Here is a 144,179-nt window from a genome sequence, read left to right as displayed (position 1 = left end):
GAACTTATTGGATGAATTTGGGGCAACTCACATAATAGAAAGGAGGGCCATATACTGAGGCTCATAAGATGCGCAGGAATCAAGGGAGGCCTGGGAGCAAGAAAGGTCACGCAAGGTTGAAGCCTCAGGATGGGTTTGGTTGGGAGACTGGTATTGACATCACGTCCACTGGACACTGGGTATTGTTACCAGAGCTGAATTCTCAGCACCGCGCTGTCGCTCTGAGTAACTCTCAACTGCTTCTGTGCCCTGAAAGTTCCACAGCACAGGGACCTCCTGTCCCCTCTGCTTCCAAGAATTCAACAAATGTCCACTACAAAGACCAGCCTCCTGGGACTCTCATTAAACAAGAGTATAAGTCTTTGGAAAACTGAGAGTGATCAGTATTGTTGGTTGTTTAACTGAGGGAGGAAAGGAGGCACTTTGGGACAGCACAGAGTGGGTTTAGAGATCTCAAGTTGAAAGTGATCTCACTTAGACCCTGAAGCATCCTCATAACACTTCCAGACACACTGATCATTTCCAGTGACACACTCATCCCAACCCTGCTCTTAAATGCATATACACATTTTAGGGAATTCCCGGGCGGCCCAGTGGTTAAGACTCCATGCTTCCACGGCAGGGCGTGAGGGTTCCATCCTTGATCGGGGAACTAGGATCCCACATGCAGCGTGGTGTGGCCAAAAAAAAAATTTTTTTTTTAAGTTGCTGAGCTTTATGTAAATCCTGTCTCCACTCTGATCTGGTTGCAATCAGAGTTGGAGGTAAGAGAGTAATCTGTAACCAAAGAAAAGTAGAGTGAACGGGGGAGGGATAAACTGGGAGATTGGGACTGACATATACACACTACTGTATATAAAACAGATAACTAATAAGAACCTACTGTATAGCACAGGGAACTCTATTCAATGCTCTGTAATGACCTATATGGGAAAAGAATCTAAAAAAGAAAAAAAGAGTGGAGATATATATGTATAACTGAATCACTTTGCTGTACACCTGAAACTAACCCAACATTGTAAATCAACTATACTCCAATAAAAATTTAAGAAAAAAGAAAAGTGAAGGTTTCCTGTCAAAATTGCAACCGTGAAAAAAAAAATTGCAATCGTGGCCCCTTTGTACCCTGACATGAGCCACGATTAACGTTGCTGTCAAATGGTGGTGCTTCTTTGTGTCATTACCTTTACTTCTATATCAGTTTGAGTTGTCAGGGCACGGCAGGACACCTCTTCCCAGAGAGCCTGTGATTTGTTAGCTGTTGGCATGGGTCTTACCGTTCAGACGCAATTGTTTTGTTCAAAGTGTTTCCTGCCTTGGGTTTGAACTCACTGAAGGTAACATATTTAACTTGTCAGTGACTCTCAGACTTCAGTGTACCTGAGAATCACCAAGATGGCTTGCTAAAACACAGATTGCTGGACTCCACCCCCAGAGTCTCAGATTCAGCAGATCTGGGGTGGGGCCTGAGAATGTGAATTTCTTTCTTTTCTTTCTTTTTAAAAAAATTTATTTATTTATTTATTTGGCTGCACTGGGTCTTAGTTGCAGCAGGCGGGATCTTCATTGCCGCGTGCGGGATATTTAGCTGAGACTTGTGGGCTCTAGTTGCAGTACGTGGGATCTAGTTCCCTGACCAGGGATTGAACCCGAGCCCCCTGCATTGGGAGCGTGGAGTCCTAACCACTGGACCACCAGGGAAGTCCCAAGAATATGCATTTCTAGGAAGATGCCAAGTTGGGCTGATGCTGCTAGTCTGGGGCCAAACTTAGAGAACCACTGACTTGGGTGACTTGACGCTGGTGCTGGACTGCTCTGCAAACGTCTTATACTCTCCCCAGTAATTGCCTTTCATAAAGAAAGCCAAGACTATATTCATAGAGCAAAATTCTATGAGACTCAGAAGTAAATATTGAACCACGATTCAGTTAGAAGGATATTCGATGGCACGGAACAGAAACTTGACCACAGAAGCTTAACCCGATAGCAGTTTATTATTTTCATACATTCTCCAGTAGACCAGAAGCTGCCCAAAGCTGGTGAGATGATTCCACACGACCAGGGGCTCAGGCTCTTGCTAGCTTTCTTCTCTGCCACCCTACGTAAATGGCTATTGACCTCACAGTCACAAGATTGTTGCTGCACCTCCAGGTATTGCCTCTGTACTCTAGGCAGGAAGAAGATGAAAGATGAAGAAGATATGCATGTGGGAGCTTTTCTGGCAGTTCCTCTATAGACTTCTGTTCCCATCTCATTGGCCAGAACTATGTCTATGGCCACACTTAACTTCAAAGGAGTCTGAGAGAAATCATAGTTTTAGCTCAACACTTGTTGACCCAAATAAAATGGGGTTCAGTTAATAAGGAAAATGGAAGAATGGGTGGTAACCAGCAGTCTGTCTCAGCATTCACCTGCTCAACTCCCAAAGATCCCACACTGTGTACTCAGGTCAAGTCCACATCCTGAACTAAACCAACTACACAATAGCTGAAGGGCCAAAGGAAGCACATGGAGAGACTTTCCACACCAGCGTTTCTTGTTGCAGGCAAATGGGTATGATATGAAAAGGGTAAACTCTGGGTTAGAACTTGTTTCTTTCTTTTTTTTTTTTTGCAGTACGCGGGCCTCACACTGTTGTGGCCTCTCCCTGTTGTGGCCTCTCCCGTTGCAGAGCACAGGCTCCAGACGTGCAGGCTCAGCGGCCATGGCTCACGGGCCCAGCCGCTCCGTGGCATGTGGGATCTTCCTGGACCTGGGCATGAACCTGTGTCCCCTGCATCGGCAGAAGGACTCTCAACCACTGCGCCACCAGGGAAGCCCCAGAACTTGTTTCTTTTTATGGGACTTCTGTGAAGTTCTATTATGCTTATGTATATAATGACTTTCCAAGACAAGTTTAAACATGCTGTGTTTCCCAAGTTATTTGACAGAAGAAACTTTAAAATAATTTTCTTGGAGTATCTCCCTGAACTAATTTCCATGGGACTTTTGCCAGGAAACCCTGATCCATACAGTATCAATTAGGAGTATATTTTCAGAGCCCCCAGAGTCAGAAAAAGTAAGTATGCTCTTCTCGAATCAATGAGATAGTCCATTTTTTTCTATGGGGAAGGAAATGAAAAGAGGAGCAGTTGGTGAGTCAGGACATGGGGTGTGGTTCTGATCTGCTGTCTGATAACAGAGTGAACTTGACAAGGGCTTGCCCTCTCTGAAGTTCCTGCTCTTATTTGCAAAATGAGATCTGTAGGCTCTCACCAGGCTGCATCCCAGCAAACTAAAAATCTGCAACTTCACAGCTCTTAGAAACATCAGGAAGGAATGTCTGGATAACTCTTTGCTAATGGGAGACAAGAAATAAAAAAAGCTTAAGATAGAAAAGTCTTTTAGAAGTCAAGAATAGTTTTAAGAGGAAAGGAATACCTTAATGAATATGAAGGATGGAAAATGTGGGATTGCCTTAGTTTCCTATGGCTGCCTAACAATTGCCACAAACTTGGTGGCTTAAAACAACAACAGATTGAGTCCTGGAGATCAGAGCTCCGACTTGGGTCTTACTGGGCTCAACCAAGGTGTTAGCAAGGCTGTATCCCTTTCTGGAGGCCCTGGGAGAGAGTCCACTTCCGTGCATCTTCCAGTTTCTAAAGGGCTGCCCACATTCCTTGGCTCGTGGCTCCCCCCACCCTCCACTGGCCCATCTTCAAAACCAGCAACACTGCATCTCAGTGACCACCCTCCCCTGTCACATCTGCCTCTCTGATCACAGCTGGGAGAAGGTCTCCCTGTTTAAGGAACCATGTGATTGGGTTGGGCCCACCCAGATAATCCAGGATTAGCCCCCCTCAAGGTCCCTAACTTAACCACATCTGCTGCTTTGCCATGTAAGGTAACACATCACAAGTTCTGGGGATTAGGGTGTGGACATCTTTGGGAGTCGGGGTGGGCAGTATTCTGCCTACCATATGGATGAAATCTATTGTTTAAAGTAGTGCAGGGGTTGAGAAACTAAAGGATGTTACGAAAAATTGAAATTAGGCTTAATAATTTGCGGGGTACAAAGAGGTAGGGAGAGTTGATATGAAAAAAAATCCAAGAAAGGAGATAAGTGACAACATGAACAAAAATAGGACAACACTAGTTAACCGTGTTAGAAGCACTGAGCAGAATGGAGGCTCAGTGTGGGATTGCTTTTTTCTGTTAAGTATCATCCCTTCACAAAACAGAACTAAACATCTAAAACTCACATCATTTAAAAAGCAAGACTTGGGCTTCCCTGGTGGCGCAGTGGTAGAGAGTCCGCCTGCCGATGCAGGGGACACGGGTTCGTTCCCCAGTTCGGGAAGATCCCACATGCTGCAGAGCGGCTGGGCCCATGAGCCATGGCCGCTGAGCCTGCGCGTCTGGAGCCTGTGCTCTGCAACGGGAGAGGCCACAACAGTGAGAGGCCCGTGTGCCACCGAAAAAAAAAAAAGCAAGACTTTATTAGCATGAACTAAGTCAGTGCTGTAGGGCCTTGCTTGGCTTTCAGGGGTGGAAGGCTGTAGCGGGAGCCCCAAGCATGGTCTGAAATCATCACAGAGCCCCAGACAGCGTTTGGAAGAATTTACAGGAACCTGGTGAGGTGAGGGCAGCCTTGCCTTTGTTTAGTGGTTTCGGGCTGTGGAATGGAAAGGTACTTGGTATTTACATCCAAGGTGAGAGTGGGCTTGGGACCAAGGGTGGCCGAAGCATCAGTCCAAGGGTCAGTAATGATGCCGAAAACTCGACCTCTGTGCGCCAGTGCCGAATGGAATCTCAGAGACAGAGTTTTGGGTGAAGTAGAAAAGAATAGCTTTACTGCTTTTCCAGGCAAAGGGTGCCATAGCGGGCTCCTGTGGGAAGATTTGATGAGTTTTATAGCAATAGTTCAAGGGTGGGATTGCTGACAAGATTAGGGTGTGTGCAGGGCCTGCACTCCTCTAATCTGGTCACAGGTAATCTTCTTGATGAGCTTCTCTGGTTCCTGGCCTCAGGTGGTTTCTTGGCTGCTCCCCCCACTTGATAAGCAACTGTTCGAATCTGCCCTTTGGAAGTCAGGGAAGGTCGTGGAGGCTGGATTCTGTTCCGTACAAACAAGAAAATGGAGAACAGAAAGGCCCAGGAGCCCCACAGGGTCCTGCTCGGTTTCAATAAGACGGGAAGAACCAAATTCCAGTAAATAGATCCAAGTGCAGGTATACACGGAGTCTCTCTCAGCCTCAGCACTGTTGGTGTTTGTGACCAGATAACTCTTTGTTATGCTGCGGCTGTCCTGTGTGTTGTAGGAAGATTAGCTGCATCCCTGCATTCTACCCATCTGATGCTAGGAGCACCCTTCCTCAGGTTGTCACAACCAAAAATGTCCCCAGGCATTGCCAAATGTCCCTTGAGGGGCAACATCCCTAGTTGAGAACCACTGGTGTAGACTGGAAACCAGCGAGGAGAAGCGGTAAGCCAGTAGGTGAAGTCCAAGAACCTGCAGAGTTTCTCAGCCTGCCAGGACCCTCAGTGAGGGAGCCTTTGCCAGGTCCTTTGGCTGGAGCTTTCGGGCTATCAAGGAGCCACCAGGAGAGTCCAGCTGGTTTGCATGTTGGTCTCTAACTTGGCCTCCAGGTCAGGAGAGCTCAGGATCATTTGTTCAGGGGTTGCACTCTGGCTATTGTCCATTTGTTCAGGGGTTGCAAGCACAGGCTTCAAAAGGCAATTCACCTGGGCAGGTGACAGGTTTGTTTGCAGTATAAACAGCTTAGGATCTATTATCTTATTTCACTTCATCTAAGTTAACTGCCAGCTCTTCTGACCCCTGGTTTGTAAAGGAGGGAGAAAAGGAGGACGGTGGAGATTCTGGGACCCAAGCAGGGCCACGTCAAGCCAACACAGATTAGTTTGTTTAGATCGGAAAGAGTGCATCTTTGGTGGGTGAATTAGAATAGCGAGTCCCTCTGGGCGGGGCAGGGGCAGGGCTGGGAGAGCAGATGGCATGTGATCTGCAGCCCTGGGCCCACTCAGTAGGGAGCCCAGCAAGCAGCTGCCCAGCCCAGGGAGGCCAATCTCCACCTCCCACTCTGCATCCCACGTATTCCAGGAGACAGACGTTCACATGTGAAAACCTTGGGACTCAGATGAGGCACTGGGGAGTCCCTAACTATGAGAGATCCTAAACTTTCTTATTTTTTAAAAAATATTTATTTATTTATTTGACTGCACCAGGTTTTAGTTGAGGCACGCGGGATCTTCGGTGCTGTGTGCAGGATCTTCATTGTGGTATGTGGGATCTAGTTCCCTGACCAGGGATCAAACCTGGGCCCCCTGCATTGGAAGCGTGGAGTCTTAGCCACTGGACCACCAGGGGAGTCCCAAGAGATCCTAAACTTTATACCAGCAGAATCAGAATTTCATACAACACATGGTCGAAAACAAAGGCAATGATTCTGTAGGAATGAGTGAAAGGTAGTTTAGAAATATTCTAAGTGAGGAAAGGAAAGAGTAAAACGGGCAGTTAGAAGAGGCTGTACCAGCTGCCTCTGTGCATCTTGCTGGACGAGCCTGTTCATTTATAACTTTAGGACCTAGATGATGAGGGGGCCGCAGAGGTGAACAAAAGCTGTGCGCTTTTACGAGTGAGGGCAGACCTCTGAGGGCTCTCCCGAGTTTCAAGCACCCATGGCCCAAGGCCGCTAGTTTAGGAGATGCCGTTCCCCAAAGCTACCCATGGTCTGCTGCGTGCATTTCTGTGAACTTCCTTCGATGACCCTGGAAGACCAACCATGCTAATCCTCTTCCTGGATGGGCAAGGTGTCATCCTGCCAAAGGGACAGAGAAAGACATTCTATAAACTTAAAAAAAATTTTTTTTTGATTTATTTATTTGGTTGCGCTGGGTCTTAGCTGCGGCAGGCGGGCTCCTTAGTTGTGGCATGCGAACTCTTAGTTGTGGCATGCACGTGGGACCTAGTTCCCTGACGAGGGATTGAACCCAGGCTCCCTCCATTGTGAGCTCAGAGTCTTAACACCTGCACCACCAGGGAGGTCCCAAGAAAGACATTCTAAATCAAGAAAACTCTCATTAAGCGCAGAGGTTTCCCTGTGTTATAGATGGAGACCCAGAAGCACAGTCAGGCAAGCTGCCGACACTTGCAGGGCCTGGGGTGAGAGAGGATAAGTGTCCTTATAAGACAAACAGAGGAGAGACAGAAGGAGGAGAGGGAGAGGCCATGTGACCAGGCGGCAGAGGTTGGAGTGATGCAGCCCCAAGCCAAGGAATGCTGGCAGCCATCCGGAGCTGGAGGAGAAAGAAAGGAGTCTCCCCTGGAGCCTTCGGAGGCGGCACTGCCCTGCCAACATCTGATTTCAGACTTCTGGCCCCCAGAACTGTGAGAGAATAATTTCCATTGTCTTTAGTCACCACATTTGTGGTAATTGGTTATGGCAGCCCTAGGAAATTAGGGCTCATTACAATGATTACTAATATGTTGAGCATTTATTAGGCCTGATTATGTGCCAGGCATTCTGCTAAGCCCCCCACTTTTTTTTCCAGCATTATCTCATTTAAGCCTCACAACAGCCTCATAAGATATGTGCTTTTATTATCCCCATATTACAGATGAGCAAAGTGAGGTTAAAACAGGCAAAGTAGCTTGCATGTCCTGTAAGCTGGGGTTGGACCCAGGTCTTTCTGACTACAAAGACCTCCTTTAAGCACTCATGGAAGCCTCCCTGCCTGATTCATCCAGCTGGGTGGCTTCTGGCTGAGGGTCACGTGCTCTTTGCCCTCATACTTAAAAAGAGGTCTTTCAGCGCCCTCTCCCCCAGCCCTCCTCATCACCACCTCAGAAGTGAGGTGTAAATTACAACTGCCTATTCTTCTAACTCAGTGGATCATGGGAACACCCTTTCCTGTTTAAAGAAACATTTTAGGCACACACAATCACACATAGTTCTTTGTACCTCTTTAGCCTCTAGGTCGTTGGGGTTTATTTGCAGATGTTGCCAAGATGAATCAGAGATCTGGGGAAACTATATGTCCTTGGAGAAAGAGAGCCGTCAGGATGTTTTTTTGTTAGTTTCTTTTTGCTGATTTTGAATTTGTGTGAAGACTATCTCTGTGTCCCGGGATAAATAGTTAGAAAAGTTTATTTTCTTAGGACTTAAACTATATTCTCCAAGCTCACTAAACTATCAGAACATCATCACTGGACTCTGCTGATGGCATGATCTAGGAAGTAAGCATTTCTTTCCTGCTCTGCTTTTGTCCTATCTTTTGGGGACTAGATGGGATGTTTTTCTCTAACTGCTGATGACCCTAATAACCATGTGTGTATATGTGTATGTGTGTGTGAGTGTATATGTGAGTGTGAGTTTGTGTGTGTGTATATGTGTGAGTTTGTGTGAGTGTATATGTGTGTGTGAGCGTATATGTGTGAGTTTGTGTGTGTGTGTGTATGTGTGAGTGTATATGTGAGTTTGTGTGTGAGTATGTGTATATGTGTATGTGTGTGTAAGTGTATGTGTGAGTGTGAATGTGTGTGTGTATGTGTGAATTTGTGTGTGTGAGTTTGTGTGTGTGTATATGTGTATATGTGAGTTTGTGTGTGAGGGTATGTGTGTGTATGTGAGTGTGAGTTTGTGTGTGAGTGTGTGTATGTGTATGTGTGTGAGTTTGTGTGTGAGTGTGTATGTGTGTGTGAGTTTGTGTGTGAGTGTGTGTATATATATGTGTGTGTGTGTATGTGGTGGTGGTGGTTGGGGGAAGGGGGTCTGGATGAAGTGGTTACTCTTGTTGCCCTTTCTTTTCTTTCACACAAAGCTACCCCATTTTGCAGGTGGAAACGTTGAGTCCTGGTACACTGAAAGAGTTTTCTCCGAGATAACTCCTCCAGACAGACTTAATTACAAATGCTGGCTTATCCTCCCAGGAAGCCTTCCATTTAGTGACAACGGGAGCTGTTATACAATGAGTTTTGAGGCTAATTTTATTTTATTTTATTTTATTTTATTTTATATATATTTTTTCTTTTTGCGGTATGCGGGCCTCTCACTGTTGTGGCCTCTCCCGTTGCGGAGCACAGGCTCCGGATGCGCAGGCCCAGCGGCCATGGCTCACGGGCCCAGCCGCTCCGCGGCATATGGGATCCTCCCAGACCGGGGCACGAACCCGTATCCCCTGCATCGGCAGGCGGACTCTCAACCACTGCGCCACCAGGGAGGCCCTGAGGCTAATTTTAAAGCAAGTCATGTGCCCCTCCCGTTGCTCTGACCCAAATATGAAGCACGGATTCTAAGTTGCACACAAAGGAAACTACAATCAGTCTGGAGGCCCCACAGGAGCAGTTTGGTTGATTACAGGAATGCGAGCCTTGTGTCTCAGCCTCTGCAAGGCTCCATCCCTTGGGATTCACGTGGCGTCCAGTTAGGGTCCTGCCTGGGGGACAGGGCAGAGGAGACCCCAGTCCAGTGCCAGGCCCCGGGACTGACCCTGGGTCATTATCTCTGCCAGATACCCAGAGCCATAAAGAGATGCTCCTCTAACCTCTCCTCTGTCTACCAACAGCAGCTGATAGAGGTTTGAAACCAGTACCAAAATGTCCTCTTGACCCCTTCGGGGGGCTGATAGGGAAAGGGAAGGACAGAGCTGGGACTGACCACAATCCTTAAGGCAGCCGGGAGCTGAGAAGCGTTAGTGCAGACAGAGGGCTCTGGTTTAATAAAATGAAAACTTACCCCTGATCTCACCTTTCTGAACCACTTTTTTCTGTTCGAGCCTCCTGTACACAATCACCGGCTCCGGGAGCTTCCCTCCTCTTTCATTTCTCTAAACCAAAACCTGCTTCCAGGAAAACAACTTGATAAATTCATTTGCATCAAGAAGAATGGACAAATGTTATCTTCTGGGGTGCATTTGCATTGTGAAGACTTAAAGCAAAAGTGATGGGTCTCTGTGCAATGTCAGAGTCAAAGAAATTAGGTAAGAGGGGAGGGACCTGCTTAGGGGCAGGCAGTGCAGCAGGGGAAGGTGGGCAGGAAAATGAGTGGGAAAGCAGGACATCATTTTCAGAAAGGAAGGTTAAGTCAGGAGAAGGGGTCTAGCAGCAGATAAAAGAGGTGATGGGAGCTGAGATGTGAGCCTCAAACACCTTGAACTGAAAACTCATGTTGGAAGTTATCTGCTTTTCCCTTCAAATAAAACATTCAAGAAAAGCAAGTGTGTATGTAAAACTCAGATCATTTACTCTTTCATCCATTCACTCATCCAAATGCAATTGTATTTACTATGTTCCATGTATCAGAGGCAGCCAGAAACAAGATACTTGAGGTCTCTCTACACATGGAACCAAGGAACATTCTCTCTGACTAGTGGGTGAGGTTAACAATAAACATAATTTCATGTGGTTGTAAGTGCTTTGAACAAAATAAAACAGGTAACGAGATGCAAGGGTGTTGGAGCTGAAGGGTAGTTCCCCGGGGGAGGGGTATCTAGATGAGGGGTAAGGAGAGACTTCTATTTAGGGTGGCCGGATTTAGCGAATAAAAATACAAGACAGACAGCTAAGTCTGAGTTTCAGATAGATGATGAAAACTTTTCCAGTATAAGTATGTCCCATGCAATATTTGGGGGCATACATGTACTACAAAAGTATTTGTCATTATTCTGAAATTCAGTTGTAACTGAGCATCCTGCATTTTATCCTGTAATACCTCTCCCCTTCTGGGACCCCCATGGAGGAGTGTTCCAGGTTAGAAAACAAGGAGTGCAAAGATTCCCAGGCAGGAATGAGCTTGGCTTGCTCAGGAAGCCCTCCGTGGTCAGATTCGAGGGAGCAGGGAGGACAGTGGTAGAGATGACCTCACGCAGGGGAGCAGGGGCCAGATCACGTGGGCCCCAGGCCAGTGTGAAAAGTTTGCATTTTATTCTGATCTGTGGAAGTTTGAGGAGAGCTCTCAGCACTGCAATTATGCATTTTCATGAATACTCCAATTTAGTATTGTGTTTTCCAAAACAGGTGCCACTCACATCGCTCTAAGACCAGATTTTAGGACTGGAGAGTAGTTGAAACTGAGCAGGATTCTGCAGGGCCTTCTTGGGGACAGACCCCTGCCATGTCCCCTGCCTCTTGTTTGTAGAAAAGCTTTAGCCTCCTTGTCCTTCCCTGAGTTCCAAAGAGCAAATTTAATCAGAGAAATGAGAAAACACAGAAACAAAAGAAAACGATGAAGCAAGACAAAAAAAAAAATAGTTGAGTCATAAAACAAAGTCAAGGACATTTAGTTCTTCCTCAAGGGTTATAGATAATATCTTGAGCCATATCCTTGAGTTGTTTTACAGATACTAAAACCCTCACCAGATGGAAGAAATCAATTGCTGACCACCAGCATGTAGATCCCAGACCAGTTGGAACCAGAAGGTTGATAATGTTAACTCCTGAAATACCACTGTTACCTGACCACCAACCAGTCAGAAGGATGCCCACGAGCTGATAGGGATCCGGCAACCTTTACCCCTAATGTTACCTTTAAAAACTCTTCCCCAGGGAATTCCCTGGCAGTCCAGTGGTTAGGACTCCACTCTTCTTCTGCAGGGGGCATGGGTTCGATCCCTGCTCAGAGAACTAAGATCCCACATGCCATGTGGTGTGGCCAAAAATAAAATAATTAAAAAAACAACAACCAAAAAAACCCCTTCTCCAAAAGCCATGTGGGTGTTCAGGTCTTTCTAGCATGAGTTGCCAGTCCTCCAAAAGCCACGTGGGTGTTCAGGTCTTTTTAGCATGAGCTGCCAGTCCTCCAAAAGCCACGTGGGTGTTCAGGTCTTTTTAGCATGAGCTGCCAGTCCTCCAAAAGCCATGTGGGTGTTCAGGTCTTTTTAGCATGAGCTGCCAGTCCTCCTTTCTTGGTCCCACATTGGGTGCCTTGCAATAAACGCGGTACTTTCCTTCATCACAACCCGGTGTCAGTAGATTGGCTTTACTGCACATCAGGCAAGAGGACTTAAGTTGGGTTCAGTAATGTAGGTGACCCTGGCCTGAGGGAAAGTGAGCAATATCTCCCCTAAATTCACTTGACCTCCCCCATCTCCTTCCATCCATTCACTACTGTCTTCAGTTTTCCTAGCACTGGATAGTCTTTTATTATACCATAAGAAATGAGCTTAAAATGCTATTGGGAGAAGAGATTTGGGGATTCAAATTCTTACTAGTGTGTAAATGACTACTAGAAAGTGTTTTGAAAGTGTGGACGGAGAGAGCATGTAGGTCAAGGGAAGATGGGGAAAGAATAAAGAAGGGAAATTTGAGGGTGCTGATGTCAAGCGCCGGAGGCTTGACAAGTTCGCCTAGCTGTGACCCTGAAGCTGAGTGTTGGCTGAGTAGAACTACAAAGCAATTTGCCCCCCCATCTCTGTTAAGGTGCCCAAGAATCTCTTGGAAGAACGAGGCTGGCTATGAACTGATACTGCCAGATGGCAGAGCAGTCAAAATATTTACTGTGAAGCCCACACTATTTGGGAAAAGGCTGAACTTGCATTCCTGCCACAGACCTTGGTGGTCTCCTGCCTCCTCTGCCATTGGCTTCCGTGACTCACCGAGTGAATCATGGCTCATCTCCGCAGGGATTTATCAATCTGAACCAGTCTCCCCTCTGGCCTTCCAGTAAAAGATGCCCTGTGTTGAAAGGAGTCCTGACAGCATTTCTGTGAGAATGGCTCTGCCTTACTTTCCATGTAATGTAGGGGTTTAGGACTCAAAAATAATCTTGTGAGGTGAACAGAAAAGCAAGCATTCTCTCCATTTATACATGGGGAAATTGACTACAAACGGACAGTCTTGCCCCAGGTTTCAAGGGGACGAGCAGGAACTTGGACCTTGGACTTGGGTCTTTTCTAACACAGTAGGGGCTGTCAATTCACCTGGAAATTATCTAAAGACTCATGCAAGATCGCATAGCTTCGGGCTTCCCTGGTGGTGCAGTGGTTGAGAGTCCACCTGCCGATGCAGGGGACACGGGTTCGTGTCCCGGTCTGGGAGGATCCCACGTGCCGTGGAGCAGCTGGGCCCGTGAGCCGTGGCCGCTGAGCCTGCACATCCGGAGCGGGAGAGGCCACAACAGTGAGAGGCCCGTGTACTGCAAAAAAAAAAAAAAAAAAAAAAAAAAAAAAGATCACATAGCTTCTTGCTGCCTCTAAAACAAAATGTTATTTTTCTATTAAACGACGATTTAGACATCAAGAGCAGTATCCTCAAGGGGAAAGAGGGTGTCTTCAATTTTTTGCAAAGCACTCATTTCAGATAGGTTGAATCTCTGGGTGATGGACTGACTGATTCTCTCAAAAAAAATTTAATGACTCTCCCATTATACAAATAATAAGTATTTATTGCAGAAACTTTGGAAATTTTAGAAAAACACAAAGGAGAAAATAAAAATCACCTGTAATCTTCCCACTCAAATACAATCACTGTTGACATTTTGATATGTATCCTTCCTGTCTTTTTACATACACATAGAACCATATTTTAACAAATTGGAAAAAATGTGGTATAAACTGATTAATAACTCACTTTTTCATTTAATATTTCCATGACCATTTTTCTCACATGATTCAAGTTTTTTCAAAGCATGTTTTTTTAAAATATAAATTTATTTATTTATTCATTTATTTAATTTTTGGCTGCTTTGGGTCTTCGCTGCTGCACACAGGTTTTCTCTAGCTGCTGAGAGCGGGGCTACTCTTTGTTGTGGTGTGCGGGCTTCTCATTGCAGTGGCTTCTCTTGTTGCGGAGCACGGGCTCTAGGCACGCGGGCTTCAGTAGTGTGGCACGTGGGCTCAAGAGCGCAGGCTCAGTAGTTGTGGCGCACGGGCTTAGTTGCTGCGCGGCATGTGGGATTTTCCCAGACCAGGGCTCGAACCCGTGTCCCCTGAATTAACAGGTGGATTCTTAACCACTGTGCCACCAGGGATGCCCTTCAAAGCATGTTTGATCCATTGCATACTATCCTATGAATGATGTACCTAATTTACTTAACCCATGCGGACTTTTAGGTTGTTACCTTTTTTTTTTTGGCCTCACTGCAAGGCATGTGGGATCTTAGTTCCCCAACCAAGGATTGAACCCTTGCCCCCTGCATTGGAAACATGGAGTCTTAACCACTGGACTGCCAGGGAAGCCCCACAAACTTTTTTTTTTTTTTTTTTAATTATAAACACCACCACAATGGGCATCCTTGGTCTTTTAAAAATTTACTGATATAAAGTCACCCAGTGATCTTGTCTGGGCGTTGGCTTGCAAAAAATTTAAAATGAGGGCAGACATAGAGACAGTTAATAGGCTATGATTTTTGTCAGTTGGAGAAGGGAGAGAAGTGAGGCCACCGGTTCTCCTCTATAAAGGTGTCTCCTCTATAAAGGTCCCCTCCTTCCCCTGTGCTCTCAATTCTGCTCCTCTAACGTGGCTTTCACACTATGTATCATCTCGGCCTCCGCTGCAGCTGCCACTGCTTTCAGCTGTCACCCTCTGCTCCCCTCCTGTCCCCGCCTTGTGGGTGTGCTCTCATCACAGCCCCTCTGGTCTCCCTGGCTGTTGATGAATGTTTTCTATGTCTCGACTCAGTGCCCAAAAAGTTATTTCTAAGGGCAGCACGTCCTTGAGGGATCCTTGTCACAAGTCATGCCCACAAAGCTCTTTGGCAAATCACTGAACGGTTCTCCTGTGGTTGCAGCCCACGGCCAGCTAGAGCTGCCCCGGCAAGTGGCGGGAAGCTCAGGAGTAATTAACAACGGGGTCACCTCTGGGTTTCTCTCCTTCCCTCACTGGACCCGGCTAACATCCTTCCATTCTCTTCTCATCAGGCACCATGAGTTTGTTAGTTCTAATAACAAGTAGAACAATTGGGATGATCATTATTTCCAAGCTGTAATTCAAGAAAACAGAGGAAGAGAGGTCGTAAAATCAAATAAGGCCCAACTGAGGCGCCTTTAAATAAAATCTAGTTGGTTGCAGGCTTCTAAAAATAGTTCCCAGCCCCATCCCTCACCTTCACAATTATTTTCGTCTTCATTTCTAAATCTGAAGGGCACAGAGCAGCAGAATTTATACATTAAGTTCATAAGAGAATAGACAGCTCGTTAATTCTTAACATTGGTGGGATATGACTCTTCACCATCATATGCTCGATTCCGAAATATATCTGGGCCCGCTTTGCTGACATGACTAAGATATCTTATTGATAACCATGGTGCCCTCCTTTTTTAAAAAAAATTTTATTGAAATATAGTTGATTTAAAATGTTGTGTTACTTTCAGGTATACAGTAAAGTGATTCAGTTATACATATACATATCAATATAAATATACACATTCTTTTTTTACATTCTCTTCTACCAGGGTGCCCTTCTTATGAGAGACAAGGTCACAGCTCTCCTCCCCCCCACCCCCCCCCACCAGAGGGTGTGAGCGACCTCCACGATAATCATCTCCTGTCCATTCATTCACAAATTCATTTTTTCAAACATTTGAGGGCTTCCCTGGTGGCGCAGTGGTTGAGAGTCCGCCTGCCGATGCAGGGGACATGGGTTCGTGCCCCGGTCCGGGAAGATCCCACATGCCGTGGAGCGGCTGGGCCCGTGAGCCATGGCCACTGAGCCTGCGCGTCCGGAGCCTGTGCTCCGCAACGGGAGAGGCCACAACAGTGAGAGGCCCGCGTACCGCAAAAAAAAAACAAAAACAAAAAAAACATTTGAGACTCTCCTATGTGCCAGGCAAGAGAAAAGGCTCTTGTCTTCTAGGCGGGAGACAAACAAATAAATACATAAGAGAATGAAACTCTTACACAGGAAAATAAAGCCAAGTAAGAGAAAGGAGTGTGTGAGGAGGGTGTAGGGAGGTATTTTAGACCTGCTACTTAGGGAGGCCTCTAAATTTAGGGAGGTGGCATTTAAGTGCAGAACAAGTCACGGAAATAACTTATCTGGGGAGGAGCCGCACGGATGAGGCCTCAAGATGGGCAGGACTCGGCTACAGGGAACCAGTGAAGAGGATTGTGGCTGAAGCCATGAGCCGGGGGGTGGGCGGGGAGGTCTGAGGGGGCTGGGACAGCTCCAGAAGAGCCTGCAGGCCATGGACAGATCTAGGATTTTATTTGCTGCTGAGCAATTGTCTGGAGGTGGCCCTGAGGTGGGGGAAGCTGGTGACCCCGAGGGGACCTTGGGTCAGCTCTACCATGTGCTATTCTAAATGCCAATTCACAGCTGAGTCTCGAGTCCCTGAACACAGGGGTTCCCACCTTAGGGGGTCCCAACAAGCTGGGAACATTTAGGGATTTTTTTTTTTTCAATTGAGGTATAGTTGATTTACAATGTTGTGTTGGTTTCTGGTGTACAGCAAAGTGATCCAGTTATACATGTATATATCTATTCTTTTTCAGATTCTTTTCCATTATAGGTTATTACAAGGTATTGAATGTAGTTCCCTGGGCTATACAGTAGGTCCTTGTGGGTGTTCTCCTTTATAATATAGTAGTGTGTATCTGCTAATCCCAAACTCTTAATTTATCTTTCCCCTACCCGCTTTCCCCCTGGTAACCATAAGTTTGTTTTCTAGGTCTATGAGTCTGTTTCTGTTTTGTAAAGAAGTGCATTTGTATCAGAGCCCCCCTGCAGACCCTGTGATCTATGTGTGTCTTCTCCAATCCTGGACAGCCACACTGAGTTATAGGAAGTTGGGAAATTTGACAAGGTCACATTGTGTCTTAGTTCAGGCTGCTATAACAGCACCATAGACTAGGTGGCTTATAAACAAATGTATTTCTCACAGTTCTGGAAGCTGGAAGTCTGAGATTAGATGCCAGCATGGTCAGGTTCTGGTGAGACCCTCCTTCGGGCTGCAGACTGCCGACTTCTTGCATCCTCATATGATGGAGAGAGAGAAGCAAGCTCTCCTGCCACTCTTAGAAGGGCGTTAATCCCATTCACGAGGACTCCACCCTCATGACCTCATCTAATCCTAATCACCTCCCAAAGCTCATCTCCTAACACCATGACACTGAGGGGTAGGGTTTCAGTATATGAATTTTGCGGGTGCACAAACATTCAGTCCATGACACATGGTGAGATTTAAACTTGGTTCTGATTGGCTGGAAAGCCTGTTTTTCTTACTGTACATCGTGTTGTCCAGCCCTTCCTGATCACTCCATTCATTCATCAAAACATTTACTGAACATCTGCTGTGTCAGGTTCTGTGCTGGGCACACACTAGGGATTAGACACAAATAAGTGACAGTTCCTGCCCTCAAGTGTCTTAGGATCGAATGGGCTGTTTATAATCCATACTGGCATCTTCCAGAATGGAGTGACATTATAACACACAGCCTCCACCACCCACCCACCCACACAGTTTTAGTCTTTCTGAAATGGAGATCTGTCTTATTCTTCTCATTAAAGGACCTTGGCAACTGCCAGGCAGGATGAGCCACGGCCAGGCATGAAAAGCAGTGGTTGACCCATTGTGTCCTTGGATGACATTGGTACTACCGTTCACAGTTGGATTTTGCTTATATTTGAATCCTTAATTGTTGCTTAAAAAAATCTTCAAAGAGATCACCCTATGGTGCAGGGCTGAAATGACAAGATATCAGTGTACAAGCCTGCCCATCACGTGGAGAGCAGCAGGAATCCCAGATACTCACAGAACTGTCAGAGCCCAGCATGGGGCTCACTCATGCTTGGTGAAGGGCGACCATTCAGGTGGAGAACAGACAACTCTATCAAGACCTTCCTGACGGCTTCCTAGAGAAGGTGGGAAACTTCCAGTGATATCTTATTCGGCTCAAGAAAATAAGTACCGATTTAAACACATACACAGACACTCCAATATCCTTCCATATGCCTCAAAACCATCTCAAGTATAACAGTGCCTGAGATTATTCTCAATGTCAGTATCCTGCTTATGTCCTTCAGAACAGTTATCATAATTTGTAATTATTTGGTTTGCTTGTTTTTGTCTTTCTTCCAGAATGAGGTTATCTTTTCATTGCTGTTTCCCCAGCAACTGGCAAAATGCCCAGAGCAGAGCAGGAGCATCAGCAGGAGTTGGGGAAACAGCACGTTTCTGAGACGCCGTATACTTACCAGTGACCAAAGCAATTTGGAACTGTCTTCAGTGTCTGAGAGAAACTGACTCAAAAGTTTTATTGTAATGCAGATGCAATAAGTGCTATATTGATATCTAAGTAAATATATGCTATTGTCAGTTCCTTAAAAACAGAATAATGAATGCAAAATGTGATTATTTTTCTGACCAATTTTTTTTTTTTTTTTTGGCTGCATCGCATGGCATGTGGGAACTTAGTTCCCTGACCAGGGATCATACCTGCACCTCCTGCATTGGAAGGGAGGAGTCTTAACCACTGGACCACCAGGGAAGTCCCCTGACAAAAATTTTTATTAAATTTACAGATATGATTTGGCGTTACCTTGTATGACTTGGCAGTTCTTTTACTCAGTGGCATCACAGAAGGAAGAGATAGTACATAAGTGTGAAAGTCCTTTAAATATGACAAAGCGTTAAATCAGATAATTTAATATTTGGGGATCTCTGTACAATTCTCCCAGCATCTCTAATCCATGAACTGAAACCCCTCATTAGATAATGTGTACTTTCCAAATAATTTAAAATCACACTGATGTAAGCGTGGAGGTAAATTATCACCCTGGTTGGAAGGGAAGCAGCCAGCATGGGAATAATGGAGCTGTAATCCTGTGCTTTAGGAGCTGGTCTGAGGGACCGCCTTCTGGGCAGCTCCCTGCAGGGTGAGCTCATCAGATTGGAACAGGTGGGCCCATTTGAACTGTGGTGTCACACTCACCTGGGCAGGTCTCGGATGCTCTCTGGGTCTCAGCTTCCTCATCTGTAACGTGGAGATGACAGACGCTAACACCTGACACGGGGAGGAAAGCACCTGTGTCTTGTGCTCAGTGGGCGCTTGGTACAAGGCACACGTCTCAGTCAGTTGGGGCTACTGTGATAGAACACCACAGACCAGGAGGCTTATAAACAACAAACATTTATTGCTCACAGTTCTGGAAGCTGGCAGGTCCAAAATCAAGGTGCAGATTCGGTGACTGGTGAGTCCTGGCTTCCTCACAGACGGTCATCTTCGCCCTATAACCTAACCTGGCAGAAGGGATGGGCTAGCTCTCTGGGGCCTCTTTCCTTTATTAAAGGCGCTAATCTCAATCACAAGGGCTCCACCCTCATGATCTCATCACCTCCCAAAGGCCCCACCTCCAAATCCCATCGCCTTGGGCATTACGTATCAACAGATGAACTTAACAGGGACACAAACATGCAGACCACGGCAGCGCTCCACACCTGACTCCCTTCTGGAACACCTGAACCAAGCTGAGTCCTTTTAGCGATTTGTAAGGCTGGTGAGGGCACCGCAGCTGTTCAGCTCAGATCATAAGAGAAGCTGCTGCCAGATGTAAGCTATTATATATAGAAAGGATAAACAACATCCTGCTGTATAGCACAGAGAACTATATTCAATAGCCTATTCTAAACCATAACGGAAAAGAATACTTTAAAAATGTATGTAATTGTATAACTGAGTCACTTTGCTGTACAGCAGAAACGAACACAACACTGTAGATCAACTAGACTCCAGTAAAATAGAAAGGAAAAGAGAAGCCTCTAGAACAGTGCTCCTTCTCTGGTGCTTTTATTCCATCAGTGTTCCTGTCTTCTTCCTTTTATCTGGACATGGTACTTCCCTCTTTTCCTGCCCCTGCTTCTTCAGAAACTTCATCACAAATCCCACCACAGGTCCTGGGACACAGGCCGTGTGCGCTTGGATCTTGGTCCAGTGTGGACACTTGAGAGGTTCTTGAATCCCTTGACCTCCTTTCATAAAGGGCCTTATTTCAATCACCTCCCACCCATGCTTTTCTGTATTGAGATACATTTAAAACATACTGTAAAAAACATAAAGTTCTTTCTCAAATATATTCCCCAAACATTAGGGATGAATCTAAAACAGGCCAAATAAAATTATGCTACATTAAATCCAGACAAGAAGGTCTCAATTTCACACTGACTATTCCTCTTCAGGGCTGTATTTTCCAAGCAGCCCAGGGTCCCACAGAGCCAGAGCAGTTGACTGTGTGCAAGAGTCTCTGCATTGTACACTGTGTTCAAAGTCTCGCCTTAGAGATGCATAGGAAGCATGTCAATGTCCTGCAGAGGCAAGGGGCTCTGTCTGAGTTCTGTTTTGGAATCACAGAATGTTCCATGGAAGGGCCTAGAACACTCCTACAACCCTCTCATTTATAGATGAGACCCAGAGACTTATGTGTCCTACCAGAATTACATGCAGTTAGTGCTATAAAGGATAATTTTTGTTTTTGAGTGACCACTTATGATTAGACAAATTCTCCTACTTAAAATCATTTGGTGAGACAACTAAATTTAAGACATCCAATTTACTTCTTTTGAAATCTGATTAAAAAATACAGTAAATCAACTATACTTTGATTTAAAAAGTGGGAAAAAAAGTGGAAAAAATACAACAAACTAGTGAATATAATGAAAAAAAGCAGATTCACAGATACAGAGAACTAGTTGTTCTCAGTGTGGGGGGGGCAATATAGGAGTAGGGGGACTAAGAGGCACAAACTATTAGGTATAAAATAAGCTACAACATGGGGAATATAGCCAGTATTCTGTAAAAACTGTAAATGGAAATTTACCTTTAAAAATTGTATAAAAAATCAAAAAAAGAAATTTGAGTTCCCTTACCAAAAGCTAGTATTAACTGAGCTTCAACCAAGGATAACCTAGTGGAAATAATTTGTGTTGAGCAACAGCATTTAAAATCTGATGAAAAATTGATGAATGTGCAACATTTCCTTACCTATTTGGTCTTTCATCCTTGATAATAAATAGGTGGCTGTTACTGTAAAGCCCTGTGCCAAACACTCCGAATCACATCTCTGCCTTTAACCTCAGCCATCTGTCACACACCCACAGCGCTCTTCACAGTTGAGGAAACTGAGGTTCCGGAAAGTGAGGTGACCTGTTTGCGGTCCCACAGTCAACAGCAAAGCCTGTATTCTAACATGTACTCGGTGCCGGACCACTTCCAGCAGACAGGGGCACTGCTTGTGGCCTAAGACACTGTGCCCGTATCCCATCACACCCAGTTCTAAAATAAGGATGGGGTTCAGGACCTAGCTTGGGGCCGTCACTTTCCTCTTCTGGAGTCCTGAGGAAAGCTAGACTTGGATCCTCTCTGCTCCCTTGTGTGGGCATGGCCCGACTTTGGGCCTTGGTCTTAAAATATATTTTACCAGGGGGGCTGGCTCTGCGTGAGCGGCACTGCAGGGTGAGCAGGCAGGCGGGGTTTGGTCACCCCAAGTCACGTGGCCTTACAAAGGACGGACCACCTCGGCACTTCACGAGGGGCACAGGAGACACGAGGTTGCTGGAGCCTGGTGTTGATGGTTTGCTACAAATAGATAGCTGTTTCATCGGGAAGATGGTCAAGGGGAAGGCACACAATTTGCTAAAAAGTGCTAGCTTGGTTGAAACATTGTGAAACTCAACCATCAAGGGAAATCCACATCTACACCCATTATTTGAATAAAGAATGCCAGTAGTAATAGGTATCGATATAATCACTTAAGAATTTTTTGTTTACACGCCAACATGGACTCCTACCCCCGATCCATACCCTTGGGTGCCCCAAGTTGGGTTCGGAGGAATTTTCAGAAGGGCTGAGGCCCCTTTGAGTCTGCCCCATCTGATAAATGCCTCCCACCAGTTTATAACTAAGACACGAGTGCCAATTCTTGCTGCAGTCACCCTTGGAGAAGCGGAGGAGGTCATCTGGGCAGGAGGCATAGCTACAGATGATTCTTTCAAGGCTAATTACTAGGAAGCAAGGAAGGAAGGCAGGCGTAATTCCAGAGAAAGAGCCCTGGGAACTCGGAGCAACATTCTACACACTTGATCAATAGGAACACCCAAATTACATCCTCTTTCCACTTTACCTCTTATTTTAAAAATAAGCAGTTTCTCCCACACATCCAATAGTTCCGTGAAATGTGTTGTGTCTCACTGTCCCAGCCTTCTACTCGTTTGCTGTATTTGTTTTCTGAACTTGGAATGCTGTCTCCCCGGCAACCTTCAGCCACCACCTATAGAAATCCAAGTCATCTTTGAAGGCTCAGATTGCAGGAGCTCTCCTTAATCACCTTGCTAGAAGAATTCTCTCTCCCTGGCCTCTTTATGATTTGTGTCAATCTCATGCTCTCACCACAAACCACCCTGTGTGGGAGTCATCTGTGTGTATGTTTTTTTTTTTTTGCGGTACGCGGGCCTCTCACTGTTGTGGCCTTTCCCGTTGCGGAGTACAGGCTCCGGACGCGCAGGCTCAGCGGCCATGGCTCACGGGCCCAGCCGCTCCATGGCATGTGGGATCTTCCTGGACCGGGGCATGAACCCGTGTCCCCTGCATTGGCAGGCGGACTCTCAACCACTGCGCCACCAGGGAAGCCCCTGTGTGTATGTTTGATCCCAGTCTAACAATGGCTCCTTTGGGGACTGAAGTCTTTTCTCATGGATCCCTGTCTGCCCAATACACCTCACTCAGTCCTCTGCACCAGGCGCTCTCCCAGTGAACCAGACGGTCAACACAAAAAACATACACGGGCAACAGATGGGATGGTGAGCACCCTTCAGGAGAGTCTGAATGATCTGAGAAAGGGGACAGCCACTGACCACCATGATTGGCTGGCTCTCTGCCACCACTACATCACCAGTTACTGGGTCCTACTCTGCCTGTTCCTACAACTTCTGCCCCGGAGCCCAAGCTGTCTTCCACAAGCTGGGTGCAAACTATAGCAAACGTCAGCCTGGGAACTTTCTCGCTTTGGGTGAGTGCCATAAATATGTTGGAAAGGAGAGAAAATGAAGCTTACAAAAATGTCAAGGACGACAAAGATGAGTTTTAAATCTATGTCTGGAATGAGATGTAGAGGCTGGTGATGCAATGCTATGAAAGCAAAAAGCAAACTAAGGCAACCACTCTTTTGCTGCCATCTTCCTTCTCCATAGAAGACAAGATTCTCCAAATTAATATTGAAGAGGAGAAGCTGCTTAGTATTGAAATCTCCGACTGACATGGGGATAGTGGGAGACACCTGTTTAAAATCAGTTCACATGAAATACACTGTGTCTGCGGATGGAATCGCAGAACTGCTGTCAGGGATCTGGAGGAATAATGCACCAGACCAGAGACTGATGAACCTGTCCTGTTTTCCCAAGAGGAAATAAAGCAGATTCCAGAAATTCTGACAAAATCTGGAATAACGTAGCTATACACGTTTTGACTCCCAACAATTGCTGGTTTCTTTTCAACTTATGCATTCATTTATTTAGTATGCGTTGGGTCTTCGTTGCTGCGTGCGGGCTTTCTCTGGTTGCGGCGAGCGGGGGCTTCTCATTGCGGTGGCTTCTCTTGTTGCGGAGCACGGGCTCTAGGCGCATGGGCTTCAGTAGTTGTGGCACGTGGGCTCAGTAGTTGTGGCGCACGGGGTTAGTTGCTCCGCAGCATGTGGGATCTTCCCAGACCGGGGCTCGAACCTGTGTCCCCTGCATTGGCAGGCGGATTCCTAACCACTGCACCACCAGGGAAGCCCCTTCTTTTCAACTCTTGATTTAACCCAAGTAACTTCCTCTCCTTTTTTTTTTTTTTTTTTTTCGGTACGCGGGCCTCTCACTGTTGTGGCCTCTCCCGTTGCGGAGCACAGGCTCCAGACGCGCAGGCTCAGCACCCATGGCTCACGGGCCCAGCCGCTCCGTGGCATGTGGGATCCTCCCAGACCAGGGCACGAACCCGTGTCTCCTGCATCTGCAGGAGAAGCCCCTCCTCTCCTTTTTGATAGGATTGTTAGAGCAACTAATCAAGGAAGTAACAGTAAAACAACAGCTGCTCCTTTAAAGAGACCAGCTAGGCGGACTGAGGTAGCAGCTAACACCCGAGTTCACTCTGTGCTGGATGTGGTTCCAAGAGCTTTGTATACATTAATCTATTTAATCCTCATAATGACCCTGTAATGTAGGTACTAACATTATTGCAAGTTGACAGATGGGAACACTGAGGCGAAGTTAAAGCAATTTGCCTAAAGATCATACAGATAGGATTCTAACCAGGTAGTGTGGCCCCCAAGCTGCACTTCCCACATTAGGCTACACTGCCTTTCCTATAAATGGCAAGGCTGCTCAAGAGGGGAAGTGGGAATCCTCCCTTTTCCATACGGGTGTGTGAACTTGCCCTTCCACTTCCGTACAGGAGAGAGCAAAGGGTGGGAACACGTCGGGCCTTGCTCAGCCCTCTTACCCACTCACTTCTCTGAGGGGAGGAGGGTGTCTTTTTGGTTGCCAGGATTGGGAGATACTGCTGAGCAGGTAAGGTCATCACGGCAGAACCTGACACTGCAAGGGAGCTTGTAGTTGAAGGTGGGTAAATTCCAGGACTGATATTCAAAATATTTTAATAATCAGTTCATCACCAGACCAACAGACCGGGGGCAGCCACAAACCACTGGTGTGCCAGTGCCGACCGTGGTACGTCAACAGGGTCAGCAACCAGGGTATTCACAGAGCCCTACTGTGGTCTTCGTATCACCAACCAGTCTTCTCAGTGACAGATGAGCTATTCTGATTTCCACCAGTCTGGTTTTTTTGACGTCTTTTCAATTCGTTCTGGACCCAGAGGGGAAGGACAAGGATATAAGTAATCATCACCATCAAACCCCAAAGTCCTCTGCATGTTTCAGATGATATCCCTAATACTAAATTCAGTTTCTGATGATATTTTTAAGGTGATATTGACAAACCAGAACACACTAGAAGCCAGGGTCATGCCTGCACTGGGGACTCTGTGGTATGAAGTGGAGGGAAAGGAAGAGGGGCTGTCCGTGTCCTCATTTCCATCGTGGATGTGGACTGACCTGGTAAGTCAGAATGGGGGAGGCTTGGGGGCCAGGGCCTGGGACGTGAAATGGTCTTTGGCAAAGAATGTGACACAGGTGGGCCCTCATTACTCTACAGTAGGGGTCAGGGAACTATGGCCACAGGCCTTCAGTTTTGCAAATAAAGTTCTACTGGAACACAGCCACGCCCACCCACTTAACATATTACCTGTGACTGCTTTGAAGCTCTATACGAAAGGCAGCTGAACAGTGTAGACAGAGACAGTGTGGACTGCAAAGCCTAAAACATGTACTATCTGGCTCTTTACAGAAAGAATGTGCAGACCTCTGGTCTAGATCTAGGAAAGTAACTCTAATAGCCTGGGGCAGGGAGGGAGGAAGGAAAAAGGAGGGGACTTCCAGCTGGGGCCTTTACTGGGGAAACTGGGAAAGGCTTAGAGAAAGGAATTGGGGTTCAGCCACCACCATGTCTTACGATGTGGGGATCCCTCCTCCTGTGAGCTGAGCCACAATATAACCTTCCAAACTGAATTAGTTACATCTATTTGGGTGAGTTCCTAGATGGTGAAGAAAGCGGATTTTTCTCCAGTCATTCAGAATTAGCAGCATATAAACAATGTAAAACTAAGCACAGGTAATCAAAAACATTTTAATGATTAATGTTGAGACATTATTTAACATTGTGGGTATATCCAGATGAGCTAAAGCACACTTTGACAGCACACTATTGAATGTTATACTTTCTGTATTGAAATATGTAAAGACATTTGCAAACTAGTACCTAGGAAGACATACATTTACAAATACACACATTCTAGATTTGATAAGGTAAATGTAAACAGATGCTGTGACTCCTTCCAAACAGAAATCCCACAAGACTAATTAAGAGAACCAACTGGCTCCCTATAATATGAATGTGCAAAATTAAAGCATGATAAACTGATATTTACATAAATATCAAACCAACAATTCGTTCATACATTATCAGTGACCTTCTCAGATGTGTCACGAGTGGTTCAGTGAATGTTTTTTTCCTCCAACGGAGAAGGTATTCAGAGGCTAAATTCCAACACTTTAAAATGACACACACAACAGTCCTTATCTGTTTGACCACTGCCTCTAGGGTATGAGACGTGATTTTATGATAAGCAGTCTTATTTTTAAACACGTATTTCTAAACAAATCTTTAGATTTGAAGCAGGATAAAAAAAGTACAGGTGCTATTAGATTTACATTAAACAAACCATCTCTATCGAGTCCCCCAGTTCTCTCACGCTGCAGCTATCTGTTTAATTTTACCTTACATTTTTCTAAGGTCCTTTCCCCACCTTTAATTCATTTTGGTAAGCTAGGCACATTTTCAAAGGAAGTTTGTGTCAAAACAAATAGTACAGAAATCAACCCAAATTTGGACCCTGGCAACCAGTTCCCCACTGCTCATCTATGGGACTCTGTCAAATGGTAAACATTTAATCATCTCTCTTGAAAAGTATAAATCTTCTCTCACAACTGGAAAGCAAAATGGGCTTTGTTTCCTGTATAAAAACACTTAGCAATTCTGAAATTTAAAACGGCCTGCTCATCCTACACACGTCCTAAAATCCTGAAGACAAAGAATATATATTTTAAGTTTCATCAAGACTGCTTTAGAACCCCCCCTCCCTTTTTACATTATTAATAGTGGCACTCAAAATAAAAAAATAAGATCTGTTAAAAAGTTAAACTGACTGTTCCACTAAATTTGAACCTGCCTGATTTAAAGCCAATATTACAAAACTGAAGGTGCCGATTTCACATGTACAAGTCACTTGAAACTATGTGTCACACGATAGTTTCATAAATCATGGTCTTTGATTTTTCTGAACAGAGCTATTAGAAATGAATAAAAACTTGAAACATACCCTAATTTAAACTAATAACGCTTTGGGCCCTGTTTTTTAACTTTTAAGGCATGTGTGTTTCTCTACTGTAACACCATTATACAAATTTACAATCACATGCATGATCTACAGTTAAAAAAAAAGTGTGGATTACAGTGTTATTAAATTGTGAATCACAATTCAGCACCTATCATGTTATAACTAATAAGGCAACAGCAGTGTCGTGTACTACAACAACACGCCCTCCACAGTCTAGCGCAGGGGTCGGTGAGAGCCCAGAAATGTTAAAAATCTTATGCCTACTTGGGTAATCTGTCTACATTTTCTAGGGGTTTGGAACTGATGGAAGAGGTCCTACGTGAGTCACACTATTGTAGGCCGACTAGTTACAGCAGCTGTTAACGAGCATTGGGCACAATTCATTTGTGCTTACAATCAGACGACGTGGTTCAGAGGCTGTCAACCCTCGGGCCTCAGTCCTTATGCTGCTTCCTCGGCTTCACATTGTTTTCCAGAGAAGAAAAGCTGCTGGTGTGGCCGTTCACGGCTGTCACGGAGCCGTTCTGGTGGTCCTTCTGGTGTTCTCTCCTCCGGGAGGCCCCCTTCTTGTTGTAGGTCTGCAAGGCATAAGGGCAGATGGGAACCACGGTGGGGGCCCAGCTGCATCCCTAACGTTAGAGCCTTTGGGGACCCGTGCTATCATATCAAGAAGCAACGTCTGTTGTGGTCAAGCGACCAGGAAAATGTTTTTTTGCCACTGGTTTCAATCACTCTTCCATTTTTTGAGGCTCAGCCTGGGTAAGTTCAGTGAGTCACAGGCTCACTGTATCAATGTTATTTGAGAGTTAGACAGAACACACAATTTACACTTCACTCAGCTCTGCCCTTCCACGCTCCCACTGCGGTACCTTCTGTCACGCACATCCTCTGCCTTCAAAACTGCCTCATGACTTCAGCAACTATTTCGTCCCTTTATGTACAAAGCACTCTGCCACGAGGGCAGTCAAAACAGGTGTGGCTTCAGCTTCGTCGGGCCCTATCCTTTTTTTTTTTTTTTTTTTGCGGTACGTGGACCTCTCACTGTCGTGGCCTCTCCCATTGCAGAGCACAGGCTCTGGACGCGCAGGCTCAGCGGCCATGGCTCATGGGCCCAGCCGCTCCGCGGCATGTGGCACGGGGCACGAACCCGTGTCCCCTGCATCGGCAGGCGGACTCTCAACCACTGCGCCACCAGGGAAGCCTGGGCCCTATCTTTTAACCTCCCTCATACCTGGTGACTGCCCCAAAGTGTAGCATGAACCACCAGCCCAGCAAGATGTGAATGCAACTCAAAGCCGCCACCCCAGGTGTGTCTGGGGACAGGTGTCTGTCTGCGTGGGGCGCAGGGAGGGCAAACATGCTGCTCTGCCCCCTCCCCACCCCCGGGTGGGGAGGGATGCTCAGTGTGACCCGGCTTTACTCCCTCTGTCCTTGCTCCTGACCACCCCCTATATGCCTGCCCAGAACCAGGCCCTGCCCATGGAGCACGAACACACGAGCCCCAGGGGTGACGGGACACGGGAGTCAACAGTGGCCACAAAAGGTCAGGCTCCCCTGTAGGTAATCTGCCCTAAACAGACCCTTCCACGAGCAAAAACCTACATCACATCATGCACTTGGGAATGACCCGCACCCCCAAACCTGAGCAGCGGGGAGAGAAAGTGTAAGAAAACCAGGACGAAAGGCTGATTTCTGTCTATAGCTGGGGTCTGTGATGGAAATTTCTTCAGACATTTAATGAAGCCCCAAAGTTTAGGGCAGTGGGGCTGAGGGACATGGGGTTGAGACTCACCTATGGCGGGTCTGCAGTGGCCACGAGGGAAGCAGTACGGGGCCTGCTGGACAGCTCTGCTTTCCCACAGAGACCCCGAGCCTCCCTCATCGAAGACCTGGAACTCCAGAAGCCTGGACAGACTTCAGTACCTCCTCCTGCATTGGCAGTGACCCCCACCCCAGCCCCACCAAGGCAGGGGCTCCCCATTAAAGGAACGAATGAGGGCCTTGGCTGCAAGGACCCCAAATCTCAACCGCCACAGAAGAGTGAGATTTACCTGAATATAGAAGTTTGTGAAGAGGGTAATCAGAGAAATCATGTATCCAATCTGGAAATACAACCAACCAAGAGGGAAGGCGCACGGCCAGATGACCCCGCAGCTGGTCTGGATGATGGTCAGCACAAACTGTAGCTGGTGGGGGAGGAGACACAGCTGAGCACGTGGCCACGGCCCAGGGTCAAGGCATCCGCCAGATGGGCGCTCTACCCCGCACCCCCAAGTTTGGGAAGGAACACTTATTAACTTTTCTGTAGGTGCAGAGGTCATTTCAAAAACACGGTGCATAAGCTAAACGTACCCGAACTCGTTATACATCTGAATGGGTCCTATGTATACACTCCTTCCCTTCCAACTACTGAAACCATCTTCTCTAAAGCTTGGGGAATAGCCAGCAACACTGCGTTGTATATGTGGAAGTTGCTGAGGGTAGATTTCACAACAGATACATATATCAAATCATTACGTTGTACACCTTAAACTTACACAATACTACATGTGAATTATATCTCAATGAAGCTGGAGGGAAAAATGGAAAACGTGTTTAAAAAACCTAATACACACACACACACACACACTTCAGGAATACAGTATAGGAGATGCAAGAGTTTTGTTTTTTATTTTCTTTGTAGAGGAAGGATGGGTGTGGGGTGTATGTTTAGAGGGACCAGGGACCTCACCGCAGGATGTGCAATCCCACGGGACACTTTCCCCATCCTTATCCGTGGACCTTCTGGTTTGGTGAAGGCTGAGGCTGGCAGACAGACTTATACTCTGATTGGCATATAATGTTAATTCCCTAGATTATTTCTGACAAGTCAATCTTGAGAAGCAGGGGAAGGGCCTGGGGAAATGGGGAGAAGGGGCTAAGATAAGGCGTGGCTGCTGCTTCCTTTAAGGAGTAACAGTGGAGGGCAGGGCTCTGCCCACTGGATTTCGGGCCCACCTTTCAGTCCCTCCATGTAGGGAACTGTTTTTTGGTTTTGTTTGTTTCCTTTTTTAAGGTTAAGTATTCTAGACTGAGAAGAAACTGTAAGTGGTGTGTAGAATAAATCTAGGCGAACTGGGTGCGATCTTCTACCTCAAAGGGCAGAGCCTAATGGGAGACCTACTCTCCAGACGGCTCTAAATTCTGCTTCTGCAGAGCCACGCTGCGTGGAGCACATCGATCTCTGCGTCACTTCTCAAGTGTAACAAGGAGGCTGAAGAACAATTATCCTTCCTCACAGGTGGGTAAGGAGAAAATTAACAAGGACTGTCCAGCCGCTGGCAAAGAGATGATAATGAAATGCCAAACACATAAGCAGCTCAGGAGGTCTCCTCAGATTTTTTTTCCCCCAGGTTATCTTTCAATATTGAAAAATCGCAATTGGCTTGGAGGGATATGAATCAGCTTGGTTTCCGTAGAAAAAAATGTACCAATAAGGCAAGGCCAGGGCCAAGAGTTTAATATCTAATATCGACAGGTTAGCTAGCTCTGGCCTATTGCCCCCATGTCCTCATCTATAAAAAAATAGGGGTAACAACACGAAATCAGGCTACTGGGACAATCCATGTAAAACTGCTTACTTGACATGAGAGCCTGGCACGTCAGGATTTTACTGTGAGTAGTAATAGTGTTAATAATTAGTTTACGAAAGAAATCAGGAAGGGAGAGAAATAGGGTGTATAATATACTGACAGCTGAGGAAAGCTTCAAGAAGGACAGTGGGAAATAACCACCAAGTGCAAACAGCTGCTGGCTGGCCCTGGCACGTGGGCCCAGGAAGGGGGCCGTCACCTGAGGCACAGCAGTGCCATCCTCACCACCACACAGGCTGAGGGGTCGCCCGGCACCTGCACCCTTGCTGCCTAATAAGCTAGCACCCCGGGCTCACGATCCTCCCAGCAAATCCTGGAAACACAGATACACAGATTTCACCTTGGATTTGGGTTCTAATTAGAAGACATGTGCACACACATAGGCTCTGTGCACAAACTCAGAACAAATGGCTGAACCTGAAGTCAGAGAGTTAGATTTAATCCTTGTTCCACAATCCAACTAGCTGCACGCTCAGAGGCACGGTCTCTCCATCGACTGAAATGAACACGATTCCCTGCTCTGCCCACTTCAAGGAGTTTAACTGGACCGAGAGAGAGAGGATGGGAAAGCCACATCTTAGGTACTAGTAAACAACAATGAAGCCAGGAGGGCAGCAAGAGCACCCCAGGAAGAGCTTGGCGTTCCCCAGGTGGCAAGTCGTGGGGGAAAGAGGCCACGTCACTCACCAGCTGCCCCTGTGTGATGTACTTCTTCCACCAGAGGTACGGCCTCATGGAAGGGACGGACGACAGACCGTAGTACGAGTACATGAGGACGTGGATGAAGCTGTTAAGTGTGGCACCAAAATAAGCTGCAGGAACAGAGGGAATTGGGGAGGAGGATGCCTCAATGTTTCATATGTAATAGGTCACAAATAAAATCCAAGATTCCTTTTAAATAAAAAAAAAAAAGTGTTTTTGAACAGGGGCTAGCAGACACCACGGCAGCAATCTGGCACTGCACGGGCATGCAATCAGAATTCAATTTCCACCCAGGGAAGGCAGTCGTCATGATGCTTTAAGCCCAGGGTCTGTTGCAGCTACCAGGTGGGCATCCAGCACAGGAGTCAGGAGACCACCTGCCGCACTCTGGCACCTAAAGGTTTTGCTGCCAGGCCCCCAGTGACTCCCAGAGGCAGCTGCCCAAGTGCCTCTGATTGCTACGTTGAAGACGTGGGGAAGACAGCCGACGGGCGGTACGTTCAAAGCTGGCCGTCTCTACACATTTGCTGAGGTCTGGAGAGGTCTTTGAAACCACCTCCTAATTATTCCCCAGGACTGCAGTGCGGAGGCCATATATTCTTATCAATAATAGAGTCCAGAGCCTCGTTCCTTAGCAATGAGAGACCCATTATTTATGTCTTAATTTATAATTTCCAGTAGGACCAGCAGGTCTTTTTTCAGACTCTCCGCCCTCTGCCCCCACAGTAAGCAATCAAGCAAAGCTACCAGCTTTCCCCCTTGTGCGGTCAGACACACCAGGCTGGGCTATGACAGTAACTGGCCACGTGACCTTGGACAAGTCACGTCCATTCTCTGGCTGTTTCTCATGGGCCAGGTGGGGCTGGTGATGATCTGTCATCCTGTGGGATCTTTAACATTTAAAGTCCTCTTCTAATGTGGGGAGGTGCCGCTTCTATTAGAAAGTTAAGTCAGGTAACCCACGGCCATGAGGTGTGAGCTCTACCAACCCTTCTTTTGTCTCAGGGTTCTCCCAAACTGGAAGGAGCTGTACTTGGAAAGTCCTTTCTGGTTCTAAAATCCTCTATGTGAATCCTGGTGGGCCAAGTTAATCAAGGGTGGTGCTATCCTGGGGAAAAACATATGTGAGTTGACTAAAGGGGTCCCGGTCAAAATCTGTTGGTGATGGATGACAGGAATTTTGACTGGGACATGTTAGAACTCCTGGGCTGAAACTGACAGGGACAACTTAAATCTCTGGAAATTATAGGACACTTCAGACTACAAGCGGTCCACATCCTTCTTAGAGAATTTACTTCAAATGTTGGTGCTTGTCACAGAAGCTGCTCAGCTAAACATGCTTCAGGAAGGCGAGGGTCACTATATCAGAGTATGTGCAGACTCCCTGAGGTACTACAGCTAAAGCTTGTCCTCCGGTGCCCACTCCATGGTGTGATTCCATCTTCCTGGTCTGTCCCTGTCAGTCAAACATCTTCCAAATTATAGGGGAACAAGGATCAGGAACAATCTGGAATAGAGAACTCTGTCCTGATTTCTTCATGTGCCCCAGGCTGGGAATCTGGTCTTTCCCTCATCTTGCCAAGTCAGCACAGGATGTGCACCAAACTAGAAAAAGGTTCTGTCAGCTTGCTGAGAGCACAGGCCACGCAGACTATCGTTAAAGGCAACCTGGACACCACGTTCAACGGCTTGACCTAGATATCTACAGAAACAACACCTTTTCTCAAAGCCTTAGTTTCAACTCAGCCTTTCCGCTCACACCTGTCCCCAGAGATGCCAGACTCACAGTGGCCACAGGGGACCCAGTTCATCACGAACCACCAGATGTTGAGCATGGAGGCGTGGTGGTACACATGCAGGACTGTGACCTGGTGGTTGTTCTTGCGCAGGATGAAGAAGAAGGTGTCCATGAACTCAATGAGCTTGGAGAAGTAGTACCACCAGAGCACGCGGATGATCTAGGAGGAAGAGGCCGTCAGCGTCTTCCGGGTTCTGCGCTCAACCCCAGGATCCCACCGCCCCCCACCGCCCCCCGCCGACTGGCCCCGCCAAAGCCAGTCTCTCTGCAGTGCCTTCAACCAGAACACCGGGGGCTGGGTGGGGGGCTGGGTGGAGTGAAGGCAGGGAAAGCTCTCAAAAGTCCACCAACCCCTTTCAAGACTCTAACAGATCCCTGCTGGCCTCCTGTTCCCTCTGGAAGGAGCCTACAGAGCCATCGCAGGAAGAAAACCACATGAAAGGAACTTCTGCTTTCAGGGGCTGCCGTGGGGCAGGTGACAGACACGAGGCAGAGGAAGAAAGGAATCAGGGTATCCAGTGCCAGGTTCTGCCCAATTAAGCGTGCCACACGGGGTCTCTAAGGAAATGACTGCCACGCTGAGGGTAGACTGCAGCGTTTTGTTAAAAACAAAACCCAAAAAACTCGCCAGAGTGGAAGCTGGAATCGGCAGACCACACCCAGAGGCCACTTAGAGGAATGATTAGAACACTTAAGACATCCTTCCGATCCTGTTTATATAAATAGAGCACAAATACTGATAAATGCATGCACATTTTTTTCTCTGGAAGCTGTTAACAGGACTTACTTTTTGCAGAGAGGGAGATTTTCGTTTCCAATCTATACTTTTCATGCTGCTTAAGTACTCATACCATGTGCACATAATGATTTTAAAGTTCTTTAAAAAGTGTCCACAGGGATTAGCTGGACAGTCATCTTGTCTTTTGAACAATTTAGTTATTAAAAAAAAAAAAAAAAGACAATACCTTCATGTCTGCTTCTCCTCCACTGCGTGTGCCCTGACAGAAGAAGTTGTACTGGCCTTCCCATACTCCCGTCACTAACTGGAAAAAAAAGAAAAAGGGAAAAAGCAAATCACCAACAAAATAAGAACCAGGAGAAGCCCTATTCAATTAAAGTTCATTAATTTGGGAATCTGTGCAGACTGACCTTGGGCTGTGCTGAGGCAAGTTTGCTCCAGGCAAAAAACCATAATGACAAGGGAGTGCGAACCAAGGGGGCTTTAAATGACTAGGGACTCAATGTCACAAGGGGCAGGCCCTGCTTTGCCAGGCTGCCTCTCTCCAGAGCCCTCAGTTCCCTTGGGCCCGTCACAGGCACCTCGCCAATTCCGAGGCCCAAGTTTTCCAATCATGGGCTTGGGTCCTGCCCTGCCACGGCCTCAGGGGAAACCACAGGCTTTTCTCAAACCTGACTGTGTAGGACCAGAATCACCTCAAGGACACAGTGAAAGGCAGATTGCTGGGGAGTGTTTCTGGTCTGGCAGGTCTGGGGTGGGGCCCAAGAATTCCTACTTCTAGCAGGTTCCCAGGTGATCCTGATGCGCAAGCCTGGGGCAACCGAGTCCAGCCTGAGCCTCTTCACTGTTTTCCGCTGCTGTGTCATCTCCGGATCCATGAGTGAGACCTCTGCGAGCTGAGGAACTGTGCCCATGCCTCAGAACTCACCTGCAGCAGAGGAGGCACTGTGGTGGCACAGCAAGGACCCTGGACTTGGGGTGCAGAGCTGCAGGGTTGCCAGTTCTCCATGAGGGCCTCAGCTGCCACACCCACACGTGAGGATGACGCCCGGCTACGGGGAGACCTAAGGACCTGCTCCAACGGTCCAGAGGGAAGGTGTGATTTGACCACCCTGTGCGTGTCCACTATGTTCCAGCCAGCCAGACACCCACGAGATGCGCCTTTCTCCATGGAGACCGCAGCTCACCACCTCCTCCTGAAGCCTCGGCATCCTCAACTGTTCCTGGTGGCTCTCCCTCTGGTAGTCAAGTGGGGCCATGGGAGGAGAAACGTCAGGTGGTCTGTCTTGTCGTGCTTGAGCTCATCTGGGGAGCCAACACAAGGAGCCGGCCACTGGGCCCCAAGTGTGGTTCTCAACGTGTTCCCCAGTCCAGCTGCGCCAGCATCACGTGGGAACTCAAAAGACATGCAAATACCTGAGCCCTGCCTGGAGCTTCAGAGCCAAAACCCTAGAGAATCCAATCCTGTGGTCCCGGTGCAGCAGCACCACCACCCAGGAGTTAGCTAGAAATATAAAATCTCAGGCCCAACCCCAGACCCACGGAATCAGAAATTTCTGGGTGTGAAGCTCCGCGGTGTGAAAACAGGTTGTTTCACAGGTGATTTTTTATGCCGCTGATGTTTGAGAACTGTTAAGCTGTGGTTCCCATTCCAGCTGTAGGACAGACTCACCGGGGGAACTTTTAAAAATTGCTAATGCCTGGTGTCCCCCAGACCATTAAACCAGAAGCTTGCAAGGCAATTCCAGTGTGAAACTAGGAGTGGGGACCACTGGTTTCATGCTACCTGATTCACGTAAGAAACGGTTCACCTACCAGCGCTGCACGAAAGATGTAACCGAGACACAGGACTTTAGAACCTCGCACTGACCACCTTCCCCTACACTGTCCTCCAACAGAGTTTGGCTGGGGGGAGGGTGGCGGCACACAGATGCCCTCAGGGAACATCAACTGATCGCAAGGGTCTGAAGACAAAGAAAGTTCCACCCTCAGAGACAAAAGTCAGCACACTCAACACCCTGCTTCAATCTGGTTTTCCTTCTACTAACTTCTTTAAGAGCTAACATGGTTTTTGCGGCCAAAGACCAGCCCATCGTTTTATGATGAAAAGAACCCAGGATTAGGGAGCAGAAGTACCAGGGCTAGTTAGCAACCTGGGACATGCCAGCTAATTCCCTTAGGCCTTGGTCATTCTTTACTGTAAGCAGAAGAGGCTGGATTAAATTATTTCCAAAGGTTCTGTTTTAATTTTCTACAGTTACTAAGTTAAGATTTTTTTGAAAACAGACCACACATAAACGACACTATACTATCTTTGAAAAACCAGACCCATAGGTAATTTATTGGAAGGTGTATTATCTTTCTGGTCGTCCCCTTTCTCAAGTCATGCCAGTTAAGCACACCGCATGCAGACCTATCAGAAGTCCCAACAATCAAGATACAAAGTCTGAGTCTAAAGTGGACCGCGTGTGTGTGCGTGTGTGCCTGTGCTGGGGTGGAAACCTGAGGGAAGAGAGGTGTCATCTTGGCACAATGTTCTTTGCTACCCTTCCTTCTACGCCATGAGGGTGCTGATAAATTTTCTTCTGTGGCTGGAGGGTACAGGGAAAGAACTTTCTGGAACTCCACTGGGTTAAAGGATGGAGATAAAGAAGCCTAGATCACAGGTGTGAGCCTTTCCCAGGTGACATACATGCTCCAAGTGCAAAATCTGTTTCCCTTGTAGAAAGTCCCACCCCTTGAGCCCAGCTGGCTGTTTCATGATTCCGTGTTTCTGGTCACAGAAGCAACTAGGAGAGACAGTGTGAAGACTTCAAAGCAAACTCGTCACCACTTCTGGGCATCCCCCCTAAGCACATCTGCTTTTGCCCCTTGGCAGTAAAAAAAGGGGAAACAACTTTCAAAAACGCCAGAAGAGAATGTAAAATCTTTGTTCACAGAAGCCTTTCCTTAAAAACAGAAACTTGTAGTTCTTTTACATCACCAATGGGAGGGAGGGAGCACAAAAAATACTATGAAACAGCAAACCATGCCTGTTCCTTTATTTATAAAAACAGATGGCAGCTCTTTAGGCCTCATTTTCCTCACTCTTCAAACAGGATAAAAATAATACTCTGGCCTGTTCAGGCTGCCGTGAGACGTTAACAAGATGCGTGTAATGCTTACCTCACCCAACCTGGTATAGAGGATAAGCACAGCAACTGTTAGAAATGACCATTACTTTATACTTTTCAACTGCAATGCTCTCTGCACCCATGGACCCCCATCTCCAGCTCTCAAAATCTTATTCATCCTTCAAAGGTCAGCTAAAATTTTATTGTTTTTCATGATTGACCCCTTGAACACTCCAGCTGAAGCCAGTCTCCTGCCTCTGACCCTAGGTGCCGTGACTCACACCTATTTGCTCACATAGGTGTAAGACCCATCACCGGCTCTGTCTGAAGCTCCTCTGTAAGCTCTCAGAGGTTGTGGCTGCATATCTGCAACCACAGAATCCATCACGGGGGTCGGGGGAGATGGAACGGGGACTCGTACATAAGAGATGCTGAACAAATATTTGCTCAATAACAACAAACGAAGTGTTCAAGGTGCTGCTTCTTGCCCCTTAAATCTAGGCCCAATGTTTTATTTGCAGGGGAAAAAAAACGTTTCTGTTCACAAGATGAAAACCAGTCCTCCTCAAATGTCATACTGGTGACATGGAGTTTAATTCTTAAATATCCTTGGCTTCAAAGGCATAGGATATGTAACACATGAGGATCAAGCACCCGAGTTCAAGTTTATTCACCTAAGCTTCTCAGCCACCCTCCGTACAAGTGGCCAGTATCAGGGTCCTGCTCTCTCCATTCCCATCAGAAAAAAAACAGCATGTCTGAGTAACAGACCCCGGAGGCTCTCAGCCAAGGCCTGGCCTTCCCTCCAGCCTGAGAGGAGCGCCTCAGAGGAGACAGTGCTCTCGCCAGGCCTGGCTTCCCTCCAAGAGCTGCTCTGGGCAGCTCACCACTGCAGCCCCAGGGAGGGCCCAGGAGGTGGGACCAAAGGGGAGGCACTGGAAGTGAGGGCAGGGCTCTACCTTGACTTCTGCAGGTCACCCCGAGAGGGCAGGTCCGTGCTCCAGCGGAAAAGCAGGCCAGAGCGAGCAGCTGGCCACCACCTCCCCAGCTCCGGATCCCACCGGCCACTCCAAGAGCAACCGAGGGAGCACTAAGTACCCTACACCTGGCTTTTCCCCAGTAACCAAGACACACACAGCACCGCTGTGAACCACCACTCCTTCTCTGGAGTGAAGCAAACTTCAATTAGGCCATGGGCGTGTGCAGAGCTATAATTAAAGCCTCGCTAGAAGCTTTCTTCTCTCCTTATGAGACAAATTCAATAACAAAAGTGGTTTCATGCATCTTTTCACTTAAAGAAGAAAACTGAGGTGAATATCACAGCTGGGTCTGGACGATGCAGTTCACGGAGTGATTCATCTCTAGTTGATTGTCTAGGTGAGAGTTGACTTTTCTCATCTAACACCACAATTTAACCACAAATGTATACCCTACAGCATGATAACCACTTCCACGGCACTTTCTGTAATGCCACCAAAGCATCTCAAGAAACAAGATCATTTGAAACACTTTAAGCAGAAAAATGTCAACCTGTGTGGCCCTTATCAGTCACTCACCCCCAAAACCCAAGATGTCAGAGCAGTAAGGTGACCGCTTTCCAAAAGGGGCTAATGGATTTAGTGATGAGGGTTTGATGAGCTGTGTGGTTATTTCCCCCTAAGCAGAAATGGAATGAGAGTTAACGGGAACAGGCACTATCCATGGTGAAATTCAACCATCCCAGGACCCGAGGGACTTTGCTAAAATAAGCAACACCACCAAAAGTGTGTGAGGCTGACATCTTCCCAGATTTGACTGGTCCTGTGGGCATCTACAAGTGTGTATTTTTTAGAACCGGTACAAGTTCATGTTTTTATTAAGGAAACAGAGACGAGTAGTGATATGGCTGGTCCAAAGTCACACAGCTTCTCGGTGGCACTGCTGGGACCAGTCCCTAGGAATCCTGACTCTTGGTCCAAATGCAATGTCTCTAACAGCACTTCCAAGCTCCTCTGACCTTCTTGGTCTGTTTTTGTGTCTTTGGTAAGAACACAATGGAGATACTCTATTCATGAAGAATTCTATGGAAAAGCAGACCTTTCACTGCATCTTTATCTTCAGCAGATGTTTGGTTTCAAATGAACCATCAGCTACTCCCAAATTAAAAGTACCTCTTTCTCCAAGGTTTAGCTGGCCAATATTGGCAGTGCCATTATGGAACAGGGTTAAGTCAAAGCATGTGGTTTTGAATTTCAAATCTTTCCTGTCCAGAGCAGAAGGATGCCCATTAAGATAATTTCATACCCGTGACCTCCCAAAGTGTTTTTTTCCACTGAGGCCCAGGAACCCCTTGGGTTACAGCTGACTGCAATACTCTTGGTTACGTCATAAGGACAGGCTCTGTACACTAGAGAAGGCTTCAGAACAAAGCACAAAGAAACAGCTTGTCCTCAGCCCAGCCTGACACAGGTATGTCTGGCATTCTTCCCTCAACCCTGGGCCCTGTCCACTTACGCTGGCAGTCCTTTTCTCTCACTATTCAGCCTCCTGAGAGGTGGTTTCTGGTAAGTTGCTTCCACATACCCCACAAGAAACACTCATTTTATATTTTATGGGACCGGCTGGGAGAGAAAACCCAACCTGAGGCTCAGTGTTCTGAGGCAGTGACGCACAATGGCCTGAAGCACAGACTCGAATCCCAGGTCCACCCCGGGCTTTGCCTCTGCAGAAAGGGGACAGTGATGAACAGTGAGTGAACCCAGTACGTGGCATAAGGCAGGCACTATATATGTAAGTCTTTGCTATGACTCTACACAAATGTCTGCTCTTTCTGCCCCAGTGCTTGAAGGCTCGTGACTAGGTCTGCACTGCGGCTGCTCCTACTGTATACAGAAGCCCCACCAGAGCATCCTCTGCAGAATTTAAAGAGAGACCTCCAGCTCACCTACTGACTCCTGCTTTACAAACTGAGTCTGCTTTAGTTGAGGATTTGTAGACTGGTTCCTTGTTACACCAGCTGTAAGGCTCAGTTACCAATGTCTGTAGGGTCAGTTTAGAGGAGTCGGGCTTGGCTCTGGACCAAAGCCAAAGCTTCCTCTCTACTGGAAGGCATCCCTTCCCTGTCCCCTGGGAGTGTGGCTGAGGGGAAGGCTGTCTGTCAGAAGGCTGAATCCTTCTCTCCATCTTCCCACTGCAGGCATTCCCTCAGGGCAGTGCCAGGTAAATGGACAGGCAGGTAACTGAGGCGCTGCTTCTCCCTGAGAGAAGCTTCTTTCTGAGCAAGGAGTTTCAGTGGTAAGGGAACTGTGAGTGAGAAGTGTTTTAGGCAATAGTTGGGCCTTTCCTATAAGTATTAATCTCACCAGAGTTTCAACCTCTGTTCAATGGGGAAAGGCAGAATAGTACTAAATGTCTTTTTCAAAGTATTTTGGGAAACAAAATCATTTCTAAATAAAATTCAGTAATTACTTGCCAGGTCTCTTAAGTGTTTTTCCAAATCCTATTTTTTTCCACAATAACATATCTATTTTAAGAAAGCCTGAAGGGAAAGAAAAACAAGACTGTTTAGAATATAATGTCTCCAGAGCAACGGCTCTGCAGCTCTATCGAGGACCTTCAAAGCCAGAGCCGGGGAGGCAGTGCTGTCGGGGGCCTGGGGAGACGTGCTGACAGCACCAACGCCACAATTACAGAGGGAGCGGAAAGCACCAGCAAAACACCCTCCCCGTCAAATGCTCAACTTCTCTTATCCTCTGCATAAAGCAGCATCGGAAATCTTCAAGAGAAGATTCAAAGAAAAAAACCACTGACGTCTGGTCCTGGCAAGGCAACAAGCCGCGCGAAAGCTGCACCACCTCCCCACCGTTAACACAGGCAGAAATGCTACATGAAACACCAAAAAAACTCCAACACCACTGATGCCTAACTGTCAGGTGAGGCTTCCCTTAAAAAAATAAGTCAGAAAAGAGGAAGTGAGCTTACATTCAAGTTCTTTTAAAAATCTCTTTTATTTGGGGCAGACACATTTACCTGAGATGACCCCAGCAATACTAGCTTGGGATGCTTACATGGGATACCTAACAAACTGTCCTGTTTTTGTTTTTAAAAAAGGTAAAGAGGGGCTTCCCTGGTGGTGCAGTGGTTGAGAGTCCGTCTGCCAATGCAGGGGACACAGGTTCATGCCCCGGTCCAGGAAGATCCCACGTGCCACGGGGCGGCTGCGCCCGTGAGCCATGGCCGCTGAGCCTGCATGTCCGGAGCCTGCGCTCCGCAACGGGAGAGGCCACAACAGTGAGAGGCCCGCGTAGCATTAAAAAAAAAAAAAAAAAAAAGGTAAAGAAATTTAACATAGGGTCTTCCCTGGCAGTCCAGTGGTTAAGACTCTGTGCTTCCAATGCAGGGGACGTGGGTTCGATCCCTGGTCGGGAAACTAAGATCCCACATGCTGTGCAGTGTGGCCAAAAGAAACAAAAAAAATTAACGTTGATATAACAATTATTCCCAGAGGCATGACCTCACAGATATAGTTGGAAGAAAATTTTTTAAAGGATATTTTCAAATAGCGATACAGCAAATGGTTAAGTTTGAGATCATAGTTGTATCTAACTAGGAAAAAAACCAACATTTCCATGTTATGAAGTGAAAAAAAGAACAAGCAGTGAATTTTTAGAAATAAAAAATGTATAGTAACTGAAACTAAAAATGGCTGAAAGAGCAAATTAGACACCACTGAAAATACGAGTGAATTAGAGGAATGCAGGAGAGACATAAAGATGCAAAAAACACGAGAGAGAATACGTAGGGGTGAGAATGTCCAACACATGTCTAATAGGAGCTCCAGCCAGAGCTGGTGAAGGAGGAGGAAGCATCGAGGATATGATGCCTGATGACTTTCCCAAATTCAGAAACACAGAAATTCTCAGCTTGGATGCACACAATCCTGAGTGAGATAAATAAAAGTGGATTACTATGTAGGCACACTCTGTTTCATTCTTAAACAATTTTAGAAATATCTGGAAAGAAAAAGACTACCTACAAAATGAACAAAAATGGGAGTGCGGCAGACTTCTCTGAAATAAATCTGCAAAGTGCTGGGGGAAAATAACTGCTAATTTAGAATTCTGCGCCCTGCTAAAATACTATTCAAGCATAAAGTCACATAAATGATGCTCAAACAGAGACTGAGTTTACCCTTCCCAGAAAAGGAACTACTTCAGAAGAAAACTGAACCTCAAAGGAAAGAATGGATTTCACAAATGAACAGTGTGCAAAGAAAATCAGTAAGCACAGACTGTAATGATGACTGTTTAGGACCTCAGAAAGAGGTGGAATGAAACACCTGCCAACAATAACATGGAAGATGGGGGAATCAGAGCCCAAATCTTCTACGGTCCTTGTATTGTTCAGGAGTAGAAACAGTAATTCACTTTAGACTTCATTAAGTCAAGGGTGCATGTTAAAAACTTATAGGTAATTACTAAATAATAGAATAACTTTTAAATCAGTAAAATGAAAAAAAAAAGCAACAGAAAGCAGGAAAGGAATAAAAAAAGAGCAAAGAAAACATACAAACACACAAACACACACACACAAAGGTGATAGAAATTATTCCAATATAACGATTATACTAAATGAAAATGGATTAAAATTTCCCCACTAAAAGACAAGAGAGTGTCAAGATTCAGTCATTAACTCCTAAGTGTATACCTGGCCTAAATAAATAAATAAATAAAATTTGCACGCAGGGGCATGTCCAATAACATTCAATGCAACATTGTTTCTGTTTGTTTGGGGAGGAAGGTTTCTGATCAAGAAAAAAACATACTTTTAAATTCCTTCTTAACTGCAAAAGCCTTTTACCTCAAATGCCAGCATATACATTTATTTCTAGCTAGTAAGGCACATGAGAATTGCTGCTTTGGAGAATAATTATGAAAATAATACAATTTTGTTTCTGTAATACATTAAAAAATGCAAAACGAGTGAAGTTTCTGCAAAGGAGAAAGATAGTGTTGGGAGAGAATTCTCCAAGGATCTCAACGCAAAATTGTTACATTGGAAATAACGTACATGTCCATCCAAAGAAAAATGGCATAATAAACTCTTAACACTGAAATAATACAGAGAAGTTAAAACTAATGAAATGAAATCCATAAGATTCAACATATATTCTCAAAATACAATGCTGACTGAAAAAGCTATTTGATAAAGAGTATAAACTGTATACCATTTATGTAAGTTAAAAAATTGTCTCAGAATATTCTGTAAGTTGTCACATATACATACATGTCTAGTAAAAGTATAAAAGCATATCCAGAAAAGAAACGAACTTCAGAAGAAAGTTAAATCTGTGAAGGGGCTGTGCTTTAGATGCATTTTTGTCATGTTTTCCTTTTTAAACAAAAAATTCAAACCAGTAATGTCAATACTTGTTAGGTACATAGATAAATATATTTCTATGATTTTATTTTCCATATTCTGAAGTAGTTTTAGACTTACAATTTTTTTTTTTTTTTTTTTTCTTTTTGCGGTATGCGGGCCTCTCACTGTTGTGGCCACTCCCGTTGCGGAGCACAGGCTCCGGATGCGCAGGCCCAGCGGCCATGGCTCACGGGCCCAGCCGCTCCGCAGCATGTGGGATCCTCCCAGACCGGGGCACGAACCCGTATCCCCTGCATCGGCAGGCGGACTCTTAACCACTGCGCCACCAGGGAGGCCCTAGACTTACAATTTTAAGTAAAAATTGCAAAGGTAAAGAAAAAATAAGTTTTGAATCTATGCCAATTCAGATCACCTATCGAGTTAGCTATCAATCATTCTCTAAAATTACATTTTAAATGTTCTGAATGTTTGATTCATTTCACTGAATTTTCTCACACTACTTCACAACACACAGTTCTAACTGCAAGGGAATAAACAATCAAAATAATCTTGTTTGTAATCTGTGATTTATCTTTGTTAAATAAAATAAAGTAAAACGTCGTTCTGGCATTTGCTTTTTTATGTCTTAACGGTGAAGCCATGCTAACAAGGGGACGGAAAAGATGTGGAAGGAACATTGTAACTACAGCCAGTGAGGTGCGTGTGAGAGACGCAAGGCTGGAGGCACCGTGGGCACCCCCGGGGGCACCGTGATGGGAGAGAAGGCGTCAGGCTCCTCGGGACCACGGGGAGGCAGGAGAGGCTGGGATCACTGCTCTAAAGCCAAGCCCTCTCAAGATGTCACAGAGGAACTGACCTTGAGAAGGGTCCTCAGAAACGAGATGGGGACTGTCGAACCGAGGCAGGCTTAGGTCTGAAGGAAGTGGAGTTTCTAGGTGGGCAGAGACCCAAAGGAAGGAAGAAACTGGTCTTGGGGGGTTGAGTGGATGGGGCACTGGGGCAGGCTGCTAAGGAGGGCAGCCAGCAGTTCTCTCCATTCAAGTTCAAGGTTGACGTGCTGTGCGTGCTGACTCTGCTTCCTGCTGCTACTGCTGAGCCCCGCAATCCCTGCACGGGGATGCTCCCCTCCGCACCGTGACAAACCAAGCAATTGGATCCTCCCTGCTTTGCTGACGAGAGGCCAGAGGCCAGGAGCAGGGCGGATATACCAAAAAAAAAGTTCCAGGTCAGGACAGAGCAGCCCCCTGAGTGTCTGACATGTTAACTAAGGAGTTATACTACTGGGTGAGCCAGGGGAAACCTGAGTCCAGCCCAGGTACACCCTGCACAATGAGGGAAAAGTCACAATCTGGCAGCTGGTGGGTGGGGATTCTCAATCTTGGGGACAAAGGGAAAGATGTGTGGATACACTGTCTGAAAACACAGTGGGGCTTCCATTCAGATGAAACATGCCCTGGAGCTGGGAGGTGGGGGGGAGGGGGGCTGGAGGAGTAGGGGTGTGGGTAGCAGGGCACACAAGATTTTTATGTTTGCTATGAGGACACCGTTTTACAAAGCTGAGTGAGTAATGCAAACTTCTCTTCTATAACTTGACAATTTATTTTCGAGGCTTTACCACTGACGGTTATCTTAGACAACACCTAATTTAATAACTGAGAAAATGCTTGCCGTGAAGTCCTTTACTCCTAATCTAAAACATAACCACTTTCAAACATACTTCTATTCAGGGATTATGACCTCTTTCCCAGAAATAAACACCAAGTTCATGAGGCAATTAGAAGTAAAACCACGTCTCTCTTTTTAATTTTCTTTCTACCAAATGCAGAAGCTATGACCAAGCTCTTTCTATACCTTAAACTCAGTTTCACAGTTATAAGACAGTCATTTGGTTACTTTTCTTCTTCTAGTCATTTTAAAACTTCGTGACTCCTCTCTCATTTCCTTTTTATCTCCCTCTTTCAAAATTTCTCTTCTCTCCTTGCAACAGTTAATTTTCTTTATATTAACCTAGAACTTTGCCAAGGTAGCTGAGAATTCATACCACAGGATTAAACAAACAAAAATATCAATGGCTACATATTTATTTTTAAGATTCTTTACAGACCCAAAGATGTAGATAAGCAGGTGGGTAAATAAAGACTAATTGTTGTGACCATGCCAATGGTGTGACCACAGGGCAATGGCTCCAACTCTTGGGATGTTTCCCTGAAATGAGGGGCCCAGCTGGGTGCCATGGTCCCCTCAGTTTGTTCTGCTGTAAAATGACATGACTGCCCCGTGTTTCAGTACTCATTGGACTATAAATGCTAAGCAAAAAAAAAAAGAGGAAAAACCAGTAGCTAAAATGAAATTTAATACTTGATGAAAGATATGTTATAAGGGTATTCCTGAGGGGTTTATGTAAGTACAGGAAAAAAAAAAAGTCAGACAAAATCAAAAAGAAATATCATCTAATGTGGGTACTAGGGTTTATTTTCAACTCGGGAATATCTGATCTGGGCCTATTTTTATAAACTTGATTTAATTTAAAGATTATTGCCCCCTTATCCATTACTTCTCTATGTACTCTAAATTGTGGGTTAAGCACGTTATTTTCCTCCTCTATTTCCTGAATCTCTCTATTCAGGGCTTAGATACTGCTCAACATCTTCCAATGTTTTCGCCAAGCTGTCTTGGAGGGAAATCTGTACTTCCTGGTACAATGCTTTTAGAACCCCCCAAATCCAGCCACATGCACTTGCAAGTGATCTACCCAGCACTCTTCTTCCCCTCTTTACCAGGGCATTACCTGTTTTGAGAGGTTAATTATGAAGCTGTAATTATATCTCTAGGGCTTGAGAAACATATAAGGCAGATACTTAAGTTCTGTAAGATTTAATAGTCTTAAACACTTTTTCTCTAGAATATTGCTAGGCGTAATAATAAACTCTATAAGAGTCTTCTTAAGGAAATGGCTCTACCATCTATCAAGTAGGGGAAAGTAAAGGGTTTGCTCTAAGACACCTGACAGCTTGCTGCGGCTTTGTCCCTGGAACACAGAGATGAGCACAGTGCTGGGCCCACTCCTGCACACTGCCCTTGCCTCCAGGCCCGCAATCTCCACCTCGGAGGGTAATTAAACTGCTTTCGCTCTAGAACAGGCCAGAAAGGAAGCGAAAAAGGAGCGAAAAAGGAGCATTTCACAGACTGTCAGTCATAAAAGCAATGATAGTAGCATCTACCAGCCTAGTCATAAAACCTTTACCTTGGCTTATGAAACACACGTGGGGTGACCAGACCCAGACCTCTCCCAGTGGCAGTGCCTCTGACGATCAGACACGTGCTTCCCACCAGCTCCTGCATCACACACACACCCCCGCACACGCCCACACGCACACGGGGAGACCCCCGTCACAGCTCGAGGCTGCTGGGGAATTCACTGCAAGATTCGTATTGATTTCTCCCCTTTTCTTCTCCTTTACTACTCCTTGGAGAATTAAAGCCACAATGAAAGGTTAAAAATCCAAACAGGAGTACTTGCAAGTGTTTGTTTTATGTATGGCTTAAGTCTCAGCCCCAGAGATTCAGCAGTAGTTTTGTGCCGTAAACCTGAACAGTGTAGTTCTGCCCCTAAGAATGCATACAAATCGTACTTATCACGGAGGGAGCTTTCCTCCCCTTCTAGCTTTAACGGTTAAGTGACTATACTGTCAAAATAGGAGGCTTAAGTTTTGATTCCGATGTGTCTTTCACTCTTACTTAAGCCTTCGAGATCATCAAACTCGGTTTTCAACATCCCTGTTTTATAGAAAAAATGATCTGGCCTGAACTTAGACCATTCCAACCCTAAACGCAGACCTCACTATCTACTCTTCTTAGCTTTGAAAAAAATAACCTCTCAAAGCTCCAAGCTGTTTACAGTGATCAGATCAGGATGGAGAGGGCTGACCAACCACAAACATACTAAACGCAGACTCCGCCCACTTCCTTCCCCGGCTGCCTCCAAACAAGAACCAGGCATTTTTCATAATAAAACGCTCAGAGATCTGTTTTTTTGCGTTCTGTTCATTTTCTACTCTGTGTTCTGCTTGCGTTAAGAGTATTTCTGAAAATATTAATTTTAATTCCGAGTATAATACAGAACATAAATAACAAAAGAATCCATAGCAAAGCCTTCTATTTTAGATAGATGTGCCCAGAAGGCACAATTGTACAAATAACTCTGGCGTTTTGAAACATCGATTTTATAATATCCTCGAAACGCATTACTGTACCTGCCCTCCCTGTTCTCTCCCCCCACGCAGCTGCCTTTCTCCACTTAGGGGCACAATTCAGGACGGTGACACGAGTACATTTAAGTGAGAGGAAGCTGTGTTAACCTCTGACTTACCTCACAGAACATATAGAGAGACAGCAGCGTGAGTCCAAGGTTATACACCACTAAAATCCCCCGACAAGAGAACGGCGGCCTATTCTTCATGTATTTTGGTCCCAGCCACACAATTAGCAAGTACAGGATGGAGCAGATCAAAGTCGGAATATAACTGTCCAGAAGAAACCATCCTTTTACTCTGGGATCTGGAAAATATTAGAAGAAACAACATTTAGTGATTAACAAAGCAGATACAAAAATAGTAACAATGTTTTCCAAACACTAAAACATGAATTAAAATTTCCCAAGCCAACGAAGCAACTGGAAGAGGAACTGTGAGTCTTCAATATACAGCCTCAAGGTGAGGCTCACATTCATGTTCTGAATAACGACATGCGTTATTATTCACAGGTTTTGCTAAATAATTTTTAAAAATCCTTTCCAAAGAATCTTAAAGAAACCAAGGAGAAAGCTCACTTTTCCATTAACTGGATCGATTAACCAGGCTTGCTGAATTACGCATGGGACAAGGAAACCCTAGACATGGCAGTCTTTGAGCTCCAAAGCCCTCCATCCCAGCCCAGTGTCAGCCAGTCTGCCCAGCATGCGCAGACTCAGAAAACGTGCCACTCAGCCAGCTCAAAGACTGTCTGATTCAACAGGCAGCGTCCGCCACAAGTGCCATGGGTAACAGCAGCGGGGGTGATATTTTAAAAAGTGAGGGTGAAGCAGCAATGGCCAGGTAAGTGAAGAACAGAAGCTTGGGAGGGAAGACCTATACTGATTCAAGGAAATTACTGGCACAGGAGGGACCTCCCTGGCTCCCCTCCCCTCTCCTAGGCAGGAAGGAGGAGGAAAAGGAAAATTCACTCCAAGTGGCTGCCAGCGGCAACCTGACAGCCCTCCCGTGGCTGGGAGCAGACTCCCTGGCAGCCGGATCCCTTGGGTGTTATATGTCCCCTGCAAGACTCAACTCCATCCTCTGGCTGACTCCCAGGAAGCCACCTCTGCAGCACGTCCCCCTCTGCATCCTGCTGCGGTGAGCCCCCAAACCTGTAGCCTGCCCTTCGCTCTACATACCCTCCAAGGCCCCCCCACTGTGGAGCTCAGAGGCACATGCTGGTTTCACCTCCGTATCTTCTAAGCAGCAGCAGCTAAGTGGGGACAGTGTCTCAGCCCCTTCTTTGAGCTCCTGGCTGGACCATCTTGCTACTCTCTCCGGTGTTCTCTCCCTTGACCTTGTAGGACAAGCACAGGTTAAGTGGAGCATGCATCCACTTGGGGAACCACTGTCAGTCTCCTTTCTTGCAGACACCCTAAATTCCCCCAGTGTTTCTTCTCTTGGCTTTTGTGGGAGATGCCCTCCAGCCTCTCCCCACTACTGATGCTAGGGTGGTGGCTGCCAGTTTCTGCCGAACTGTGCTTCTCAGAAGCCCTTCAGGGAAGCGGCTGCCCCAGTGAACTTAACAAGACGATTCTTAACCCCTTTTGTTCTCAGCTCTGGGCTGGAAGCCGTCAATTCTGAGAAAACAAGTTCCTCCGTAGCAACTAACATCAGACTGTTACAAATGTTGATGTGTACATAATCACAAATACAATAAATGCGCCCACAAAAACCTCCCATTTCCTTTTACTTAACACTGTTTTGCACCGTGCTTTTTAAATTTTATCACAGATCTTCATTCTTCTATATGACCAAGTATCCAAGTACTTCCTGGGTGGCTGGCCCCAACCCCAGGCGGTAAATCCTTAGGGATCTGGTCAACTATGGAGACCTAACCCACTCCCTGGGGACTGGCTCAGACATAAGCATGTGGAGCAACTGTGGCCACTGAACTCTGAGGAGATGACAGTTTGTGAAGAGCTCTGGGGAAGAATTTATTTGTTCTTAAAACCACGCAAATGATCAGACTTCTCCCTCCTCCTCTGGAGGTGCAGCCTAGAGCAGCAGCAGCCACCTTGCAACCACGAAAGGTGGGGAAACCTATCCTGAGGAGAGAGCTGCTGATATACCGAGGATGCAAGGTAGGAAATGACAAGAACGGGGTTCTTGGGTATCATCACGGAGCCCCTGAAGTGACTCAGATCACATAATGTAAGCTAATAATCTTTATTATTGTTTCAACCATTTAAAATTGGATTTTTGATCCAGCAATACTCAAAGAAGGCATCGTCCCAACACCAGCACAGAGAGATAGATCTGGCTTGTTCTTTTCCAAGGGCTGCGCACGAATTTGACTTGTCCCCTATGGATGGGCTTCTAGATTATTTCCGGTTTTGACAAGCGATGCTGTTAAGGACCTTCCTTATACATATCTTTGCTGAGTCAAAGGACACGAGCATTTTAATTTCAACAGAAAACACAACTGCCCTCCAGAGAGGTTACCCCAAGTTAGACTCTTTCTCCACATCCTCACTGTTATCACAGATGGTATCAGCCTTATTTCATCTCTGCCTTACTAACAGATGAAGCTCCTTTTATTGTTTTCTTTTGTATTTTAAAAACCACAAGTGAAACTGAGAATCTCTTCATCTGTTTAAAAGCCTCTTGTAGTTTTCCTAAGAATCTTCCTGGGAACTCCCAAAGTTCCTTCTTTACAACTAAGACATTATAGATGACATTAGAAGAAGGTGTAATATGGAGCTGACCTACTTCCTAAAAGGTAATGAAAGATGAAGAGCAAAAGAGCTCAGGTGTATATATCTAGCCATTGACGTGACACAACACAAAAGGACATTAAAAAGCCCTCAGGGGCTTCCCTGGTGGCGCAGTGGTTGAGAGTCCGCCTGCCGATGCAGGGGACGCGGGTTCATGCCCCGGTCCGGGAAGATCCCACATGCTGCGGAGCGGCTGGGCCCATGAGCCGTGGCCGCTGAGCCTGCGCGTCCGGAGCCTGTGCTCCGCAACGGGAGAGGCCACAACAGTGAGAGGCCCGCCTACCGCAAAAAAAAAAAAAAAAAAAAAAGCCCTTAGAATTGTAAAAGGGGAAGAGTTTTAAACTCCTATTGCAGCAGTGCATTTTGGAAGTCAGTTTCAGCTGAAGACTCACAAGAACTGAGGAAACCATGCCACCAGTAGTGGTGAAATCTGTGGCATTCTCAGGCTGCAAGCTTGACAGCAAACCTGAGCTCCAGCCAAAGTCAGCAGAGGGTCACAGCACCTGTGTCTCTGCCCCAGCAGCCAGGGGACCTCAGAGGATGCCAAGCCCCTGGTATCCAGGACAAAGCATTAGTCTAATCACTGGAAAATGCTCATGTTTTCTAGAATGTCTTCGTGCAATATTTACATGTGCCTGTAACAAGGAGCGGGGGAGCAAAACCCAAAACCACCTTACCTCGGGGGCCGAGCAATGCCTGGAAATAGGTACTAAGTGATGCATCAAAGTGTTCCATTTTAAAACCTATTAAGAAAAAGAGACATTGATTAAATCTCTACTCAAAATGCTTTTTGCATTTTTTCATAAAACAACAAGAACAAATTCTTTTCAGGGAACATGCTCTGGACAAGGTTAAGTTCCTCATGTTCAAACAATTTCTTTTTAACCTCACAAAAGTAACTTATGGGCTAAGTTCTAATTTGAAAATCAAAAGAAAAGACACAATCCCGTGAATCCACTTTATAAATGAAGTGCCAGTTTTCTGTGCTTCTTTTCTCAGCTCTGTAAAAACTCTCTCTGTGAAGCTGAAATCTCAGTGGGGAGAAGGATGGAACTGGATAGAAAGGAGGCAGACAGGGAAGTGCCCATTGGGGCAAACAGGACCGCCACAGGGAGAAGACAGTTCCTCTGCTGGGTACTTTTATAAAGTACTGTCTTAACGTACTCACGTCCATAGTAAAAAAAAAAAAAATTCAAACATTTAAAATGAAAAGAGGAGGTTAAGAAAAATCTCATCACTTTGCTCCAACACAATCCCTCCACCCCACTGTTACAAGGAGCCTACTGGTACCATTTCTTGGGTATACTTCCAGAGATTTCTCTCTTTTGAGCACAAAAGAAGTCATGCCAAATGGGAGCTTTTACAATTGTTGGTCACAACCCATTAACAGATGATCAAGTCAACTTCGCATTAGAAATAATAAACTGATCATAATAATCAGAGTGCTTTGCCCTTAGTGAGAATGAATACTGTCATGAATCTTCAGGATTACTGTACCATACTTATGAGTATCATGTACTCAGCTGCGATGTGAAATATATTCTTACTGTGGTAACTGCAAAAAGAAAAAAAGCTTGGAAAAATATTGCTGATTGTTTTCACTGACAACATCTTGGAGATGATCTCCTATCACTGGTTACAGACCTACCTCCATCTTTAAGACTTTAAAACTCCCTATTTTCCCCCCATTTAAGATTTACATTCACAGGGTACTTTAAAACCCCCTATTTCCCCCCCATTTACATTTACGTTTACAGGGTAGCGAAGCATCTTTTCATCTGTGTATTGACTAGATTTTCTATATTAAAGTTAGGAGGCATACGTTTAACTGTCTTGGTCATTACTCTCATAGAAATAACCACAAATATTTTTGCTTCCAAAGGCAAAGGCAAAATCGGTTTCATCAACTAGGCAGTTAATCATTTGCCATCAATGACACCTTGAAAGCAGCAGCGACCAGGGTTCCGTTCCAGCATCCGTCCTGCCCTGGGGGGAGACTTGCAGGGCGCGGCGGACTCCCTCAGCCAAGAAGCCACCAGCTCCCACACACCCAAGTGCCAACAATAAGATATGCCACCTTTGTCGTTCAACAGTTACACAACTAGGTAGAAAAGCATGACAGGCTGGCAGGCGATTAAGAGGTTCCACGTTGGGCTCCTTATCAGACAATTTGGGTTTGAAACCCATTTTTTCCACCTACTAGTAATATGGCCTTGGACAACTTATTTAGCCTCCTACCTGTAACATGTGGGAAATAATAATTGCCCCTCAGGCTGTTAAGAAGAGCAAATGATCTAATACATAATACACCTAAGGTCCTTAGAGCAGTGCCTGGCACGCAGCAAGCCCTCCCCTAAAGGTTTCCTGTTGTGTGTCTGCCGCAGGGTCCACTCCACGGTGGATACCGCCAGCGTCCGTGTGCCCTGCCCACTAAACTCCCATCAGTGAGCCCACAACGTCCAAAGCAAGTCCTAACACCCCCAGGGGGCAGCAATGGAAGGTGGGAGAGTTGACAACATCTCAGGAGAGAGGCATCTGTCAGCGTGAAGCATTACCTGAGCATGAAAGATGAGGCTGAAATGAACGTACTAAACCTACTGCGTACAAAGGATTGTTGAATAGGGAAAAACACAAAGAGTTCGCCTGGAGGCCTAGAACAGACTAGACTTTCACGATGGGGGAGAAGGCACGTGCTGAACACCAAAACCCACCAAGCTTGCCAACAAGCAGATGTTGGAAATGATGCATACGCGCGTTAACAACAAGCTGTAAACGTCCTAGCAAGTAACAGCATTCTGGGATCTAACATCAGGAACACACCTGACGAAAACAGTAAGAACGTCCTTCTCATTTTTAACTAAGAGCCCTCTCACAGGCGCCTGTAACCAGTTTTGGTTTCTACATAGGGAGGATGTAGACAAGCTGGAAACAGGAGTAAAGGAATGTTCAAAAATGACAGGAAACAGACCTGTGGGGTGGAGGTGGGGGGAGAACATTCGTGGACTTAGGGAATAAATGAGGCCCAGGAATGGGTATAAATGATCACAATGCTGACATCAGGGCCACAGAAAAGCAGCCTGGCTAAACACGAAGGTAAAATTTCAGTCCCACCGCACTGAACCCAGCAGCAGGCCCCCAGAAGAGACTACGGGATCTAGTATGCGGTGATACTGAAGACTTCTGTTACAGGCCATCCGAATCTGAACCCGTCCTGAGCCCTGCAGAGGTGGCAGCACAGGGGCTCATTCTAAGACGCTCTGTCAGTAAGGGCCCAGCTGTTCTTAGACCACGTTTCTTCTCAGCTTGAGGATTCTCTCAGGCCAGCAGAACTTTTCACCACCCAACTTAGGAACACGTGAAAAAGCTAGCCGAACAGTCACAACAGTAGTAATTTTCAGAGACAGCTGCTCATAATTCCTGAAACGTCTATGTTGAAAAGGGGGAACATGGGGCCCTAACCAGCAGAGTCCCTGGCCGGGGAATCGGAGGCGTGGTTGTGGGCTGGACGCAGCCACGTTCATGGCTTTCCCCATCCTCTCCCCGGGCCACGCCCACGACTGGACACGTCCCGTGACCTGCTCAGAAGGGGCTGTTTTTACACTGGTCACCAGGAGGCTTCTCCAGCAAAGGTTTGCTTTCATCATCTCAGCACAGTTCTGAGTTCCTGTCCAGCCGGCCACACGTCCAGATCCCTTAATACCATGGATTCATTTCTCATTCACACCACACGCTTACCAAGCGCCTGCCCCGTGCCAGGCGCAGAGGCAGGACGGCCCTGACGGGTGCAGCAGGGAACAAAATTCCAGGCTGGGCAGGAACACACACGTAAAATATGTGACGTTAAGGGACTGTCAGCAAGAAAAAATAAAGCAGGGTAAAGGGGATGGGATCACGGAGAGAAAATTGACTTTGGAAAATGCAGTCGCCACTCGGAGAAGGTGACCACAGAGCGGAGAGAAAGGGCACTCCAGTTTGAGGGCCAGCTGGGGGCAGTGGCCTGGGGCCATCGCCCCTCTGTCCTCCCCTCCCCGCCCACTGGGGTTCACAGAAATCAACCCCACGGCGCGGGGAGCTCGTGGCCACCGGCTGGCAGGGGAGGCGGCTCCTTAGCTGCACTCACACTGGGTCCCCGCGTCCCCTTCGCAGCTCCCTGGCTGGCCCGCCCGGCAGGAACAGGACAAAAGGTCCCAGCAAGTGAACTCCTCCCGCCCGGCCCGGCCGGCCCTGCCCTGCTGGGCGAACTGCGCACTTGTTGAGCAGCCTGTGGGCTGAGCTGTACTCTTTTGTACTTTTCTAAAGGAACGGGAGAGGCACGGGGCCCTGCAAAGCCCTTGACACTCTGCCTGGCGATCTGGGATCACGGGACTGGCATGACCCACTTTGCACAAGGTGTCCAACCGCACGGCCAGGTCTGTGGCCTGCCTGACTGCGGCAGATCTCCATCTTCCAAGCTGCACGTGGGCCGGGAACGTCACTTCTTAACAACCAGGCAACCTACTGGCAGCTTGGGCGAGCTGGGCCATGCAGCTGCTCTGGACAATTGTACTAGCAGGGACCAAGCCCATGCGCTGGGCCCACGCAAGAGGAGCTCTGGTCCTGAGCGCAGCAAAAGAATAAGCCATTCTTTGATGCAACTGGTTCCCCACACTCAGACAGGAAAAAGGGAGAGTCAGCACCTCTCAGGGGCCAGATCACGCTGACACCAAGCCAAGCATCGCCTCCCCACCCTCTTTAACCAGGAGTCTCTGGCACTCGCTCAACCTACGGGGCCTCCCAGAATGACAGGTCACGACAGGGAGTAATCAGATACAGTAAGGAAAATTCCAACCACAACAGCATCCAAAAGCTCTTCACGAATTCAAGGGCCACACGCAGAAAATGACAACAATGAAAAGAGGATAAGGGTAGAAAACACGGGCAGGTAAATTAGAATAGACTTTAAAGAACTCCTCTTGTACGCACATTTCCCAAAAGACACTCTTAGTTGAAAGCCACTTCCCACTATCAAATTCTGGAGTGTTTCTGGTAACCATGCAGCTGTATTACAGTTGCGCCTCATTGTAAGTATCTCACTAAGAAAAGAAATGATTAACTAGGGCCAGTAATTACCCTGTATTAAAAGGGGATGAGAGAGCGTTCAGTACACCTTCATCCAAATCAAGGATTAGTTCTGTGACCCGCGCGCGGCAAGTTCCTGGCACGTGTACTACGTATTTTAGGGTTGAGGTGAGCCTCAGGCCTAAATTCAAGACAAACGTTCAAACTACCACAGCTCAGAATACACAAACCTGGAAATACTGATGAAAACAGGGCACCAAAGGGCAAAACTCGAATCCCCCAAAGAGAGCCGGGCTCCTGTGGAAGATCCATCTGTCCATGAGTTAGCTCTCCCCAGGAGCAGGCCCAGGTGAGTCATCTGCGTGAGGCTGAACAAGCATTCGTTTTCACTGTGATCTAGTATCACACAGAATTTGCTGGAGGCTTGAAACAAGACACAACAAGCTTTATGGCAAACCAGTGCCCCCCCTTTTCACGTGGCCCCCAAGAGAGACAACAAACTGTGAGCAAATGGGGTGGTGGGGTGACCACAGGGAAGGTTGCTGGGGTTAAGGAGAACTGCTCCCACTGCGATTCTCAAGATGAAGTTACTGGTCTTGGGAAGAACGCAAATGCTGAGCATCTGGGCCATTTATACCTGGAGCAGGAGAAAGTGAGAAAGCTACTGAGCACGTGAAAAGTACTGGGATCTTAAGGCAAATTTGTTTTAAAGGATAGCAAGATTTAAAAAAATTATCATAGTAAAGGAAGTTAATTACCTAAACCCACAACCAGGCTGTCTGCTGACTCTAAAGCTTAGCAGTGACGATTGATTTTCAGGGTCAAGCCCTGTTTTTTTCTTGCTGCCAAGGCAAATGGTGGCAGGGAGCAGTCAGCTTGCTTTGAAAGCCCCCTTTCCTGTGAAATCAGTCAAGTCACATTGCTTTTGGTTTAAAAATGTGTTTACTGCAGACATTTAACTACCGTTAGCTTCCTCATCGTGTCCTGTGTTATTTATTTATTCATTTAGAATTGTCACAGTTCATCTAAAAATGAGTCAGCTAAACTGAGCTTCCAGCTCCCAGGGGTCAGGAGGAAATCTCCCTCCACTTTCCTATTCTCCGACCCATTCATCCCCTTAACAGTCAACTCCTGTTAAGCAGGCATGGGAACATTCCAAGTTGCTGCCAATAACACAAAACATTAAATGGTGCTTTAATTTGGTAGTCACAACACTGTTTCCTGAATTTAAAAAGGTTTTTCTTGGTTGGAGAAAATCAGCTTGGGAATGAGAGGAGGAAAATAACCACATCTGCTCAGAAATGTTAAAATATACAACTGTCATAGAGACCCTAAGGAGAAAAACATCTAAGCACTAACAAGCTTCCAGATATGAAAGCAAGTTGACAAGAGAATCCCCTTAGAGTGCTGGCACTTAAAAAGAAGATAACTCCGGATTAAATCTTGGCTCGGGAGAAATTATCTGCCACATCAACAGTGGTCCCCTCATTCCGGCAACCCAGGAATCTATGCTTACTCTCATTCCCCCACAGGCTTCTCATACTTTCTTACCCTCATTCTAAGGGCACATCCAACTCTCGTTAATACTATGATGGAGTCATTCTCTCCTACTGTACAGCAAGCACATGCGAAAGGACACAGCTCTAGCCGGGCTTCAGGCCAGTCACTGCAAAGCTGGGGCACTGCCAGGCACCACCAAGTCCTGCTACAGGTCAGCGCTGCGGTTAAAGGCTGAGCCCCTCATTCTGGTGTAATGGACAACTGGGGCGTGGGTGGGGGTAGCGGGGACTGTAAATGCTGCCACACTCAAGTTTTCCCTTATACAAAAGTTAGATGAGACAGGTTGAAAGGGAAGCCCACGTCACCTCCAACTCCTTGGTTGCCACCAGTTAACTGAAAAGCACTATTCTAACCATTGCCGGAGAAGGACATTCTATTCTTCTAAAGCGGTGGAGGGTCACACCCACTCTGTTCTTAAGTGAATCATCTGTGGTCCTTCCTCCCTGTTCATTCTGTCTTCAACCTTTTCTCCAAGTCCCAGGTTAGGTGTCAAGTGACTCCCCCTTGGCCTCTAGTAGCTTCTAGGGGAATTCTTATTCAGAGCCAAGGAACAGAACATATCACCAAAGTTCTTCCCCAGTAAAGATCCCACACACCAACCCACTTACCCCACAAGCATCTGGAGAGGGGTTCACTGTAGAAAATTACCCTTGGATGACTCAATTCTCATTTGAAATCAGAAGAATAAAACCAGTGACATTTGGCTTCGGTTGAAGCACACTGTCATCTGGAAGAAGACGAAGCGAATACAGACACAGAAAGCCCCTTGTCGGTGGATGAAGGCCAGGCTGCTGTGGGCGGATGGAGAGCTCTGCTGCCACAAAGAGCTTTGCTGACAGTAACTCATCAATCCACACGAGGCTGCGGTGAGACAAGGTGAAAGATCCGAGTGCCGGGATCAGGTCCTCCCATGACTGGTTTTATTTCTGTGCTCCCGGTGATGCTGAGAGCGACTGTCCTTCATGCTACCAGTCGTCGGAAAGGCAGCTGAACATTTAACAAGCGCCTACTAGGTGCCAAGCAGTATACAGTACTGCTCGTTAGGAAAACGACGGTGACAGAGACATCACTCTGCCCTCCTGAAACAAAGTGGTTGGCAGTATGCAAAGACCCTGTGGGGAGCACTGGTCAGGAGCCCGAGAGCCAGGGTTCCAGTCCCTGCTCCACCACTTACTAGCTGTGTGACCTTGGGCCAGTTACTTAATTTCCTCACCTGTAAAAGAAGGGCCATTGACAGTGTCTTCTCCATGGGATTAAATGAGTTAATAATATATGTAAAATATTTACAATCATGCATGCACACAATAGATGCAAATGTATCTGTGTTATTATCATCATTACAAAGACCTCTGGCACTGACCAATTTCACATTCAATGTTCATGAGAGGTTTTGCTAAGCCATAGACTGGGGTCCCCTGCAAAGTCCATGGGCAATGAAACCTGCCCACATCCACACCTCACAGCTCTGGCATTCTCTACTTTGGATGGGATGACATAATATGTGCAAATCCAGGAGACTTTTAAGAGTCTCTAGATAAATTCTCTGGAATGTTAAGGGGACACTGGTCACTGGCTTCTGAGTGGCAGAGAAGATTAGTGTTCATACCATCAGCACAGAGCAGAAGTCAGTCTGCATCTGACATGCCTTTTGTACTCCTAGCAACTAGCACATGGTAGATGCCCAGTGAGTTCATTCATTTACTACAGCTGCAGAGGGGGCTGAGATGCCAAAGGTCACAGACTTTGGATGGAGCCGAAGTTTGAAGCCAAGTCTCCCATCCCACAACCTACCTCTCTTAAAATACCCGGTATGGCCTTTCAAGGGGCATCTTCATAAGATCAGTGTAAAGAGGATGGTGACAATATGTATTAGCGGTTTTGAGTTCACACAGCTTTATCCATGAGAATACATGCAGAATTAATTTTAAATAACACTATCAAGTTAAAAAACAAAAACAAAACCAGTTATATTCACAGTGGGATATTACTCAGCCATAAAAAAGAATGAAATATTGCCATTTGCAGCAACATGGATGGATCCAGAGATTACCATACTAAGTGAAGTAAGTCCGACAGAGAAAGACAAATATCATATGATATCGCTTATATGCGGAATCTAAAACATAACACCAATTAATTTATATACAAAACAGAAACAGACTCACGTAGAAAACAAACTTATGGTCACCAGAGGGGAAAGGGGGCGGAGGAGGGATAAATTAGGAGTACTACGGGATTAACGGATACAAATTACTATATGTAAAATAGATATGCAACAAGGATTTACTATATAGCACAGGAAACAATACTCAATATCTTATAATAACCTATAATGGCAAATAATCTGAAAATATATAACTGAATCACTTTGCTGTATACCTGAAACTAATACAATATTGTAAATCAACTATACTTCAATTAAAATTTTAAAAGATCAGTTGTAGGGACTTCCCTGGTGGCACAGTGGCTAAGAATCCGCCTGTCAATGCAGGGGACACTGATTCGATCCCTGGCCCGGGAAGATCCCACATGCCGCGGAGCAACTGAGCCCGCATGCCCTAAAGCCCACGCGCTGCAACTACTGAGCCCACGCGCTGCAACTACTGAAGCATGCTTGTTCGAGGGCCTGCGTACCACAACTACTGAGCCCGTGTGCTGCAACTACTGAAGCCCATGTGCCTAGAGCCCACGCTCTGCAACAAGGGAAGTCACCGCGATGAGAAGCCCATGTACCACAATGAAGAGTAGCCCCCACTTGCTGCAACTAGAGAAAGCCCTGCGCAGCAACGAAGACCCAATGCAGCCAAAAACAAACAAAATGAAAAAACACAAAAACCAAAAACAACCAGTTGTATTCACTCATGATGCTTGGTAAGAGAGACCTTAGAAATCTCCATATTAAGACCTATTTGGGAAGTCAGTGGGAAAAGGGTGGCAATCCTCCTTGGCCTCATTTTCATATGCCCATCATCACTTCCACTATGTCAATCAGTGATAAAATTATAGGCTTATGTTTAAAGTGTTGTGATTGTCAGTTATACTGTAATTATCTGCTCATTTGTTCATAATCCCCATTAAGCTCCAAGCTCTTCAAGAGCAGAACCTCTGATGTTCCCATCTGTGCCTTCAGAGCCTGGATCTGTGCCTGACAGATTGCCGATTACTGGCTGAAACTATGAATGAATGAATGAATGCCTTCACATCTTTCAGTTTCACATCAATGGGTTTGCCAATCTGTCTGCATCTCACAATCACCTAGAAGCTTTAAAAAACAGATTTCTGGGACCCACTCCTATAAACTGATTCAGTAGTCAAGAGGCTGAGAAATTTGTTTTTTGCAAAGTTCCTCAGGTAATTTTGATGAGCAGCCAGGTTTCTTTGGGGACTACTGCTGTGTATATAAACTGGGCTTTGGGACTAATGAAATCTGTTGCAGACAGTATCCATGTATTATATTACAATGACAGAGTCTAGACTAGGACAGGGGTCAAGGACAAAATGTTTCTGATTCCTACAAATTAGGTTACAATTCCCTGTTTGCTCTAACTCCACCAGCCCGGGTGGGAGAGGGGGGATCATCTCTTAAGCTGAAATAAACCTCATTAAGTCAGAGATCAGTTCTCCTACCTTTTAGACACAGTGTTACATAGCACATATAACATATAGCCAGCAGGCATTAAGTAATGTAAGCCCTTCCTCCACTCTGGAATGTTGTTATAAGGAATACCCCGGGCAGGAGGAGGGACCCCTTACCCTCTGTCAGCACTTCCCAGGCTGACAGGTATCATTGGAGGCCAGGCCTGTAAAGCGCAGTGAGGGAGGGTCTATCCTGCTCCCTGTCACCCCCAGCAGCTGTTCTCAGGACACAGGAGGGATTTAGTAACCACGGGCTTGGTCACACCGAGCTGGGGACGTGTGAGGTGCCACCAAGTGGCTGCCAACACCAGAACTCACAGCACATACCTGCCCACAGCCAACTGGACGTACTCCTTGGAAGGAGGCAAGGTGGACAACAGGAAGCATCCGGACACTGGCCAAGAGGTGGGCTCTGGCTCAGGCCCCGTTATTATCAGTCCTACACTGAGCCACTTCCTATCGGCTTCATTCCCTGGATTAGAGGAGAGAGGTGTCTTCATGTGAACTTGGCATCTGTGGAAGGCAGCCTCTAACGTGGTCCCCAGGGATCCTCTCCTGCACTGGACCAGGGCTGTGTGTAGGGCCAATAGAACACAGCAAAAGGGATGGTGTGTCACTTCTGGGATGAGGTTATAAAAGACACTGCGACTTCCATCATGGTCAGTATGCTTCTCACATGACTAACTTCGGGGGACGCCAGCTGGCCTGTCGTGAGCCATCCTATGGGGGGGCCGAGGCAGAAAGAAACCAAGGCCTCTGCCAACGCCCGAGTGAGTGAGGAAGCGGACTGCAGGCCCACTGGCACCTCAGCACAGACCCTGAGGCAGGACCACCCAGCTAAGCCTCTCTGGGCCTCCTGACCCTCAGGGACTGTGTGCGATAATACATGTTTGCTGTTTAAAGCTGCTGAATTTTGCAGTAATCTGTTATTTAGCAATAGACTAAATTAACAGGTTGGGGGCGGTTAGAGGGGGTTCTTCAAAGCCAATTCCCCTTTCCCTTGCCGGCTTTTCTGCTGGTTACTACGCTCAACCAAGGCACCAATTAGAAGCATGGCCCTAAAACATAAACACACACCCCCACCCCTTGATTTAATTGGAACGGGGAAGGAAATGAAAAGGCTTGTAATTGAAAATATAGAACTTGGTTTTAAAAAGAATATAACTTTCATTGCTAGTCTGAAGCTTAAGACAAGGGAGCTAAAATTTATTGAGCATCTATTACATACCAGATTTTCAAAGACTCGGTAAGGAATTATCCCAATTTTCCGGATGAGGAAACTAAAGTTCAGAGACTTTAAGTAACCTGGTCAAACAACAAGCAGACCCATTTAATTATCTGCAGGTTTATATGACTTAGGGTGGCCAAGTGTCCTAATTTATTGGAACTTGGTTCCCTGGGATTCAATATCAGGAAAAAAAAAAAAGTCAGGAAAGTCCCAGGCACACTGGGAAGAGTTAGTTACCCTACTATGTACAAATCTTGTGCTCTTTGCAAACTACTACACAGTAGGTTTTTATTTTTTTAAGTACATTTTAAAGCTATCATTTTGGCAACTTGTGATCTGCAATGACTTTTGAAATGTCACCTATGAAAATGGAAACCACAAGCCTTTCTAGCTTTTATCCACAGTATCCAAGAAAGGGTGTTTTTCCACCCCCGCCCCAGAATGAGTAAAACAATTGCTGTTATGATAAAAGCTAGCAAGGAAAATTTTCAGCCTCAGAGTTTCTGCAATCAGGTCCCCAAAGGATCAGTAGGTAACCCCCCACCTCACCCAGCCTCCTGGGCCCTCACAGGACTGCACCCAAGTCAGGGGCTCTGGCATGAGGCGCAGGCAGGGCTACAATCTCCTCCTCCTCTACAGAAGCCCAGAGACAGCCCGTTGACACCACTGGGAACCTCCATATTAGCAGTGCCCGAGGGCTTTCCGTAGCTGGTTGGTCAGGTGGCCACCTCTACAGCTCTGGCCCTTTCTCTTTTAGAAAGATCCATGTGACACCCACTAGGAATGCTATCATCATAAAGACAGACACAATTGTTGGTGAGAATATGGAGAAATTGGAACACTCATACATCATTTGGGATTGTCAAATGGTACATCTGCTGTGGAAAATCGTTTGGTAGGTCTTAAAAAAGTGAAACGCAGAGCTATCATATGACCCAGCAATTCTACTCCTAGGTATATGCCCAGAAGAAATAAAAGCCTGTACACAAGTATTCACAGCAGCATTATTTATATTAGCCAAAAAAAGGGGGGGGGGGGTAAAAACCCAAATATCCACCAACTGATGAATAAATAAAAGGCAGTACATCCACACAATGGAATGTTCTTCAGCCATAAAAAGGAATGAAGTACTGATACATGTTACAACATAGATGAATCTTGGAAACATTATGCTACGTTAAAAGAAGTCAGACACAAAAGGTCACATATTACACGATTCTATTTTATAGGAAATGTCCAGAATAGGCAAATCCATACAGACACAAAGTACATTAGTGGTTGCCAGGGGCTGGGGGAGGGGAGGATGGGAAGTAATTGCTGACGTGTATGTTTTTTTTTTTTTTTTTTTTTTTTTTTTTTTTTTCTGTACGCGGGCCTCTCACTGTTGTGGCCTCTCCCGTTGCGGAGCACAGGCTCCGGATGCACAGGCTCAGCGGCCATGGCTCACGGGCCCAGCCGCTCCGCGGCATATGGGATCCTCCCAGACCGGGGCACGAACCCGTATCCCCTGCATCGGCAGGCGGACTCTCAACCACTGCGCCACCAGGGAGGCCCTGTATGGGGTTTTTGATGTAATGAAAATGCTCTGGAATCAGATGCACTTAAATTAAAAATAAGTATTAAAAAATGAGAGATACTTAAGAAAAAAAGCTTTAAAATTCTGCACACTAAAGCTCACTTGTAGAAATCCTTCTACTAAGGAAATAAAAGCAGATGTGCATTAAGATTTAATTATAAGATTGTCATCAGTGACATAAGCAGCAGAAAAATACCCATCTAAAAGTAGCTTGCTAAATAAATTATGGTACAGGCATACAAACAGCATGCCATCATTAAAATAAAGTTACTGGGCATTTATTCCAGAGAAAAGACTGATATGCACACAAAAACCTATATGTGAATATTCACAGCACCTTTATCTATTATAGCCCCAAACTGGAAACAACCAAGATACTCTTCAACAGGTGAATTATTAAACAAATAGTGGTACATCCACACCATGGAATACTTCTCCGCAACAAAAGGAACACACTTCTGATACATGTAACAACCTGGATGAATCTCTAGAGACTTAGTGGAAAAAAGCCAATCCCTTTATATAACACTTTTAAAATGACAAAATTATAGAGATGGAGAAGAGATGAGCAGTTACCAGGGGTTAGAGATGGAGTGAAGGCAGGAGGGAAGCAGATGTGGCTATAAAAGGGCAACATGTGCTGATGGAAACGTCCTGTATCTTTTCTGTAACAACGTCAGCAACCTCAATGTGGTGGGTAAAGGGTACTTGGGATCTGGGGTCTCTGTGTTATTTCTTAGTTATGAACCTGAAATTACCTCAAAATAACAAGTTACATTAAAAAAAATCCACAAAAGTGGAAAACCAATAAACAAGACTAAGCATTTGACTTTTTAAAAAATTCAACCCCCTCACGCCCTCCTTGCACCTCCCACTGACATACAGTTGTGACTTTTTGGCATCTCTTAATGAGTTCTGCTGGAAAGGAATAGTGTGAACTATAACCTCATTCATGAAAACTTAACCCTTCACCTAAATGCTAGAATTTTCACTACTTTAATTTTCAGAGCTGTCTGATTTAGCTTCCCAGTAAACGCTTAATTACCCAGACTACTCAGGCGACAGGAATACTGTTTGACCAGCCTAATGTTCTGATTGACTTCAAGGGCCCATACCTCTCACACAGGCCAGTTTTCAGAGAGTAAGAAAATCATTAAACGTATCAAATAAAATCTTCCCGAATAAAATCAAAGCTTTGCTGATTCGGGGGCATTCTGTGATCTTGAAGTGTTCCAGAGTCTGAACTATGAACGCCCAATCCCATTTTACAGAACCATGGATGAGCAGGCATAGCTAATTGGGATAAATCTGTAAATCTATTATGCCTCTCTGATTTAAATAAGAAGTTCCTGCCATCCGTTATCTCCGTGTCGCTTTCTATTCTACACAGAACATAGAAAATTTTAGGCATCATCAATAGTTTTGAGTTGTCAGATTCTAGACGTTTTTTGATAAATGAAAAATATGAAGAAAAACTTACTTCATTATGAAAAATAAAAACTGCTTTCTTCTATCTTTTGGGTCACTTTCTTGTCAATCCAATGAAAAACAGAAAGTGGCGAAGAGGCACTTTTATAAAGTGGAGGAGTCCTGCCATTCTGTGATTCCGGTTTCCTGGGTGTGTGCAGTGTGGGCACAAGTTGTGCCCTGCAGGGGGCCTTGCTGCCCTCAGGATGGGAAGGAGCCTTCCACGCCCACAGCTGCCCAGAGCAGCACAGACACTGTCTAGCAAGGGCTGCGGAGACTTCTGTAACCCTCTCTCAAAATTCTCCAGTAAGATTAGATCTCTTCCTAGCAAAGCTTTTCTCCTTTTCACCTAGTGCTACTTTCAACAACTGTGCCACTGTGTTTAAAACCCCCTTGACGACCATTAAAGGTGAAATAACTGAGAATTAGGCCCTAAAGTGATTACATTTTAGTGGAACTCCAAGTAGTTTAGCAAGTCACATTAATGTAAATGAATATTCTGACTGGCTAATAACAAGATTTTCCCTTCATTTCAATTCTCCCCAAGTACCAATATCCAACTAGAAGCTGTCATAAAAGCCATTTTGCCGTAACAAAACAAAACGAAGAAAGGCAAGCCAGTGATCAAATTAGCATGAAAATTAGGTGCCCACCTACAGCTGGAACACCGAGGGAGAGACACTAACGATCTGAAAATGAAAATTAAGGACACAGTTAGGAGGGGCAAAAATACTTACGTCTAGAACTTGTAAGGCACTGCAAAGTAAAGGAGCTGTTACAGTGGAGGATTCCTGGACTGACTGGCAATATTATGACATAGTGTGAGTGTGTTTCGTGTTTGGTAATTGGAATCATTGTTGCTTTTGTTGTGGTCATCCATTTACAATGCTTGGTGTCAGTCTATTTATCTCTTGTAAAAATAAAATAGAGTGTGTGTGTGTGAAAAAAAAAAAGAACTTGTAAGGTATCTTTCCTGAAGAAGTCAATCAGGTGAAAATTTTAGGAAAAGAATTGAGGCATATAAACCAGCATATCCTGTTTAACAACATGCCTTTCGTGAGCATCAAATGTGTTTAAGGCATCACGGTAGGTGGCAGAGTAGGGAATGTGGTCCTTCCCCCTAAACTCAGAAATCTATCACCCAGCTGGAACCCACGTTCTTAGCTCATTTAAAAACACAAATGTTCCGAAACTAAAACTACGTATAAAATAGATAACCAATGAGAACCTACTGTATAGCACAGGGAACTCCACTTAATACTCTGTGGTGACCTAAATGGGAAGGACATCCTAAAAAGAGGGGATATACATACATAGCTGATTCACTTTGCTATACAACAGAAACTAACAACACTGTAAAGCAATTATACTCTGATAAAAATAAATAACCCCCCCAAAAAAACCCCACAAATATTCCAAGATAAGAACATTTAATTGGGGGGGGGATAGATATAAAAGAATACACAATATCCTACTTTGATTTGGAAAAGTTATCACATATTCCTAGGCAGAACCAAATAAACACACTTAACTTGAAGAAAACTAACAGGACTACAGAAGCAGTGACATGTTTAAAATGTATTATGGTTTTCCCCAATAATTTTCTTCATATACATGAACAATTTAATATATGCCCTCAGGTTGGAGAAGGAAAGGAAGAGTGTCTTGGTCAGCTTGGGCTGCTGTAACAGAATACTACAGACAGGTGGTTTAAACAACAGACATTTATTTCTCACAGTTCTGGGGGCTGGCAAGACCAAGGTCAAGGTTCACCTAACTGTTCCCAAAGGCCTCACCTCCAAACATCATCACACAGAGAGTTAAGGCTTCAGCATATGAAATGGGGGGTGAGGGCACACAAACGTTCAGTGTATAACAGAAGGGTGGTTTTGAGAGGGAAAGGGAATGACCGTAATTGCTACTTTTAGAAAACCTAGTCTCTAAGGTGAATCATTTTCATTCATTTACTCCCTCAAGTTATCAAAACATATAATCTCTACTTTACAAAAGGGTTGTGTTCCAGATGTTACTTTGTAAACTAGTCATCTGGCCTTTGGAAAATTCTATTTTCTGTATTCTACTTTCCATAGAAACAATGTGAAATTAGCAGTTCTGGACCTTTTGGGGATCCCACTCCAATTGTAAAAATATGATTAAAGCAAAGGTTAAAAAAAAAGTGAAGATGACCCTCTTTCTATCCCCAGATGACAGAGAATTTGGGTAAAATTGACAAACTCCCCAAAATCCTAGGGACCCTCAATCCCCAAATTAAGAACCCTAGCTATAAGTAGTTGACAAATCTTCAGATGGGCCCTAAACTACTTAACTCATAATTAAATGGTGCCTATGAGTACAGACTCTCACTATTTCTACAGGAAAATAATTTCATGTAATATGTATAATGTGAGGCTACTACCCTCTGGGCTCTGACACTTAACACTGTAATATGATCTTTGGTAAGCTGTACAGACACCGGTTCCCTGGACTTTAAACATGTGTGTAATGATGCCTACACCCCACGGGGTTGTTGTGAGATGATATGAAACGCTTGGGGCAAGGCAGGGGCACTTCAATTCGCGGCAGCTGCTTTTATGATCCTGGAGCACAGTCACTGCACCGTGGGAGGCACTGGGACACAGAGCCACAGGACACACACCTGCCTCCGGAGAAGTCAGTCTCGCTAGGGAGAAATGATAATTAGCAAGCTGAGGGAGATGCCTTGACAAAGGACGTACCGATTCTACGTAGGGACCGGTGGGGCACAGTCACGTGTAAGGCTTGCCAGTGGGGGACAGGACAAAGGGGAGGGGAGAGAAAAGTGAAAACCCATGTTGGAGAAGCAGCTAAGGGCTCTACTGGTTGATTTTAAATTGGGGGCGGCAGGGGGTGAAAGTGAGGGTTGGCGGGAGGCTGGAAAGAGAGTGATATCAAGGTCAAGTCAGAAGACTGCCACAATAGTCCACACAGGAGATGGGGACACCGTGAGGCCACAGCAGAGGAGGGAACCAGGGGCCACAGGAGGGGTGTCAGGAAGGTGAGGGGAGCGAGAGGAGGAAGCCCCAATTCTGGTTTTGCCTCTGCACCCTGCACGCAGTGCTATCCTAATGAGTCAGGGAGCACAGGGACAAGTAGGAGGGAGGAAGGGAATAGGGAAGGTTCTGACCATCTAGAAATGTACCGCCCGGCCACTGATTCTGTTCATCATAGACGCATCGTGCCTGCTGAGTCAACAGGCAGGCCGTGTGTTGTGAATTACTGGAGTGCAAATTAGTGAACATTCACTGTAGTGATGTGTTCCCTTATAGGGAAAAATCTGCAAGATGAACTGTGCACTGACTGAGTAATGTTAAGTATAAGAAGTTCAAGCTTAAGCTAGAACCTAAGCCACGCATTTGTTTAGGGGTTTATGTTCTTCTTGTCCTAAGAAAACACTAAGCCAGCTACACTCCAACATGAATTACACACTTCAGGGGGTTGAATTATAGCAAATTGCTATTTCCCTTCACTAAATGGTCTGCTAATGACTGCCACAAAAAAGCTTTCCAAAGTCACTCTCCCATCACATCTCTCTGCGAGGATCTGAAAACCACTTAGGACAGTGCAGGCCACCATTTCAAATGATTTCTCTTATTTTCAAGTCCTTTTCTTTGAAGAGCATCATGATGATAGCAAGAGCAACTAACACTCAGTCCTACTACGTGCCCGTCTTTCTGCTATAAATTTACAAGGATGATCTCACTTGACCCTCACACCAGCCCTTTCACACAGCCCCTTTTCACAGGTGAGCACACTGAGGCAGAGAGCAGCTAAGTCCTTTATCCAAGGTCATGCCAAGAGCAGGCAGAGTGACTCCACAGCCTGCTCTTTTAACCACTGCACTCTAGTTCCTATGTTACACTGAAAATAAAAAAGGGATGTTTATTGCAGGAACTTGAAAAAATAGAAGTTTTTTTGTTTTGTTTTGTTTCATTTTAAGGTAAAAACAAAAAGCCTCTGAGAGTGTGGTAGAATCCATGTCCCTCCTGTCATTTACAAGCAGAGTGATCTTGGGCAAGTGAACCTCTGAAAGCCTCAGTTGCCTCACCTGAAATATTCCCTTCAAATGGGAGTAAAAATAATACCTATGTACTCAGATGAAATGGTTCGTGTACAGCATTTAGCACAGAGCTATGCTAGTATTATATAATAAATATATAAATAAAATATAAATATATTCCACTATTCTGTATGCTTTAAAAAAGCATATACTTGTATAATCTTGCATTTCAACACTGCAGCAATTACTATCTTCATGAACCTAATCTGAGTTTTGGAGCAATATTTATATAAATGCTTTAATTATTCCCCCATTATTAGTCATTTAGTCTGTTTCCAAGTTTTTACTATTCTTTTTAATAAATTTACTTATTTATTTTTGGACACGCTGGGGCTTCGTTGTTGCACACGGGCTTTCTCTAGTTGCGGCGAGTGGGGGCTACTCTTTGTTGCGGTGCGCGGGTTTCTCACTGTGGTGGCTTCTCTTGTTGCAGAGCACGGGCTCTAGGTCTGCGGGCTTCAGTAGTTGCAGCACGCAGGCTCAGTAGTTGTGGCTTGCGGGTTCTAGAGTGCAGGTTTAGTAGTTGCGGCACACGGGCTTAGTTGCTCCGCGGCATGTGGGATCTTCCCGGAGCAGGGCTTGAACCTGTGTCACCTGCACTGGCAGGCAGATTGTTAACCACTGCGTCACCAGGGACGTCCAAGTTTTTACTACTCTTAAATAATACTGTGATGGCCATCTCTGCACGTAAAACTTTAGCTGTATATCAAAGTACTTCTTTGAATGAGATTCCCAGAAATTGGCCAATCATGTCTAAGGGTCTTCACATAATATATATGGCAAAATTTCTTTCCAAAACATTTTCACCTATTAACATTCCCACCAGCAGGGACTATGTGAACAGCCTATATATAAGCTGCACCCTGGCCAGGACTGGGTAATGTCATGAAGGAAAAAGAGATTTTTTTTTTTTAGTCTAATACAAAATACTCTATGTGTATATTAGAAATATAAATCATACAGAAAGCCCAACAGCTGAATAAACATTGAATAAATGTATAAAGAGTCATTTCTGGCTAATGGTCATAAAAGAAAAATGAATAATAAATTCTGTGTATCCTCTACTTAAGAATTGATTTGTGAATATACGCTGGAATTTAATTGGTCACTTGTGTTAAGAGTTTTTCCTTCTCTCAGGTTATCAGTAAATGGAACTGTCTGCATTCCACAAAGATCCCCCCTCAAACCCAGGAACTCAGTCTAGTTACCAATTTTTAAACCTCTAAGAGAAGCATTCGTCTTACATACACAATAGCGATCCTTGAAGACAGCATGCATTTAAAAGTCACAGTCCAAGCATTTGTTAAGTATCTACTTTATCTAGGGACATGGACTGTTTTTTAAAAAGTGGACTCTACAAACCCAACCACAAAGGAGCCCCACAAAGCAACAGTAAATCCGGTTCTAGTAACAGAGGCTCATAAAACTAGCTTTTAAAAAGCCAAATGTTGGGGCTTCCCTGGTGGCACAGTGGTTGAGACTCCGCCTGCCGATGCAGGGGACATGGGTTCGAGCCCCGGTCTGGGAAGATCCCACATGCTGTAGAGCGGCTGGGCCCGTAAGCCATGGCCGCTGAGCCTGCGTGTCCGGAGCCTGTGCCCCGCAACGGGAGAGGCCACAACAGTGAGAGGCCCGCGTACCAGGGCGGGGGGGAAAAAAAAAGCCAAATGTTTTTCTGTATTTAAGAACTTGAATTAAGATGATGCTTCCAGGTGGTTTTTAACTGTGTACGTAACATTTTGCAGAAGACAGGGCATTGTTTGCTCATCAGCAGCCAAGTCAGCCAAATCCAGTTTATGGCATTAGTATTACTATCAATAAAGTATCATAAAACAGCTTGATTTTTCCAATCCCATGTGGAGGCACTGAGGGAGCAGTTAGAAAAATATTTTGACTTGTTCACAGAGAAATTTCATATGCATTTCACAGGATACAAATGGGAAACCCCAAGGTGTCCTCTCGCCTGCACTTTTCAGCTCAGTCACCTGCATCCAGAACAAAAAAGGTTGAACCCAAAGCTTGAATTTAGAATCAACCAACTGCTACTTGGATCATAAAAATCCTCATAACGACAAGCGGTCCACCATCGGGGAGAAAGGAGATTTTGATCAGCAAAATGTCAGGCAGGCAATGAGATAAGCTATACAAGGTCTAACAGGATGAAATGGCATTAACTCTGGTCTAATTTATCCCAGCATCAAACAAATCTCAGATCATCACAGACTGTAATGCCTCATTAATGAGTTAAGAAGGCTTCGTTATGAAATCATAATATTCTTCCTTTAGAGAATCCCTGGCTTCAGGGTGGTAAGATCATTAAAAATAGAAAACACAATGATGATTATCTGAATAGTAACTAACACTGAACGCTCAGTGTGTGCTAAGCATCACTCCAGGCACCCTCACGTGCACCACTTAATTCAATCTTCTCAGTAACCTTGTAAAGGGTCTTTTCCCTACTTTACAGAGAAAGAAATGGAGGCTCGCATACTAGAAGGTACTGCACACGATGACAGAGGCTGTACTTGGTTCAGGGGGTTCACACAAACTAAGCTCTTAGCTGCCTCTCATGCTAAAATCTGACTAAGTTTAACTCTGCTAGGAAAAATTAAAGTACATACAACTGGCCACCTACAAATACCTATAACACGCTACTGGGTTCTAAGTAATAATCTAAGGTTTTGTAAGGAATGATTTATGCCCAAGGCATCCTAACACCAAGACAATGGTGTACAAAACAGAATGTCACTGGACCCATGGTTACTACTGGTTACAATGTTTATGGGACGTACACTTGATTTGGTTTTTCTTCCCCATTCAAATGAGTCAGAAAGAAGGTTGGTGTCCTGCTCACAGCATCAATGAGGTCATATTAAATCTCAGGTGGCAAGCCTGCTTAGAAATGACAGAAAAGCAAATAATGGTGATAATGTAATTTCAGTGAGGCTATAAGCTGAAAAAAATCTCAAGTGGAAACTTCTGGTTTAAGTGCCCTGGAGGATAACATGATACGGATCAAGAAATGTGTCCACCACGTGCAGCACTGGTCAGTTTCTAGAGCCAGGATGAGTAATGAAATGAGTTCCTAAATCCCTTTAAAATATGGATATGCAGCATATAATTAAATCAGTATGGGCCTATCTCTGTCTCTAGATATTACATCAACTGATATAATTAAAAATACATAATTTGTTTTAGAACATGGATATATAGTTAAAAGATTTAAAAAATAAAGAGACCCATGGCAATGAGTTTGGGATAACGATCTAGTCTTAAACCAAGACAGAAAGCTGAGGAATGGGCTATCATAAAATCAGAATGTCTCCAACTCCAAAGAGTATCAAGAAGGAGAAGCATTAGCTAGAGGTTTGACATAGAACTTTCAGAGAGTACAAACACCAGAGAGGGCCTGTGGGGATATTGCATAAATAAGCACCTCCCCCCACGCAACAGCTGGGAGTACAGATTAACCTGAGGCCAAGGACTTTTTTTGGATGCTGATAACCCCGTTCCCACACAGCCTGAAAAAGGTAGAAAGGCACTGTGCCAAAGGTCGCTGGGTCTCCTGACTCTGCCCCGCCCCTAGGCCCAGTTCCAAGGTGAGGATCCCATCCTGGGGTTAAGTTCCATCAGGAAGGTCAGTGCTCAGCTCATCCTCCAAAATGCCATTTGCTTCACACTCTATTTACCACCGACCAACCTCCTCGGGGTTGGATGTCCTGTCCAAGAACAAAACAATGTATGGAAAGCTACGGCAGAGGAGAATCATGTGGGTATTACTCTTCAATCCAAAACAAATTCTAGGTTAAGATACCCATTACTGTGTCATAGATCAGCATATGATACTTACATTCAAGTGTTACATCTATCTATTTCAGTACCCATATCTTATCTATCACTTACAGGAATTTAGGGTGGTTATGAGCCCGCTACAGATACGTACGTGTGCCAACTATGTACAAGCACTCTTCTTGATGGAGTGGACAGGAAACAGTCCACAACTGTCTAACTTATCTGGAATCACACACACAGAGAAAGTTAATACCACAAGAGCACCCAGTAAAAGAGAAGGAGCGCCAAAGCACTGAGCACTGTGGGGAGGAGGGAGAGATCTGGGGCTGGGATGCCCAGAGAGGCTCCCCAGAGGAGGGGGGCCTGGACCAGCCCTTCAAAGAGGAGTAGGTGTGGGTAGGCCAAGGGATTTGGGAAGGGTATTCCAAATGAAGGACATCATCCAAGGAGCAGAGGGGGAAGGGGGCCACCACCCTTTGGGAAGAATGAAGCGGTCACATGATTGACTGGCATGTGATACGATTCCGCCTTCACCAGAGAAGTGTCGGCAATGAGTTAAAACACATTAAAACATGTGAATGCTCCATAAATGTTAAATGAATTTAATAACCGAGCAGTGGATCAGGGCAGACTTCACACAAGTGGCATGGGGCCAGGTTATTAAGGGTTTTTACAAGGTGGAAGGCTTAGGAGGCAGAATGCTGATGGGTGTTTCAAGCTGAAGCACAGCATGAAAGGAGGCGTGGAAGCGTGGAAGGATACGGCAGGTAGGGGGCAGCACACCTGGGCAACAACATCATCTCTAAGCATGCTGATGCTCTCCCCTAGTACCTCATATACATCCATCTCTCCCATCCGCACCACTATCCCAGGCCGTGTTCTTCCATGTGGACTCCCAGCTGGTGAGTCCCGGGCATCTAGCCCTGTCCCCTCCCATTCATCCCCACACACTGCATCAGAGCCACCAGAATTTACAGGCCCACTCCTGCCTGAAGCCTTTCAACAATGGTGTCCCTTGTTCTTTGGATATGACCTACAATCCCTCATTTGCTTAGAGCCCCTCCATCACTGGCTCACACCTGCTTCCAGCCCAAGACTGCCCTCCCCTCGTGCCCACTGCCCTGACCACACCCACCTCCCTCCACCTTCTCCTTTCTGCAGGCACGTCCTGTGCGGGGAAAGCTCCCTCAGCCTCCTGCATAAAGGTCCCTCTGACCTCACCTCTGCATAGAGGTCCTTCACTCAGACAAACCCTCCCTGACTCCTCTTCCCCAAAGCCCCAGGTTTGGTGAGGTCCCTCTATTTACACTCTAATCACAGCCCAGATATGAACAAACACTGAGGACCTAAGTCCTCGAGGACAAGAGCTGTGTCTGTCTGCTTCACATGGACCATCAGCTCGGTGCTGGGCACACAGGGGTGCCCACTGCATATCTGGGGGATGAGTGCTGCAGGGTCAAGAGGCTGGAGAGCAGACTGGGGACAAGATGGGGAAGACCCTGAAAGTCCTCTGACCTTTATTCCATAGGCAGTCGGTGAAAACAGCCGGGGCACCAGGCAGCCTCGCCAGCAACGCTGCTGCCTCCATCACTGCTCCCGGCACCAACCACGGGGGTTGACTCCCTTTATGACCTTCATCAAAGGAAGCAGCAAGAAAGGCTGGGGCTGCTTCCCACGCCCCACCCCACACCACCCCCCGCTTCTGAGGAAGTCCCCAGAGCAGCAGGGCTGCCTCGCCACCCAGTGGGGCAGGAGGACACGGCTTCCACCTCACCTGCCTCAGATGTGCAGTCGGTCGGTTCATGCAGCAGGCGGCACGGTGCCCCCTGATCTGCAGGCAGAAGAGGCTCCCTCCGCTACAGATAGGCTCTAACTCAGGCCCCCAAATTTACCCCACTCGGAAATAGGACATTCCTCCCCCTCTTAAAGGAGGGTCCTCCCCCGCGTGTCCCCACTGGCAGCCAATTCGCTGTGGTGATTACCATTGCCTGATCTAGAACTTCGATGCCCATCCCCCCACCCCCAGCGCTGGCTCCTGGGGTGTGTTTCCCCTCAGCCTGGACCTCAGTCGGTCATCCCACAAATACTCTTGACACCACATCTGCCCCTGTGGAGCCTTAATCCTCGATAAATCCAACTGGCCGAACTGACTCGTTTTGCTGAGATTCAGGCTGTCAATATGAATTCCCGGAAACTCCCTCGCCTTCAAATGTCAAGGCGCTTGTTACATGCTACAAGTGGATGAAACTCCAAACATTATGCCAAGAAGCGAGACACAAAAGGCAACATACTGTATGATTCTGTTTATATGAAATATGCAGAATAAACAAATCCATAAAGATAGAAAGATCAGTGTTGCCCAGAGGCTGCAGGGAAAGGGCGGGCAGAGAACGGCTGATGGGCACAGGGTCTCCTGTGGGGGATGAAAATGTTTCAAGATTAGACACAGGTGGCTGGAGCACCACACTGTGGATGAACTACATGCCACTGAACAGTCCGCTTCAAAATGGTTAATTTCAGGGACTTCCCTGATGGTCCATGCTTCTACTGCAGCAGGCATGGGTTTGATCCCTGGTGGGGAACTAAGATGCCGCATGCTGCACAGCCACAAAAAAAAAAAAAAAAAAAAAAAAGGTTGATTTCGTAGACTTTTGCTTAAAAAAAAAAAATTCAAATACTTAAAAAAAAAACCCCAAAACAACCTACTCTTTCCCCTCCCAATTCATAAAAGGAGGCTTAGCATCTCCTACTTTCCTGCCTCCTTCAAGAATTGACTATTCAACTCCACTTCCCCCTTTACCTTCAACTTCCTCTCTCTGTAGGATCCTTTTATCAGCTGACAAATCTGTTCATGTCTCCCCAACCTAAAATCTTTCCCCTTAACCCTATTTACCCTTGAATCTCACCTAGAACCACCTCAAGATCTCATAAAAAGCAGCCAACATCAAACAGCCTTCACATTTTTAGCTCCAATATTCCCTTTAGTTCTGTTTCCGGCAGTTAAGGCAGTCTACAGATGCTGAAACCTATGTGCTACTTCTAAAATTGGCAGATAAAATATACACAAAACTTATAAAAATGAATAGACGAACCTGCAAGAGACTCTGAGGTCAAGACTGAGCCGGGCATGAATCAGTAAAAGGAAGCTGTCAGACACCCTGGGAGGTGCAGGGTCTAGAGAGACCTGAGCCACACATGGCTATTTAAATGTAAATTAATTAAAAGTAAATGAAAAAACTCAGTTCCTCACTTGCATTAGCCACACTGCAAGTGCTCTGTGACTGGTAACTACTATACTGGACAGTGCAAAATATATCCCAGAGAAACACTTCAGCATCTGGAAGCGAGCAGCTCAATGTGCACTGGCACCTCATTCAGACATCACAGAACCTGAGGTTATAAACATCTTGAAAGAAGTCCCTAAAGGAAAGGGGAGGCAGATGCCGGGTTGACGAGTCCCCAGAGCAGAACTCTACATGATCAGACATACAAAAAACGCCAGAAGGGGCTTCCCTGGTGGCGCAGTGGTTGAGAGTCCGCCTGCCGATGCAGGAGACACGGGTTCGTGCCCCGGTCTGGGAAGATCTCACATGCCGCGGAGCGGCTGGGCCCGTGAGCCATGGCCGCTGAGCCTGCGTGTCCGGAGCCTGTGCTCCGCAACGGGAGAGGCCGCAACAGTGAGAGGCCCGCGTACCGCAAAATAAAAAACAAAAAACAAACAAAAAAAAGAATTGAGCCTAAACCACTTAATCTTCTATTAAAGCCTTCCATGATTTCGAAACACTCCTGCAGGATTATCTCACACTACTTCCCTGAAGTACCCTAGCGCTGTCCTCAACCTGCAGAACTGGGAGCACCCGACACACCGGCTTCTGCTCCACAGCCACACGCACACCGCGTTCCAGTTCACACGCCACCTGCCCTCTCTCTGCCTTCTCTGAATGCTCACAAAGCCCTGTTGCGCCAGTTAGCCATTCAGCAGTGACACAAAGGGTTCAGGCAGAGGGATGACCCAGTGCTGCTCTGAGCCGGCTGTGTGGCCCGGGCATGCCACTTGACAGCCTTGCTTTCATCATCTGTCAAGTGAAAAGCAGCCCAAATTATTCTAAATCCGTTCCCAGTTCTACGAACTGGGGGGGGTTGTATCTATTTCTCTCAACCCCCAAAGTCACTGTCCAATCAAGGTCACCATCACGTCAACTGGATCAGTGCACTCCCTCCCAATAGAGGGTCCCTGCCTCCAGTCTTGCATTGCTCCCCACTCCCCAAAAAGCATCTTTCTAGGTTACTCACCTCAAAACCAGTTAAAGGCTCTTAGGAAAATGTCCAAACCCCTGAGTGTGGCCCCAGACCCCTGCTTCCTCCTTCGATTTTCCTCACTATCAGTTCCTCATATGCTACCTGCTTCCTCACCTCAGAGCCTTTGCCTGAATGCCTACTTCCTCTTTCCACCAGGCAGATGTCTGCTCGTTCTCCAGGCACCGTGCCCTGGCCCTCCCAGTCTGATTTACAGGTCCTTCCTGTCTGCGCCCATAGCACCCCACACGACGCTCTCCGTTCTCATCACCGTGGTACTGGTATCTGTTCCCCGTCAGTATCCTCCAGACTGCAACTTCCACACGGGCAGCACCGTCAGTCAACCTCATCCACCACCCTAGGTACAGACTGGGGGTGCTCACCCAAATTCTGGATAGAGCAGCAGGACTTTTAGCTGCTCACAGCCACCCAGAATCAAGATGAGATTTCCCGGTCTGTCTTGCAGCTTCATGTGGCTGCATGTTTAAAGTTCTGGCCAAGCAGACATAAGCAAAATTGTCCAGGGGCAGTTTCTGGGAACTTCCCTAAGAGAAAGCACGAATGAATCCTCTGTCCTTTCTGCCTGTCTCTTCCTCCATCCTGCTGCCTCTAAGCCTTACACACAGTGAGCTAGGAGCCTACAGTTGGGTCATACCTGTACCTCTTTCTCCAGCCCTTTATGGGAAATACAATACCTTGTTTTGAGATGCCATTATTGGAACCATAATTATTTTGGAATCTCTGTCACCTGCACTCAAATTTAATTGTAACACACACAGCCATATCCACAGCACCAATAATTATCTGTTGCATCCAGTACATACCTCACCTCTTCTACTGGATTATAATCTATTTGTCAGTAGGTGTATTGTCATGTGTCTCTGCGGGATCCATGCACCCAAGCAGAGGGCAGCACACAGAACTCCTCAACGGGGAATAAGTGTGGATGGTCAATGAATTGATGACCACGTGGCTACTGACGCAGACAGACTCAGTCCAAGCTACACGGGCTACCTTAACTTTGGCTCACTGCTGCAGCCAACCAAAATAAAGTTAAAAAAAGAGTGTCTACACTACTATGTATAAAATAGATAACTAATGAGGACCTCTTGTAGAGCACAGGGAACTCTACTCGGAGCTCTGTGGTGACCTAAATGGAAAGGAAATCCAAAAAAGAGGGGATATATGTATACGTACAGATGATTCACTTTGCTGTACAGCAGAAACTGACACAGCAGTGTAAAGCAACTAGACTCCAATTAAAAAGAAGAAAAAAAAAGTGTCAGTTCCTACCATTCTTTGATCAGGGAATAGTTCAGAGCCTAGACACCAGAGTTCACTCTCTTCCTTCCTCGGGCACAGGGTCACCAGTGTACTCTATCACTGGCTTACTCCACCTGAAAGCTCTACAAGGTAATATGCAAATAAGCAAAAGGTCCTTTAACACGGAATTAACAGAACAGCCTCTGCTCCTGGGCAGGTGGGTGTCTAGCAATTTGCTCTACTCCCTCAGCCTGGCTGGGGGAACAGCAACCCGAAGCAGGGCAACCAGTGCCCCAGAGCCCGCTTCCCCAGGTGGGCCCCTCATCTGTGCAGTGTTACGAAGTCTCAGGCTTCTCAGGCTATTGAGGCATACTCACCTTCACACAGCCACAAGCACAGGTTACAGAACTGATCATACTTGAAAGGTACATATTTAGAGACATTCGCACAAATAATTGCCAGATACCTACTACATGCCAGACAGTACACAGGTACCAAGGATACACAGGGAGCATGCCAGACACTGAGCAGAGAGAGAAGGAAAGCACTAGTCATCCTCACTTGACGAATGAGGAGACTGAGGCACACAGAGGTTAGTTAGTTATGTATAACCAAGGTTACACAAACCGGAAGGGGTGGGAACATCTAATTGAGTCAGAAGCATCAAAGGTTCTAGGCTGTATGAGTTTGACTTACAAAGATCAGGGTCTTTTCCGTTATTTAGTTTGCTTTGCTTTTGTGTTTCTGTCGGTGGGGAGCAATTGAAGAAGCATCCAAATACAGCCTACAAGGCACATCTGGGGAGATGTGAGTCTGTGGTATGTGCAGAGTGAAAAGTGCAGGCAGGAAACGACACTGGACCAAGGATGGCCCCAACAGGGAGTAAAGGAAGGTTTTAGGGTGGAGCGCATGATCCCATTAACCTGTCAGAAGACCTCTGTGACAGCACAGCTGGGAGCAGAACACAGGGAGGCAGGAAGGAGGAGGGGGAAACCAGGCACCTAGGAAGGACAGGGGGGCTGTGAAGGCTGGGGGGCAGCGGACGGGGCAGAGCCCGAATGGACACCTGGTGACTGACGGTTGGAGGGAGCGGGGCAAGGATGCAGCTGACAGGAGAAGGACCCAGGCAGTGCCCCAGCCTGACGGCCTGGGCACACAGGCGATGGCGGTGCTCCTGGCCATGCTGGCCAACAGGAGACAGGTTTGGAGGGCAACCAGGTGAATCAGCTGATAAAAAGTTCTGAACCTGGAGCTCAAAAGAAAGACGTGGATTAGAAATAAAAGTCTGGGGTGGGGAGTATATGACTCCGCGTGAGGGGGGAGCACGGCTCTGGGGGAGGCACGAGGGCCTCGTCCGCCCGGCCCCTGCGTGGCTGGCAGCTTGCAGCACATGGCGCTCTGCAGCATCCTGCTGGGGCCGGGCTGGGGCGGCCGCCGGGGCCCCCACGTGAAGGGGAGACCCGGGACTCTCGGAGGCCGCGGCTGGCGCTCGGGGCCCTGCCTGCGGCCAGCGGAGGGCAGCGACTGCAGCCTGGGTCGGTCAGTGGCCTTTGGAGCCCGGCCGGCGCGAGGCAGCCAAGGCCTGGGCCTGGTTACCTGGGCGGGGGGCGGGGAAAGTGGGGACCCGCCACCCCCGGGGACCAGTGGGAAGGTCCATGGAAGTTGGACCTGGTCAGCCTGTTTTCAGAGTGAGGCCCAGGTTAGAGGGCCCTTTAGCCACTGTGGAGAAAGTTAGATCTTCAGGGTGCAGCTCTACAGACCCTTTTGGGTGTCGGGGGAGGGCCCAGCTCCATTTGCTCTCAGCCAGGCTGGGCCTGGGCCGTGCGGCGCCCTCATGTCACTCTGGCTGCAGATGGTCCACCTCCCAGGTCACTGGGAGAAAGTTTTCCTACCCTCCTCCTTTGTTGGGATGCCCTTGTTAATATTTTCGGCTCACCTGCATCTTTCTGCCTGGGTGGGTTTTTAAGGCTTCTAGGCGTTTGTATGCTTTTGGTTTAAAACCATGGGGGGAGGTATGGAGCCCATTGCTGGCAGGTCTTTTACTTGCTGATTATATATTTCCGGGGCTAGATTTTAAAGCAGTCCTTTTGGTTGTTACTAGGAAGACATGTTAGGGAAAGAAAAAAAAAAAAAAGAGTGACTTTTGTCAAAAGCTAAATGTTTGAAAAATTGACCCAATTAATACAAGTTTTAGGTGAAGTTCTTTGAGACATGAAGGGAGGTAGGATGTGTTCTTGGAAAGGTCTTTTCAGATTCTGAAAGGCTTTTCAAAGTACAAGTGTTGGGGTTTCCCTGGTGGCGCAGTGGTTAAGAATCCGCCTACCAGTGCAGGGGACATGGGTTCAAGCCCTGGTCCGCGAGATTCCACATGCCGCGGAGCAACTAAGCCCGTGCACCACAACTACTGAGCCTGCACACTAAAGCCCATGAGCCACAACTACTGAGTCCACATGCCACAACTACTGAAGCCCGCGTGCCTAGAGCCTGTGCTCCGCAACAAGAGAAGCCACCGCAACAAAGAGTAGTCCCTGCTCGCCACAACCAGAGAAAGCCCACGTGCAGCAACGAAGACCCAACGCAGCCAAAGATAAATAAATAAATAAATAAATTTACTTTTTTTTTTTTTTTTTTTTTTTGGCGGTACGCGGGCCTCTCACTGTTGCGGCCTCTCCCTTTGCGGAGCACAGACCCCGGACGCACAGGCTCAGCGGCCATAGCTCACGGGCCCAGCCGCTCCGCAGCATGTGGGATCTTCCCGGACCGGGGCACGAACCCATGTCCCCTGCATCAGCAGGTGGACTCTCAACCACTGAGCCACCAGGGAAGCCCTAAATAAATAAATTTAAAAATCAATCAATAAATAAAGTGCAAGCATGGAAAAAGCTTGTGGCGAAGGGTGGCAAGAAAAAGCAGGTCCAGAAGTTTACTCTTGACTGTACCTGTCCTGTAAAAGATGGAATCATGGATGCTGCCAATTTTGAGCAGTTCCTTCAGGAAAGAATGAAAGTGCATGGAAAAGCTGGGAATCTCGGAGGAGGTGTTATAACAATCGAAAGAAGCAAAAGCAAAATCACTGTAACTTCCGAGGTGCCTTTTTCCAAAAAGTATTTGAAATATCTCACCAAAAAATATTTGAAGAATCATCATCTACGTGATCGGTTATGCATAGTTGCTAACAGCAAAGAAAGTTACGAGTTAACATTACTTCTAGATTAATCAAGATGAATAGAAGGAGGAAGATGAGGTCTGAAACTCAGTTATCTGGAGTATTTTATATGAATTCTTAAATAAAATTCAGGAAAAAAAAAAGAAATGTCTGAGATGGACAATGGGTTGGGTGGGTGGGTGAATACTTGAATCCATGGGTTAAGTAAATCACCCACTGAGATTGGTTTTCCAACAGTACTTTGCAACTATTCACCTACATCTTGAATTTCGGGAAGCACTTTAAAATATGCCAGTCCCATTTCCTAAAAGATGGTAAACTCAAGCATGGAGCTCTGTACCAGGGCTCAATGCAGAGCATCCACCTCACTCTGCACTCGCAGCCACCTTCCTCTGGGTCGCCGAGCCTCTTCCAAACCTACCCCGCCTCGCAAAGAAAACAAAAAGGATCTGCCATAACAAGCCCAGTACATACAGCATTCTCCTGGGTTCACGAAGTCCTGAAACACTGTCTTTAAGGGGGTATTTGGAGAAGCTCCGACCTGTTTCACAGGACAACCGCCTTCTTGGCTGAAACAAACTTGCAGACAATGGAAGGCCGCACAGATCTGGATATGAGATCCTCTGCAAGCCTCCAACTGGTCCCTTAAAGACCCAGCTTAAAGAGGCCGAGCTCTACTTCAACCCCATTTCTAACATACAAATCAGACTGCAATTGCAGCAAATAGCTGGGAGACAAACATTTAAGAGGCTTTTAAGCAACATTTTGTGCTATGGGCAGCTACTTATAATTCTAAATCTGACTGTAGCCTGATGTGATTACTTGATTAACTGATGTGATTACTTGATTAACTGACGTGATTACTTGAATATTCAAAATAAATTGTCATGTTCTCCAAGCTAAGTCATACAAAATATACAAAGGCAGCGTTACAGCCTTGGTTGAAATTAAAAGAGGGTGGAGAAACATAATTAACAAAGATAAGTTATGTACCACCCTGGAGAGAAAATGTCTTAGATTTTAATTCAAACCTGTGTAACATAAATAAGGGTGTGACACGAAAACACATTTCTTTTTAAAAACTCAATCTATTGACTCTTGGCACTCAAATTTCCAACATTTTGAATGGGAAAGTGTCACTTTACCAAATAAAAAGAAAGCAACCTAATAATGTTTAAACCAAAAACAAACAAACAAACAAACAAAAACCTCAATCTAAACCTCCATATTTTATAACTGTTGTTCAGGTGTGTGTGTGGGGGTGGGGTGGGAATGGGAGGAACAGGCAGAGTTAAAATGTGTTTCCAAAAGAAAAAAGCCTGGTACGATGTGGCATTTTTAAAAGCAAACACAACCCAGCAATCAATCTATCATGTCCCCTACAGAGTGTCTAAAGCCAACAGTTATTTTATCACCTGGTAACATTCCATGTTAATACATAAACCATTCTGTGAATTTTGTGATCCTCGTATTTTAGGAATTACGGTACTTAACAGGCATCATAATGTTGTCAGACCTAGTGACTCACACCCACAAAGAAAACGAGGAAGTCCTAAAAGAGTAAGAATCCCAAGAGAACTGAAGGGCTGGGGAAGATGTTATTCTGAACAGCCCGAACAAGCAGCCTTTAACCAGGCCTGTGTCAGAATGACCCAGATGTTCTCAAAACACACAGGATGTACACCTCTACTCAAGGGAGACCAGACAATCCGCAGATGGAGGCTCCCTGGGGGATGTGGGTGCCCTTTCCTCCCAACCCACACCCCTCAGGTCTTAAACACCTTGTAGATCAAACCCAGGTGGCGCTGGGGTCAGACAAGGAAACTGACGTTGGAGGCCCTCAACCAGTCTGGGTTTGAACCCAGCCTCTGTCACCTGCTAGCTGGGGGGCCTTGAACAAGTCACTTAACCCTTCTGTGCCTTAGTTTCTCGTCTGTAAAACTCGGGTACCTACCTCATGGGAGGACTTGGTGAGGCCAAAATGAATTGACAGCCGTAGAGCACCTTAGAAAAGCGCCTGGCATGTAGTGTATTTAGCACGCACAGGACAGCCTCATTCTCTTCATAAACTGCAAACACTGCCAACTGCAGTGTCATTTATTCTTCTGAAGAACGTTATAACAGACGATTGAGTCAGCTGAGTAAACAATGCTTCAGTGAACATCTTATCCAATAGAGGGACTGTTTTTTAACTACGCTCATCAAATTAAGTCAGTCCCCTACTTAACTTTTACGTATAATACCGATAGTCTGGACACCCTCCAAACGAGGCACGGGTATCATCACCTGCAAGTTCTACACAGAAGTCTCAGAGGTGCAGTGACTGGCCTGCCGGAGCCTGCCCAGCCTTGGGGGGTAGAGCTGGGTCCCTATCCTGTGCAGGTGCTAACCTGAAAGGCCTCTTCGCCAATCCCCTTCCTATAGCTTTGCTAACTTTAAAAAAAGCACAGTAGATGCTCTTAATAAATGCACCTCAGATCCACAGTAGAGCTAAACATTCGGAAGTTTTGTAAGAAGTAAACTCAAATTTTCACAGAGGTACGTATCAGCTCACAAACAGGGCAGATAGAGGTGTCAACAACTCCTGTAGATATTAAGGTAATGTATTTCTTCTGCCAAAACCTGAAGCAGAGGTACCCTGAACGCTACCCTCAAGGGACGTACAGCGCACGGCCAAACTTCCCAGGGAAGCAAATGAATAATTATTGAATTCTGTGTCATAAGAACTCTTCTTTGGGGTAGGAGAAATTCACAATTACTCTGTAGGAGTGTGTGCTATCCCAAGACAGAAGGAACAGGTACTCTGGGGTTCAAAACAACTCAGATAAAATAAGGACCAGAGTGGCCAATTCTCCAGTGTGGCTTTAATTAGGTCTGTTTAGTATGCACTTATCAGAGATTAGCTCTGACACAGTAAAACTGTTGACAATGGGGAAAGAAAAGGGCAGAGGGCGTGTGCTAGCAGGAGGACGTGAACCTAGTGTCAGGACTATCATTCGAAACTGCAGGTGTTTCAAGAAAATGGTTATTCTAACTGCAGAAAGCATGAGAGTCCCAGCACTAAAAATCTTAAGTGAAAAACTATTTCCTAAATCCCAGTCAGCAAGAAAACATACATCAAACAAAAGGTACCAAAGTCTAACTTAAGATGCAAGGAATACTGAGACATAGCACACAACTGTGCTTAAATAGGAAGCATACGGATTCAGTCTTCCTAAAAACTCACCAAGTATGAATATTTTCAATCCAGGGCCCACACAATTCTAAAAGCAAATGCGTTAAGTCAAATAAAAATGTCCCCGTAGAGGAAACGTGCCAGTGGGAATCAAAGAACTTGGTAATGATAACATTTATGGGTTGAAATCGGGATCGGGTGGGAGGAGGGATTCTATGACAGAAACTCAAAATGAGGTCAGTCTACCTTCCTGAACAGCTCACTTTGCTAGGCCGAAACATCTCCAGCGGTTACGTTTAACCTCTTAAGGAGAAAACTGTAATTTCCATCACTGATTCTGACATCTCCCTTACTGAGACCCATTAAATGACTTCAACTTTCATTCTCTATCCCTGGCCAAACAGAAACAAAGGATTTGCTCTCGGCAAAAGTGAAAATAAAAAATTTTCGTTCTGAGACGGACTTGAAAATCACCTTGGTGTAACTGTTTATTTTTAAAGAAAGGGACCAATGCCCAGAGTTGATTTTCTTAAGGCTGATGGCAAGTTCAGGATAGGGAACCAGGGCCGCCGGGCTCTATACAAGGATGAGGCGCTCTACCTGAACCACGGTGCCTTCCAAACCTCTCAGCTGACTTCCGTTTTAATAACAAAGAAATATGCGTGTGCTTTACCATAATCCTGTATTAGGAGGCAATGTTTATTTTAATATCTCTTACGTGAGCTGAGGTAACTCAGTGGGTGAGAGGAACCCAGAGGCCTTGGTTCTCACTCCTGGCTCTGCCGGCAACTGGCTCCATGAGCTTCAGCAATACTGAGACTTTACTTTTCTCACCAACAATACTTCATTAAAAGCTGGGAAGCATCCTGATTTCAGTAATATTAGAATGCAAAAGAGGGCTTGTGTGATTTTACCATGCCACTGACAGTAAGCTGCATCTCTACCCAGATATGTTAAAATGTGAAAAACTGCCTGAAAACGGATGAAATGTGGTGGAAACACACACCTGTAAAGTGGCAGACAAACACCGGCTGCAGAGAGGACCGGGGACGCGAGAGGGGGAGAAAGGGCCTGTCTGGATGGAACGTGGGCCCTTAAGATGTTTCCACCTGAGGACAAAGCCTCCTCCCTCTTCCCCCATGACACCGCATTTCTTCTAACTCCCAGGCCTGAGAGCGCCCTTCCTCTTGCTGGCCCTCAATCCAGCTGGTCTCCAAGTTGTGTAGATCTTGTCCTAGAAACAACCTCATGTGATTAGCTCACTGCAGTCTGTGTTCATGGCTGTGGCTCCAGGTGAGGCCTCACCACTGCCCTGGCCTCCAACAGCCTCCCAGTCCACCCTATACAGCCCCGGTGTCCATCCTTGCCAGTCCCCGCCACGTACTCTGACCACACTCATATTCTTGGAACACAGGATTCACAACACACTCCTTCTGGTTCAAAAGCTTCAGCAGTCCTGTTACCCAACATCTCAGGAAAGACAGCAGGCTAGTGGGTCAAGACCACCCAGGCTGGAATGCTTTGTGACCTTGGGCAAGTCTAAATCTTCTGAGCCTCCATTTCCTCATCTGTAAAGTGGGAATGCTCACAGTACCAATTAATAGTACTTGAGATAAATCCACATAAAAGGGCTCAATGCAGAGTTTGATACGTAATAAGTTTAATAAAAGTTAGCCCTTGGGCTTCCCTGGTGGCGCAGTGGTTGATAGTCCGCCTGCCGATGCAGGGGACACGGTTTGTGCCCCGGTCCGGGAAGATCCCACATGCCGCGGAGCAGCTGGGCCTGTGAGCCATGGCCGCTGAGCCTGTGCGTCCAGAGCCTGTGCTCCGCAGCGGGAGAGGCCACAACAGTGAGAGGCCCTCGTACCACAAAAAAAAAAAAAAAAAAAAAAGCTAGCCCTTATTATTATCAACAACTTGCCTTTCTAACCTTTCTTTCCACTTCTGCCCTATTAGCTTCAGGCAACTGGGCTACTTGCTTTAATGCCCAATGATTCACATGTTTGCTCTCCGAACTCCCTCTCCTAGCATGTCCATCCTCTGACCTCTGTGCGCCCGTAAGATTCCTCTATGACGGTAAAGTGAAATTCAAATATTGATTCAGTTCTGCTTCATTTAATCCAATCATCTCTTTGATGGGGCCTGACATCCTTGGAGGTCCTTATAGCCGACACACCCCCATGTCCACAGAGGCCCTTCCTGAAAGTGTAGTTAGCAGCCAGGTAGGTGAGATGAGATTTAAATCCACTTCCTCAGTTAGGGATGGGCCCCAGGTTATCAGATTTCATTGTTCTAGTTATTACTTCAAGTAACCAAGGCCAAAATCAATCACCTCAAGGCCAAGGACCCTCTTTGGAAGGTGATGGGAAGGGAAGTTCCCACATGAGAATATGGTAACAAGGGGTCCAGACTAGCTGGCAGTCATCTTGCAAAATCAGCCTATGGGCATAACCAACATCTGAGGAGACTTCAGAGACACAGAGCAAAAGTTCTGCCTATGGGACTTTTCAGGTCAGATGGTCATTTAAGCCCATCTGCGTTGGGTTTTCTGTCTCTTGCACGAAAAACAGGCCCATCAGTGCCAGGCACTGATACATCTAACATGGTGAGCTCTACCATAAAGCTTTCCCAGAAACAGTGAGACAAGCCCCCTGGAAATCTGCTTCTGATACCCTTCTAGTCCTAGGTGCAGATTAAGTATGGGTATAAAAGGATTAAAGTGTAAACTCATTCAGGAAGCCCTTTGGAGTCAGAAACTGTCGTTCAGCTTTGTATACAACCTCTTCCCCCAAGACACACACACACAGTACACACTCAGTAACTGACAAGTCAATAAATGAATAAAGAGAGTAAATCAAATGTGGGCTAAAAGGAAGGAACAGACTTGACACAGATTTAAAAATGGCAAATTGTTAATCTTGGATGGCTCGAAGATGGACCTTTAATCATGAGGTTAGATTTTTAAGTTACAGAGTAACAGAGTTACATAAAGGGCAGAGCCCACTGACCAAATCCTCCCAGCAGCAAGGACAGAGGAAGGAGCAGGTATGTTACAAGAGACAGAGCTATGTGATTTGGACAAGTCACTTGGCATCTCTAGGCCTTAGTTCTCAATTCTTTTTTTAAAAATTTATTTATTTATTTATTTATTTATCCGTTGGGTCTTCACTGTGGTGCACAGGATTCTCACTGCAGTGGCTTCTCTTGTTGTGGAGCACGGGCTCTAGGCAGGCGGGCTTCAGTAGTTGTGGCACACGGGCTCAGTAGTTGTGGCTTGCGGGCTTAGTCGCTCCGCAGCATGCGGGATCTTCCCGGACCAGGGCTCGAACCCAGTTCCACTGCACTGGCAGTCGGATTCTTAACCACTGCGCCACTAGGGAAGTCCCAGTTCTCAATTCTTTATAAAAGAGGTAGGGGATAGCACTTCTTACAGGGAGGCTGTAAGAATTATGTACGGAAAGCAACTATTAATAGGAAGGTGGGGCTTCCCTGGTGGCGCAGTGGTTGAGAATCTGCCTGCTAATGCAGGGGACACGGGTTCGAGCCCTGGTCTGGGAGGATCCCATATGCCGCGGAGCGACTAGGCCCGTGAGCCACAACTACTGAGCCTGCATGTCTGGAGCCTGTGCTCCGTAACAAGAGAGGCCGCGAAAGTGAGAGGCCCGCACACTGTGATGAAGAGTGGCCCCCGCGTGCCACAACTAGAGAAAGCTCTCACACAGAAACGAAGACCCAACACAGCAAAAATAAATAAATTAATTAATAGGAAGGTGCTCACATCAGTAATACCTGAAACTGAATGCATGCAAAGACAGACCTATTTTGGGTAACTAACGGAAAGATTATCCCATCAGTAACAGAAGAGTTGGTAGGCACAAAGGAGGTATTAAACATAATTACAAATTTTCTTAGGGGAAGGATATGGCCCCGAGTAAGAAAGAAGTAAAACCATCACTCACACTCTCTACTATCTACTTAGGCATGAAAGTCACCCTAAAGGAAAGTAAACAGTTTTGCCTTGATTTGTATAATTCAAGCTGAAAATAAGACACCCAAGTACCGATACTCACTCCTACAAACAGGAGGGCAATCAATCGTTATGCTAAGAGGAAAAGAGGAGGCAGTGGAAAAAAGATCCTTGCAAACATGCAAAAATTAAGAATTCTGACACCCCTCCTGCACAAAAAAGAAAAAGGAAGCTCAGTCGATCCCAGGGAAGGAGATAACTCATCTCATTTTCAAAAGTGACTTTGCAGGAATACTGGCATTAGTGTCTGTGAAAACCTAGTTTTTGCATATTTTCCCAGTTACTTGAGATTCTCCAGCTTTATCCTTGGCCACATCCCCTAAACCTCACTTCCCCTTCCCCAAGAAGAAAAATAAGTGAAGAAGAAACATTTATCAAACTACTATTTGGCAAGCCCCATGCTGGGCACCTTCAACTGTGTCATCTCTTGGAATCCCTAACAATTCTGCAACGTGAAACCTGTGGACAGACAAGGAAATTGAGTCAAGAGGGTGAGGACAGTGTCTGAAGTTATGATGTACTTTTCTTGAAAAAAATCTGGCCATCAAATCTTAATACACTTTCTACTTTCACTTTTCAGCCCAGTTCTGTTCTATATTCTGTAAAATTAACCTTCTGCAACCATCAATAACACTCTCCCTTTTGTCTTCAGTTAGAAACAGAAAAGAAATACAAAAAAGAGGAACTGTACAGAAAAAAATCCTGGCAATGAGAAGTTATAATCTGGGGTAAGAATCTAAAAGGGACATGAGTGACATTTCTCTTTCAAGTACGGAGCTTTCCTTGGAGAATCCCAGGCAGCTTCCGAACGAACTAAAAAAGTGATCCGCTTGTCCCCTAACTGCAGATGGAAAGTTAGTGTTCGTCCACAGCCAAACCGGCTGTGTCCCTATCTGAGATTATGCACCGAACGCTGCTGGCTGCGAGATGGTGCAAGCAAAACAAGTGCACACCAACAGGTTATCTACGGAGTGGTTAGGCGGACAAGTTACAAAACCTAACAAGCAACGTTAGCTCTTCCGTCCTACCCTATAAAGAAAGCACTTCCTGCCACGGGGCCCGCTATTAAAGAATTAAGGCTGCTCGCTCCCCACTATTCTCCCGCCGCATGCCTAGGTTCCGCAGCCCAGCTCACAAGTCATGCACTGGATTCTTCCATACGGGACTCCTCACCCCTCGCCCCAAAGTGGGCCAAATGCATTATACAATTTGCAATCAAGAAGCCAGGAGCTGAGCTGAACTACCATCGTGAGCAGGGGAAACCATCAACCTAAAAGTGCAAGGGCACGGAACGGTTGCAAGACACAGTTTAAAAGAACAAGCCTTGCTCCAGGCACGACTCCCTCCACCCCGAGGCGGGCGTGCGGACGCGGGGGTGGGGTGGGGGCCGAGTCTTATTGCGTGTAAACTGTAAAAGAGCCTTTTCCTTGCCACTCGCAGCAGACGCGACCCCAGGGCTTCCCCGGCCGCCCCCGCGCTCAGACTCCCGCTAGGGTCGCCCAGGTGGCTCTCCAGTCCCCTCCCCCGCGCTTCCCCACCGGCCTCCCCGAGGATCCGCGGGCTACAGTTATCTGGTTTTAATAAAACCCGAAGCGTTCCCGGGCTAGCGGGCTCCCAATCCGAGGGGCAGAGGCGGGAGGGTAAGAGAGAAAAGGAAAGGCCGGAGGCGCCGCGCACCGACCCGCGTTGCGACCCCGTGGCAGCTCTCCCAGCTCCCTCGGGTTTTGTTCTACCCTGAGGAAGCGCGATCGCTCTCGGGGCTCTTCCCCGGACCTCCGGCCGCGCGTTCATCCCGCCCGGGCGGGCAGACCCGAGCGCAAGAGCCCACCCGCCCTGCTTCCCGTCGGCGCGCCGGGTGCCTTCCCGCCGCGCCCGTCAGCATGCACACCGCCCACCGGCAGCTTCCACCGCCGAACAGGTGAGACAGCATCGCGCGTAAACTCCCGAGACGCCCGCACAGCTCTCCCCCAGCCCGCCATCGCGCCCGGGAGCGGGCCGGCGCCCCGGGAGCTGCCGAACTCCTCCGCCACGCGGGCGCAGCGCGGGCCGCGCCGGCAGTCGCCCGTGCGCACCGGGCTCAGGACCCAATGGTGGGTCGCAACCCTCGGTCCCGGCCGCGCGCCGGCGCGGGTGTCATGGCCGAGCGGCGGCCGGGCGAAGTTTCCTGGAGCCGCCCACTTACCTCTTAGGCCGAGGGTGGCTGCGGCTCCGAGAAGCGGCGAGGCGGCGGCGACGGCAGCGCTCGGGGCCAGCCGAGCCAGGAGGAGGCGGGAGGGAGTGCCGGGCCAGCAGCAGCCGCCGGGATGGGAAGAGGAAGGCTCCGGGTATCTACAATCTGAACGTGGGCTGACAGTGACATCACAATGGCGCGGCCAGCCAATCGCCGCCGGGAGGCCGAATCAAGCGCTATGATGTCATGCGGCCCCGGAGCCAATCGCGAGACAATAGAACTTTCGTGATTGTAAATTCCAGAATCCGACGCAGTGGGGAACCGTGGTCTGGGTTGGTCCCCTCCGGTTCACGTGTCTCTGGGCAATTTTATCCCCTTTCTTCCTAATAAGCCTGCGTGGAACGCAGAGCCTGCGCAATAGCACCAGTGAAGTTCCCGATGCCCTGAACTCTGATTCTCTTAGTGCCAGGCGTGGCGAGGTTGTGTGGCCGCGTTTGGACAGCAGAAGCCCACTGTGGTGCCGTCTCCTCGCGGGTTCTGGAAGGGAGCCAGTTCTTCTTGGTTTTGGATGAAAGGGTTAAATGCCTGCGGAGATCACCGGCGCGAACAAGATAAGGCAACAACAACAAAGCGCTCGAAACTGATGCTATAGCTTAACTCCCGGTGGGTAGATTTACCGTGATTTTTCTTAGGGATTCTGATTTTCCCTTAGTGATAACTACCAACTCCATTTCTCCTCAAGAATTTTTGTAGAAGGAGAAAATGTGGTGGAGTAAGTGACATCTTTTCAGCTAGACAGGTTTAAGCGCATAAGACAAAGTGCTTTGTGCTCAGGGCACAAGTGGAAGATCCTTGCTGTTTTTCATTGATATTTGGATAACTTAAGGCCTTCATCATCCTAGTATCCTATGCTTTCCCCATATCAAGCCCCAGAAATTAAGCCTTTCTCCCAGTGCCCACTGGCTGTATTTCTGTTACCCCATGCCCATGGACCCAACATAGTCAACTGTTTAATGTAGGCAAGTTTATTCTTTTACGTATTTACAATGTTTTTCATGTGCCAGCCGTTCCAGGCCCTCGGCCATTGCCCATTGCCTTAAGAATACAGGTGTACAAACTATATACAAATGAGATAATGTAAACATAAACAAATAACAAGATTTTTAACAGTCGATTGCCATTCAACTCCACAAACACTGACTTCAGTTTGACAGATACTATGCTAGGTGTTAGAAATAAAAAACTGCAAGGATCCCCTCCCCCTGTGAAATGATATAGTCAGGAAACAACTACCATGCAGAATGGTAAACACTACGATGGAAACCAAGATAAGCAGATTAATGAAGAACTTTCTGTCAAGCAGCGTGTGAAAAGCATATGCCAGAGGCATAGAAGAGTTGGGCAAATGTATCTTCTTTATTCTTCACTCTTCTGCCCGCAGTTAAAGGCCAGAGCTGGTTCAGCTCTTCATCACGCTAACAAGTTCTATCTTTCCAGGTTTTAAAAGTTTCAAATTTAACTTGATATTCCAAAAATCTCCAGTTTTACACCACACACAATTGTTTTTGTTGTGTTCACCTATCAGTAAAATGTTTCGGCCATACTACCAAAATATCTGTATTTATTTTTAATTATGGACTTATATAACTGTCAAGTCATACATTAAATATTAAATAATTTTTCATATTTTAAGAGAAAAGTAAACACAAATTTCTCTTATTTTATTCCTAGCCTTCAAAGGATGCCTTTTCATATGCCTTAGTTATTGTCTGTGTATCTTGGTTCCCATTAGAGCATTTTTCACTCTGCATTGTAGTTTCCTGACTGTCCCATCTTCTTCAATCCATGGGGGTGCTTGTACCTTCACTTTAAAGAGCCCTGCGTTAGATTGTAAACTCCATTGGAGGGGGAACCATGTTGAATTTTGCTCATTATTTATCCCCAGATCTTACTACAGTCCCTGGTGTATAATAAGAGCTTAGTAAATATGTTTTGAATAAGTGTGTGAGCTCTTACTCCCCCTCACCATCATCACACTGGTGCTTCCATTTTCTGCTCCAGAACTCCAACACTCTGTCACATAGTTATGTCCCAGGACTATTGACTCCTCTCAAACCTAAGTTAGTAAGGTCATGTTCTCATTCTTTACCCATCCAGAGACTTAGGTTTCCCAATACATATATGATTTAGGGAGAAATTTCTGCCCCTCAGACAACTCATCTTAACCCTGCAGTGTAAACTGACTACCATGACTTCAGTATGAGTTACTCCATATGGCAACACCATTGCATTCATGGATAAAGTTGCAAGAAATGACTCTTCAACTTAACTGTGGGTATTTTTTTCAAAATAGATCAAGAGAGTGCCTAGGATTCCATGCCAGGGTTCAAGGAAAGTGTGTTCCTGAGTGTCAGAATCAAATTCCTGGCCAGTTGGGTTCTAGACCCTGTGCTGGAGCCATCCCAATCCTTATAACCAGCCTGTCAAAAATGAACCCAAGTAGGTGCAGTACAAAGCCCTGTAACTCTTGCTTGTTTCCCTATAGCAGTGGTCCCCAACTTTTTGGCACCAGGGACCGGTTTCATGGAAGACAATTTTTCCACAGACCGGGGTAGGGGGTGGGGGCATGATGGTTTCGGGATGATTCAAGCACGTTACATCTATTGTGCACTTTATTTCTATTATTATTACATTGTAATATATAATGAAATAATTATACAACTCACCATGATGCAGAATCAGTGGGAGCCCTGAGCTTGTTTTCACTTGCCACTCACTGATAGGGTTTTGCTATGAGTCTGCAAGCAATTGATTGGTTATGGTCTCTGTGCAGTCAAACCTCTCTGCTAAGGATACTCTGTATTTGCAGCCACTCCCCAGTGCTAGCATCACCACCTCAGCTCCACGTCAGATCATCAGACACTAGATTCTCATAAGGAGCGCGCAACCTAGATCCTTCACATGTGCAGTTCACTGTAGGATTTGCACTCCTATGACAATCTAATGCCACTGCTGATCTGACAGGAGGTGGAGCTCAGGCGGTAATGCGAGCGATGGGGAGCGGCTGTAAATGCAGATGAAACTTCTCTCGCTCACCCACCGCTCACCTCCTTCTGTGTGGCCCAGTTCCTAACAGGCCACGGACAGATACCAGTCTGTGGCCCGGGGGTTGGGGACCCCTGCCCTATAGCATCCATGGTAGTCCCCTGAGAAGTGATTGTTGAATTATCTTCACGTAATAGTTAACTATTTTATTCCTTCTCCTCTCCCTCCTCCTGCTTTTCTTTCTTTATTTTTACATTCTGGCAGCATTTTCCCTTCTGTGATCCCAGATCTCCTCCAACCATATACTTCCAAGTGTATCAGAAGGTTGCTTCAGTATTGAGAAATATTGGGAGATTTGTTCTATTGTTGTAGCATCTGAAGTTGAATTAAGACATATGATTGAAAGTTTCATTAGAATGCTATTCTAATGAGTGTTGATTTAAAGATGAAATACTACATGTGCTTAGGAGGTATTTGCACAACCTAATGAAACCTCTCTTTTGAGATAAAATACAAGCCTATGTTTGCCTCTGGACATTTGAATGTTGATGAAAATATAAACCAAGTATAAGCTAGTTTATGCTAAGGGTAACACTATTCAGTCTCTGCCTTTTGTTTTTCCTCCCCATGATCTTACTTTTTTCTTCTTTTCTAATTTGTGTTTTCTGTTATCTTGTTGCCAGGGGCTCCCATTGGCCTAGAGATTAAAAGGCAGTTTTCTTTCCTCCTCAGACCTTGGGGTTTGTTCCATGCTTCCTCTGTTACTTGCTGCTACTCTTCCTTGTTGCTGGTCAACATGTAACCAGGTTTATCTCTATTCCTGTCCTGAGTGTTCATCCTAATGGATGTGAGCTACTGAAAGGCACTGCCCATGCCTGTCTACCATGTTGTTTTCCCAATGGCTAGCAGAACCTCCGATAAATAGCGGATGCTCATAAATATCTGCTGAATGAGTGAACAATTTGACCTGTTTCTGGATTCTCTGGTCTTTTCTTCTCCACTTCCTTTTATAGTCTTTAGTACTCTATCTGGGAGCAACTGGGCAATGAAAGGCATCTGTGTCCTCACTTCCCTCTATCTATATTACTTCCTAAGTGTATTATCATCCCCCTTTTATGGCTTTGGATTCCATCTACAATCTGCTGACTCCCAAATGTATTTCTCCAGCCCAAACCTTTCCCCTGAATTCCAGACTTATATACTTAACTGCCTATTAATGACTCCTCCTCTTGAGTGTCTGTCTAAAAGGCATCTCAAACTGAGAATACTAAAAAGTGAACTCTTGATTTTTCCCCAGACCTGCTCCCTCTGTGGTGTTCTCAAGACAAACACCCTAGAGTTATGTTTAACTCCTCTTTCTTTCACATCCTATCTTCATGCATCAGCAAAATCCTGCCTAGTCCATCATCAGAACATATCTAGAATCTGTTTACTTTTCACCCTCCTTATGACAGCCACTGGTTTAAGTCACTATCAGTTGTTTCCCAGAATTTTGCAATAGTCTCCAACTTGACCTCTACTTCTGTGTTTTCCTCCTACAGTCTATTCACAACCCAGCAGCCTGAGCAATCCTCTTAAAACCAATGCCAGGTTAAGTCACTTAAAACAATCTATCAAACTCTTAACTCAGTAAAAGTCAAAACCCTTAAAACAACATATAAGACCTTTGTCATTTCTTGGACCTTCTAAAGCTACTCTGTCTTCCACCTGCAACGGCCTCCTCCTTATTCTTTGAGCACACTAAGCACTAGAATTGCCTCAGGGCCTTTGCACTTACTCTCTCCCATGCCTAGATAATGTAACCCAGAAATCTCCAAGGCTTATACCCTTGCTTCACTCTGATCTCTATAAATGTCATCTTTTGGAGAGTTCTCCTTGATCACTATCTAAATTTGTAACATCTCCCTCCTTGCCTCCCTTTTACTCTGCTTTATTTTTCTTCTTAGCACTTATCACTGTCAGACATACTAGAGGTTCACTTTAAATTTATTTATTTATTTATTTGGCTGTTCTGGGTCTTAGTTGTGGCATGTGGGATCTTTGTTGCCATGTGTGGGATCTTTAGTTGGGGCATGAGGGCTCTTAGTTGCGGCATGCATGTGGGATCCAGTTCCCCGACCAGGGATCAAACCCAGGCCCCCTGCTTTGGGAGCATGGAGTCTTAGCCACTGTACCACCAGGGAAGTCCCTATAGGCTCACTTTTAATATTTGTTTATTCTCATCCCCTTGTTAACTCACTGAGGGCACAGACTGTCCTGTTCACCACTACTTGAAACCCCAGCACCTGGAACATTGCCTGGCACCTGGTAGGAGCTCAGTCAGTACTTATTCAATGGATAAATTAATGAACAAATGAATGGGAAATTGAAATGCAGGTCAGTAAGATATGCTTTTACTAGGAAACCCTTGGCCAAAAATTAAGTCTAAGAGAAAGAAAATAACAACTACAATAATTTAAAAAATTACTGTCAATGGGTAATATTTTTCTGTTCCCCATTAATGATAGTTTTTCCTGCCACCTTTCTGAAATGTTAAAATCTGAAAAGTTAACACACTCCAAGAGAATACTTAACCTTTTTAAAGTGCTATAAAAGAAGAAAGACTAGGGGCTTCCCTGGTGGCGCAGTGGTTGAGAGTCCCCCTGCCGATGCAGGGGACACGGGTTCGCGCCCTGGTCCGGGAGGATCTCACATGCCGCGGAGCGGCTGGGCCTGTGAGCCACGGCCGCTGAGCCTGCGCGTCCAGAGCCTGTGCTCCGCAATGGGAGAGGCCACAACAGTTAGAGGCCCGCGTACCGCAAAAAAAAAAAAAAAAAAAGTCATGACGGGTTCGATCCCTGGTCGGGGAACTAAGATCCAGCATGCAGTGAGGTGCAGCCAAAAAAAAAAAAAGAAGAAAGACTATAACTATGGTTACGATGAAAAAGACATACCATTGTCTTAAATTGGTATGAATTCGGGATGTTTTACTCTTCTATAAATGCATCAGTTACCTTTTTAAAAAATTAATTTGTTTTTGGCTGTGTTGGGTCTTCGTTGCTGCGAGCAGGCTTTCTCTAGTTGAGCGGGGGCTACTCTTTATTGTGGTTCTCGGGCTTCTCATTGCGGTGGCTTCTCGTTGCGGAGCACGGGCTCTAGGTGCGTGGGCTTCAGTAGTTGTGGCACGCGGGCTCTAGAGCACAGGCTCAGTAGTTGTGGCACATGGGCTTAGTTGCTCTGCAGCATGTGGGATCTTCCCGGACCAGGGCTCGAAACCATGTCCCCTACACTGGCAGGTGGATTCTTAACCACTGCGCCACCTGGGAAGTCCTGCATCAGTTATCTTGAATATCAAGCACTTTCTCTTGAAATAGAGACTGTTATGATATTTATTTAGATGATAAGTCAAATTTGGCACCAGTTCTTTTTCTTTTTACTACTTATAAATTTCTAAAGCCTTTCCCAATACACTCTCCTTTTATCCTTTCAGCACCATAATGAGATGAGAAAATTGAGCCACAGAAGGGTTAAGTGACATCGCAAGGCTGCAAAGCCAGTTAGTGAAGAAGGAAGATTGAATTCAGGTCTCAGTCCTCAACCTCTTTACAGGCTGAGCTTTGTCAAAGATAAGATCTTAAATCAGGAGAGCTTCTCAATGTGTCTTTTACTTTGCTGGTTATCGAAAGAGAAATTTCTCAATTGATATATTTCATTCTATAACATACGAAGGAGCTAAAGAATTCTAGGAAGTAGACAAAAGCAGATGATAACCAAACTTCTGGCTAAAAACTATGTGCAACTGGCAAAGAGTAGTGACATGGTTCTGTTGTTAAGAACATGCTTGTGTGGACTATGTCCTGGTTGAGCAGTGTGTTCTATAAGTGCTCTAGATGATTTTGGAGTTGGTGATATAGTACAGAATATGTTTTGCCCTAATTCTGTTATTTATGAAACAAGTTTTCCAAACATTAGCCATAATTGGTTTAATTATTCTAGGTTATGTGATGTATTAGTTATATGCATAACGTGTCATAAAACACCTTGCTTTTGTACACCTGCAATTCATTTTATTTTAGTTATGTTTGGCTGTGTTGGGTCTTCATTGCTGTGCACAGGCTTTCTCCAGTAGAGGCGAGCGGTGGCTTCTCTTGTTGCAGTGTGCAGGCCTCTCAGTGTGGTGGCTTCTCTTGTTGTGGAGCACGGGCTCGAGGTGCACGGGCTTCAGTACTTGTGGCTCACGGGCTCTAGAGCACAGGCTCAGTAGTTGTGGTGCATGGGCTTAGTTGCTCCACGGCATGTGGAATCTTCCCAGACTAAGGCTCGAACCCGTGTCCCTTGCATTGGCAGGGGGATTCTTAACCACTGAGCCACCAGGGAAGCCCTGTACACCTGCAATATTAGACATGTTCTTACATGTCGAAAACTGTCGGTGCCATTTCTTTTCACAATCTCAAATTCCCTTTTTGCGGAGAGTAAATGTGGCATCTTAAGTGTCAAATGAAATCTACAAGTGTATGTTGCAGTTCTATTATTTCTGCAAACTATTGCTTGGCATCTGTTGGTGAAGCACTTTTTTTTTTTTTTAATTCCTATATTCCCTGATGTCAGGTTCACTCAGTCAATTCTCTTTCAGGTTTAATAACTTTATAGTACTGTCTTCTAATCTGAATGATTAAATGATGCACTGCCCTCCATCAGATGTATTTCAACAGAATGGACGCAGGTATACAACTTAAAAAGCTGTCAGATACCCCATGCTTCCACTGCAGGGGGCATGGGTTCGATCCCTGGTCCAGGCACTAGGATCCCACATGCTGCATGTGCGGCCAGAAAAACAAAAAAAAAAACAAAAAACAAAAACTGTCAGATACCCTATACACATAAAATTGTTTAAAGTCTAGCAAGTTAAAAGTACAATCATATGTTATTACTTGTGCATTTTGCTAATCAGGAAGATTAACTTCTACACAGTCTTTTTTTTTTTAAGATGTTGGGGGTAGGAGTTTATTAATTAATTAATTTATTATTGCTGTGTTGCATCTTCGTTTCTGTGCGAGGGCTTTCTCTAGTTGTGGCAAGCGGGGGCCACTCTTCATGGCGGTGCGCAGGCCTCTCACTATCGTGGCCTCTCTTGTTGCGGAGCACAGGCTCCAGGCGCGCAGGCTCAGTAGTTGTGGCTCACGGGCCTAGTTACTCCGCGGCATGTGGGATCCTCCCAGACCAGGGCTCAAACCCGTGTCCCCTGCATTAGCAGGCAGATTCTCAACCACTGCGCCACCAGGGAAGCCCTCTACATAGTCTTAACCTATATATTGTCTTTTCATTTTTCTCTCCACCTCCTCCCACCCTTTTTACTTTCTGAATGTAACCTAGAACAGAATGTTTCTTTCCTATTCTCCCTGTAACCAGAGCACTCTGTACAGGCCTTTGTTTTATCACTTATGATATTAATATTGTAATTATTTGGTTTTACTTCTCTTCCCCAACTCAAGGCTGGAAGATGTGTCATTTATCTTTGTTCCTCTAGCATTATGCTATACCAGATACATAGTAGGCATTCAATGAATGTTTATTGAATCAGATTTTCAAAGACCATTTACTTTCTTCTTGATAAAGACGGCAAATAAAACATAGTAGGCTGTTTCAGGATATGCATGAAAGACTTTTGGAGCCCCAAGTTTATTTCAACAGTTTAATGTTCTTTAATAATGCAGTAGGCAGCTTCTGAAAGTGCCACGAATGATCTCTGGCACCTGATATTCATGTCCATGGATTAGACCTAGTAACTTGCTCCTAATAGATAGAAAGAACATGGCAAAAATGATGGGAAAAAATGATGGAATGACATTTACAAGATTAGGTAGAAAAGAAGTGACTTCTATCTTATTGGCTCTCTCCATATAGCTTCTTGACTTGCATGCTTTGATGAAGCAAGGTGCCATGTTGGAGGTGCTCACATAACAAGAAACTAAGGGTGGCCTCTAGCCAATAGACTGCTAGGAACTGAGGTCCTCAGTATGACAGCCTACAAGGAACAGAATCCTGCCAACAAAGTGGATCCTTACCCAGTGCAGCCTTGAAATGACTACAGGCCCAGTGGGCATCTTGACTGTAGTCTGTGAGAAACCCTAGAGCAGAGAACCCACTTAAGTAAGTGATGCCCCGATTCCTCACCTACAGAAGCTTTGAGTTAAAAATGTTGTGCGGGACTTCCCTGGTGGCGCAGTGGTTAAGAATCCGCCTGCCAATGCAGGGGACACGGGTTCGAGCCCTGGTCCAGGAAGATCCCACATGCCGCGGAGCAACTAAGCCTGTGCGCCACAACTACTGAGCCTGCACTCTAGAGCCTGTGCTCCACAACAAGAGAAGCCACCGCCATGAGACGCCCGTGCACCGCAATGAAGAGTAGCCCCCGCTAGCCGCAACTAGAGAAAAATCCCACGCACAGCAACGAAGACCCAACGCAGCCAAAAATAAATAACTTAATTAAAAAAAAGAAGTCACTAAGCTCTGAAAGTGAGAAAGCCTGGGAAGTTGCGTTCTGGTTAAATAAATTAAGAAAAATTCCCAAAGACTAGGGATACAGGGTGCTACAGTGAGTATATAGGACAAGCACAAAAAAGACAAAATGAATATTCAGGAAACATTCATGAATAGTCTATTCACTTCTTAAATTAACCTGGGCACCTAGCAGGGTATCTGCAGCTCAGTTAATGCTAAGTTGATATTTACTGAATGTTCTTTGGGGACCTGGTGTGTGCCAGGAATTGAGATAATAAAACTACAATACTTGGTAAAAAGGTGCCACAGGAATTCAGGTATTGGAGAGGATGAGAAAAGTGTTTTCAGGCAGCAGGGCCTTTGCGAAGGCTATACCCTCCACTTAAAACTGCCCACCTCCCCTTTTGCAGGTCTCAACTTAAAAGTCACCTTTTCAGATAGGTCTCTCCTATTACCCCGGCTAAAATCAGTTCCTCACCTCCTTTCCCTCAGCCACCAGTTTACGCTCAATTCACAGCACTTCACACAATCTGCGACTGTTTTGCTTGCTATTTTTATCCCTACCTTCCCAATTAGGCTTTAGACTTTGTGATGGCAGAAACAAGTCCGCCTTGTTCACTGGGGTGTGCCAGGCATAAAGTATGCGCTCAATAGATATTTGCTGGATGACCCAATGTAAAATGCGAAGTCAGAAAAGGGTGCTGGTCGAGGGATGGAAAAATGCTGCGTGTCCGGACATGGATTCCTGTCATAGCTCTTCCTCTGAAGAGCTCCGGGCCATCTTTGCACCAACAGGCTCCGAGAGCCCAGGAGGGATCCTCAGGGAGTGGGGACGCCCTTAGCGCCGGTCGGAGGGGCGGGCGCTGCTTTTCCTCCCCCACTCCAACCTCCAGCGCCCGAATCTGGACCGCAACACCTCCGGGGCCCCCATCACTTCCGGGCCCTACAGCCACGCCGGGCCCTGGGACCACAGCCCGCCCCCCGGACCCCTCCTCCACTCTCAGGGCGTGGGGACCGTTAACCGCCTGCGGCGCAGGGCGGTGCCACCCCGGCCCCGCGCCCGGCCGCGCTCCACCGCTCGGCGCCCTCCGCGGCCCCGCCCCGCTCCCCCGCTGCGGTCACCCCATTCATCCAGCGGCCGTGCCCGCCAATCACCGCGCACCCACAGCTCCGCATCTGGCGATGGGGCGGGGCCACGCCGGGCACACGCTCATCCTTTCTCGGGCCCGGCCTGGGTCAGTCCCGGGCAATGACCTGCCTCGGCCTCGCGCTGACCCGGCGGGCACTTGGGTGAGGGTGGGGAGACGCCGGGCGAGGGGGCGGAGAGCTGTGCGGGCCGGACGGAGGAGTCCTGGGATCTGAGGGTGGTTGGGAAGAATGGAAAGTGGTCTTGACTGCAGTGGTCCCACGCCCCTCGGACCTAGAGCCCAGAGCATCCAGATTGGCGCGTAGGAAGCTCCCAGTCCCGAGCCGCGCCCCTGGGTGGAACTGGGTGGGGCAGGAGAAAAGGGGAAGATGAAGCAGCAGGAAAATGTGGCTCTGGACAGCTCAGCCCAAGTGCGGTGCTAGGGGAGGGCTGTGGAGAGAAGCCTGAAGTCCTTACTCATCTCTCACAGTTATCTTTTATAATCCGGGAATTAGCCCGCAGTGGTAGACTTTGTTAATGCTCGTCCAGGCTGCCGAGGGTGGGGATAAAACAAAAGGCTGCTTCTGTAGAGGTAAAATTATATTTACTCTTTGTATCTTCAAAAATTGTGTGATATTGAAAATATCTGTCCTACTATGTTTCATAAATGGGCTTTTGTTTTTTCTTCTGAGCTATCTACCGTAATGTCTTATTCATCAGGAAGGATTAAGAGGAAACCTGGTGGCTTCTCTGTTGGTGACAGAGGTCACTCCCTTCTTCCTACCCCTCCCTTCTGCCCCCTCCCCAAACCTTAAGGCACAGAAAACAGTTTGACCACAAACTGCTGCTAGATATTTTCACTTCTCACCTCGTCCGCCTAACCAGTCTGTAGTAATAAGTATTATCACCTGTTTTAGATGTCAAAACAGGTTCAGAGGGCTTCCCTGGTGGCGCAGTGGTTGAGAGTCTGCCTGCCGATGCAGGGGACACGGGTTCGTGCCCCGGTCCGGGAAGATCCCACATGCCGCGGAGCGGTTGGGCCCGTGAGCCATGGCCACTGAGCCTACGCGTCCGGAGCCTGTGCCCCGCAACGGGAGAAGCCACAGCAGTGAGAGGCCCGCGAACCGCAAAAAAAAAAAAAAACAGGTTCAGAGATTAATCTGGCCAAGATCACAGTTTGTGTATCGCAGAGTTTGGGCCCTTTCCACACTTCTTACCCCCGGATCATGGAATCCACAATAAATGGAAGGTAGAAAGGAATCTAATGCTTTTGTCACCCTTAGCTAAGGATGGTGCATCTAGCCCAGTGTGCAAGCACTTCTTGGAGATGGGTTTGCATTTCTTGAGAACTCTGTCAAGTACATAGTTTTCGTGCCAGAACTTTGAAGGGGAGAAAGAGAGTTCCTTGAAGCTCTGAAATGCTAGGTCACATATGGGCTGATGTCTTTTGTAACCCTAGCCTGACCTGAAACAAAACCCCTTTTTGTAATTAAGTATTGCCTGCCGGGATGCTGGAGGGCTGCCCAGCTCTTGTTCAGGGACTTCATTCTTTGTGGCAAGCAGAGTACAGAAAAGTTGGATCAAAGAGTTAATTAGGTCACAGAATGCTTTTTGGAGGGAGAAAGTAGCAAACTATGATTAGACTTTGACCTCAATCCAATTTAACAGATTGACTGGGTCTGTCTGCTCCATACTCCAGGCTGTGGACACACAAAGATGGGTGAGAAGCTTTTCCACCTGCTGGAAAAGATTACAGTTAGGGTGAGGTGCATTAGTGACCTGAGTGTATGAATAACAGTAAAGGAAGGCAGTACATACAATGACAGTAGATAAATACAAGCTAAGAATTATGGTTCAGCTTTGACCAAGCAGCATAGGTCAAAAGGCTGAAGAAGGAAAGAAGGGCCCTTTTAAGAGCCAAGCTGCAGAGTCGGGACTTTTCTTCACCAGTCAAAGTGGCCTTTAAAAGAAATGCCAGCCCAACTTTCTTAAATGTTCTTTAATAGCTTTCCCGTTGCGTTTGGTACAAAATCCCAAATCCTTACTATGATATAAAAACCTGCATAAGCTGGGTCCTGCTTACCTGCCCATCCTCCCCACTGTCTACACTGAGTCCTGCTTATGTACCCATTTGGGGCCCCGCTGTCTACACTTGCACCATTCTCCTCATCTCTGTTTCTCAGAGACGAAACTTTTTCTCACCCCAGGCCTTTCACACATGCTGACCCTCTGCCTGTCACTTTACTACCCTGCCTCTCTTCTATACCCAGTTCCCCAGCTCATCTGTCCTTCCTTCTCAGCTTCAAGTTGCTTCCTCTGAGAAGCTTCTTTTCTACATAAAGCCCACTATTATAACTCCCATCAGATCTGTTTTTTCTCCAGATACTTATCAAAAATTTTAAGATATTGTTATTCATGTGATTCTGTTTGACATCTGCTTGTCCTGTCATCACACCCTCTTTTTCCATAAGGTTTATAACTATAAATATGTGTGTGTGTGTATATACATATATATGTATATGTATTTATGCAATTACTTGTTTTTAATGTCTGCTGGCCCCACCTGGTTTTGGGCTCCATGCAGACATAGATTTGTTTCCCGTTATATCCAGTGGTTAGCACATTGTCAGTGCTCAATAAATATTTCTCGAGTTAATGATCAGGATCAGTTGTTGGGAAATAGTGGGAGGCAGGCTGAGTAAGGTAGGATGGAGTGGATTGTATAGTACCAAAAAGAGGTGTTTCTACTCAGTTGGTTAGACCTGTGCTCTTCAGTATGGGAGCCACTGGCCACACGTGGGTATTTAGCACTTGAAATGTGACTAAGGAACTCAATTTTAAATTCTATTTAATTTTAATTAATTTACATATTCTAAAGTATATTTGGAACAATGTGGGCGTGTGAATCTACTTTTTCAAATATATATTTTATGAAATCTAAACAGAGATCAATTTTTTGTTGAAAATTTATCATCTGAATTGAGAAGAAATACGCTGGATTTTGAAAACCCCGTACAAAAAAATAATGTAAAAATAATGTAAAGTATCTCATGTTTTCCTACTGATTACATGTTGAAATTGTAATATTTTCAATATATTAGGTTAAGTAAAATATATTTTTAGAATTAGTTTCACTAATTCTGGGATATGCCCAAAGAACTGAAAATGGGGACTCAGACAGATACTTGTATACCAGTGTTCATAGCAGCATTATTCATAATAGCCCAAAGATGGTCACACCCAAATTTCCATCAACAGAGGAATCAATAACCAAAACGCGATATATATAATGAAATATTATTCAGCCTTAAAGAGGTATGAAATTCTGACACACACCACTACGGAGATGAACCTTGAAAACATTATGCTAAGTGGAACAAGCCAGCCACAAAAGGACATATTATACGATTCCACTTATATGAATAGTCAAATTTATAGAGACAGAAAGTATAATAGAGATTACCGGGGTGCTAGGGGAAGTGGGGGTGGGGAGTTAGTGTTTAATGAATACAGAATTTCTGTTTGGGATGATGCAAAAGTTCTGGAAATGGATAGTGCTGATAGTTGCACAGCATTGTGTAAGAACTTTAATGCCACTGAATTGTACAGTTAAAAATGGTTAAAATGGTGAAATTTTACCACAATACACTTTTAAAAATTGATTTCACTTATTCCTTTTTACTTTTAAAAAATGTAGCTACCAGGACTTCCCTGGTGGCGCAGTGGGTAAGAATCCGCCTGCCAATGCAGGGGACATGGGTTTGATCCCTGGTCCTGGAAGATCCCACATGCTGCAGAGCAACTAAGCCCGTGAGCCACAACTACTGAGCCCGCATGCCACAACTACTGGGCCCGCATGCCTGGAGCCCGTGCTCTGCAGCAAAGAGGAGCCACCACGACAAGAAGCCCATGCACTACAACAAAGAGTAGCCCCCACTCGCAGCAACTAGAGAAAGCCTGCGCACAGCAACGAAGACCCTGCGCAGCCAAAAAATAAATAGAATTTTTTAAAAATGTGGCTACTAGAAAATTTAAAATTGCATAAGTGGCTTTCTCATTATGTTCTATTGGATGACACTGGGTTAAACAATTGGGAACCCTGGGGATGGATGAGTAAATTTCTGAGATGAAGGTTTCACTAATGTCTGTGGCACCAGGAAGTCTGCTTTACAAGGAGGGTAAGAGGGTAGCAGATAATGATGAACCCAAGAATTTAGGATTTGGTGGAATACGCTCTGTATAAAAAGGCATATGAGGAAAAGCCTGGGGAGTGGGGAGGGATGCACAGTAAGATTTAATCTGGGAAGGGCTTTCTTTGTGGCTGAAGTGAGAACCTTCTAGAGATAATGTTATCTCTACTGTAATGGGATAAGTTGGCAGTAAGCCCAGCATGGTGTTCCTTAATTGTGGGATCACATGGGTACTGTGTGTGAAGAGCTTTCTAATCTGAGGCGAGAGTGGGGTGAGAGGCATAGGTGAGGCGCAGGTAAAGTTAATCACAGGTATGAAATTTTTTCCATTGTGATCAGGGTGATGCTTTCCATCTGCTCTGGCTTCTGCAGAGAAGCTCGAGCTTTGGGGCTATTTCTACCAGTGCCACATATTTGATCTTTTATATAAAACTGTGAGAAGTTTCATTTGTTATGACTCCCTGATACCTCAAGTATAGAAACCCACTCTTCCAAAGTTGCACTGTCACCAGCTGAAGAACGTTGTTCTTGGAGAATGGTTGCCTTCATGTGTCCAACATTGTCCTATTTGTGAGGTTTTCAACCACCCGGAAGACAGGCAAGTACTGACCCAAACTTAGAATGTGCACTGGGCCCAAGGACAAAGTGTATGGGAGAAGGTGGCAAGACAGCGGTCGGAGACAAATTCAACTGTTCCACATTTTCTGACGCTCAGAGAAGCCAGTGGGAGATACAAGATCCAGAACTGATGCAGGGCTGATCTCGTGGATCCTCAGGGATTTGAGCCTGGCCCCAACACATCCTTACAGCCTTCTACACAGTTTAGGAAACAGCCCAGCTCTTTGGGTTTGCCGCAGATTAAGAATGGCCATCACTGAGGCTGGACACCAGGTCCAGCCTGGTAAGCATTTCCAGAAGTAAAATTTCACCTGGGTTGGGCTGAAGCTGACTCTGACCCTGGGAATATAAGCAGGGAAAACCCAAGCTCACTGGGGAAAAAAAATCTATACACCTAGAATATGAATTCAGTACTTTATAAAACAATGCAGGGTCATTCTCTGCCCAAATGAAATCAGAAGCATAATAGAACTGCTAAAAAACCTATGTATCTATATTTATTGCTGTTTTTCAATTAGTGTAGTTTAGTTCTTTTTAAAGATCTCTGTGAGACCTAAGATTATATCCTGGTCTGACCATTCCAATAGTTATCAAAAGTCAGTCCCTGGACCAACTGTCTCCAGCATTGTTGCTGGTACGGGGTGAAGGAGTATATTTTTAATACCATCCAAATTCCCATATCCTAACCCCAGTGAAAATAGTATCTTTGATGGGACTTTACCCTTAACTCCTACTGTAATGGCCAGATCATGGCTAGGACTTCGCATTATGTTTTTAGATATCATAAGTAATTGAGTTTCTAGTGTGAATTATTCCTTTTTGTCAGTTCTGAAAAGAAAGCTCTATTTCTGTCCTCCACTATATTTAAGACATTCCATGGCTATGTTTGCTCTTGACCAAGTAAGAATTAGAGGTAGTTATCTGAAAATAGAGGAGGATCTGCTTTGGCCTTAATCTCTTAAGTAACAATTGGTTTAACTTAACTTGGTAATGATTCTAGCATCCATCAATTCCCACTTCAATGGGAAATGTGAGCATAACACACCTTCCCAGGGAAACGAAGAGGCAAGGGGAAGAAGTACTCATCTATTAAATGCTTCGATTGTCTGAGATTAACTATACAGATATGGCTCCAAACAGGAGACTATGAAAAATCACTATTTTATAAATTAACAAGTTTCTTGACTCATTTCTTCTTATCTGTAATGCCAGAGAATGCATTTCAACTACAGATGCTAAGGGATTAAGAGATCATCTAAACCTTTTATTCTAGCAATAACTATGTCATATAAATGTCAAGGTTCTTTAATCTTTTGGATGGTTCTGAGAAAGCCCCAGTGGTATTATATGTAATGTGATTATAGTGTCTGCACACTAAATTGTCCTGGTGTGGACATTTCTGGTTTCTAAATTTGTGGTAGAAGTAACTGTTGTTGTTGATTTTTATGAGAGAGGTTAATGGTTATGGTTCTGTGTGTTTCTTGTGCCTTTGTTGACAAGTCTAAGCTATCTTCCTAAAATCATGTAAGTATTTACATACTAACATTAATTAGAACGTTAATGGGAAAGGCAGAAGCCATCGTTTTTGGCTGCTTCTGTTTTGTAAAGTGTTCATAAATTCCCAAATCCACATATTGGTTTTAACAAGTACAGATTTTAAAATCAGCTAAGCAACAGCCCTCAAAATAAAAGGAAGACAATAATTCACTCTCAGTATTCTAGATTAACAAATCAAATTGTTCTTTAAAATTGATCCTGTACCTCGTCAACATGAACATACAACTTTTACACAGTTGTGCAATTTTGGTTCTGCTTTTTCTTTTTTTAATATTTATTTATTTAGGCTGCGCCAGGGCTTAGTTGCGGCACGTGGACTCTTAGTTGCAGCACACGGACTCTTAGTTGCAGCATGCATGCGGGATCTAGTTCCCCGACCAAGAATCGAACCCGGGTCCTCTGCATTGGGAGCATGGAGTCTTATCCACTGGACCACCAGAGAAGTCCCTGATTCTGCTTTTCCTTAACCTCCTAGTTAATGATAATGTTTTTCTATTGCTACATTATCTTTTATAAAATGTCCATTAAATGATGGTACCACAGCCATTGCCTACACCATTGGTGCTCAATGCAAATTTCTAGGCATTGAACCAAACCTACTGAATTCAAAATACAGTTGACCCTTGAACAATGAGCATGTTAGGGGCACTGATGCCCCGTAGTCCAAAATCCGAGTGTAACTTTACAGTGAGCCCTCTGTATCCAAGCTTCCTCTTCATCCTCGGATTCAACCAACCTCGGATCGGTAGTACTATAGTATTTACTATTGAAAAAAATCCGCATATAAGTGGACCCATGCAGTTCAAACCTGTGTTGTTTGAGGGTCAACTGCACTGGGGGGTGAGCTCAAGAACCTCATTATACAGTTTGCTTTACCAAAAGCAGTCATCCTGAGGTTAGAGGACAGCAGGGCCTTTACAGCTCTGCTACAGCTGGAGAGGAAAGTCATTCTTTTCCACTGTTGTAAGTTAATGTTGCAATAAATATCTTTGTGAACATATTTTTTCCTTCTTTGAATAATTCTCTTATTTTTGGTATATCATATTGAACCAAAAGTATGCATACTTTTTTTTAATCTCTCCTGACTTTCTTTTCTTTCCCCACATTCATTAATCAATAAACATTTCCAACAGCAGTAAACCCGATTTTAGCTACCTGTTGAATCCTAAATGTGAGACAGCCAATAGTTTAAATCTAAGGAGGTTAGTGGATATAAGACAAAATTCTTCCATACTCTACCCGGGTGACTAACTAGTTTAGGGAAGAAGGCAGCAGAGGTGCGAGGGATCTGCAGCCACACACGGGGAACTGATCAGTGGTAATAGTATTAACTAATGTCTGTGAACGTCTTCATACTTAGAGAGCAAGTTCACATCCATTATCTGATTAGTTTCTCTCAACCCTGTGAAGTAGTTCGATTATTCTCATTATTTTTGAGGAGGTCAAGACAAAGTTGCTAAGCAATTTCCCCAAAGAAGCTATTCATTTTCTGAATGTGCAAGGTTTTCTGCCTTTTCTGTTCTGTGTTGCCTCACATCATACACTGAGATCTATTTATTGGTGACATCCTATTCTTTTGTGTGTGTGTGTGTGTGATGATTTTTAAAAAAATTTTTATTGGAGTATAGTTGATTTACAATGTTGTGTTAGTTTCAGGTGTTCAGCAAAGTGAATCAGTTATACATATACATATATCCACTCTTTTTTAGATTCTTTTCCCATATAGGCGATTACAGAGTATTGAGTAGAGTTCCCTGTGCTGTACAGTAGGTCCTTATTAGTTATCTATTTTATATATAGTAGTGTGTATATGTCAATCCCGATCTCCCAATTTATATATTTTTACTATAATGTGCAGAGAGGTTTTCTTCTTTATCTCTAATTTTATTTCTGTTTTTAAAATTAGACAATTGCAATCAGTTCAATTTAAAAAAAGATAATAAGCAACAATTAGTTGCAAGGAATGGCACTGGCTACTGCAAGGAATACAAAGGTGAGAGGGCACAGCCCTGCGCCTCTTGGAACTTTCATGTGGGAAATGTCAACGGCATATTTCAGACAAGAAGGGCCCAGGGACTGGAGAGGGTTTAGTCAACTTTCTTCTCTGATGGTTGGGGAGACCACAGTCTAACATTAAAACTCCCCACCTGAGTTATTCTGAATAGTCCCCCTGTGCTGGTCGCCTTCTCTGGGCTATAAGCTCTTCGTGGGCAGGGCCTGGCTTCCTTTGCCCATTTCCATCCCCATTGTCCATGCACTGCCAGGTACAGACTGGGAGCACACGAAATGCCTCTTTGTCCTCAATTTCTTCCATACTGAATATGCCTCCTGATATATTTCCTCATTCAACAGGTATTTATTTAGTTTCTACTATGTGGTAGGCACTGCTTGAGGCTCTTGGGAGATCAGGGAACAAAACAGACAAAAAGCCCTTCCCTTCCAGAGTCAAAATGTATCATCACCTTTTTGCTTTCCAGGAGTTTGACACCCATATGGTATATGTTGTAGGGATGATGTTGAGTGTCTCTGCTTATAGCTTCAGTTCTTCTGCCCTCTTATTGCAAAAGAAATGCGTGACCTCTAATAGCTAAAGAAGTTTCAGGTACCTCCCTTTTACCTGTTTCTGTTAAACTTGAGTCTGCATAAATCTGAGCTTCAGAAGAATTTTTGAAATTTTAGGGAAATAATTAGGCAACAGAGAGTGAAGAAAGTGTGTAAAATTTTGGGAGCAGGTCACTGACCCAGGTGGCCAGAGTGTGGGCCTTGTGGAGCTGAAAGCTGGAAAGTTAGGCCCGGCTTGAGATCAGAGTAGAGGGCGTCGGGAGAAGCCATTTAGGTTTTGGGTACCTGAGAGTGCTTTGAGGTTTTTGAGGAAGAAAAATAAGATTTTACCTGGGTTAGGAAGGTTACCTTGGCAGTGGTGAGAAGGATTTGCCAGATGGGAATAAGAGAAATCAGGAGCGGCTTAAACAGAGACTGTTATGAAATAATGGACCTATAGTCAGACAGAGAAGAGAGGGGAGAGACTGTAAAAGGAGAGAATTCATGAGGTGACGGGCATCTGAGACATGGTTGGTGACATTCATTATCTGAAATTCAGGGCAATAAGCAGGCTTTTGAGTGATGGATTTGAGCGATATAATGAATGCAATTTTGGATATTTTGTACCAATTATCTAGGACAGTACAACTCCTGTCATTTATGCCAAGTAATTATATTTAATTCAGCTCAACACATATTTCCAGAGTTCCTACCACTTGTTAAGTGTTAGAGATCATACAAAGACAAATAAGACAAATCTTGCCTTAAATGGCTTTCACCCAGATGAAGGAAATAACTACTAACAATAATAAAAGGTAAAATACAATATTTCATAAGAGGGGTACAGAAGCCATCAAAACCTGAAGAAGGAAAAGACTATAATCCTTTAGGGGCAAGCTCTAATGGCTAGAATAGGACAGACTAGGAAAATAAGTTTTTAATTTAAAGACATTTGTTGGGACTTCCCTGGTGGCGCAGTGGTTAAGAATCTGCAGGGGACACGGGTTTGAGCCCTGGTCCGGGAAGATCCCACGTGCCGTGGAGCAACTAAGCCTGTGCACCACAACTACTGAGCCCGCGTGCTGCAACTACTGGAGCCCGCACACCTAGAGCCTGTGCCCTGCAACAAGAGAAGCCACTGCAATGAGAAGGCCGTGCACCGCAACGAAGAGTAGCCCCCGCTCGCCACAACTAGAGAAAGCCCCCGCGCAGCAACGAAGACCGAGCACAGACAAAAAAAAAGAAAAAAAAATTCATAAAAAAAGACATTTGTTTCTTAAATGCTAAAAATATCTATTGAAATCATCAAATGCAGAGACATCTAATAAATGTTGACTCAGTGTGCACCCAAGTATAATGAATATACAATGAAAATCTTAGTGAATTCCTTCCAAGGGAATGGCATGAGCTGTGTGGGTGAAAATTCATGCCTAAAAACAGCTAAGAAAAAGAGACTGGCAAAGACAATTTGGGATATTTTGACATACTGTAGACTATACTTATAGACTGGAGATGTGCACACTTTGGTGATCTCTTGTTTCTGCTCCCGGATGATTTGACTGATAAACCAAGTCAGTAGGCTTTCTCTGGGGTGGTCAGTTCCCAGGCAACTTGGCTGTTGAGGGCAGCTTCTTTAAGTACTACAGTGGACACTATGAGCACTTGGACAAACCTCTTTTGCAACTCCTAGATTTTTCAGTACTATTTTTCTGAATATGCCTTTTCTTCCCAACTGTCAGTGGTGAGTTCTCTGGTAAGCAGTACATGAGAGCCAGGCTATGCTGCAGACTGGTCAGTGTCCATCTCCTTCCACATGCAAATATTCCTTCCTTCGTTGGTCCAGTTACAAATATGAAAAAATGCGTTTTTCATATTTCCTCAAAATATCCAACCATTGCCTCAGAGGAGGCAAACGCTTCCCTGAATGTCAAGTATTACACCAGTTCCTGCTCTTTCTGACCACAAATATAAGTTTTCATCCATGTGCCTTCTTCTCTCATCCTTTTTTTGCAGTTTCCCCTTTTCTTTGCATAGTAACAGGCTGCTTCCTGTCTTCCAGCTGAGCAGTACTTTTTCATATCTCTAGTATCAGAAGAGTTAGGAGTGTGGTCCATGATTCTATCAGCTCTTTTTCTTTGTTGTAGATGATAAACTTTGTTTTGTTTTCAGCATCTTTGCTTTATTTAATAATTGTGAGGCTGGCTTCTAATGGCACATCATCACTAATTGCAGAATGAGACAGCTCAGGAGGTGTGACTCTGTGTTCTTTCAATAGAGCTGACATGTCATCGCTTTCAACTTGAGTGTTCTCTGACCACCAAACAGGAACACCTGTATTCTCCTGTTTTTTGTCCCAGGACTAGGAGGGTGACTGGAACCACCAGCTGCAGCAGACTTCCCAGTATCTCTCAGCCAAAGCCTCTGCCCCATCCCAGACAGGATGCAGAGATGGCCTAGGATCAGGGTCAGATCTGCTCAGCAGGGAGTGTTAATTTTAAGTCTGCGTTTATTTTTAAATTTTATTTATTTTTAAAATTTTTATTGCAGTCACATTGGTTTATAACATTACATAAGTTTCATGTGTACAACATTGTAGTTCCACTTCTGTATACCCTCTGGCATGCTTACCACCAAAAATTTAGTTTCCATCTGTCACCATACCACTGGTCAACTTTACCCACTTGGCCCTCCTCCCCTCCTCCCCACTGTACCCCTTCCCATCTTGTAACCGCTACTCTATTCCTGTATCTACGTGTTTGTTTGGTTTGTTCATTTATTTTGTTTTTCGTTTGTTTGTTTATATTCCACATATGGGTGAAATCGTACAGTATTTGTCTTTCTCTATCTGACTTATTTCACTTAGCATAACGCCCTGTGGTTTCATCCATATTGTGTGCAAATGGCAAGATTTCATCTTTTTAATGTCTGAGTAATATTTCATTATACATATATACCAGCTTCTTTATCCATTCATCTGTCAATGACACTTAGGTTGTTTCCCTATCTTAGCTATTGTAAATAATGCTGCTATGAATATAGGGGTGCATATATCTTTTCAAATTAGTATTTTTGTATTCTTTGGATAAATACCCAGAAGTGGGATTGCTGGATCATATGGTAGTTCTATTTTTGATTTTTTGAGGAAGCTCCAGACCGTCTTCCATAGTGGCTGCACCAATTTACATTCCCACCAACAGTGTATAAGAGTTTCCTTTTAAATATGTGCTGGTTCCAGCTGTTTGCATTACAAATCTAAGTTTAAAAAAATTCCTACTTTCTTTTTGTATATGTTTCTGTTTATAAAAGTAATACAGATTCCTTGTAGAAAACTTGAATTGTAGAATGCTAAAGTTTGAAGAAAATAACCCAAACTATCCATCATATCACAATTCACTATTAATGTTTTATTTTATTGCCTTCCTGTCTTTTGTTTATAAAAACACCATTTATACAAATATACTTTAGTGTATATATGTATATATATATACATATATATACAGCATACTTAATTTTTCACTGTAATTTCGCTTAGAAAATTTTGTGTTTTTTTATGTTTAAACAAGAAATCCTTTGTACTTTGGAGCTGTCTTTGTTTCCCTCTGTTACACATTTACTTGATACAGGAACCCTTGTGTCTGGTCAGCATGGGACCTTTGGCCACATTCTTAGCACAGCAGATGAATATAAGGAGGCAGAATTTTGCCACTTTACCAATTCTGTTTAGAGTATCCTAGTGCATATGCATTCATTTCAGTAGCTTAGTGTATAATTTGATTATTCTAATGCAAGACAGGATAGAAATGAACAGTCCTAAGTCGTGCCAGGAGCTGTTTCATAAAAGACTTGGATTGACCTGGGGCCATCCTTAAACATACCCAATGCAATGGTCTATGCAGGCCTTAAAAATTATTTTCAGAGAATTTATCATCATTTGGTCAGATGCTTAGAATCCCTAGTTGCTGCAGCTGTATTTATATAAACCTGATGGTCTCTACGGTTCAAGACTGGCTGCAGCTCCAGGTAGAGACTAGTGCATTCAGGGAGTAGGAAATTAAGAGTGCGAATCACCCGCCCCGCCCCCCCCATCTCCTCCACCTCCTTTCTTTTTTGAAACCTTGCTTTTGGCCACTTCAGTGGAGCCCAGACCTAGAACTTCAATTGTGTTTCTAGAAAACCATATGTAAGTGGCCACTCTGTTAGGTTCTTTTCAGGGTCAGCTAGGAAGAGAGAAATAACATTTCTAAGCTTTACTGACATCTGTGGAATTCACTAAGCAAGGTGTGTCAGTGATTAAAGACAAGTATCTGAAAATTCAGAAAGGACTCCATTTTTGTTTTAGTCCCTTGAAGAACAGCCTGATTAGCTGAAACTGACTATGATGTCAGCTATGACCATTGCCAAATCCATACCCCATGTCAACTCAATTGCCACTTGTAGGCATGAAGTAATCTCATAGTTAATTTAGGCAGAAAAGCTGTGTGTGTGTTTCAAACATTTATTGATTTAATCACCTTGTTTTTCTGTGTAGTGTTGTGTCAAAAGCGCTTCAATTTCTGACAGAGAAAGATGTTATCATAGAGCATAGCGAAGGACAATGTTCTATAAATTTGGAAACTTACTGAGTCAGAATGCCTTAGTACTGAATTTGTGACCTGCTCCTTGAGATACGGTTAACCAAGGTGGGTCAGAGGATGAAGGCATAAGTGTTTCGGTGTCAGGGTACCTATAGCATGTGGATTTCAGAACTCTTTAAACTTCCTTTAGATGATTATGTAGAAGAATAGCAATAACCATTTATTAATCGTTATTAATAGCTAAATTAGTCAAGCATATCAACACACCGAGTGCTGTGTTAACCACTGTATGTGCTTTACCATATTTCATCTTCATCACAGCCCTATAAATTGGCTGGAGTGATAGTTCCCATTTTGTAGAACAAGAAACTTTAAGGGCTTTTCCAAGGTCACAGAGCCTGAAATGACAACGTCAGGACTTGAACCCAGGTCTGGTTGACTACAAACATAAGCTGTCAAGCTTTACGCTGTGTGCATTACTTCTTGGTGATTAGCCCTTACATCTTGGCAAATCAAAGGTGAGGCTATTTTACTGCATTCAGGTTCATGGATAATCTCATAGAGCAACACCAAGCCAAGACTTCAGGTAGAGAGTGTGAGCCTTCTCCTGCTGTTCTTGTTTCCTTCTCACATCGGGATTCTGCAGACACAAGAATACGAAACTGATGTGTTTTTTACTCTCAGGGAGTGCATGCTTTTCTTATCATTTAAGTCATTTTAAAAACTACAGACAGATCTCACTTATGCTAAGATCCTGCACAAAATATTAGCACATAGAATAAATTACTACATTAAAATTACAACGGGACTTGAAATATTGGTAAGTAGAATCTAGCAGCACATTTCAACAGAGAAGAAATGCAAAAATAGTTGTAAAATGGGATTAATATTATATAATCAGCCATACTAGTTGGTTAAGAAACATATTGTGATCATTCTAATGCTAAAAAGGCATTTGACAAAATTCAACATGTATTTTTAATAAAAATTCTCATAATAGATAGGTATATATTAATATATCCTCCACTTGATAAAAATGTGTATATTTCAAAGCAAATACCATTTCACATTTAATAGTGAAGCACAAAAACACTACTTATTCTATGAAAATTAAATGAAAAAGACCAGAAAGTGTATTATTGCACGCTATAGTGAACACAGTTCTGAAAATAGTATCCAAACATTTTAGATTCATAGCCTAGCCCAGCACTGGGCATACAATAGAAACTCCATTTTTTGTGGAATTAGTTAATTAATGACTGATAAAATAAGGTTCTGTTTTGGAATAGAGGAGGCAAAATTATCATTATTAGTAGATAATATAGCTTTATTCCAAGAGAATCAACTGAAACATTTCTAGAAGCAATAGGAACATTCAGAATAGTAGCTGGTTTCCAAATTAATATGTACAAATAGAAAATATTTAGAAAGTGTAATGGAAGGAATGATCCCTTGTAGTCTAACAGACCTAACTACCATAACAGAAAATACCTATCCTATATGAAGACAACCTTACAATTCTACTGAAGATATTAAAAATGTACATACTCTGCTCTTAGATAGCAATTATCACAGCGTCAATCCTAAATTAATCTACACAGTAATAGAGACCTAATAAAAATGCCAGTAGGAATTGTCAAAACCACCCAATTGATTAAAATTTTGATAAGACTCAGTATAGGCGAGGGATTTGGGGAAAGAGTAATCCACTATGGTGAAGAGCTAATTATGTGAAAATTTTTCTCTTTTAAGATTTTTAAAAATATTTATTTTATTATCATTTATTTTTGGCTGCATTGGGTCTTTGTTGCTGCATGCAGGCTTTCTCTAGTTGTGGTGAGTGGGGGCTACTCTTCCTTGCGGTGTGCAGGCTTCTCATTGTGGTGGCTTCTCTTGTTGTGGAGCACGGGCTCTAGGTGTGCGGGCTTCAGTAGTTGCAGCGCGTGGGCTCAGTAGTTGTGGCTCGTGGGCTCTAGAGTGCAGGCACAGTAGTTGTGGTGCACAGGCTTCGTTGCTCTGAGGCATGTGGGATCTTCCCGGACCAAGGCTCGAACCCGTGTCCCCTGCATTGGCAGGTGGATTCTTAACCACTGTGCCACCAGGGAAGCCCTAATTATGTAAAAATTTTAAAGAGCAATTTAATAACACCTATCACAATAAAAAAATGCATATATCTCTTGACCCAGTATTTTCACTATTAGAAATTATCCTCTGGGTAATTCACAACATGCACCAAATTAAATATGTATATAATAACACATGTGTCTGCATAAGAAAAGATATGTATGTTTGTACAAGGATTTTTTTTTTGCAGCCTTGATTCTTTTATTGCTTAAACAGTGATGACCAGAATTTATTACTTTTTAATGAAAAAGAGGTATTAAAGTTTGTCTTACACTCATATGTGTGTATGGGCGCACATGTGCATGCACACACAAACACACACATACACGCACACACACACACAGGACCTTATCTATTTCTGAGAATTCTTCCTAAAGCCACCTTATAGGGCGGTGGTTTTATTTAAAAAAAAAAAAAAAAAAAAAGGCTTGTTTTTTCTTTTAATGTATTCCTTAGCCTAGGTCCTCTAGAAAGCAGCCTGAGGCAAAAATAAAGTGCTGACACTTTATTTGGCAGGTCCCAGGACTTGTGGGTGAGGAATAAAGAGAAGGCAAGGCCAGGAAAATTGTGAAGCAACACAGTGGTTCCTCACTGGCTGCTGTTTCCCAACAAAGTACAGAGGGACTCAGCTGGTGGCTGGCTGGGTGGGCAGTTCAGGCAGGACGTCTCAGGAAGAGCTGAGGGAAGAACTGGGCCTCCTAGTTGTCTGCAGAAGAGACAAAGTTGGGGGAGTTTTTTTTCCCGTCTACTCATCTCTCTTTTCTTACTGCTTAGGGTTCACCCCATCGGGACTCCCCATGCATCTGCGTTGGGTGATCTGGCTCCTCCATGGCTGCCCGAAAAGCCAGACCCCAAACCCCAGAGTGTGGGTCTTCGAGTCTGAAAGTGAAGGCCAACCTGGTGGGTGGTTTCAGCCTAAAGATGGGAAGAAAGGAGGCAATCAGGGGACTCAGAGAAGACAGGGCCTGTGCCCAGGGCAAACCAGGAGAGAGTATTGCCAGGGGTGTGTGTGTGTGTGTGTGTGTGTTGCTCCTGACGGCAGCAGACCCTCCAGCCCATCTCAGAAATGACTCTAGAGCTGAAGGGCTCTGAGAAATAATCTCTTAACCTAGAAATGAGTGCAGAAGACACTTCAGCCTCCACGAAGCCAGGTCAGTGGGCCACCCCTGAGCTGGTCTGTCTTCGGATGCCCCGAACATCAGATAACCCTGCTGGCTGGAGACACCCTTGAACCGCAGGCAGTTGCTGTTTGCAGCTCTGTTTGCAATAGCAAAGCATTGGCAACAATCCATTTAGGTAAAATATAGGACACCAAAAAAAAGAATTCTACTCAGTGGTTGAAAAAAGAATGAGGCATCTCTTTGTGTTGTGACATAGAAATGTATTTAAGTCTTTCTAAATCAATAACAAAAGAATAACTTATATAATGGTATATATATTATAATTCCAGTTGTGGGGGGAAAAGAATATATGTATATGTTTGGACCTGCATAAAATATTTTCTAAGGCTATGGAAAAGCCTGTTGAAAGATACTGTTAGTGTGAAAGCTCTGAGGAGAGAAACCAGTGGGTAAGGGCAGGGGAGATGTTTATTTTTTACCTTCTGCACATCTCTGCTATTTTATTTTATTTTATTTTGGTTTATTTGAAGTATTTTTAATGCACACATATCATTTTTAAAATGAAAATTAAAAGTAAAATGAAACATTGTGCCTGTAGTTAACAATATTGCATTGTACACTTATTTGTTAAAATGTTGTATCTCAAGCGTCTTAGCACAAGTTAAAAAAAAAGTAAAATGAAAAAGTATAAGTGAGACATGCTTGAGGTAGAAACTGTTAAAAATATTAAAAAGGATAAGGAGGAAAATAAAATCCACCTGTAATTCTACCAGCTGGAGACACTATTACTATTTTGTGATGTTCCTTCTAGTATACTTTCTGTGCACACACATACATAATTATAACTTTAATTCAGATGAGATCATACGTATGTATAGTTTGTGGCTCATATTTTATTGAGTCAGAGATTCTCCAGGTTTAAACAACATCTTCAAACCACCATTTATGATGAGAGATAAAATAAGAGGTTCTCTTTTGGAACAGATGATGACTATACCATAATTTGTTTACGCATTTATGTGTTTCTCCACTGACCTTCTTAAGTGTTTTCCCTTTATCAGGTAAACAATCCGGTCTGCCCCATTCTTGGCAAAGCTCTGGGCTGTAACCACACTGTAGTGTCTTCCTCCTAAGACAGCGGTGAGGATAGTCTTGGGGACCCACAGCAGTGTTTCCTGCACACGTTAGCAGCCCCTTTGAGAGCCTTCTCTGATTGTCATTCCTAAACATCACTGCCTTTCACCGCTCTGTAGCTCGTCACCAGGTTTATATCGTCGTTGTTACTGTTAACAGTGGGAGTGTGGTATTTTTGTTCATAGAATCGTTGCCCCTTGACGGTACCATGTACGTCTTTGTTTTCTGTCTCCCCACCTGGATTGCAAGCTCCACAGACGGCAAGGCCTTTGTGTGGTTTTGTTTCATTTTCTGCTGTATCCCCAGTGTCTAGATTAGTGTCGGGCACGTAGTAAATCATCAATAACCAGGAGCATGCAGGAGGAGGATCTTCATTGATTCTATGCCTCTTTCCTACTTAAAAAAGGTAATTACTATTCAATTCCTAAGTATAAATACCACCTAAGCAGCCCTTGTGTAATCAGTATGATGTATTTCTTGGGTTCCTCCTGTTTGCTCTCAGAATTACCAAATGTTACATCAAGATACAACCCAGTAGGTGATCTAATCTATCCTTCTACAGATAAAAGGATAAATTAGGTTCATCACAAGAGTAAGGGTTGGAAAAGTGAAGGAGGAAGAGAAGGATTTAACTCCTCAAGAAATTTACATTCTAAGATGGAAGAAGACATGAGAAAAAGGGAAACAGTTTGAGGCAGTACATCATTATGTGTCAAATTATGTGTGTAACTTCATTTCTACCTTTGAGGATTTTATAATCTCATAAAAGACTATTTAAGCAAATGATATTTTTACAGTGTTCAGTAAAGACCAAAGCAATGAGAATTTACAGTAGGGGGATTGGGTTTGGGGAGCAGACGGATTCAGACGGGAAGGATTCATTTTGCCTGTAAACGTTGCTGTGGTTCCCAGAGGAAGGGACAGTTAAGCTGGAGTTGAAGGTATATAAAGAGTGCTGGTCAGACATGGGGGTATAAGGATGAAGGCATTAGAGCAGAGGGAACCATACAAACAAAGGCATGGAAAAACGAAAATGCTGGGCACCATTGAAAAATGGCAACTCTCTGGTATCTCAAAGCCAGGAGAGGGATTCTGGCCAGAGAGGGAAGGAGGCAGAAGATCTTGGGACAGACTGTGCCTCTGTGCTGAGGGTTTGGACTTTATCAGTTAAGAAATGGGGAGACCCTGAGGGTTTTTCCGTGGGGATGTGATAAGATCAGGTCTGTCTTAGGTGATTCTGATGAAAGGTCCATGACATATTGGATTGAGCTGGAGAGGAGAGCTAGAAACAATGAAGAAACTTCTGCAGTTGGTGGTTACAGTGAGAGTTGTTGGAGATTTGAATTAGGAAATCTCTAGAAATGAAGTAACCCTCTTAATGCGTTTAGAGATACTTCAGAAGTAAATTGATTGGAAGGACTCAGGGACTTATGAAAGCGCTTGGAGGAGTGTTTATAGATAAGTGCAGGCTGTGCTATCACGTCTGGGAGAAACTCAAGGTTTTCAGGCTGTGGCCTTAGCCAGACACATTAGGAGAGGAGCAAACAACAACAACAACAACAACAACAACAACACCCCAAATCCAAAGCAAAGATAACAAAACCCCCTGAAAGCTAAAAGAAAACAAAGTGAATCTCTACCTCCACCCCAACCCTCAAAGTGACTCAGGTCCTTTGTGTTCCAAGGGTCTCAGCACAGAGGCTGCACGTGGATGAGCCCCGTTATGCTAATTCAGTATTTTTAAACTCCTCCCTTCCCCTCACTCCGTGTAAGGGTCTCTGCCTGAGGCAGAAAAGCCTTTTCTGGTTTGCACACAGTCACCCTGTTGTGCTGGAGAGAGCCTTTCTTCGGCCAAGTCGGAGAAGAGGCCATTGCAGCTAAAGATGGCGGCCACTGTGATATGCTCTGTGACAACCCAAAGCAGGTGTTTCCCTGGGTTACAGACTCTCTAACCATCTAGATTACTCCCGATGCTCCCTTGTTCCTTTGTGATCCTCACCCCTCCACTCTCACTACACTTGTCCCTCAAACAATGTCCACACCCCACTGTTGATTTCCAACCCTAACAAGACTACTTCAGGCGGATGTGACCTTTGGCTCTTTTCTAAACTGTAAATACCCTTTCATTGCTTTCTCAAAATTTCTCCTTTCCAAAAGACTTCCTTGATCACATACTATAATTCTGCTGCAAATCTCTGACCTCCTTTTTTGTCACTCTGGAAGCTGTGTTTGTATTTATTGTATGTGGGCCCTGTCTGTTATTTGATTGTCAGCCCCTTGTAGGCTCTTCTCTGCTCAACCCGTTTTTGGTGACAGCTAATAGACAAAGCTGGACACTAGCTAAAGTGGTCAGGGCAGATTTTAGTTAGGAATCTACTGTGACAATAGGGAAAAGGGTCTAGTGTCAACTGAACTCAACTTTGACTTAAACAGAGGTGACAGGGCATTTTAAAGAGAGAATGAGAGGATACAGGGGAGGGTGACTGGGGGCTTCGTAGAATCAGGGAGGTGAAAACTTATAAAAATAGAGGGGAAAAAAGGGTTGGTCCATGTGAAACCCATCTGGGTTTGCTAACTGGCTCCTAGTGAAACCAAGCAGGACCCTGTGGGGCTCCCGGGTATGGAAGCCTGTCTGTGTCCCCTGTTTCTTGTTTGTAGGGAATAGGCTTTAGCCCCCATGAACTTCTCTGAGCTCCAAAGGGCAGGTTCAAACAGTGACTAATCAGGGAAGGTGGGGGATGCAGAGACAAGGAGGGAGGCAGCCAAGAAACAAGAGTGCAGTCTTGGGGCAGGACCTTAGTTCCACCTTAAGGGATACACATAACAATATCTTTGAGCTCTTCTGCAGAACTAAAACTCTCAACAAATGGAAGATGTTAACTACTTGATGAAGCATTCTTCAGAGAATATCAGGAGATCCGTCTGAGGCCAGATTAAAGGAAACACAGAAGCTCATCAGGAGATCACCTGAGGCCAGATTAAAGGAATGCAGGCCCTGCACCCACCCTGATCCTTATCAGCAATCCTGCCCTTGAACCATTGCTATAAAACTCCTCATCAAATTTCCCCCAGGTTGGGATACAGTTTGTGAAGGGCACAAGCCCACTGTAATAATAAATAAAATAAATAAATAAATAAAATTAATTTTATTATTTAATTTAATTTAATTAATTTTTTTTATTGAAGTGTAATTGACTTACAATATTATATTAGTTTAGGTGTGCAACACAGTGACTTGATATTTTTATACATTACAAAATGATCACCATGATAAGTCTACTTACCATCTGTCACCATATGAAGTTATTACAATATTATTGACTATATTCCCTATGCAGTACATTACATCCCCATGACTTACTGTATTTATTTTGTAACTAGAAGTTTGTATCTCTTAATCTTCCTCAACTATTTCACTCATCCCCCCATGCCCCTCCCTCTGACAACTACCTGTTTGTTCTCTATGAGTCTGTTTCTGTTTTGTTTCATTTGCTTGTTTTGTTCTTTAGATTCTATATATAAGTGAAATCATACAGTATTTGTCCTTCTCTGTCTGACTTATTTCAGTTAGCATAGCACTCTCAAGGTTCATCCATGTTGCCACAAATGGCAAGATTTAATTCTTTTTTTATGGCAGAGTAATATTCCACGTGTGTGTGTGTGTGTGTACCATGTCTTTCTTATCCATTCATCTATTGATGGACACTTAGGTTGTTTCCATATCTTGGTTATTGTAAATAGTGCTGCAATGAACATAGGGGTGCACATATCATTCTGAGTTAATGTTTTTGATTTCTTTGGATAAATACCCAGAAGTGGAATTGTTGGATCATATCATTGTTAACAACTTGTTATTTGTTGTTTTTTTTGATAATGACCATTCTGACAGGTGTGAAGGGATATCTCATTGTGGGTTTTTATTTGCATTTTGCTGATGATTGGTGATATTGAGCATCTTTTCATGTGCCCATTGATCATCTGTATGTCTTCTCTGGAAAAATGTCTATTCAGGTCCTCTGCCTATTTTTTAACGGGGTTGTCTGTATTTTAATGTTGAGTTGTGAGTTCTCTGTATATTTTGGATATTAACCCCTTATCAGATATATAGTTTGCGAATATCTTCTTTCATTCAGTAGGCTGCCTTTTCATTTTTTTGATAGTTTCCTTTACTCTGCAGAAGCTTTTTACATTGATATAGTCCCATTTGTTTACTTTTGCTTTTTTCCCCATGCCTGAGACAGATCCAAAAAATATTGCTAAGATCAATATGAAATGCATACTGCCTAAGTTTTCTTCCAGAAATTTTATGGTTTCAGGTCTTGTATTTAAGTTTTTAATCCACTTTAACTTTTATATATGGTGTGAGAAAGTAGTCCAATTTGATTCTTTTGCATGTAGCTGTCCAGTTTTCCCAGCACCATTTATTGAAGAGGTTGTCTTTTTTCCCATTGTACATTGTCATAGATTAATTAACGATATAAGTGTGGTTTTATTTCTGGGCTCTCTATCCTGTTCTATTGATCTATGTGTCTGTTTTTTGTGCCAGTACCATAATGCTTTGATTACTGTAACTTTGTAATATAGTCTGAAGTCAGGGAGCAGTATTCCTCCAGCTCTGTTCTTCTTTCTCAAGATTGTTTTGGCTACTTGGAGTCTTTTGTGTTTCCATATAAATTTTAAAATTATTTGTTCTAGTTCTGTGAAAAATGCCATTGGTATTTTGATAGGGATTACGTTGAATCTGTAGATTGCCTTGGGTAGTATTGTCATTTAAACAAAATTATTTCTAATCCATGAGCACAGTGTATCTTTCCATTTGTGTGTGTGGTCTTCATTTTCTTTCATCAATGTCTTATAGGTATGAAGTACAGGTCTTTTAACTGCTTGGTTAGATTTATTTTTAGGTATTTTATTCTTTTTAAAGTAACTGTAAATGGGATTATGTTAATTTCTCTTCTTGGTAGTTCATTGTTAGTGCAACAGATTTCTGAGATAATTTTGTATCATACAACTTTACTGAATTCATTTATTAGTTCTAACAGTTTTTTGGTGGCATCTTTAGGATTTTCTATATGTGGTATCATGTCATCTGCAAACAGTGACAGTTTTACTTCTTCCTTTCCAATTTGGATTCCTTTTATTTCTTTTTCTTGTTTGATTGTTGTGGCTAGGACTCCAATTACTATGTTGAATAAAAGTGGCAAGAGTGGGCATCCTTGTCTTGTTCCTGATCTTAGAGGAAATGTTTTCAGCTTTTCACTGTTGAGTATTATGTTAGCTGTAGGCTTGTCATATATGGCCTTTACTATGTTAAAGTATGTTCCCTCTCAACCCACTTTGTTGAGAGTTTGTATCATAAATGGATGTTGAATTTTATGTATGATACTTTTAGTGCACTGTTGAATTTGGTTTGCTAATATTCTGTTGAGTATTTTTGCATCTATATTTATCAGTGATATTGGCCTGCAGTTTTCTTTCTTTCTTTCTTTCTTTTGTCTTTATCTGATTTGGTATCAGAATGAGGCTGGCCTCATAGAATGAATTCAGAGGTACTATTCCTCTTCAATTTTTTGGAATAGTTTGAGAAGGATAGGTGTTAACACTTCTTTAAATGTTTGGTAGAATTCACCTATGAAGCCATCTGGTCCTGGACTATTGTTTGTTGGGAGTTTGTTTGTTTTTTTAATTACTAATTCAAGTTCATTATTGGTATATGGTCCATTCATATTTTCTATTTCTTCCTGATTCAGTCTTTGGAGATTGTACTATTTCTAGGAATTTGTTCATTTATTCTAGGTTGTCCATTTTATTGGTGTATAATTATTTATAGTAATCTGTTATGATCCTTTGTATTTCTATGGTGTCAGTTGAAACATCTCTTTCGTTTCTGATTTTATTGTTTTGGGCCCACTTCTCCTCACTATTGGATTGTTTTATAGAAAATGCCCCAAAGTATATCAACTCATCCTTGATTATTTTGATATATATCTCTAAAATTATTTGTAAAACACAATATCTTTATCATATCTAAAACAATAAATAAAGTTCCTTAATATCATCAAATATCCAGTCAGTTATCAAATTTCCCCAGTTGTCTTATTAACAAACAACTTTTATAGTCAGTTTGTTTGAATTAGGATTTGGTTAATATACCTCTTACATTTATTTTAATCCATAGTTTCCTCCTCACTCTTTTTTCTCTTCTTTGTAGCTTATTTTTAAAGAAATCTGGTCATTTGTCCTGGAGAGCCTCCAGCATTTTGTGTTTTGCTGACTGCATCTACATGGCCTTTCCTTTTCCCTTGTTTCCTGTATTTCATGAAAACCAATAATTTAATCTACTTCATATTAAGGTTGGAATATTTAGCAAGGATATTTCTTAGGTGATGATGTGTTTCCTATTATATCACATCAGAAGGCACCAAGTCTGGTTGCCTCTCTCTTTGTGATCAGTGGATATATCCTGATGGATAGACAAGATAGAGCAGATTGATGATGATGCTAATATCATAAAGAACTAAGATTTCAGCAGAAGAAAAAGAGATATAAACATAAAATCAAGATAGGTAAATAAAACTCCTTTAACCCTAAATTTGATTGGACGGTCAGAATGAAATTATATTTTCTCTTTTAAAAAAATACAGATTTCTTAACTCTGTTCATGGAAAATGCCTATTAAAAAACCATCTCAGGAACAATGGGCACACTTAAGTCCATATTATAGTCTCTAAACATCATTTCTCACTAAAAGGTACCCAAAACTCCTTGGAGAAATGCATGGGCCAGGTCTGGAGCAGGAAATATATGGAATAAGTCTGGAATTTTCTTGCCTTTCCTGTGTATAACTCAAGATATACAAGTGTTACCGAACACACGTTCATGTGCCCGACACACAGTGAGGCCAAACAAACTGCAATGTCAGAGTTTGGGACAGAGAAAGGTTTATTGCAGGACCAAGCAATGAAAATGAGTGGCTTGTGCCCCAAAACCCCAAATTCCCCCATGGCTTTTGGGGAAGAGTTTTTAAAGGCAAAATTTGGGGTGAAGGCTACAGGGTGTGTGACTTTCTTCTGATTGGCTGGTGCTGAAGTAGAAGGGTGGTGCTCCAGGAATCTTGTGCTCAGCCTGAAGTTACCATCCTCCGCCTGGGTGGGGGCTCTAGTTCCTGCAGAAGAACTCAAAGGTATTGCTATGTATATTCCTTGGGAGGAACCAGGATGCTGACCCAAGCCTGCACTGTTGTTTCTTGGCTGCTCCTCCCTTGTTTCTGCATTCCTTCTCTTCCCTGATTAGCAACTGTTTCAATCTGCCCTTTGGAACTCAGGGAATGTCAAGGAGGCTGAATGAAGCCCGGGAGGGCCCCACAGGGTCCTGCTGCATTTCACAAGGAGTAAATAAAGTTCTTTACGGAAAGATTCTAATAAATGAAAAAGGAATAAAAGAATTAGACTTTCACTACCTTGCAACTCTCAATGAAATAATGGACCTAGGCAAAGTACAAAGTTAGATTATTTTGTTTCAGCTTGCCCAGTTTACTATTTTATTCTAAGAGAGAGGGAGTATGATGCCGAAAGCACAGCTTCTCTGTACACCGGTACCAAACTGAATCTTGGAGACAGAGTTTTGGGTGAATTAGAAAGGGATAGCTTTATTACTTTGCCAGGCAAAGGGGGACACAGCGGGATCCTGCCTCAAAAAACTATGTGTCCCAACTTGGAGAGGACAGCGAGAAGTTTTATAGTAATGGTTCGAGGGCGTGATCAGTTCGTGGACATTCTTCTGATGGGTTGGTGGTGAGGTAAGTAGGAGTCAGCATCCTCAACCTTCAGTTTCCAACTGGTCTGGGGTCTACATGCTTGTGGGCAGCATACCGTCCTTAATTGTTAACTTCTCCCACCTGGAGGGGGTTTCAATATCTGCAAAACAACTCAAAGCTATTGTTGTGTGTATCAGTTGATGGGGAACCAGGACCTTGCCCCAAGGCTGCACTACTGTTTGTCCTGACTGTTTCTCCCTGGTCTCTCATCCCCTCCCTTCCTCAATTAACAACTGCTTGAATCTGCCCGTTGGAACTCAGGGAAGGTCAAGGAGACTGAATGAAGGCTATTTCCTGTAATCAAAGAAATGGACACAGAAAGGCTTTATGCCCTGGAGCCCCACAAGGCTCTGCTCGGTATCAAGTATAATTTGGGGGTCCTCCTTGTTCCAGTCGTTAGGGTGATCTGTGCCTTGCTCTAACACCCCTCCATCGTGAGTACTAAATGGTCAGGCCGACAGTGTATATTCTTCAGTGATCACAGGGAGGCTGAACTAGCATCAAGAGTGCGGGTTTAGCCTTCTTTCAATGGAGCCACCCTTACCTGGGAAACTCTCCTGCCAGGTCTTTAACAACAACAAAGAATTCTACTTCAGGAGGCTTACTCCCTGTGTCTCCATGCTGAGGTCTTCATGGGATTCCCATGAGCAATTAGTGATGAACCGTCCCCAAAGCTGGCCATGCTACCCCAAGAGGGTCCATCCTACCTTCCAGTGGATCCCTGATCTGTTGATTATCTTCCAGAAAGTTATGGTGACCGCCTGGCCAGTTGCCCTGTTCACTGCACCAGTTGAATGTAAAAATGGACAAATGGCCAAGTAGTGTGTATATCAGGCCCATTAGCACAGTATTCACTAGGGAAAGCTCATGGACACAGGATTGGTCTCCCCTTATCCATCCCAGGTGGAGCTGAGCCCCAGACTCCCTCTTCCTTGTGCTGTGGGACATTTAAGCTAAAAGATGAAGGAAGCATAGGCCCCTCCCCTGTCATCAGGATGGGCCCATAGCAATATTGTATGGCATCACCCTGTTTCTGGTCTGATCCTGCCAGATGATCAGGTTGGGAGAATCACCAGCCCTCTCACAGTGTGATCAGGGACTGGGGTCCAAGCTGTGCAGTGACAGCTCTTGGAGATGGCATGCTTTTGGCAGGATTTTCCCGGTGAGTGTTCAGGATTGAGGAAGTTCCAGTCCCAGCCTCAGCCCTGGCATCATCAGGATGAGGGGGATGCAAGGATCTAACCCAATCTGAATTGATCACAGGGCCACAGCAGCTTGCAGGGAGCCTCACAGGAGGCCCACTCCTTTTCTGGGAGACTAGCCTGCTGGGGATCAGTCCCGGGTACCTAATCCTTTCATCTCTGGATATTTGGGTTGTTTCCAGGCTTTTGCTATTGGAAATAGTGCAGTGACGAATAGCCTTGTGCTAAACTCCTTTTGGAAATTTACCCTCTTATCTTTGAGACAGAGTCCTGGACATGGAATTGCTGGGTCAAAAGCCATGTGTAGATTTTCTAGATATTACTTATTCCCTTCTTTAGGGGTTGTGCTACTTGATCAGAATTTTTTAAACATTCTCTAAGCAATTCTAATGGGCAGGCAGTATTGAGAACCACTGGTCTAGAATAGATTTCCAAAATTTTCTTATGTCACTTGAAAATTATAATATTTGTGCTCTTCCGTTTCTTGGTATCTCTCTCTCTCTCTCTCTTTTTTAGGTCTTCAGTTAAAAAAAAAATTCCTTCAAGTCATCAGCACTGCCATTAGAGGCCCTTAAATCCTTCCTGGCTGAAGGTAGTAGTAATGTCCTACATTTGGACAGCAATTCCACTAACATCACCTTGTCTGATCCTCCCAGTGTTTCAGTGACCTAAGGAAGCTGATGTTATCATCTCCATGTTACAGTTTTGGTGTAGAGAAGGGAGTTGACTATCTATAATGCAGAGCTTCTTAATCTGTGTTCATGGGTGGGCGTCAGGGGAGGACCTCTGAACCCCTTAAATTATATGTAATATTAATGTGGGCACAATGCGGTGGTAGTGGTCATGGTGGGTGACGTGGCCCATGGTTTCATCAGATTCTCAAAAGGATCTATTGCCCAAAACAGGCTAAGTGGAAAGAATGTGGGACCTGGAATCAAAAGAAAATCACCCAAGTCTTTTCTGGCTGCGTGATGGGATTGAGGGAGACTTGGTGGCTAGCTGCTGCCTGGTTCCTCAGCAAGTGGACTGAGTTGGTCCGGCTGATCTGGCATTCCCTCCTCTTAAGGGTGGGGAACGGTGTGACCTAAACCAGGCTGACCCAGGTAGAAAACAACTCAGCCACTCCCTTTGTGTCCTTCACAGTGTCTCACACTTTGAATTGGAAGGGTTGTGGTGGACACACTCTCTCCTTCTGTCTACACTCCATCACGCCCTGTTGTTAGAGATTCACATCTGGACTTTGCCAGTTTCCCCTGTGGAGACTCCTCTCTCAGATCTCACAGATGCCTCCTAGTCACGGAAGTCTCAGCTCAAACATCACTTCTTGGGCTTCCCTGGAGGTGCAGTGGTTAAGAATCTGCCTGCCAATGCAGGGGACAGGGGTTGGGCCCTGGTCCGGGAAAATCCCACATGCCATGGAGCAACTAAGCCCATGCGCCACAACTACTGAGCCTGTGCTCTAGAGCCCACGAGCCACAACTACCGAGCCCACATGCCACAACTACTGACGCGCGAGCACTTAGAGCCCGTGCCTCGCAATAAGAGAAGCCACTGCAATGAGAAGAAGCCTGCGCACAGCAACAAAGAGTAGCTCCCGCTCATAGCAACTAGAGAAAGCCCACGCGCAGCAACGGAGACCCAACAAAGCCAAAAATAAATAAAATAAATAAATTTATTTTAAAAAACCCCCAAAAAACCAAAAAACCCCACTTCTTCTGAGAGGCTTCCCTTGGTTAATCTAGATTAGCACCATTCAAAAGACCTATGATGGGGGCTTCCCTGGTGGCGCAGTGGTTGAGAGTCCACCTGCCGATGCAGGGAACGCGGGTTTGTGCCCCGGTCCGGGAAGATCCCACGTGCCGCGGAGCGGCTGGGCCCGTGAGCCATGGCCGCTGAGCCTGCATGTCCGGAGCCTGTGCTCCGCAACGGGAGAGGCCGCAACAGTGAAAGGCCCGCGTACCAAAAAAAAAAAAAAAAAGTCAAAAGACACAGGTGAAATTGATTTGTTGATTTGATTTTAATAAAATCTATTTTATTTCATCTAATATGTCTAAAATATCCTTTCAACATATAATCAATATAAAAATTACTATTGGGATATTTTACATTCTTTTTTTGGTACTAAGTCTTCAAAATCCAGTGTTTATTTTCCACTTATGACTCATCTCAATGTGGATGAGCCATATTTCAAATGCTCAATAGACACATGCAGGCTAATGGCGACGGTACTGGAAAACCCTAGGCAACCCTCCCCTGCCCCCGCCCCTGCTCAAAAGGCCTGTTTTATTGCTTTCATAGCACTTATTATAATCTAAAATGATCTTATTTATTTGTTCTTTATGTGCTTACTATTTGTTTTCCCTCCTAAAATGCAAGCATCATGAGGGCAGGGATTTTAAACAGTTCACCCCTGTGTCACCGGTCATCAGTACTCAGTAAATACTTTTTAAATGGATGAACAAGTGAATGCTTCCTTGCTAGAGGGATGAAGAAAGAATCAATGATTGAGAAAACGGATGGAACTGCCTGGTCTCTAGAGGCATTTGAATGTGTGACCCCTGCCTCAGCCAATCACTTGACTTTTCTGAGCCTCTATAAAATGAGAGTAATTTTATCAATTTTATAGGGTTGTAAGAATTAAATAATAACGGTGTGAAATCATTTCATAAACTATAAAGCTCTCTGTAAATGGCAATTATTTTTATTAAGTGACTTGCCCAAATGTAGATAGTTAGTAACTGTGTGGAAGAGTGGAATCATGGCATCCTGGCCCTACCACTTAACCAGTCACATGACCTGGGCACGCTGCTCACCCTTTCTGACCTACTAAAACAGAATCTCTAGGGAAGGGGCCTGGTGAGCTGGATTTTTAACAAATGTCCCAATGATTCTTATTATCAAGCAAGTTTGGGAAACACAAGATATGAAATTACTGCTCTACCAGGGTTGTCTGTGATTCCAGCTAAGACATGGTTACCCTGCTAAGCCCTTGCATCTAGGTTTGTGCACAGCTTTGGAAGGATTCGTGAGCAGCCATGAGAAAGATGATAGCATCTTATGAGCTAGATCAGCAGGATCACCCTGGTGATCAGTGGGGTGACAGATGCCGCTGCCAATCACTCCCCTTCTCTCACCTGAAGGCTGATGTCAGTTCTGGCATCAGTTACCTGGTTGTGGTGTGCTTTTCAGACCAGAAACCGAAATCAAGACAGAGGGCCTTAGGTAGGAGCAGCAGACTCTCTCTTCCTTAGAAAGGTCAGATGTCTAAAAGAGCGATCCCTGGTGGGGGCCACCAAGAAGGCACTTGCCCCCATTGACAGGCCCCCAAATAGAACGTCAGGGACCAACATGAAAACCCTGTGAGTCATGCCAGTCCTTTTGGGATGGAGTATAGAACTATAAGACCACCTGCAAATGAGTGCTGGGTGGCTATGGAACATATAAAATCTTTACTCTCTAAGATGAATTTTTAAAATATTTATTGCTCTCTTCTAATTTCCTTTAGGTGTTATTTAATATTTAGTAAATATTTAGTGCTTGAAAGTTCCCCCCACTGCCCACCTAAAGCATACAATCCACAGCTTCACTGATAATAAGAGACACTAATAATAATGATGCCATTTTTTTTTTTTTTTTGCAGTACGCGGGCCTCTCACTGCTGTGGCCTCTCCTGTTGTGGAGCACAGGCTCTGGACACGCAGGCTCAGCGGCCATGGCTCACGGGCGCAGCCGCTCCGCGGCATGTGGGATCCTCCTGGTCCAGGGCATGAACCTGTGTCCCCTGCATCGACTTTCAACCACTGTGCCACCAGGGAAGCCCCCAGTGATGCCATTTTTTATCTTTTCTGTTTCTTTTATCTATCCAATTAGCAAATATCCAAAAGTCAACATACTGTGTTGGCAAAGGCATGCGAATTAGATACTCTTACACATTGCTGATGGGAGTATAAATTGGTACGAATTCTTCAGTGGGTTGTGGGGAGGGTGCAATTCAGCAATAAACATAAAAATTACAATGATATATATCCTTAGATCCAGTAATTTCATTTCTATCACATGTATGTTAACACATATGCAAAATATCACATGTGCACACATACAATGGAATGTGGTTTAGCCTTAAAAAGGAATGAAACTCTGATATAAGCTGTAACATGGATGAATCTTGGCCCAGTGGAATAAGTGATATAAGCCATAAGTAGCTTATAAATAAATGGCTAAATGAAATGACCCAGACACAAAAGGACAAATATTATATGCTCCCACTTATATGAAGTACCTGGGGTAGTCAAATACATAGAGACAGAAAGTAGAATAATGGTTACTAGGGCCTGGCGGGGAGGGAGGAATGAGGAGTTATTGTTTAATGTGTAGAGTTTCAGTTTGGGATAATGAAGCAGTCTGGAGATGGATGGTGGTGATGATTGCACAATAATGTCAGTGTACTTAATGTCAATGAATTGTACACTTAAAACGTAAATTTATGTCAGGTATATTCTACCACAATAAAAAAAATCCTATGTGCAAGGTTACTTGTTATATTATTCATTACATATATCACATTACATTACAGTACAGTATCTATAACCATATTGTCTATAATAACAAGATTGGAAACAACCTAACTAAACATCCATCAGCAGAGGACTGGACACATGTAGCTCACTGGTGTAGTCATACAATGAAATACTATGCAGCTGTTAAAAAGGAAGTTCTTTATACATTGACATGTGTACTGCATATTGTCTATTTTCCTCTCCAAATTCACTATTTACCCTCTCTGCCTTGTTTTGGTCCTACAAGGCTGCGCTTTCTAGAATGAATCTATTGGGGTCCATTGCCCTTTGACTTCCATTGTTGAGGCTGGGTGAGGGGGAAGTACCAGCAGGAGTTAGTTCCTTGGCTCTCTCTCCCCTGGGACTGTGGTTGCCAGTGGCAGTGCAAAGACCACAGCTCCTACTGGGTAGGGTTCTGGCAACATTGCCCTCCACCCAGGCCCAGTGGTAGAGGAATGGAGTTTCAGTGGGGATAATGGAATCTGGGAGTGGTGGAGGCCAAGTGGCAGCAACAGACAAGGAGTGTGCATTACTACAGCAAGCCACGAGGGTTCTTTACCAGAAATAAGGAGTTTTGATCTGTAAGGATCTGTGACGGTGGCTAATTGATTGTGGCATCCTTAGGAATGAAATAGATGGACGGACTTCTAAGGTACTGCTTGACCTGATGAACAGAAAAAACATTCTTGAAAAGGTGGGCAGAGATCTGACCTGGTTCTTGTTCAGTTTCTGGATCTAAGACACCACAGGCTTGGAGCCCCTTGATTGAGAAAGATGTAAGACCTACTGCAGAAGGGCTCAGAAGTGTGGCCACAAACCTTCCTTGGAGAAACTTGCAGTCATTCAGCAAGTGATTATACAATAGAAAAAGTTTATGCCCAGACCTTCCTGGAGTTACCAGATAACTGGCTCTAACGTGAAGCTAATTTCTGGAGCCCGAAAATGTCATTGTGGTCCCTCTGTTGAGAAGAGACTTACAGAGGTTCAGTGATTGATGAAATCTTGTTCCAAACTCATTGCAAAGTGGGTCCAGTGGGATCCTGGACCCATCCTGTGCTTATTTCCCTTGTCCCAGGTAGTAGAGTGATAATAGATACACTTGGCAAATTGAAGGACCCCCATACTGGCTCCCTGACCCATGGAGTGAGTGCTGTCCGGTAGAAAGGGGTCAAATAGAAGCCCCTGGAACTTCCACATCCTGACCTCCAATCCAAGATAGTAAATCAAAAGCAACACCACATCCCTGGAGAAGGGATGATTAGCTCAATCAAAAACTCAAAAAACACAGAATGGATGATTTCTACCATATCTCCACATAACTCACCTATCTAAATGGTACAAAAGCCAGAGAGTCTTGGAGAATGTAGGTTATTTATTCAGGAGTAGTGTCAATCTCAGGTGAGGTTCTGGATATGGCATCTTCCTGGCACAAGTTAGCACCCTTACCACCCAGTACGATTATCCTACTATTGATTTATCACAGACATTTTGTACATTGCTGTCACCAAAGCAGTTAGCCTTCATGGAGCAGAGAGATTAGTGCCTTTACAGTTTTACCTAAGGGCTATGTCCACTCTGTTTCTGTCACAACAAGGTGCAGGTGGAACTTGATCACCTTGTTGGTCGGCTGTATTGATAAAGTTATATTAATTGGACCTGGTGAGTGGGCAGTAGCCAGGACCCTGGTCGCCACCGTAAAGAACACGCATGCCAGAGGATCGGAATTAAAGGCAGCAAGGGGCTTGGTGACAGTGGGATGTTCTTGTGGACATTCAGGGGACTGAGGCATGTTCAGATAGCCCCCTTAAAGAGGGAGAAAAGTTGCTTCACTTTGAACTTTGCACCGTGCTTTCTGGGCCTCTTTTGATTTTGGAGGCAACATCTATTACATTTGGGCGTGATGCTCTGACCCACATGCTGGGTCAGGGTTTTTTTTTTTTTTTTTTTTTAATATTTATTTATTTGGCTGTGCCGGGTCTTAGTTGTGGCATGTGAACTCTTAGTTGCGGCATGAGGGATCTAGTTCCCTGACCAGGGATCAAACCCGGGCCCCCTGCATTGGGAGCTCGGAGTCTTAGCCACTGGACCACCAGGGAAGTCCGCTGGGTCAGTTTTGAGTGGTGCCCAGTGAAAAGTCTTTAGCAAGTCGGGGCTATGGTACAAAATGCCCTGTCACTTGGGCCTTATGACCCAGCAGACCTGGTGGCTTTGGAAGTGTCTGTGGCAGACAGGGATGCTGCAGTGAGCCCCTGGTAGGACCAGGGAAAGCATCACAGCCCAGGCCCCTAGGGTGTCAGAGTAGAGCCATGGTCTCTTTGGACAACTGTTCCCTCTTTGAGAAGCAGCTCCTGGCTTATTCCTGGGTCTTGGTAAAGATGGGATGGCTATCTGATTGTGGCATTCTGATCAACTCTGTGTCCCAAATTATCCATCATGAATTGGATATTATCTGAGCCACAAAATCATGAAACTGGACGTGTACAGCAGCCTTCCAATGTTGAATGGGAGTGGAATATCCAAGACCAGGTGGAGGAGGTCTGGAAGGCAGCTCAGACCCCCGTGGTGCCTGGGGCTAGTACATTGCTACCTCTCACTCAACTTATACCTTGGGCCACATGGGGATTCCCTAGCAATGGTTAACAGAGGAGGAAAAGGCACAGGACTGCTTCACATTTGGGCCTACATGGTGTGCTGGCACCGGCAGATGCAGACGGCACTGCTTTCAGCCTCAGTTACAGGTGGCCCTGAAAGTGCGCGGAGGAGAAATTTTCCCAGTGGACAGGACATCACGTGGACAAGGTCTGCTTGTCTACTTTGCCCAAAAGGAGAAACAGTCTGAGGTATGGGTCAATCCTAATTTACAGGCAGTGACTAATGCACGGGTCTGCTTGTCCGGGAAAGAACAAGACTGAAAGACTGGGGACAAAGAAATCTTGGGGGAGAGGCATGTTGATTGAGTGGGCACAGAGCGTGAAAATATTTTGGACCCGAACGGCAGCTCTCCAAAGGTCATGCGTTGCAGAAGAGTTTCTCAATAATTTGGGGACAAGATGATCCTTACTCTGCACGTCGGTCAACCTCTCTCCCCAGTCACTCCTGTGCTTGCTCAGTGGGACAGAGTACACCACCACCATGGCAGCAAGGACTTCGCCCACCCAGGTGGTCTGGCTGTCACCACGGCTTGAGTGCTCAACCTATCAATGGCAGACACCAAGGGTGATCTCCTAACATGGTCCATTCCAAAGGGGTCAGCCAGGTACCTGGTGCAGGCTGATTTCGTGAGACCCCTTTCATCGTGGAGGGGGCAGCAATCTGGTCCTAATGGATAAACACATATTCAAGTTATGGATTTACTGTCCCTTTTCACACTGCCTCTCCCAGCATTTGTTGACTGAAAGGAGATTTTATCAGTTATCATGGTACCCAATTCAGCATTGACCCTGACCAAAGTCACAGTTTATGGTAAAGATGTGCTACGCTGGGCTCATGCTCTCAGAATCTTTGGGCCTTACATGGCCTATCACCCAGAGCATCAAGCTTGAAAGAATGGTGGGAAGTTCTACTGAAAGTTGAGGTGCTGTATGTATTAATAGTACACACCTTAACCCAGGGACCATGCTATGGTGGTGTCTGCCTTATATTCAGAATCCAGGGGTCCAAGAACCAAAGGGTAGACATAAGAATGGCCTCTCTCATTATTCCTTAGAACTCACTTTCAGAATTTTCTCTTTCTATCTCCATAACCTTAGATTCAGTGGGTTTGGAGGCCCAGGTACCCAATGAGGAAATGCTTTTCTAGGTAGCACAGTCAGTCTTGTTAAACTGGAAATTGAGACCTCTCTCTGGCCATTTTTGGCTCCTTTTTCTTTTCTTTTGAGGCCACACAGCTTGTGGGATTTTAGTTCCCTGACCAGGGATTGAACCTAGGCCCTTGGCAGTGAGAGTGAGGATCCTAACCATTGGATCACCAGGGAATTCCCAAGACTTGATTTTTTAAAAACAGATAACACCATGAAATGCTAGTTATATTGCTTAATGTTTGAGTGCTAAATCTACTGTGGGTTCCTGAGATAAATCTTGTTTGATCATGAAAACTGTACATATTTTTTCTACTTTTCCATGAAAATTGAACATTGTTTTTAGTTTTTTGTTTGTTTGGGTTGTTTTTATTTTATTGAAGAATAGTTGATTTACAATGTTGTGTTAATTTCTGCTGTACGGCAAAGTGACTCAGTTATACATATATATTCTTTTTCATATTCTTGTCCATTATGGTTTATCACAGGGTATTGAATATAGGTCCTTGTGCAATACAGTAGGACCTTGTTGTTTATCCATTCTCTTGTTGTTGTACATTGTTTTAAAAATTGAGTTTCTTATAAGATCTTACCACCATGGCAAATCACAAAAGCCACCGAGATTAACATTCTTTCTTCTGTTATTCAGGGTAAAAAAAAAAAAAATCAAGAATTTCACACTAAAATATAAACTCCACAAATGTAAAAAAAAAAAAAAAAAAGAAAAGAAAAAGAAAACCATATAACACCAAAGTACTAAAGTCCTATGTAGTATCCATATTCATTGCAGAAATAGTTACTGGAATTTTCCAAACATCAAATAAATAAGACAACTCAATGGTTACAACTATAATTTCCAATGAATATACAGATTTTTATTCAAAGTTTAGGCTTGATTTCTTTGATTTCTACTTAGTATTAGTCACATGTATTCCCTGCACCTATTTATCATCAAAATGGGGATACTTGAAAGTCAAACTTGGCTTTGTCTTGATTTCAGAGAGGCAGATAAGAGGTGATTCTACTGGTTGGAGAGCTGGTTGCTACTACACAATGGAGGCGAGGGGAACTCTATTTGAAACCCAGGGGATTCACTTCAGCAGTCAATCAAAATAAAACCCCCAAAGACCAAAATACTACAGGAATGAGTTTTGGTGTTTTTTTAATAATATATATTTTTAAAAGTGTGGATAGGGCTTCCTTGGTGGCGCAGTGGTTGAGAGTCTGCCTGCTGATGCATGGGACGTGGGTTCATGCCCCGGTCTGGGAGGATCCCACATGCCGCGGAGCGGCTGAGACCGTGAGCCATGGCCGCCGAGCCTGCGCGTCCGGAGCCTGTGCTCCGCAACGGGAGAGGCCACAACAGTGAGAGGCCCACGTACCGCAAAAAAAAAAAAAAGTATGGATGTATTTTACTTACTTATTTATTTATTTATTTATTTATTTATTTATTTAATTTTTGGCTGCATTGGGTCTTTGTTGTAGCGTGCGGGTTTCTCATTGCAGTGGCTTTTCTTGCTGTGGAGCACGGGCTCTAGGGTGAGAGGGCTTCAGTAGTTGTGGCACGTGGGCTCAGTAGTTGTGGCACACGGGCTTTGACCTGCTTGTGGCACCTCTGGGTTTGTCCACCTCAGATGACCATCAAAGCTTGTCTGGGAAAACCTTATTTTTCGTGAAGAAATATTTTCTTAAGAGTTAATGGTTTGGGGCTTCCCTGGCGGCGCAGTGGTTAAGAATCTGCCTGCCAATGCAGGGGACATGGATTCAAGCCCTGGTCCAGGAAGATCCCACATGTTGCAGAGCAACAAAGCCTGTGAGCCACAACTATTTAGCCCGCGTACCACATCTAGTGAAGCCTGCGCGCCTAGAGCCCACGCTCCGCAAGAAGAGAAGCACTGCAATGAGACGCCTGTGCACCACAACAAAGAGTAGCCCCAGCTTGCTGTAGCTAGAGGAAGCCCGCATGCAGCCACGAAGACACAACGCAACCAAAAATAAATAAATAATAAATAAATTTATTTAAAAAAAAAGAAAGACTTAATGGTTTGAACACACATAGGAAATAGGGAGAGGTAAGGACTTGGAAGCATTGTTTCTAGCACTTTTAACATTGTCCCAGATGTCAAGGACTGAATAATCCTCGAGATTAAAAATGGAAAAATCTGAGTTTGAATGACATAATGGCTAAGTAAATACTCTTAAAGGTTAGAAGCTTGAGGAGATTGTGAATACAGTATTTTATGGAGCAAAGATACACAAATGAAGACATAATGGCTGGTTTACAAAGAGAGCTTAATTTATTATTATTATTTTTTTTGGCTGCACTGCTTGGCAAGTAGGATCCTAGTTCCCCAACCAGGGATTGAACCCATGGCCCCTGCAGTGGAAGCATGGATTCTTAACCACTGGACTGCCAGGGAAGTTCCAAAGAGAGGTTAATTTAATCATAGTATATAAAGCATATTTTAACTACAAGAGAGGTGGACAATAAACCAAGCAATTAACACTTAATTTATAGCACTAGCATTCTAAAAGCAAAGGAAAAAAACAATTTGTATATATATTTAAAGACATAATTTGTGTGCAGAGAGAAGACCCCTGTAAACTTTCTTCCTCTTGAATTAGAACCTGAACTTGTTTAAAGAGCATACAAGCTGCCCACAGTTTTTCCCATCTCAACTTCTGTTTCCTAGTGTCCTCATTTTTAGAAGTCAAATGACTGACATTGTTCTTGTGGGAAGGAAGATTAGTGTAGCCCGTTTAGTGATTTGGATCATTAACCTGTTAGATGACCCCAAATTTCACTCAGCTTAATGTGCCCAAAATATCAGATTCGGAAGGGCCATTTTTCTCAGCAAATGAAAGCCTGAAGAGACTGTATCTTGGCTGTTTGCCTCCCCAGAATGCCAGAAAATACCTTAGCTAGAAAATAAAAGTAATGCCTCTTCCCCAGACAAGATGCTTTCAATTTTTCAGGAACACTCGGTGATTTACTGCTGAGAGCATAACCCAGTTTCAAAGCTATTCTCGCCAAAGAACCACTACGATATTTCCGTGCAGTACACTGATTGGTACCTTGGGTTGTCAACGATAGCTTGTCCCATTTCAGACCAGGTTTTCACTCTGAGAAATGGAAATATACTAATGAAGCGTCTTAATTGGTTATAATCATGGGGGCTGCTGATGCGAGCTCCTCCTGGCAGGTCTGTCTACATAATAAAGAGTCAGACTGCATGGTCTGTGGACATGGACATTACAGGATAAATTCTCTTCCACCCTGAACCCATCTTGGGTAATATCATTTCTCCTTTGGCTTAACCTGAGGGCTCTTTGAGCAATCTCTATACTCCAGGGATATTGTCTAAACTGACAGGCACTTTAATCTGTTTCTTCCCTGCCTTGTCCAAGACTATGCATACCATGTAAGAAAGCAATGAGGCATTCAGATCAGCTTAGAAAATACTCTAAAAACTATTCTCTCCCAAATACCACCTATTATTTGATTATTCTGATTTCTGTCTTATGGATTTTTTTCCCCCCTCTGCCAGGTCTTTTCTGGTTTTCAGCTGAGAGTCCACTAGGTTTTGGGATTCAGCTTCTCCCTGATTTAGGGTTGGGATGTGAACCGGCAGCCTGGAGTCCAGAGCACGCAGGTCGGGGCTGGTCTGGGAGGGAGGCCCAAGACTCGTGGGCTTTGCTAGGGTAAACTGCTTTCTGGAGACAGCACTCACTTTCCGTCCCCAGTCCTAAATGCTTTGGAAGGCAGTTTTTCATGGCATTTCCTATACTTTTTGGACCATTGGTTCAAGGATGTTTGCAGAGCAAATGACCTTGGAAGCTAGAGTTAATAAAGCTTGGGAATGTCTCCCTCCCTAGACACATTCCAGGTGAGTAAAAATCTTCTTCCTCTCCCTGAAGAGATTTGCTTACACTCCAGAGGAAAAATAAAACCTCTTTATTTCTCTGGAGGGGAGAATGGGCAAGCCAGCAGTAGCCCTATATAAATCAGTTTTTCCTAATTTGGGGATTTCTCTCTTGTGATGCACCCCAGTGACTGCCTAGGTGACATCTGGTCCCCACTGTGTCACTCTGTGGGGATGGGGGTTTTGGGAACTGATGCAAGATATTGCTTTGGATGCTGATTTTGTTGTGATTAATAAACAGTTTTGTCTATGTCCAAACGGTGTGTATTCTTCTGTCACTGTCATGTATATACAACTGTATATAGCAGCCTTACTTGTTAGCTTGCAAGTAGGGTAAAATCTCTAACCCTTCAGTTTCTGACTTAATAGTATCCCTCAGTATTCCAAATTCTGAAATAGAAGAATGCAGTGAATGAGATCCCAAATTCTGGAAGAGAATAAAACTCAAGCCCCATTCCAGTTTCTCCTAATATGCATGTTGACACGTAGAAGACCTAGCTGCGATCTAGCCACATTTACTCTAGAACATTCTCATCACTCTACATTAGGAGCTCCACGCTGTTTATGCTTCTCATTTTCTGTAATGAGAAAGAGCTTTTATGAGGAATAACATCCCAGAAATGAATATGGGGGATTAGAACAATAAGAAAACATTTCCAATTAAAGTATGAAGGAAAGCAGTTTACTTTGTCATAGAACTAGGTTAAACACAACACTGCCGTTTTGGGGATATTGCTCAAAGGATTATGTGAAACTGAGCTCAATAAGCCAATCAGGGAAACACAAAGCAAAACAGAAAAAAGCAATAACCTAATGTGAAGATACGTCCAATTAATAAAAATAGGAAATATTTTAGTTTCCTCGGGATAAAAGAATACTGAAGTCTCTGTAGATGGTGAGATATTTTCCCTTCGTAGAAATGTTTTGAACACCACCAGGTGAGGTTTGAGAGTTGAATCAGGAGTGATAGAAACAAGCCTCCTTCTAGCTTCTTAAGAATTCACGTCTTTTGTCTTTTACCTTCTTTGCAAAATAAGTTAGAGCTTCCATTTTGCCTTGAGGCTTTGCACTTCTTGAGCCCAAAGTGAGGAGTAATAATTGATGACACATAAGTTTTAATGCAATTACTTATGTGCATTTGTCGTTACATCCAAGGAGAACAAAGGCATGTTTACTAGGTGGTAGGTTAGTAGCTCAGAGCTACAAAAAAAGGATGTTTGAAATCAATACATCCCACCATTGTGTTAGGATATTTTTGGTGTAGTCATGAGAAGCCTTTTGCATGCAAAACAAATACTGCACATAGAGTTTAGAGGTGACCGTGACCTTAAAGACCACACAGGGAAAATAAGAGTCAGTGGCTTTGCAGGAGTTCCACAGCTGGAGAGTAGGGTGGCCAAGACTGGAAGGGTATGTGCTTCCTACACTGTGCAGCACCCCTGCACCTGGTCTGTCCTCACTATCCATTAGACGGAACTCTCAGGTGGGCCACTTACCTATGAAGAGTTTGCAGAAGAGTTTCAGAACTAATGTTTCTTGGGCAGTTTTCTGTACTCAATTTTAGGATAGCATCATGGCTAGGAGCTTGAGCTTTGGTGTCAGTCATACCTGGACTTGAATCAGTTGCTGAGTCCAAGCTTGTACTGCTCACCACACAACAGGCCAATAAGTTGAGAGACAAGTTGTTGGGGCAAGGAATAGTGACTTTATCTGGAAAGCCAGGCATCAGAGAAGATGATGAACTAGTGTCCTAAAGAACTATCTTACCCAAGTTAGAATTCAGGCTTCTTTTATTTTTAAATTTTATTTATTTATTTTTTTATAAATTTATGTATTTATTTTTGGCTGTGTCGGGTCTTCGTTTCTGTGCGAGGGCTTTCTCCAGTTGCAGCGAACGGGGGCCACTCTTCATCGCGGTGCGCGGGCCTCTCACTGTTGCGGCCTCTCGTTGCGGAGCACGGCTCCAGACGCGCAGGCTCAGTAGTTGTGGCTCATGGGCCCAGTTGCTCCGCGGCATGTGGGATCCTCCCAGACCAGGGCTCGAACCCATGTCCCCGGCATCAGCAGGTGGACTCTCAACCACTGCGCCACCAGGGAAGCCCTCAGGCTTCTTTTATACTAAAGGGGAGGGGCATGGTTAGTTGTTGCAAACTTCTTGGTGTCAGAATCCTTTGTTCTAGCAGCTGTCCATGTAGGTCAGGTCATGATGTTCCTGTAAACCTCCAATAAGACAAATGTGCTGTTGTGCAACTTTTAAATCTCTATATCAATGGAAAAGTGTTACACTTTTAAAGGTAAGAGCTTTGAGAATGGGCTGTCCTGTGTATTTCAGGCTACAGGCAACATTCTTAACTTGTAGCAAAAGCAATAGAAAACAAAGGTTAAAGTAAAAGAAACAGATCCAATATGGAGTGAGATCTGTTCTTCCCTATTACAAATCTTGGCTCTGCCACATATTAGCTTGTGACCTCAGGTGAGTTATTTAACTTCTCTGGGCCCCTCAGTGTTCTTGTCTGTAAAGAATAATAAGTCTTATTTATAAAGAGTAAATGATGATTCACTTTGCTGTACAGTAGAAACTAACACAATACTGTAAAGCAACTATACTCCGATAAAAACTAAAAAAAAAGAAAAGAATAAATGAGATAGTAAGTGTGTAGTGCTTAACATAGTGCTTGGCAAGTAATAGGCGTTAAAGGAGTGATTAACATTATTATAATGATCAGATACAAAGCACTGGACTAGGAACATTCTTCATATTCAACCTACCTTTGAGGTACGCCTCCATATGTGTTCACTTTTCTTAACTGTTCTGTGATTTCATTGTGTCCCACCTTGTACTTCTGAACAGCAAAAATGAAGCCAACTCTTCCTTTGTTCTATCTCAAGTCCTCCTCCTCCTCCATGACAACTCCTAAGATTTCTTTAGTTCTCAAGGATCCCTTCCTTTTCTGTACTGAGTTACCTCTTACATCCAGAAGCCGTTTCATTGATTGCTCTGTACCTTCATACATGCTGTTCAGTCTCCCCAAATACGCTATAGGCTTCTGTAACATTCTGCTCCTTCTTTTGACTGTCATAGCAGAGCACTGAAGCTATCAAAGGATCTCAGTGAATAATTAGTAGATGAGTTGATATACTGTGCCCACCAATGACACAAGCCTAGTTCAAGACCAATTCAGGATTTTAGGGACCCATTATTTCCAAACCCAAATCAGCACATGGGATTTTGTTAAGGACAAGTTGACTTAGGGGAAAGTGGAGCAGCAGATTTCAAATTGGGACTGTTCCAGAAAATGCAGGCGGTGTCTTCATGATTCAGGTAGAGAATAGCCATCAGTGTAGGAAATTACTTTTCTCAGTGAATCTTCTTGGCAGGCAAAGTATGTTTAAAAGTCTGGTTTGTAAATCTCTTCTGGCCGGTGAAAACTTGATGACCTCTCTGGTTGTTTATTCTTCTTTTTTTTCTCCTCTTCCTCTTCCTCCTCCTTCTCCTCTTCTTGCTCCTCCTTCTTTTTAACAAATTAATTTTGTGTAGAGGAACTGGGACAATAAGAGTGATTGGGAAAAACAAATAGACAAGGAGAATCTTAAGGTA

The 144,179-nt window shown here is 44.7% G+C and overlaps 1 protein-coding gene across 2 annotated transcripts; it reads right to left on the bottom strand.

The window, feature by feature from the left end:
- Nucleotides 1-25,628: 25,628 nt before the first annotated feature.
- Nucleotides 25,629-90,954, bottom strand: ELOVL5 (ELOVL fatty acid elongase 5). Of its 2 annotated transcripts, XM_060109684.1 has the most exons (9): nucleotides 90,790-90,954; nucleotides 57,494-57,746; nucleotides 50,945-51,010; nucleotides 47,628-47,815; nucleotides 34,012-34,089; nucleotides 33,035-33,206; nucleotides 31,234-31,358; nucleotides 28,966-29,100; nucleotides 25,629-27,492 (listed from the first exon to the last, which is right to left on the bottom strand). In XM_060109684.1, exons 3-9 carry the CDS (start codon nucleotides 51,000-51,002, stop codon nucleotides 27,349-27,351), a joined length of 900 nt encoding a protein of 299 aa, XP_059965667.1. In that variant the 5' UTR covers nucleotides 51,003-51,010; nucleotides 57,494-57,746; nucleotides 90,790-90,954; the 3' UTR covers nucleotides 25,629-27,348. The 2 variants fall into 2 exon arrangements, with proteins under 2 accessions (XP_059965667.1, XP_059965666.1); XM_060109683.1 differs by lacking the exon at nucleotides 57,494-57,746.
- Between the last annotated feature and the right edge of the window lie 53,225 nt (nucleotides 90,955-144,179).

This window comes from Mesoplodon densirostris, chromosome 10 (genome assembly GCF_025265405.1).
Source record: "Mesoplodon densirostris isolate mMesDen1 chromosome 10, mMesDen1 primary haplotype, whole genome shotgun sequence".
Taxonomy (NCBI): Eukaryota; Metazoa; Chordata; class Mammalia; order Artiodactyla; family Ziphiidae; genus Mesoplodon; species Mesoplodon densirostris.
Note: the sequence above shows the minus strand (reverse complement) of the source record. Positions and strands in the feature narration are given on the sequence as shown.

Bases quoted from the DNA above. Each gene is read 5' to 3' on its own strand.
- ELOVL5 (XM_060109684.1), bottom strand. From the start codon at position 51,002: ATGGAACACTTTGATGCATCACTTAGTACCTATTTCCAGGCATTGCTC. The intron at 34,090-47,627 runs GTAAGTCAGAGG...TTTTTTTTCCAG, and splicing joins CTCTCTATATGTTCTGTGAG to TTAGTGACGGGAGTATGGGA. The intron at 29,101-31,233 runs GTGAGTGACGTG...CTCCCCCACCAG, and splicing joins ACATCACACAGGGGCAGCTG to CTACAGTTTGTGCTGACCAT.